This window comes from Lepidochelys kempii, chromosome 5 (genome assembly GCF_965140265.1).
Source record: "Lepidochelys kempii isolate rLepKem1 chromosome 5, rLepKem1.hap2, whole genome shotgun sequence".
Classification (NCBI taxonomy): domain Eukaryota; kingdom Metazoa; phylum Chordata; order Testudines; family Cheloniidae; genus Lepidochelys; species Lepidochelys kempii.
Window position 1 is genome coordinate 25800422 of NC_133260.1, and position 144179 is coordinate 25944600.

The 144179-nt window shown below is 41.6% G+C and overlaps 1 protein-coding gene and 1 pseudogene across 3 annotated transcripts; both read right to left on the reverse strand.

Annotated features, from left to right (window-relative positions):
• Positions 1-17822: 17822 nt before the first annotated feature.
• On the reverse strand, positions 17823-74515 carry RANBP3L (RAN binding protein 3 like). Of its 3 annotated transcripts, XR_012158866.1 has the most exons (16): positions 73881-74515; positions 57075-57133; positions 56766-56802; positions 55632-55706; positions 54182-54256; positions 52845-52913; positions 52080-52225; positions 51400-51503; positions 42386-42470; positions 41275-41377; positions 39457-39587; positions 38338-38458; positions 37598-37740; positions 34108-34303; positions 30000-30118; positions 17823-18473 (listed from the first exon to the last, which is right to left on the reverse strand). XR_012158866.1 is itself a non-coding variant. In XM_073343767.1 (15 exons), exons 1-15 carry the CDS (start codon positions 74146-74148, stop codon positions 18430-18432), a joined length of 1656 nt encoding a protein of 551 aa, XP_073199868.1. In that variant the 5' UTR covers positions 74149-74515; the 3' UTR covers positions 17823-18429. The 3 variants fall into 3 exon arrangements, 2 of the variants coding, with proteins under 2 accessions (XP_073199868.1, XP_073199870.1); XM_073343767.1 differs by lacking the exon at positions 30000-30118; XM_073343769.1 differs by lacking the exons at positions 30000-30118; positions 55632-55706; positions 56766-56802; positions 57075-57133.
• Positions 74516-117774: 43259 nt separating this feature from the next.
• Positions 117775-126424, reverse strand: LOC140911924 (U6 snRNA-associated Sm-like protein LSm2; annotated as a pseudogene).
• Positions 126425-144179: the final 17755 nt, after the last annotated feature.

Consider the following 144179-nt stretch of genomic DNA (forward strand, 5'->3'; position numbering starts at 1 on the left):
TTGTTTACCAGTCATGCCCCACCACCTGAGTTGGTTCCAATCTTGCAAAATTAGTTATGCAACAGACAGAATCAATTAAAGAATCAGACAGAGACCGTCAGGGTGGATTAAAAATCAATGATTTAAAAAAAAAAAGTTTTTTTGATAAAATGCTTGAAGAGAAAAGCCTATCTAAAGATAGTTTTAATTGAGATATCTTTGAGCTATAATGTAGTTTATCATGGAATAGGGATTATACTAATTCTATAGTATGAGACAATATAGTCATGTAATATTTAAGAAAAGTTTTGTAAATGAGTTCCAATAGTTCATGGATTAGGGACCCAATTTTGGGGGGTTCCAGGGGCTTCTGTATAGATTATTTAGGTTAATCTTTCTAGCTACCCAGTGGGATCATGGTAAATAGGCCCAATGGCCTGTGACGGGATATTAGATGGGGTGGGATCCGAGTTACCCAGGAAAGAATTTTCTGTAGTATCTGGCTGATGAATCTTGCCCATATGCTCAGGGTTTAGCTGATCGCCCTATTTGAGGTCGGAAAGGAATTTTCCTCCAGGGCAGATTGGAAGAGGCCCTGGAGGTTTTTCGCCTTCCTCTGTAGCATGGGGCATGGGTCACTTGTTGGAGGATTCTCTGCTCCTTGAAGTCTTTAAACTACGATTTGAGGACTTCAATAGCACAGATATAGGTGTGAGGTTTTTTGCAGGAGTGGTAGGTGAAATTCTGTGGCCTGCGTTGTGCAGGAGGTCAGACTAGATGATCATAATGGTCCCTTCTGACCTAAATATCTATGAATCTATGACTCAGTGATGGTAGAAGATACCATCAGAGATGCTTAGTTTTGCAGTTCTCAAACTGGATTTGTGTCTCCAGAGATAACATGCTTGTTAACAGAAAAAAGGTTTTAAATAAATAAATATATAGAGGTGAGAAATAACAGACCTCAACTCTATTGTCCCTCTGCAAATCTGTGTACAGAGAGTCAATCCCTTACCTCTCTCTAAAAGTGCAAAGTTTCAAAAAGTTCAATGAATAGAAGATTGTTGGGGTCAGAATAGATCTGGACAAGGAGAAGTCTGGAGATAAATGTGAGAAGGGAGGGACAGGCAGTAGAAACAAAAGTGAAGCTGTTTGAGCAGCATATTCCAGAAGTCTTGAGGTCTTTCTGAGCGTAGCCTTCATTGATTTGAGATCTTCCACACCATTCTCTCACTAGAAGGGAAAACCTATAATGGCAGCAGGCCATAAAAAAAAACCCAGTTTGGGAATATTTTAATGAAGTTCCTCTACCTGTGGGTAAGACAGGCATGCATGCAAAATGTGCAACAAAGAAATGCAAGACCTGGTTGCCCAAATGAAACAACATCATGAGAAGTGATCCTTCTCAGGAGGAAGCTGTGTTGAAGATGATGAAAGGAACCTGTCTGAACATGCCGGATCTTCAGGTTGGTAAACTTTTTTATTTCATACTTCTTTCTTAAGGACTGCCTGTCTTCATTCTGGACTATTCTTGAATTCTCATGTTTGAGGAAAAAATATAGTTGTTACTGTATGGTACTATCATTTTAGATGCAGTTGTGATAAAAAATAAATAGCTGAAATAGGCAGCTCTTCCTTTTACAATTTCACCTTTAGAGTAGTACTGAGTGTCAGTTAATGCAATGAGTAATATTAAATGAGCAGTATGGTAATAATAATTAAATAACCGCATTGACTTATTTTGTTTAGGAGAATCCATCGTCAACATACAGGCTTCTGAAGACTATCACACTTTCAAGATCACTATCATTTTCTATAGTTTCAGAGTTATCTGCCAATGATAATGTTTCAGTCACATCATGTATGTCACATAGCCACAGTATATCACCTGTAGCAAAAAGAAAAAAAAAATCTCCATCATCCAGAAATAACCATGGATAAGTTTGTGGTAAGAACCAGCAGATTACAAAAGGAGGTAATTGATGATAAAATTGCCCGGTTTGTATATTCAACAAACTCTCCTTTCTGTATGATTAAGAACCCACACTTCATTAACATGGTTTGGTCATTAAGACCAGGATACAGTCCACCCAACAGAGCAGATGTCACAGGCAACTTGCCAGATAAAGTGTTTTTATGAAAGAGAAATTGAGCAGTGTGCAAAAGGTCTAGAGGGTAAAATTGTTAACGTGAGTTTTGATGGGTGGAGTAATGTCCACAGCGATCCTGTTGTATGTGCTTGTGTGACAACAGAAGAAGGGAATGTCTTCCTTACAGAAACAATTGATACATCAGAAAATGCACACACAGCAGAATACTTACAAGAAGTATCAGTAAAAGCTATAACAAACTGTGAAAAAAATTCAAATGTCTAGTACACAGCTTGGTCACAGACAATGCTGAAAATATATCCAAGATGAGAAGAAATTATTTAGCAGAGAGTCCCAAGCGATAAGATACGGTTGCAGTGCTCATTTGATGCACCTCTTAGCCAAAGACTTCAGTGTTCCAGAAATAAAGGCTAATGTTGAAATTGCAAAATACTTCTGTAACAACCACTTTGCCGCAGCTGCTCTGAAAAAAGTGGGAAGAACCAAGCTAACACTCCCAGAAGATGTGTGATGGAACTCAGTAGTGGACCGTTTTGAGCGCTAGATCAAGAACTGGTCTAATCTGATGACAGTTTGTGAACAAAATCATGAAAAAATATATGGCACTACCACAGCCAAGGTTCTCAACATTGGGCTTAAGAGAAATGTTGAACACATGCCGAGTACCCTGAAGCCTATTTCTGTAGCCTTGAACAAAACGCAGGGAAATAGCTGTTTTATTGCTGACGGTGTTGAAATTTGGAAGGAAATGAGTGAGATCTTAAAAAGAGAAATATGCAATGACAAAGTTAAATTACAAGCCTTAAAAAAACGAATGGGACAAGCACTATATCCAGCTCATTTTCTTGCAAATATTCTCAATACTTGGTACCAGGGTCAAACCTTAATTGCTGAAGAAGAGGAGTTGCCTATGACATGGACATCCAGCAATCATCCCTCCATAATGCCAACTATAATAAACTTCAGGGCTAAGGGTGAACCATTCAAGAAATATAGGTTTGCTGATTATGTTTTAAAAGAAAGTCATACCAGTGAACTGGTGGAAGTCACTTTAGCACTTGGATTCAGAGACTGTTGAAGTGATAATCTCACTTTTAACAGCAGTAGCTTCTTCTTCTGGGTAGAAAGAATATTTTTTTCCTTTGGACTAAAATTCCAAATTGAGAAACCATTTGGGACCTGAAAAAGCAGGAAAGCTTGTTTTTCTTTTCCAGATTATAAACAAACAGGAAAATGAAGGTGAAGACAACTGAGTTAGCTGCAGAAGCCAATATTTTAAGTTTCTCATGTTGACCTGGCTGACATGGTTGATTTAATTTTTGTTGTTTTTTTTAAAAATTCATTTAACTATTTTAATTAAAAACAATTTTAACAAAAACAAACCTGATTTTAAAAAGTTTGAATGTTTAACTAAATTCAAAAAATCATATGCTTGTTTTGTTAAAATATTATATGTTTGCTGTTGAAGAAAAAAATCCAGAATACATAACATTGTTGTTTTAGTTAAATACAACAATTTAAATGTCTGTCTGGTGATGTTCTCCTCCTAATACAGGATGGCAAGAAAATTCTCCAAATATTAATGATTAACCTGTTGAATTGGAGATATTTCTGAAGTCATTGGGAGGTAAACTGTCTGCTTCAATTACCTTTGGTAAATGAAATAACCAAACAAACATTCATTTTCTGATATAGCTGTAAAACTAATCTGAAAAGCTTTCAAAATAAATCACTTTAAAAATGTAGGGTGTGTACCTTCTAAAAATGAAACCTACATCTATCTCTGAGTTGTGAAGAATATGTATTAGGGTTATAACAACCAACAAGAATGCACTTTTATGTAGAAATCCATGATTAAATAGAGTCTTCCTGACTAGTGATTTAAATTATGATTTAAATCAAATCCAGCCTGGAGACTATACAGATAAACAATAGAGAAACCAGGGCCATAAAGGCAAAACAATAGACAAGTATAGATTTCACTGTCATAACTTGATAAGTGGTTTCTTGCCAGACAGAATGCTATCAAGCAACATTTTCTTTAAACATCTTAAGGTCTGTTTCTTTATCTGGTGATGGTGGGTGTAACAAAGTGGCCTTCAGCAGGACACAACTGAGAGTATCAATTCAGGACAAATTGCTCCGAGCAGGGCAGTCAGAGCCCAAGGCTGGGGTTCCTTCACTATTAAGGCACACCAAACCAGCCAAATAGAAAGGACTTCAGTTTCACTCCAGTGGCTAACCACAAGTCATCAAGTAATTCCCTCAAACACTCCAGTTTCCCAGTATCACCACCAGCGCCGCTCCTTATGGGGATGAATGGCTATGAAAACCTATACCCCAGTAAAAGAAAAAAGGTTCTCCCGATCCCAAAGGACAAAGCCCCAGACCCAGGTCAATACACCAGTTAGATCTTACCCACAAATCACGCTGTTGCTAATCCTTTAAAGGTTTATTCATAAAAAGAAAGAAATATAGATGATAGTTAAAATTGGTTAAATGGAATCAATTACATACAGTAATGGCCAAGTTCTTGGTTCAGGCTTGTAGCAGTGATGGAATAAACTGCTGGCTTAAGTAAAGTCTTTGGAGTACATCCAGAGCTTGGATGGGTCATTCAGTCCGTTGTTCAGAGCTTCAGTTTGTATCAAAGTTCCTCCAGAGATAAGAAACAGGATTGAAGACAAAATGGAGGGGTTTCCAGGGCCTTTTATATCCTCTGCCATGTGAAAGGCCCCTTTGTTCTTACTGTGGAAAATCACAGAAGCAAGATGGAGTTTAGAGTCACATGGGCAAGTCACAAGTCCCTGCATGACTCAGTTCTTTACAGGCATTGCTCACATGCTACCTTGAATGTTCCCAGGAAGGCTCCTCATATGTGGATTGGAATCTCCCAAGGTCCATTGTCAGGTGTTTCTTAATTGGGCACTTAATCTGAATAGTCCTTTCTCAAGAAGTTGACCAAATGCTTCACTAATGCTACTTAGAATCAGACACATTTAGATATAAGTACATAGCCCATATTCATAACTTCACATACAAAAATGATATACACATATAGACAACATAATCATAACCAGCAAATTACAATCTTTTCAAATTACAACCTTTCTTACTTGATCTCCTTTGTACAAGATTTGGTGCAACTATAGGACCGTGGTTGCAACAATGATCTATACAGTCACAGTTTACATCAATAAAGTCACAGTGGGTACTATTAGAACAGGAGTGCTGTTATACCAATAAAATAAAACCCAACAGGATCTTTTAAAAGAGGATAAGGCAAAATGCCACATTTATTGTGAATACAAAAAGAGGCACAATAAACAAGTAATCATAAATATTCTATCCCATGTACTCACACAAAATACCAAAAGAAGCAAAGCAAGTAAAAAGTCATATTTACTACATTCCATTCACTCCCACACACATACACGTACAAGTTCTGCAAAGTTGTTATAGTTACCAGCCTAGAGGTTGCTCATGCCAAGTTACTGGCCAGGTAACCTGGGCATGGGGGTGGAGCCGAGTCTTTGATAGATGCGCATCTGATGCTTCTGGAGGGTGGTTGCAGAACCAGACTCAAAGTCCTTAGTCTTTAGGGTCTGTTTTTATAGGAGTTTATTCATATGCCAGTCTGTGGAGATGGCTTCATCATGCTGTTGCTGAATCAATCCAGCAGATGGCACATCCCTGACGGCTCCATGCTGCCAGATGTTATCTTGTTCTTCGGCTCTCCCATCCTTGAGACTGTTGGGTGGATTTCAGTCTTCGCTCCGGGGTTCATCCGGTTATCTCCACTTAGCGCATTCTTCGGCCAGTCGATACTGAAGTGGTAACTCTTAGGCTGGCACTCCTAACCATTCATCTTCTATTTACACACAACATCCATTCACATGCATTCTCGAGCTTTATTTCAACATATATCTCTTCTGACTTTAACAACTCTTAGGGTGTAACGAAACTGCTTAACCCCCTTACCATATAACATACATAACAAGCAAGATAAAGAACGCGAGAAGGGTGGGAATCTCTGTGTGCTGTTCCGAGGAACAGTTATTTTTGCAAAGTCTTATCTCTTCTGAGAACAGACCCTCTGTCCCAGGATGTGCTGAGCAGTTTGGCCTTGCAAACTGCTCACAGAGAAAGGAAAAAGGAAAGGCCTTCTAATTAACATTACTTTGGGATCTTTAAACTATACAAAATTAAAAATCATACAGAAATCCTCTGATATAGTAACAGTGCCTTCTTAACAGCCTGATATTACATTGTTTTGGTGAAATTTAGATAGAAACTGAGGATGTGACTCTCTGCAACTTAGCTCAGGGCTGCTGATTTTACTGCAGAAGAAGGCCTCAGATCTTATACCCCAGTCTTTTCAACAACCTTCTCCCTGCTGTGCCCCAGGCTGCCCCCAGGCCATGCTATGACCCCCTCCACATAGCCTGGGCTGCCTCCCCACCTCGGGTCACGCCAGCAACACTGAATGGGTAGGAGCAGGACAAGATTGCATTTGTCAAGCCAGAAAAAAACATGTTGTAGTAATCAAGATATGAGCTGCCTTTACATCTTACAAAGAGAGCTAAGACATTTCCCCATTCTAAGAGCACCCAGGGGAATCCTTGTATACATTTTTATTAGAGAGACAAGTGGGTGAGATAATATCGTTTATTGGACCAACTGGATATAAGAGTGGTAATGAACAGGTAAGATATTCCATGGTTCTTTTCCAAATGGTACCTGCTTTAGGATCCTTTGTGACATTTGATTTATTATTCCTGTAGGACTTGATGATTCACATAATGTTACATAGTCCTTTTGGACTATTTTCAACTTGTTTGGTGATGTTTTCCCTACTGCAAGGTGATCTAACTTAAGCTATTGTTGCGGGTATATGCTTGTGTATAATGGTGCACTTTTATTTTTTTTGAGTCATGGGAAGTATTCTAGAGCTAGAAAATCAAGTATTGGGCCCTTTGAATTTATAGAAATAATAATATTACTTTACACTTATATAAACTTGAATAAATTTAAACATTCTCAAAACACGTTTCTAAATTAAAACTCACAACTGTGACATTATTCCCATTTTACATGGGAAACTGAGGCAAAGAGTTAAATGGCTTGCCCAACATCACCAAGGAAGTCTACAGCAGAAGAAGGAATGAAACTCAGAACTGCTGACATAGTCCCCAATCCTGTGTTTGGCTGAAAGGCCAAACTTTCTCTGATTCATAGGATTTAGCATAATCTTACTTATCTCATTGGTCAATGTACTATGCCGGCTTCACATGACTAGTTGTGAAAATGTATTAAGCATAAATTATCCACTTTTGCTCTTACAATACCTCTTATTTGGAATTTACATCTTTATATGTGGTAGTTCTGAATCAACATGGAACATTTACCAAACATACCTTATCTGCTTCCAGGCAGAGGCAATGCGTGGGGGGTGGGAGCATGTGGAGTCATATTCCTCCCCCACCCCCTGGTCGCCCGATTGCTTGGTCACATGGTGTGGCCGGGCCCCCTCCCTGTAGGGGATCTGTGCCGGGTAGGGAGAGGCAGGAGGAATAGCTGGGAGCTGCAGAGAAAAAGGGGGGGTTGCCTGGTGGTAGGGGCATGATGATACAGGGAAATAGGCTGCTCAGGATCTTGACTTAAGTGTCAAGATGGTCTCTTGAAGGAGGTGCAGACAGAGTGATAGGAAAGGAGGTCTGTTCTGTTTTCGGAGGTCTAGGTATCCTTGGAGGCTCTGAAGATCTGGGAAGTGTCTCTTGCAGGGTGTTGGAATGATCTGCAAAACTGTGCAGTTTGGGACCTGCTAAATCATCTCTTTATTGCAGGCTCATGAAGGCCTGAGCATTACTCTTAAATCCTTAAGGGTGTGGAGCAAGAAGTTTGTGTCTGCACTGAAGAGCTTAGGCCAGTGGTTCCCAAACTGTGGGCCATGGAGGAATGTTCGGCGGAGTGCTGCTGGGCCTGGACTAGCCCCCATTGGGGTGGGGAGAGCCACTCTGTCCCTAGGTCTGCTCCTGACCCAGCTGCAGCCCCAGCTGCAGCTGTGGCTCCGCTCCTGGCCGTGGCCCCCGGCTCCTGGCCCCAGTCGTGGGCCCACTCCCAGCCGTGGCCTCCAATTTCCAGCCCTGACCTCAGCCCCTGGCTCCCAGCCCTAACTGCAGCCCCAGCTGCAGCCCTGGCCCTGACCATGGCCCCACTCCCAGCCACAGTTCCACTCCCAGCCCCACTCTAGGCTGCAGCCCCGCTCCTGGCACCAGTTTTCCCAAGGCTCCCAACCATGGCTCTGGGGGGCACGAACTAGGTAAGGGGGGCACAAGAAAAAAAATTGGGAATGACTAGCTTAGTTCCTTCAAAGGGGATGTCTTCAACAGTATTCTGTACCTCTAGGAAGTCCAGAAGACTGTAGCCAAGATGTTCACTGCATGACCACAGCAGTGGCTAGGGATCTAGAAGCTGTCAGTGGCATCAAGAGCTGCCTTCAGAGAATCTTTCACAATTAACTGACCCTCCAAAATTAGGGCTTGAATTTGTGGGAGATATTCAATAAAGTGTGTGAACTTTGAATAACTGTTGACATCATATTTAGAAAGAGATCTTGAAGTCATTATGGATAGTTCTCTGAAAACATCCACACAATGTGCAGCGGCAGTCAAAAAATTGAAAAGAATGCTGGGAATAATTAAGAAAGAGATAGATAATAGGACAGAAAATATCATGTTGCCTCTATGTAAATCCATGGTATGCCCACATCTTGAATACTGTGTGCAGATGTGGTTGCCGCATCTCAAAAAAGATATATTGGAATTGGAAAAGATTCAGAAAAGGACAACAAAAATGATTAGGGGTATGGAAAGGCTTCTGTATGAGGAGAGATTAATAAGACTGGGATGTTTCAGCTTGGAAAAGAGATGGCTAAGGGGAGATCTGATTGAGGTCTATAAAATCATGACTGGTGTAGAGAAAGAAGATAAGAAAGTGTTGTTTACTACTTCTCATAACACAAAAACTAGGGGTCACCAAATGAAATTAATAGGCAGAAGGTTTAAAACAAATAAAAGGAAGTATTTCTTCACACAATGCACAGTCAACCTGTGGAACTCCTTGCCAGAGGCTGTTGTGAAGGCCAAGACCATAACAGGGTTCAAAAAAGAACTAGATAAATTCATGGAGGATAAGTCCATCAATGGCTATTGGCCAGGATGGGCAGGAATGGTGTCCCTAGCCTCTGTTTGCCAGAAGCTGGGAATGAGCGACAGGGGATGGATCACTTGATGATTACCTGTTCTGTTCATTCCCTCTGGGGCACAGGGCACTGTCCACTGTCGGAAGACAGGATACTGGGCTAAATGGACCCATGGTCTTACCCAGTAGGGCCATTCTTATGTTCTTAGTCATCAAGGCCTGATAATTTGCAACTTGAAATTAAAGAGCCACCAAGAGGTAACTCTTCTTACCCAGGCGGTCTAAGCATTTGGACTCCTTGTCAGAAGGAGAGGGTCTGGCATAAGCATGGCAATTTCTTTCATTAATCACATCTACAATCATTGGGGGCAGAATGGGAAAAGAAGTACTTGGTTGGAATATGATATTTTTTATCTGCCACTAGCAGATGGACAGAATAGTGGCAGGTGTTTGCCATAAAGTACATGTAGGTGATAACAGAGCCTCATTAACTGGTAAAATTATTTTATCCTGGGAGGTGATACTGAAAACGTAAACCAGGGAGCATTGAGATTCCTGGACCTCTTCTAATGGGATTTGGAGGGATTCCACTATGCGTTTCATTAGGATCTGGAAGGTCCTGAAGTCATCAGCATAAGTTGCTGGTGGTGGCATTACTGCCTCATATGAGAAGGAGGGGGACTTGGCTGATAGGGGAGAGCTTTCCTTAGTTTGTGGCTCTTATTCATCTTGTATCTCTTCTGGTACCAAGGTGGTGTACAGTACTAGAGGATGGTCTATTGGTGCTTGTGAATGATGCATTACCAGCGGCTGTTGGGGTTTTTTTCTGGCTGGTACTGTATAAAACTGCTTGCTGAGGTGTCACTTGGTATTCCAGTAAGCACACTGAGGAGGTGGATAGGGGAAGACTCCCTAAGGGTATTCATAACCTTGAGGACTAGGTGTTTTTCTTCAGTATGTAGGCTCAGATGGTATGATACCAAAGCAGAGTTTTGTACCAAGACATCAGAGCCAGAAGAATAAGTATTCTTCTCTGGGCTAAAATGGAGTGCCTCAGGTATTGATGCTGGTACTGAGGGTGGAGTTTCTAACCTTGGTCCAATGCGAGAGGGTTCAGGCTGCAGTTGTTACAGTGTTACTGTGGAAGGGGTGTTAGGATATAGATATTCAGGCCTGCCTGTAAAGGCCTGTACTTTAAGAATTTAGGTATATGTTTATCATTTAGCTAGTAATAGAGGTATACAAGAAAGAATCTGGGTAAGGGCCTTCTCTCACTGTGACAGTCTGAGGCCCTGTTCTTAGGCCAATGCTTTTGGCTAAGCAGCAGAGGCAGCCATAAGCTGGGAAGCACACGGTCACATCCTCACATTTCAAACTAGTCAATAGGGGGCTGATAGGAAGGTGGTCCGCTTTATCACCTCCAGAGAAAGGGAAGAGCCTAGAAGCTGTAAAAGGAAATCTAGTTTGATAGTTTTGTGTCTGGTAAGAACTCACTTATCAATAGACACAGCTAGGAAACCCTTATGTCTTTATCGATGTAGTTGTGAAATCCTCACTTTTGTATTGTTTTGTCATTTTAGTTCCCACTTTGCTATTGTTTATTGGCATAGTGTCTGTCTGGTTGTGTGATTGTTTCTGTCTGTTGTATAATTAATTTTGCTGGGTGTAAACTAAGGTGGTGGGATATAATTGGTTAGCTAATTATGTTACAATATGTTAGGATTGGTTGGTAAATTTCAATAGACTGATTGGTTAAGGTATAGCTAAGAATATTACTATATAAATTAGGGGCAAACGGGAAGTAAGTTGGGATTCAAAAATAAGGAAAAAGGAACTCGGATTTAAGCTTGCTGGAAGTTCACCCCAATAAACATCGAATTGTTTGCACCTTTGGACTTCAGGTATTGTTGCTTTCTGTTCATGCGAGAAAGACCAGGGAAGTGGGAGAGTGAAGGAATAAGCTCTCAAACAAGGGGCTTCTGTGGAGCTCTTTAGGAGAGGGGACTCTGGTTCCTCTGATATAAGAAGGTCCTCCGGAAGAGAAATCTGGGGAGGGCTGGAGGACTGTGATAGTCTGAAGCAGAATCCTGAGTTGATACTGGGGTCTGGCACAGGAATCGGCACATATCTGGAGAGCATGTGGGAATGGAGAGGCTCTGGATGATACTGGGTGATCTGGATGATATCTCTGAGCTCAGAACATGATGAAGATGATAATACTGAAGAGGAATTCCAGTGCCAGTTTGGATGATATTTATGGCTCTGAGATGGGAACAGTACGGAGGCAAGTGTGGAAGCACTGGCTGGATCTTGGTGCCTCAATATATTAGGTGGTAGCAAGGTAGATGCTTCTTTGTGCTGCCTGGTAGACTTCTCTGATCGAGTCTTCTTAGGCAACACTGATGCCTTGGTACCAATTTGAGCCAGAGCCTCAGTAGTATTCCTTACAGGAAGCAAGGACTCTCCGACTCAGATTTATGAGGTGATCTACCCCTTTGCTTATATTCCTTAGTAGGAGAAAGAGGCTTCTTTCTTTCCATTATCTTCATTTGTGGAGCAGCTGCTGGCGTTCCAATGGCCACTAGAGCGACCTGAGATATTGAGGCCAAGGTAAGGGGGGAGGGCAGACCTCACTGGAGATAGAGAGGGTTCCATTAAGAGAAGTGTCATGGGGGCTCCTGCTTCTGCCTCTGTTGAGCGGGGCACCCCTGTTTGCTCAGTGCAGGGTTGATACTCCCCGCCACATGCTTGTCCGGATTCCTTGTTGGGTCAAACAATCACAGTTAGGGTATTTCAGGACCCCTGACAGGGCAGAGCAACCATGCAGTCCATAGCTCCTAGGGTGGGGCAAAGCAAGGCAAATACTCGCTCTAGGGCCCCAGTTCAGGCACTGGCTCCTAACACATCCCCTGGGTCACTTTCTACCAAAAAGCCCATCTTGGGCATCTCCTCGGCTGGCAGCGGCTCGGCATCCCAGTCGGTCTCTGTGGTCGGCTGGTTGTCCACAGCATAGTCTAGGTCCATGGTCTCTACGGCCTGGAGAGTTGATGGTTCCTTGGCAGGAGCCTACAACACATGTCCTTCCTCCTCCGCCGCCAGCCCCAACTTAGCAGGGCTGCCTCCTTTTATCAGTCTCTTCCACCTGGAGCATGCGCAGCAGGAATAAGGGGGCATGGTCAGCCCTCGTTTGCCCAGTGCAGGGTTGATACATTCTGTCACAAAGAGCTTCAACATAGCCTCTCTGTCCTTTCAAGACCTGCCTTTGGACCCCTTGCAGACTTTGCACTTTGACGGAACATGGATGTCTCTGAAACACTGGAAGCAGCTAGAATGCCTGTCGCTATGGGGAAAGGACTTTGCAGGTCTGTTGGGGTTTAAACACCAAGGTCTTCAGCGTAACCTGGAGTGCCTGAGAGCTAAACCAAAAGTCTAGCAGAACATACATTGGCAGGGAACCCCCTTTTTTGAAGCACAACTGTCTGAAAAATAGGAAAATAATAAACTAAATAACTAGAGAAAGAAAAGGAAAAATAATAATCAAATTTAAGTAAATAAAAGGAGGGAGGTTGTGAAACAATGGACATCAAATGCTCTGTCCTGTGTTAGTTAGGTTTTTTGCCTTCACTACTCCACTTGGAAGGCTATTCCTGAACTTCACTCCTCTGATGGTTAGAAACTTCTGTCTAATTTCAAGCCTAAATTTATTGACATCCATTTTATATCCATTTATTCTTGTGTCAACATTGACCCTTACCTTAAATAACTCTTCTCCTTCCCTGGTGTTTATTCCTCTGATGTATCTCTAGAGAACAGTCATCTTTCTCCTCAGCCTTCATTTGATTAAGCTAAACAAGCCAAGCTCCTTATGGCTCTTCTCATAAGGTTGGTTTTCCATTCCTCTGATCATCCTAGCAGCCCTTCTCTGCCCCTGTTCCAGTTTCAGTTCATTTTCTTAAACAAGGGGGACCAGAACTGTACACAGTGTTCCAGATGAGGTCTCACCACTGCCTTGTATAATGGTAATAACACTTCCCCATCTCTACTGGAAATACCTCATCTGATCCATCCTAGGATTGCATTAGGCTTTTTTGCAGCCACATAACATTGGCGGCTTGTAGTCATCTTGTGATTGACCAATACACACAGGTCTTTCTCCCCCTCTGTCATTTCCAACTAAAACATCTCAAGCTTATAGCAAAAATTCTTGTTTAATCCCTACATGCATGATATTGCATCCTGCACTATTAAATTTCATCCTATTTCTATTACTGCAGTATTCAAGGTCATTCAAACCACAGACATTTTTCAATTTACTACTATAATAATCTTGAAGAAGCTCCAGACTCACATTAGAAACCCCTACCTAGAAAGCAGAGTCCTATGCTCTGTCCCCACTAATTGGCATAGATAGGAATTGAATTCTTGTGGCCAAATTCTGTCCTGATTTACATTACATGCAGTTCCAGTGAAGTCAGCGTGGCTACATGAGTTGAAAATCAGGACAGAAATTGGCCCACAGAGTTTACTTCACAGATTCCAAAGAAGGTTGCTTAGTCAAACAACAAAAAGCATGCAGAAGGCCAAAACTTTTAATATGAAGAAAAAAAATATTGAGAGCATGAAGGCCTCAGAGAGATGGCACGTCTCCGGTCCAGATTTCCCCTGGAGCAAGTCTTAGTTTAGTTTAATTAACTTCCTCAGAGCCCAGGTCTGTTTTCTCTCCTTGACAATCAATGCTTATACAAAGGGAAACGTCTTCAGCACGAAGGTCAATTAACTTCACTGACTACAAAATTAAAAATAATATAGATACATTGAAATAGTTACAGTTAATTTTTCAAGTGACTGTAGTGTTTGTGAAAGATAACATAGCTCTGAAGGCCGCATTTTTTAGCAAGAGAACTGGTACAGGAGAGGGAGTAGCAGTCCAAACTTTCCCAATCTTCCCTGCCAACATGCCTCAATTTTAAGTCACAGAAAAACTACCTCAAGGGGAAAGGGGATTCAGTCCCCAAATGGTTTCAGTCCTTGGCCACTCTGCATAGCTTGCCAGTAGCAGTGAAAAATTAGTGACTAATGTGATGGTGATTTGGTGATGTGCACTCATGTTCACTAGGACGTGCACTGAACTATAAACTCATTTTAAATAGGTCACTGAAAGACATAAAATGGTAACAAGATTGAGGTAGGGATTCAGCCTGCTGACTTGAAGGTGAAAGGCTCTAAATTCCATTACTAATCACTTGGGCCACGCTGTCCATCAAACAATTTTTATCAGATTGCCTATCAATCTACCAGAAGCAGATAATCTTTAATGTTGACTACTCATATATTTGTTCTTTTTCCAGGAAATGTTAGCTTCCAGCTTCTTTTGAAAATTGTAACTGAGTTAATTATTAAGGGTCCACTTCTGCATTCCTTGTATGTTCAAATATTTCATTGGCTTCAATGGAAGTTTTGTCTGCACAAGCTATGCACTGACTTTTTTCAGAACTGAAATAAGTTGGCCCCTATTGACCCTGAATAAAAAAATAAAAGGGACAGCTTTCCTTTTTAAAAAAAATATTTATTTTTATTTAGAGCTATAGTTGGGACACAGAAGACGACATCTAGTTAGACTGAAAATGCAAGTTATCAGTAAATGTTTGACTATAATATTGTTTTATTATTTGCTGCAATAAACTCAAATACTTTCTCAATACTGAGTTAAAGTATTTCATAGTAATAGGTTACTTTTAAAAAGTATGTATTGCAACAATACTAAAATAGCACAAATAATTTAATGTAAAAAGACCTCAAAATTAAAAACTCACCATGAATATGTTTTTAATTCTACCTATGTGTTTATATGGCCCCATCACCATTATATCTGAACATCTCCAAAGTAGTTAAAAATAGAAACAACACCTCTTTCTTCCTTTCCAGTTCAAAGGAGATGTAGCTCAATTAGTTATCAAGTGTGTGCGCGCATGTGAGTGTGTAGACTTTCAGAGGGCAGAAAGCAAACTCACAAGAGACAGGTTATTCATTTAATTCTGAATGATCACAAACTTCTTTGTATATCTTCTGGGAACACATCTTGGGCCAGCTTCTATCTCACTCCTGAGCCTTCCTTTGTTGACTGTTTTGTGGTTGTAAAAGAACATAGTTGTTGTGGGAAGTCATGGCTGCAAATCTTTGAGATAGTCAAAACTCTCCAAAGAACAGGATCTAGCTATCCGGATAGATCTTGAATCAAACTCTGCATTCAATTGAAAACCAGTTCAGAGAGTGGGAGTGCCTGGCCAACATTCTCACCATGACCTGTTGCTAAGTACATGGGTTGCTGCCTTTTATAGCAGTTGAAGTTTTTTCAGAATGTGTAGCTTTGTTCCTAGATATGAGTTGCAATAATAAAATCTGGAGGTCAGTAATACAGTGATCTCCATTGACAGGTGTAAAACTGATCGGCAGGGTCACAGTCAGTCACAGATAAAAAAAGAGCATTTTTTGTTTTTATGGCTATTTGACATCAATAAAATTGGATCCAAAAGGATCCCAAAGCAGTGGCCTAACTTAATTTGAGGGCAGATGTCCTTACAGTGGCATTTCCCTTTTCCTATTAGCATCACCTCAGCTTTGCCCAGATTCAGTTTTAGCCAACTGCTCTTCCTGCAGGTGCTAATTTTGGTGAGGCACTGAGAATTCTGGGAGATTGTGCTGTTTATGATTTTTTTAAAAAGTGGAGCTGAATGTTCATGGTGCACTGGCACCTAAACCCATATTTCACAACTTCTCCCAACTACTTCATACAGATGTTTAATGAAACGGGAAGACTGAGCCTTGAGTGGACTCCGCGGGTGACATCTTTTCAGATGGAGAAGCCATAACAAGCCTCAGCGTTTAGTCTAAAAAGAGACTTGAGCCATTTCAGGGCATTTTCTTCACATCTGCAACTGTCGGTGGTAGGAAACAAATACATGGTAATCAATGGTATTAAATGATATAGTAAGGTCTGGGTATTTCCTTTGTCTGTTGGCAAGAAGAGCAGAGAGCACCTATGCATCAAATGCTGTCTTTTTAACATGCAGTGGCCTGAGAGGGATCAGGTATTCTTCTAGTTTCTCAATCAGTTTAGTTAGAAAAAGAGGTTAGACAATGGGCAGTAGTTGGTGGAGTTGCTATCATCAAGTGATGGTTTCTTTAATACTGGTTGGATTATTGTATGTGTCAGGATGGCTGGTAGACTTCCATCATCAAAGGATTCAGAGTAACAGCCGTGTTAGTCTGTATTCGCAAAAAGAAAAGGAGTACTTGTGGCACCTTAGCGACTAACCAATTTATTTGAGCATGAGTTTTCGTGAGCTACAGCTTCACTTCATCAGATGCATACCGTGGAAACTGCAGAAGACATTATATACACACAGAGACCATGAAACAATACCTCCTCCCACCCCACTGTCCTGCTGGTAATAGCTTATCTAAAGTGATCATCAAGTTGGGCCATTTCCAGCACAAATCCAGGTTTTCTCACCCCCCCCCCCACAAACTCACTCTCCTGCTGCTAATAGCCCATCCAAAGTGACCACTCTCTTCACAATGTGTATGATAATCAAGGTGGGCCATTTCCTGCACAAATCCAGGTTCTCTCACCCCCTCACCCCCCTCCAAAAACCACACACACAAACTCACTCTCCTGCTGGTAATAGCTTATCCAAAGTGACCACTCTCCCTACAATGTGCATGATAATCAAGGTGGGCCATTTCCAGCACAAATCCAGGTTTTCTCACTCCCCCACCCCCATACACACACAAACTCACTCTCCTGTATTACCAGCAGGAGAGTGAGTTTGTGTGTGTATGGGAGTGGGGGGGGGTGAGAAAACCTGGATTTGTGCTGGAAATGGCCCACCTTGATGATCACTTTAGATAAGCTATTACCAGCAGGACAGTGGGGTGGGAGGAGGTATTGTTTCATGGTCTCTGTATGTATATAATGTCTTCTGCAGTTTCCACGGTATGCATCCGATGAAGTGAGCTGTAGCTCACGAAAGCTTATGCTCATATAAATTGGTTAGTCTCTAAGGTGCCACAAGTACTCCTTTTCTTTTTATCATCAAAGGAAGCAATTCAGGAATACCAATATTCAGGTATACCAATACTTAATAATACCAATACCAATGTTCAGGAATACCAATACTTAATAATAAAGTTATTATATTTAACTGTAGTTTAGTTCACTGGTTTAAGGCAAAAGTTGTAGCCAGTCTCCAGAAATATTGTATGTGCATCCATTTGCACATGAAAAATAGGCAATTATCTGTGCAATTACTTATTTTGTATAGGCAAAGGGAGTTTAATGTGTGCAAACAGATGTGCCCAAACATATTACAGTTGAATTTTCAGATGCCTCCTAAAACTTGAGGCCTGATTGTGATCCAACTATAGTTGGTGACAAAACTCTCACTTACTGTAGTGGGAGCAGAATCTGACCCCTGTCTCTTACCATTTTAAAAAAGATATCCTAACTCCAATCAACAATATGAGATATTTTCAAAACAAAGATCTTGTTTAATTAAAGGTTAGTTTCCGTAGACTTCACTCATATGAAACTCTCATACACAAGGAGTTCTGCATGAATACGGACTGCAGCATAGAACCTTGAATGTTATCAGTTACAATGGCTCTTTCCAATGAAACTATATTTAAAGTTTTCATAATATGCATCTTTTTATCGACAGACATTACACAACAATCAATAAATATATCTTCTTTTAGAAATATCACTATTTGATGGTTAAACAATTCTATCCATCAATATGATGAATGAACTTTGATTAGATATAAAATCCATCACATTATTAATGTCTCTATATATGATTAATTTCAAATCTGAAGGCTTTGTAATGTTTCTTGAATACTGGAGGCCATCCTGTCATCCCTATTCCAGCACAAGGAATGAAGATTGGAATCCTTAAAGTGCTTCTGAAGTCCATTTCTGCTATATTAAACTTATGTTGACCTGAAAGTTAATCTTTGCTTGAAAAATCATAGAATGTGAATGCATAGGATTTCCTTACTCCAAGAATTGCTGAGATGGTTTACAATTTTCAGCAAGATGAGCTACCAACTGTATTGCTGTAATCATAGGTAACTGTCATGAGCAAACAACAGGCTGTCTGCGGATCCATCTAGAATGATCTGAAATAGAATTAAATATATCTGGTTATTTCAGTATATTCATTCTAAATCAAATCAGTATTTCATAACAGAATAATAGGTTAAAGTCTGGATATGATATATTCATTGGTTATATACATATAATTTAACTAGCTAACCCTGGAACAGCCATACACACCTTTTTAGGTAAATCAGTGTGACTACTCACTCTGATCTCTATGCCTAATACTTATAATCACTTAAAATCTATTCTTCTGTATTTAATAAATTGATTTTATATTTTACCTAAAACAGCGTGGTTTTGGGTGAAGTGTTTGGGAAATCTCAGTTCAGACTACAAAGGCTAGTGTAAATCCATTCAACACTGAGGGAGTGGTGAACAAGGTAATAAGCTTATGCTGGCCAGGCTTCTGACCAGTGCAAGATAGTACAGTTCTGGGATGCAAGGCTGGGGAGCTGGGGGGAAATGCCTGGGGCCTCTCCATTGCTGGTTCATGACTGGCTGGTAGATCATTCATGTAACTCAGTTGGATGTGTCCCTGCCTGTGGATGGCTGTGTAAGTGCAGTGCCTGTCAGAGGCTTGCAGTTTAATATTAACATCACACTCTGAGAGACAACCCAGGCTGCTGGGTTTGGAGGGCTCAGCAGTCCCACAGTCCAGGTTGCACAGTTAGAGCTGTTCAGACTGCAGGTGAGAGAAAGTACAACAGCAAATCTTGGAGCTAAGGGAATGGGAAATAGGGGCTCAGAATCAAGCTGAGGAGTAAGCACACCAGCAGGCCTTAGAACTGCAAGCCAAAGCAGCTGAGAAAAGGTAAAAGAGCGGAGACACCAACTGGCCTTGCTGGAGAACCAGAACCCTTCCTCATCACTGATTCCCACCTCTCCAAAAATCCATAAATAGGAACAATTGTGTCCTGCATACAAAGAGACAGACAATGTTACAGAATCATAGAATCACAGAATATCAGGGTTGGAAGGGACCTCAGGAGGTCATCTAGTCCAACCCCCTGCTCAAAGCAGGGCCAATCTCCAACTAAATCATCCCAGCCAGGGCTTTGTCAAGCCTGAGCCTTAAAAATATCTAAGGAAGGAGATTCCACCACCTACCTAGGTAACGCATTCCAGTGTTTCACCACCCTCCTAGTGAAAAAGTTTTTCCTAATATCCAACCTAAACCTCCCCCACTGCAACTTGAGACCATTATTCCTCGTTCGGTCATCAGCTACCACTGAGGACAGTCTAGATCCATCCTCTTTGGAACCCCCTTTCAGGTAGTTGAAAGCAGCTATCAAATCCCCCCTCATTCTTCTCTTCCGCACACTAAACAATCCCAGTTCCCTCAGACTCTCCTCATAAGTCATGTGTTCCAGTCCCCTAATAATTTTTGTTGCCCTCCGCTGGACTCTTTCCAATTTTTCCACATCCTTCTTATAGTGTGGGGGCCAAAGCTGGACACAGTACTCCAAATGAGGCCTCACCAATGTCAAATAGAGGGAAACAATCACGTCCCTTGATCTGCTGGTAATGCCCGTACATATACATCCCAAAATGCCATTGGCCTTCTTGGCAACAAGGGCACACTGTTGACTCATATCCAGCTTCTCGTCCACTGTAATCCCTAGGTCCTTTTCTGCAGAACTGCTGCCGAGCCATTCGGTCCCTAGTCTGTAGCAGTGCATGGGATTCTTCCGTCCTAAGTGCCGGACTCTACACTTGTCCTTGTTGAACCTCATCAGATTTCTTTTGGCCCAATCCTCCAATTTGTCTAGGGCCCTCTTTATCCTATCCCTATCCTCAAGCGTATCTACCTCTCCTCCCAGTGTCATCTGCAAACTTGCTGAGGGTGCAATCCACGCCATCCTCCAGATCATTTATGAAGATATTGAACAAAACTGGCCCGAGGACCGATCCTTGGGGCACTCCACTTGATACCCGCTGCCAACTAGACATGGAGCCATTGATCACTACGCGTTGAGCCCGACAATCTAGCCAACTTTCTATCCATCTTATAGTCCATTCATCCAGCCCATACTTCTTTAACTTGCTGGCAAGAATACTGTGGGAGACCATGTCAAAAGCTTTGCTAAAGTCAAGGAACAACACGTCCACTGCTTTCCCCTCATCCACAGAACCAGTTAGCTCGTCATAGAAGGCAATTAGATTAGTCAGGCATGACTTGCCCTTGGTGAATCCATGCTGACTGTTCCTGATCACTTTCCTCTTCTCTAAGTGCTTCAGAATTGATTCGTTGAGGACCTGCTCCATGATTTTTCCAGGGACTGAGGTGAGGCTGACTGGCCTGTAGTTCCCAGGATCCTCCTCCTTCCCTTTTTTAAAGATGGGCACTAAATTAGCCTTTTTCCAGTCGTCCGGGACTTCCCCCAATCGCCATGAGTTTTCAAAGATAATGGCCAATGGCTCTGCAATCACATCCACCAACTCCTTTAGCACTCTCAGATGCAGCACATCCAGCCCCATGGACATGTGCACGTCCAGCTTTTCTAAATAGTCCCTAACCACTTCTTTCTCCACAGAGGGCTGGTCACCTCCTCCCCATGCTGTGCTGCCCAGGGCAGTAGTCTGGGAGCTGACCTTGTTCGTGAAGACAGAGGCAAAAAAAGCATTGAGCACATTAGCTTCTTCCACATCCTCTGTCACTAGGTTGCCTCCCTCATTCAGTAAGGGGCCTACACTTTCCTTGACTTTCTTCTTGTTGCTAACATACCTGAAGAAACCCTTCTTGTTACTCTTAACATCTCTTCCTAGCTGCAACTCCAGATGTGATTTGGCCTTCCTGATTTCACTCCTGCATGCCCAAGCAATATTTTTATACTCATCTCTGGTCATTTGTCCAATCTTCCACTTCTTGTAAGCTTCTTTTTTATGTTTAAGATCAGCAAGGATTTCACTGTTAAGCCAAGCTAGTCGCCTGCCATATTTACTATTCTTTCGACACATCGGGATGGTTTGTCCATGTAACCTCAATAAGGATTCTTTAAAGTACAGCCAGCTCTCCTGGACTCCTTTTCCCCTCACGTTATTCTCCCAGGGGATCCTGCGCATCAGTTCCCTGAGGGAGTCAAAGTCTGCTTTTCTGAAGTCCAGGGTCCGTATTCTGCTGCTCTCCTTTCTTCCCTGTGTCAAGATCCTGAACTCAACCATCTCATGGTCACTGCCTCCCGGGTTCCCATCCACTTTAGCTTCCCCTATTAATTCTTCCCGGTTTGTGAGCAGCAGGTCAAGAAGAGCTCTGCCCCTAGTTGGTTCCTCCAGCACTTGCACCAGGAAATTGTCCCCTACATTTTCCAAAAACTTCCTGGATTGTCTGTGCACTGCTGTATTGCTCTCCCAGCAGGTATCAGGGTGATTGAAGTCTCCCATGAGAACCAGGGCCTGCGATCTAGTAACTTCCGTGAGTTGCCGGAAGAAAGTCTCGTCCACCTCATTTTGGTCCGGTGATCTATAGCAGACTCCCACCACGAGTTGTTGCTCACACTTCTAAACTTAATCTAGAGACACTCAGGTTTTTCTGCAGTTTCATACTTGAACTCTGAGCAGTCATACTGCTCACTTACATACAGTGCAGCTCCCCCACCTTTTCTGCCCTGCCTGTCCTTCCTGAACAGTTTATATCCATCCATGACAGTACTCCAGTCATGTGTGTTATCCCACCAAGTCTCTGTTATTCCAATCACATCATAATTCCTTGACTGTGCCAGGACTTCCAGTTCTCCCTGCTTGTTTCCCAGGCTTCTTGCATTTGTGTATAGGCACTTGAGAGGCTGTGTGTGATTAAAGAGATTCCTGAGGACAAGAAAATCCCCTCTTTGCCTGCAAAGTTAACTGGTAAAGCGCTGAATATATTCAATGAAGTGCAAGCTCAGGATGCTTTAAATTATTGTAAATTCAAAGGAACAGTTCCAGATTATCCCTGGAACATATAGGGTAAAATTTAGGAAACTTAAGAAAAATGCCGGTATGAGTAATGGGGAATATGTAAACAGCATGAAAGATCTGATGGGAAAATGGGTGAGGGGGAAAAGGGGTTGAAAGCTTTGAAGAAATATTTGACCTTGTTGTTTAGGAGCACTTCCTAAGCATATGTAAAGATGAAGTGAAACAGTGTCTATGGGACAAAAATGTGAAAACTGTGGATGAGATGGCGTCTCTAGCTGTTGCCTTTGAGAAGACCCAGGCATCTATAGAGACTAAACCACAGGAAGAGGGGATTAAACTTTGTAGAAAGCAGTGTTCCTGTTTTACCCCTGGAAAAAAGGAGGGTGGCTGGGAGGTTGGGCACTCACCTCCCCAAAATCATTCTGCCAATCCCTATCTCAAATCTCCTGTGAAACCAGAAGAGCCCAAAAGGTACTATCACTGTAATGCTACTGATCGCCTGAGGAATAAATGCCCTGTGCTGGGAGGAAGCAGGCAACAAATAGTTAATACTTCTCAAGACAGGAATGTTTCAGGCACCTGAGATTTATCATATTGGTTTTGTGAGACTAGCCTCTGCAGAATCAGACATGGAGCACATTAATGTTGTCAGAATTAATGACACGGAATACTTAGGGTGGAAGCATACAGGGGCACAGATTTCTCTGGTTAATCTGGTGTTTGGTGCTACACTCTATGTATTACCTGGTCAAATGGCAGAAATTGTAGATGTGGGTGTGTAACGATTCTTGGCTCTGGAGGGACCCAGCTGAGAGTGCCAATTCAGGACAAATTGCTTAAAGCAGGGCAGTTACAGCCTGAGGCTGGGGTTTCTATGCACACCAAGGTGAATCAAACCAGCCAAACAGAGACTTTGGTTTTACCCCACTGGCTAACCACAAAAGTCACACAAGCAATTCCCTTAGACACTCCAGTTTCCCAGTATCACCACCAGTGCAACTCGTTATGGGGACAAATGGTTATGACAACCAATACTCCAGTAAAAGAAAAAAGGTTCTCTCGATCCCAAAGGACCAAGCCCCAGACCCAGGTCAATATACAAATCAGATCTTACCCACAAATCACGCTATTGCCAATCCTTTAGAATCTAAAATCTAAAGGTTTATTCATAAAAGGAAAAAGATATAGATGAGAGCTAGAATTGGTTAAATGGAATCAATTACATACAGCAATGGCAAAGTTCTTGGTTCAGGCTTGCAGCAGTGATAGAATAAACTCCAGGTTCAAATCAAGTCTCTGGAGTACATCCACAGCTGGGATAGGTCTTTCAGTTCTTGGTTCAAAGCTTCAGTATAGCACAGTCCCTCCAGAGGTATGAAGCAGGATTGAAGACAAGATGGAGGAGCTGCAGCAGCTTTTTATATTCTCTTGCCATGTGGTCTTTCTTTCTTTGTCCCAAAGACAAGCTGTCCATCACATGGGATGGAAAAACCTTCAGAGTTCTGTCCATAGGCATGTCCCTGCATCCTTGCTGAGTCACAAGGCGTGTCTGCCTTCTCTCAATGGGTCAGTTGTATAGCTGAAGGTCCTTAATGGGCCATCAAGCAGGCTAGGCAAAGCGGACACCAACTTGTCTGGGGTGTCACCCAGAAGCATAGCATAAATTTGAAATACAGACAGTATAGAGCCAATACTTATATCTTTAAATACAAAAATGATACATGCAAACAGATAGCATAATCATAACCAGCAAATCATAACCTTGTCTAAGACACTTCATTTGACCCCCTTTATACAAGATTTGGTGCCACTACAGGACCTTGGTTACAACAATGATCTATACGGTCCCAGATTATGTCAACAACATCACAGGGTGGAACCAGATTCCCTGTGCCACTGGCTAGAATTCATTGGCGTGGGAAAATTTGGAAAGTGTTTCGACTGTGGGGGTAATAGAAGGTCTCTCAATTGACATACTTAGTGGGAATGATTTTTTTCCATATAGCTCAAGCTGTTAAGGTGTTTGCTTGCAGCAAGAAGGAATATTATGGTGAGACCCCAGAGGGAAAGAGTGAAGTCCCAGGAACTGCTGAAGGAAAAGGGAGAAAGTCTCTTTGATTCCTCTGCAGCAGGTGAAAGCAGCATGCTTCCAAGTGTGGAGGAGGTTGAGACCAGCTCCTGCACTGCAGATGAAGACATCATCTCCTCAGGAAGGGAGGAAGGCGGAGTGCCCGTCACTGAGAAAGCAGTCCAGGGTTGTCATACATATAAAGGGAAGGGTAAACACCTTTAAATCCCTCCTGGCCAGAGGAAAAACCCTTTCACTTGTAAAGGGTTAAGAAGCTAAGAAAACCCTTAAGAGAGGGCCTGGACTAAGTAATGTGGCTTATTTAAACCAGATGAAGGATCTGTTAGATAAATGAGTGCAAGGAAGGGATGTTACTAGCTTTGACGGAATGTGTGATTTGATAGCTTAGGAGCAATTCCTGAATACGTCCAAGGAGGAAATAAAAAACAGTGTTTATGGGATAAGGAAATGGACTCAGCAGAAAGTCTTGCTTCTTATGCTGATATATACGAGCAGTCCCAGAGCGCCAGAGAGGTGGGGCAAGCCGGAACAAAAGGGGTGGAGGGAAGAGAGAGGAACAACCCTGGTCGCAGTTGGAGTGGATACAAGAAGGGACACCCTCAGACCACACCCTACTACCGGGGACAGACCAAGGCCCCAACTACACACCAAGGAATGCTCCAGACACCTTATCGTTCTGCCACACCGTTCTCCAGCAACCCACTTCGCCCCAGTGACTCGTCAGCTGGACAATGTTTTAAACGTAATGAGCTGGGGCATGTAAAGGCCAACTGCCCCAAGAACCCCAACAGATTACAGTTCATTGCACCGGAATCACACCAGAGGTCCTCAGGCCCAGATACCTCCCAGATACCCTCAGAGCGGAGGGAAACTCTGAGAGTGGGCGGGAAGAAGGTCACCGCGTGGAGGGACACCGGAGCACAAGTGTCGGCTATCCATGCTTCCTTAGTGGACCCCAATTTAATTGACCCAGAGATCCAAGTGACAATTCAACCCTTCAAGTCCAACTCTTTCAGTTTGCCTACAACCAAGTTGCCTGTCCAGTACAAGGGCTGGTCAGGAATGTGGACTTTTGCAGTCTATGATGATTATCCCATCCCCATGCTGTTGGGGGAAGACTTGGCTAGCTTCACATGATTGGCCAAGAGGGTGGAAATGGTCACTCGCAGCCAGGCTAAGCAAGTCGTCACGCCTACCTCTGTTCCGGAAACTTCTACCAGGACCCGGTCAGAGGTGATGGAACCAGACCCCATGCCAACGTCTGCAAGAGCAGTAGTGGATCCAGTCCCAGAGACCCAGACAGAGCCAGCCCCAGAACCAGCACCGGCGGAACAACCAGCACCAGACCCGTTGCCAGCACTGAATCCCATACTTGCACCACCAAACCTGAACCGGCAGCAGCCGATAACTCTACACAAGAGGCTCAGCTGGAGCCTGACCACCAACATAGTGCACCAGCGGAGAGCAGTTCACAGTCAACAGAAACAGCCCCATCCCCTACATCGCTTCCAGAGGGACCAAGCCTAGGTCCACAATCCAATGAGGAACTGATGTCTCCAGCATCAGGGGAACAGTTTCAGACCCAACAGGAAGCAGATGAAAGCCTCCAGAGAGCTTGGACATTAGCATGGAGCAACCCACCGCCTCTCAGCTCTTCTAATCGATCCAGGTTTGTTGTAGAAAGAGGACTTTTATACAAGGAAACTCTTTCTGGTGGACACCAGGAAGACTGGCATCCTCAGAGACAGTTGGTAGTTCCAACTAAGTACCGGGTAAAGCTCTTGAGCTTAGCCCACGATCATCCTAGTGGCCATGCTGGGGTGAACAGGGGCCAAAGACTGTTTGGGGAGGTCATTCCACTGGGAGGGAATGCGCAAGGATGTTTCTACCTGTGTCCTATCTTGTGGAGGTATGCCAAAGAGTAGGAAAACCCCAAGACCAGGTCATAGCCCCTCTCCAGCCACTCCCCATCACTGAGGTTCCATTTCAGCGAGTAGCTGTGGATATTCTGGGTCCTTTTCCAAAAAAGACACCCAGAGGAAAGCAGTACATATGGACTTTCATGGATTTTGCCACCTGATGGCTGGAAGCAATAGCTCTAAGCAACACCAGGACTAAAAGTGTGTGCCAGGCACTAGCAGACATTTTTGCCAGGGTAGGTTGGCCCTCCGACATCCTCACAGATGCAGGAACTAATTTCCTGGCAGGAACTATGGAAAGCCTTTGGGAAGCTCATGGGGTGAATCACTTGGTTCCCAACCCTTACCATCATCAAACAAATAGCCTGGTGGAGAAATTTAATGGGCCTTTGGGGGCCATGATATGTAAATTTGTAAATGAGCACTCCAATGACTGGGACCTAGTGATGCAGCAGTTGCTCTTTGCCTACAGAGCTGTACCACATCCCAGTTTAGGGTTTTCCCCATTTGAACTTGTATATGGCCGTGAGGTTAAGGGGCCATTACAGTTGGCGAAGCAGCAATGGGAGGGGTTTATACCTTCTCCAGGAACTAACATTCTGGACTTTGTAAACAACCTACAAAACACCCTCTGAACCTCTTTAGCCCTTGCTAAAGAAAACCTACAGGATGCTCAAAAAGAGCAAAAAGCCTGGTATGATAAACATGCCAGAGAGTGTTCCTTCAAAGCAGGGGACCAGGTCATGGTCTTAAAGGCGCTCCAGGCCCATAAAATGGAAGCGTCGTGGGAAGGGCCATTCACGGTCCAGGAGCGCCTGGGAGCTGTTAATTATCTCATAGCATTCCCCACCTCCAACCGAAAGCCTAAGGTGTACCATATTAATTCTCTAAAGCCCTTTTATTCCAGAGAATTAAAGGTTTGTCAGTTTACAGCCCAGGGAGGAGATGACGCTGAGTGGCCTGAACGTGTCTACTACGAAGAGAAAAGTGCTGGTGGCGTGGAAGAGGTGAACCTCTCCATGACCCTTGGGCATATGCAGCAACAGCAGATCAAGGAGCTACGCACTAGCTACGCGCCGACATTCTCAACCGCCCCAGGACTGACTGAACGGGCATACCACTCCATTGACACAGGTAATGCTCACTCAATTAAAGTCCAACCTTACCAGGTGTCTCCTCAAGCTAAAACTGCTTTAAAACAGGAGATCCAGGATATGCTATAGATGGGGGTAATCCACCCATCTGGCAGTGCATGGGCATCTCCAGTGGTTCTAGTTCCCAAACCAGATGGGGAGATATGTTTCTGCGTGGACTACCATAAGCTAAACGCTGTAACTCGCCTAGACAACTATCCAATGCCACACACAGATGAACTATTAGAGAAACTGGGACGGGCCCAGTTCATCTCTACCTTGGACTTAACCAAGGGGTACTGGCAGGTACCGCTAGATGAATCCACCAAGGAAAGGTTAGCCTTCACCACACATGTCGGGCTGTATCAATTTAATGTACTCCCTTTTGGGCTGCGGAATGCACCCGCCACCTTCCAAAGACTTGTAGATGGTCTCCCAGCGGGATTGGGAGAATATGCAGTCGCCTACCTTGACGATGTGGCCATATTTTCGGATTCCTGGGCAGAACACCTGGAACATCTACAAAAAGTCTTCGAGCGTATAAGGGAGGCAGGACTAACTGTTAAGGCTAAGAAGTGTCAAATAAGCCTAAACAGAGTGACTTACCTTGGAAACCAGGTGGCTCAAGGAACTATCAACCCCCTACAGGCCAAAGTGGATGCTATCCAAAAGTGGCCTGTCCCAAAGTCAAAGGAACAGGTCCAATCCTTCTTAGGTTTGGCCAGATATTACAGGCGATTTGTACCACAATACAGCCAAATCACCGCCCCACTGACAGACCTAACCAAAAAGAAACAGCCAAATGCCGTTCAGTGGACCGAAGAGTGTCAGAAGGCCTTTAACCAGCTTAAAGCAACACTCAGGTCTGACCCTGTGCTAAGGGTCTCAGACTTTGACAAACCGTTCCTAGTAACCACAGATGCGTTCGAGCATGGTGTGGGAGCAGTTTTAATGCAGGAAGGACCGGATCAAGAATTCCACCGTGTAGTGTTTTTCAGCAAGAAGCTGTCTTCCATGACTTTTTCAAGATAATCACTAATGGCTCACATCTCCTCAGTCAGCTTCTTGAGTATTCTAGGATGTATTTCATAAGGCCCTGGTGACTTGAAGGCATTTAACTTGTTCTTTTCCTATTTTAACCTTTGAGCCAACCTAATTTTCACTGGTATTCACTATGTTAGATGTCCAATTGCTTCTAAACTTTTTGATGAAAAATGAAACAAAGAAGTCATTTAGCACTTCTGCCATTTCCACATATTTTGTTATTGTTTCCCTCCCCTCATTGAGTAATTGGCCTACTCTGTCCTTGGTCTTCCTTTTGCTATTAATGTATTTGTAGAATGTTTTCTTGTTACCCTTTACGTCTCAAACTAGTTTAATCTTGTTTTGTGCTTTGGCCTTTCTAATTTTGGCCCTACATACTTGTGTTATTTGTTTAAATTGATCCTTTGTAATTTGACGTAGTTTCCACTTTTTGTAGGACTCTTTTTTGATTTTTAGATCATTGAAGATCTCCTGGTTAAGCCAGGGTGGTCTCTTGCCGTATTTCCTATCTTTCCTACACAGTGGGATAGTTTGCTCTTGTACCCTTAATAATATCTCTTTGAAAAACAGCCAACCATCTTCAATTATTTTCTCCTTAGATTTGCTTCCCATGGGCTCTTACCTACCAAGTTCCTGAGTTTGCTGAAGTCTGCCTTCTTGAAATCTATTATCTTTATTTTGCTGTTCTCCCTCCTACCATTCCTTAGAAGCATCAGCTCTACCATTTCATGATCACTTTCACCCAAGCTGCCTTCCACTTTCAAATTCTCAACCAGTTCCTATTTGTCAAAATCAAAGCTGGAACAGCCTCTCCCCTAGTAGCTTTCTCCACCTTCTGAAATAAAGAATTGTCTCCAATACATTCCAAGAACTTGTTGGATAATCTGTGCCCTGCGGTGTTATTTTCCCAACAGATGTCTGGGTAGTTGAAATCCCTCATCACCACCAAGTCCTGTGCTTTGGATGATTTTTGTTTGTTGTTTAAAAAAAGCCTCATCCACCTCTTCTTCCTGGGTAGGTGGTCTGCAGTAGACCCCTACTATGACATCACCCTTGTTTTTTACCCCTTTTATCCTTACCCAGAGACTTTCAACAAGTCTGTCTCCTGTTTCCATCTTAACCTCAGTCCAAGTGTATACATTTTTAATATATAAGGCAACACCTCCTCCCTTTTTTCCCAGCCTGTCATTCCTGAGCAAGCTGTACCATTCTATACCAGTATTTTAGTCATGCGTATTAATTCTGTGATGCCAACGATGTCGTAGTTGTGTTTATTTACTAGCATTTTGAGTTCTCCCTGCTTATTCCCCATACTTCTCACATTAGTATACAGATATCTAAGATACTGATTTGATTTCCCCACTATGTTGTCTCTTGTCCCTTTCTTATCCCTGCTATAAACAGCCCATGTTCCCCATCAGATTCTGACCCTTCTTCCAGGTCTCCATGTTTTTTACTTACCTGTAAGCTTTTGACTCCTGCCATCATCTGATGGTAGCATCTGTCTCCCCAGCCCCACAGGTATATTCCCCATACCTATCTCTTCTCCTTTGTAGATCTGGATCCTCACAAATAGACTTCTGTGGGGGTCAAGGAAGAAAGGAATGATGGAAGTGAAGGGAAGCATCCCTTCTAAGGCCCCCCACCAAGGAATCACTGGGATTTCATCCTCTCTTCTGAAAGCATCAGATGTGAGATTCTAGGATGTGAATATTCTATCTCACAGTGTCTTATTTTGGCCTAACAGCTCTAACTACGACACTTCATCAAGAACCATTTTTTCTAAAATCCTCAGGATCCCTGGCCCCCTGCTTCTCACAGATTAATGGTAGTTTCCACAAGCTGATGAGATAATTACACTCTAGGGGGCCTGCTACTACTCCCAGGCCTGAATTCACGAAGGGGTTTAGGCACTATGATGCTGAGCACTGCAATGCCTAATTTTTAGGTGCCTAGAAAATCCCTAGGATCCACAAAGCCTGAGTGACGAGACTAGGATCCTGGAGAAATATTTATCTAAGACTGCAATCCACAAAAGCCTGCCAGCGAGGCAGGGAGTCACCTAAGCAAGCCAATAGGAGATGCCTCTGAGAGGGTGTGTCCTAAGCCCTGCCCCTCTCAGGGAGTTCTGCACCTAAGTCCAGGCTGCAGGTAGGTACCCATCTCTGCTTAAAATCCGCAGCCAGGAACCCCTCTCTTAGAGCTGGGTGGCTTAAACACTTAAGCCATTTCTTGCAAGACTGGCTTAGACGCCTGCCTAATGCCACACAAAGCAGAGGAGAATGAGGATAACGACTCCCGTATAACTAGGGCCCTACTAAATTCACGGCCATGAAAAACACGTCACAGATCATGAAATCTGTTCTCCCCCCATTAAATCTGGTCTTTTGTGTGCTTTTACCCTATACTATTCCGATTTCATGGGGGAGACCAGTGTTTCTCAAATTGGGGGTCCTGACCCAAAAGGGCGTTGTGGGGGAGTTGCAAGGTTATTTTAGGAAGGGGGTGTGTGTCACAATATTGCCACCCTTCTGTGCTGCCTCCAGAGCTGTGCCCTCATCCAGAGCCACCACTGTCTGGCTGCCCAGCTCTGAAGGCAGCACCCCACCAGCAGCAGTATAGAAATAAGGGTGACAATACCATACCATGTCACCCTTACTTCTGCGTTGCTGCTGGCAGCAGCTCTGACTTCAGAGCTGGGCTCCCGGCCAGCAGCCACCACTCGCTAGCTGCCCAGCTCTGAAGACAGCACTGCTGCCGGCAGCAGCGCAGAAGTAAGGGTAGCAATACCACAACCCACACTACAATACTCTTCCGACCACCGCACAACTCCTTTTTGGAGTTACAGTTACAACGCTGAAATCATGAAATTTATGATTTTTTAAATCCTATGACCGTGAAATTGACCCAAACAGACCGTGAATTTGGTAGGGCCCTAGCTATAGCCATTAGCCCAGTGTTTAGGTTACTCATCCAGGATATGGGAGACCCCCAAGTCAGTTCCTCCCTCTGCCTGATGAGAAGAAGAGATATGAACAGGGAAGAACTATTGTGACAGCTTACCTAGGGACATGGTGGATTCTCCATCACTTAGTCTTTACATTAAGACTGAATATCTTTTTAAAAAACATAGCTCAAACAGCAGTCATCGGCTTGATGCAGAGATTACTGGGTGAGGTTCTTTGGCCTGAGTTATACAGGAACTCAGACCAGATGGCTACACTGATTCCTCCTGGCCTTAAAATCTATGAATCCGTGAGCCCAGAATGAGGACCCAAGTATGTAAACAAAACCAGTTTGTACACCCAGATACAAAGCCAGTTTGTATCTGCGTGTAGCCAGTGATGGAGAACCTTGTATTCTGCAGATCAGAAAAAACTTTAAGAGAAAGATAAAGGGAAATTTTGAGAATTCACTGCACTTTGAGCATCTAGCCTACCAGTTTTCGAAAGCAATACTTTATGCAATCCTCAGTTTTCTACACATTGTTAAAAGAAACTGCTTACTGTGTATTTCAACCAGAAGAGCCACAAGTGAGCCAAATACTAACTGCTTGTGAGAGAGCAGGGCATCATGAATCATTTTAGAAATGGAGTTCCAGGGGTGAGTGTGCTGCAAGATTGGGTTGCATGACTAGATGTGACTGTGTGAGTGTAAAGTGGGAACAGAATACTGGAAGGCAAAACCTATGCAAGATGAAGATCTAATGGGTATAAGGATAAAAGGAGAGATGAAGGTAAAGCAGTAAATGCTAGAGGCCATCCAAAGATTTGCTGAAAGGGACTGTGAGTACTACTGTCAATGATCACTTGTACATGAAAGACAGAGGTTTGGATTAAGGATCCAGGAGTAACCAGCAGAAGGATATTGTTCTCTTATTTTTGTGCTCCTAAAACACAGATCTCAGATTCTATTTGTCACCTGCTATCTCAGCTTCTGCATCAGAAGTCTTTGAATGTAAATCCACTCTCCTATACATTTTTGACATTACCTTTCACCTTGGCTCTGTGCAAGAACTAGAAGTCCTTATTGTCAATGATTCTGGAAAGGAATCCAGCTTCACATGACATTTTCAAATTAACGGAAACTCTTCTTAAAGCCAATGGAGACTATTTTTGGAAGAACACAGAGGGGGTTTGACTATTTGGGGATAACAAGTGAGTTGTCATGTTAAGTCATTTGGAAAAGGGCTTAATGTTAATATTTTCAATTATTTTACCAATTCTAAAGCCTGACACTCATTTAAATTAATTCTGTATACCAAATGTATTAATGTAAAAAAAAAAAACCCCAAAACTAACATTTTCCCCATTTGTTTAATGGAATAATATTTGCAAATGGATACTTGGAAAAAAGTTTTGTTTTATAATAATGACGTGTTGTTCTGTGAACTGAATATTATAGAGATACAACAAATGATTATGGGAAAAGTATTGTAAACTGTCATATTCTTGCTAACAGGAAAAAATGTATGTTTGTTTCCTAAAGTAAACAGTCACTCAAAACTGTTATTTGTATGTGATATGATCCTTGCTGAAGAGTTCTTTTAACAACTAAAAAGGGAACAGCCTGCAGCTCCACTGGAAGGAGAAGTGTCATGTGGCTGATGATAATTCAAACATCACTGCCGTATTCCTCCTGAGAGAGGACGTAAATGCAATTTACAACCCCTACATGCACAATGGCAGCTCTCCTGGGGTGAATCTCCCCACTTGGGCAGCATAGTGCCTGCCTTCCACTAAGGAAAGGCAACTTTCAGCTCTGGCCACTGTATCTCTAGAGTCCCTTGACTTCTCCACAGTTGACCCCAGCCACTTTATGGGCTATGCTAACTGCCACTGGAGTGGGATTTGTGAGCATCCTGCTCCAATCCACCCTGCTTTAGGTGGACTCTTCACCAGTGGGGGTTGTAGTCTTCATTCCACTGGTGAAAGCAGATTAAACCTGGGCAGGCTGTCTAGCCCCACAAATCTCCTGGTAGACCGAATCTATCACTTTATCAAAGTTGTTAATGTCCTGTAACAATATAAAATCTCCTGGTACTTGCATTGTCAACCAGTTTTACCATTCATAAATGACTGTTACAGTCTGTCAGCATAGGTTGGTGTTTAAAAGAAATCAGCCGTTACGTAAGTTTGGTTCTAATGACCATTTTTATGGTTCAGGTAGACTAACTACCATAAGCTGTATGCAGAACTGGTATAAGTGGACTCAACTTCCAATGAAGTAAGTGTAAATTGAGCTCAGCACTACAGACTACTTCAACTGAGATATCCAAGTCTGGGTTTAGGAGCCTTAACTTTAAGCTTGAAAATTTTTAACCCAGATATTCTGACACTCATTCCTGTGTCAAAAGACTACTCTGATTATTTGTTTTAAAAGAATTTGGCACTGTTGACACAAGCCTGTCAAAATATTAAAACCTTACTTCAGTGCTGGAGAGATGGTCACCATAACATAGGCACTTGGTTGGAAAGTAGAGGTTAATAAAAGGGAGTAGAAATGGGATTCTCAGGGCACCAAGAGAAGTTCAAAGGAGCACAAAAGCCCCAGGAAAAACGCTACTTACCTGATTCATTGCTGCTCACTTGTGTTATTGTTTCATCTTCTTCATCATCATCACTATCACAATTTAATGAATGAAAGGCTGTTTCTGGCTCTGTGTCAACCTGATTTGCATCCAATTCTTGCTCAGCAAAGCTTCGCAGTGCAACAAGACGGTGATGTATTGCTGCAGACAGGTACTCAGTATCTTTTGAACTTGCCTGTAGAAAATAAAGTGCATACAACCATTGAAAAATAACTGCAAAATAACTCTGACTGCATACCAACCAACCACTGAAGTGCAGATGTAAAAGGGAGAGATTTCAAAAGGACTGAAAAGAGCTAAAATCCCTTCATCAGACACTTATTGTCCTTCAGAGTCAAAAGAATGCATGTAAGATTCCAATTTAGTAACTTTTTGAGAAAATCAACTTAAATACAAATAATATTAAGTTTGTCTTAATGGTCTGTGTTTTAGAATTTGTTAAAAAATAATTGTTGGTTGTTTTCCTTATTGATATAATGGATGCAACCTTAAAACAAAAATTATGATTCATCTAGTGAATAACTCTTTTATTGAATACTTAATAGTCTCGACTCTGTGCAACTCCTCCGTAACAAAATGTACTTCTGACAATAATAAAACATATATGGACTGTGAAAATTCCTAGTAATATTTCTGGTTAGAAGTAAGTAAAAACAGAATTAATAACCAAAGATAAGTTTTCTCTGATTAACAAATGAAAAGGTGCCATGAACTCAGCTGGTAAAGTTGGAAGGAAATCATTACCAGAGGGTAGTTGAAAGCACATGATCTTCTGGGGCCTGATACTCCACTGCTTTGCACCATGTGGATTCATTTACACCTGTAAAAATTCGGAGTAGAAAGATACTAGTCTGATTTGGTAGTTTTATATCCAATTTATACTCACTTTGCACAGGTGTAAGTGACTGCAAGAGTTGTGAAGCAGTAGAGTATCTGGCTATTCTTCCATGCTGCTCACATCTGCAGCAGCCAAAAACTTTCCTTTCACTATAGCCATGCACAATAGAAAGCCCTTGAGTGCAATTCAGAGTTGGTGTTTCAGCAGAAATTAACTCAGCTGTAAACTGAGTAATTTGTCATCACAGGAATACGCAGCTTTTCAGGGACAAAGTCAGCCTAGGGTTGCAAATGTTGTAGATTAGACTCAAGCAGCTGCCTTTTTCATTGGTTCTCAAATTGTCATATATCTTTGAACCTGAGCCATGGGTGAGCCATTCTTTTTAGGCATATCTGAGGAACTGTCCTAGATTGAGATGTCAATAGAGGAGGTTTGGGAACAAATTGATAATATTCATTATCAGATGATATTCATCCAAGAGTTCTAAAGGAACTCAAATATGAAAGTGCAGATCTGCTTACTGGGGTACATAACCTATCACTTAAGTCAGCCTCTATATCAGATGAATGGAGGATAGCTAATATAATGACAATTTTTAAAAAAGGTCCAGAGCTGATCCTGGCAATTACAGACTAACTTTAATAGCAAGCAATTGGTTGAAACTATAGTAAAGAACAGAAATATCAGACACACAGATGAACATTATTTGTTGGAGAAGAGTCAACGTGGCTTTTGTAAAGGGAAGTCGTGCCTCATCAATCTATTAGACTTCTTTGAGGGTGTCAACAAGCATGTGGACATGGATGATCCAGTTGATATAGTGTACTTGGACTTTCAGAAAGCTTTTGACAAGGTCCACACCAAAGGCTCTTAAGTAAAGTAAGAAGTCATGGGATAAGAGAAGGTCCTCCCATGGATCAGTAACTGGTTAAAATATAGAAAACAAAGTGTAGGAATAAATGGTCAGTTTTCACAATGTAAAGAGATAAACAGCAGGATCTGTACTGGGACCTGCGCTGTTCAACATATTAATAAATGATCTGGAAAAGGAGGTAAACAGTGATGTGGCAAAGGAGAAGATATAAAATTACACAACAAGAGAGTTAAGTCTAAAACTGACTGAAGAGTTACAAAGAGATCTCACAAAATTGGATGACTGGGCAACAAAATGGCAGATGAAATTCAATGTTGATAAGTGCAAAAGTAGTGCACATTGGGAAAAACTCTCATCTATACGTACAAAATGATGGGGTCTAAATTAGCTGTTACCACTGAAGAAAGAAACCTTGGAGTCATCTTGGATAGTTCTCTGAAAAAAGCTGCTCAATGTGCAGCAGCAGACAAGAAAGCGAACAGAATGTTGGGAACCCTTGGGAAAGAGATAGTGAGTGAGACAGGAAATATCATAGCGCCACTCTATAAATCCATAGTATGCCCACACCTTGAATACTGCATGTAGTTCTGGTCAGCACATCTCAAAAAAAGATATATTAGTATTAGAAAAGAGCAACAAAAATGACTAGGGGTATTGGAATAGGGTGACCAGACAGCAAGTGTGAAAAATTGGGACAAGAGGTGGGGGGTAATAGGAGCTGATATAAGAAAAAGACTCAAAAAATCAGGACTGTCCCTATAAAATCGGGACATCTGGTCACCCTAGTATGGAAAAGCTTCCTTATAAGGAGAGATTAAAAAACTGGGACTGTTCATCTTAGAAAAGAGATGACTAAAGGGGAGATATGATAGAGGCCTATAAAACCAAAAATGGTCTGGAGAAAGTGAATAAGGAAGTGTTACTTACCCCTTCACATAAGAAAAGGATGAGGAGTCACCCAATGAAATTAAACCTGCTGCCTAGTAAACAAACATAAGGAAATACTTCTTCACACAATGCATAGTCAACCATTACCAGGGGATAGCGTGAATGCCAAAACTATAACTGGGTTCAAAAAAGAATGAGATAAGTTCATGGAGGATAGGTCCATCAATGGCTCTTAGTCAAGTTCGCCAGGGATGTAACCCCATGCCCTGGGTGTCCTGAAGCCTCTGACTGACAGAAGCTGGGACTGAACAACTGGGGGTGGATCACTCGATAATTGCCCTGTTCTGAACATTCCCTGTAAAGCTTGTGGTACTTCCCACTGTCGGAAGACAGGCCACTGGGCGACCCTTGTGGACCACCTGCCCTTCTAGTCATGATTGCATGGACCCACCATAAACCACAATGATCACTTTGAATAATATCCCTGTGGCAACTATAGCAATTGTTTTGATGCAGAAGGAAAAATCAGGAAAGTGTGTTGATATATTTTAGGCATCTTTTAATGTTATTTAGCTTCATGGAGTAGCCAGTTCCACAGATCACTGATAGTCCACAGACCACAGTTTGGGAACAACTTGTATACCATTGCTTTAGTGATCCCTGCTGGCTGTGTAATACAGTGATCTGGTTATCTCCTTGGGCCATATCAGACCTTCAGCTTTTTGCACAAAAAACAGCAATTGACCTCAATGGTAATTCTGTACATGTTATAGCCTTACACTTTTTACCAGAAGGAGGCTTGCTAGAACAAGGAATCTGAGCTAAATTGCCAAGTTCTAGATACTTGTCCTTTTTCAATTTTTTCTTACCTGTATTAGAAATACTTTAACAGAATGGTCTTCTAGGTCTGTCGCAGTGATGCACAAACTCTTGCGATTTACTCTTTCTATCGCCATCTGAGTCCAGAGTTTGGTGTTGAGAATCAGTCTCAAACTGCCTTGATTTCGCATAACTAAAACAGGAATGCTTACATATTAGACATTACATGGTGATTGAAACCTCCCTGTTGTTGCAGCGGATTTATTCAGTACTGCTAAAAAATCATATTTCTATTAACTTTGCATTTCAGGGGATTTATAACCTAACATTTTGAAAGAGGTGGGGGGTTTAAATTTCTTTATTATGATTTGATATTTTTAAAGTTTCTCTCAATATTTTATACTTTTTGCCATATGATATAATGAAACAATCTTTCAAAACTACACAATAAAGTGTAAGAAACTACTGCTCAATAAACAGAACATCCCATAAGTCACTTGGAAGAAGCAGCGCCTCTGGAAAAGCCACGTCAGAAAAGACAGAACAAGTGCTAAAGAAATCTGGAAGCAGAATACATAGTGCTTAGTGACATCTGTGAGTACCTGCAGCTCACAAAAGCTGCAGTGCCTAGGGATGTTTAGAAGGCAGCTAACTTTATAGAGTAATAATGAAGAGGCTTTGAGCAACTGGATATAGATATAAACAAACCTGGTTGCAGGATTACAATGATGTGATATCCAATTGACTATAGCAATTGAGAGCATGATTAAGAAGTGGAACTAATTTTTACCTAGCCTTGAGTGTAATGTTCCATGTTTATTGCTTGAAGTGTCATTAAGCCTCAGGGATCCTCTTCCTCTTTCAGTCCAGGATAGAGAGAGTTTATTAAATACAAAAAGCTTGCAACTGATCTAAAGGGGAAAATGTTATGGAAAGCGTCAACAGATTTGAATTCTGTTGTGCCGGAGAATGCAATTTATACGTTTGATGTCTCTGTGCTATAACTTTTTACTTTACAGTTTGCATAAAATTAAGACCAATTTTAAAAGTGAAATGAAAACTGCACTAACCCCAGATTTATGTTGAGTACCTCTACTAATCAGGGTATGGGGAACGTTTAGCATAGAAATACATTTCACTTTTACCTTTTCTATTTTAATCCTTCTCTGTGAAATCCACCAACATCTCTGTATTTCCTGAAGATGTCCTAGAATGCATCATCCTATGACATCACTGATATCAGAAGTTTCATGCAACCCATTGTACCAGTACTGTCATAAACTGAAGCTAATGACCCATCCATATACAAATTTCCCACATATGGATGGGAGAGTGGATTCAAACAATCTTACAATTGTGTTTCTTTCCATTTTTAGATTTTTGTAATATATGCAAGTGTTAATTTTCCAAGAAAATAAAGAGTTTTAAGAATCTCGAGTAGCAAGATTTATCCTGCTGGCCTAAAATTACTACAATGTACCTTAGTTTTATTATAAAACCACTTACTTTGATAATTCCTTAGTTAAAAAAAAAATCAAGCCTTTGTGTTTATAAAGTAACTTTAAGAGTACTTATAATTTGGGGTTTTATTTATTGGTGTTAGGGAACACTGACTTATTGTGAAGACAGTTATAACAGACAATAGCAGAATGAGGCTTTGGAGCATGATTTTGGAGGTTGAAAGAGCTCTCTATATTCAGCACAGAGAATATACAATGAAAAGCTACACATCAGCTTGAAAAGAAATTAGTTAACAGAAGCATATTTTAAAAAAAGGAAAAAAACATATACAGTTGTCCAACAAGTAGTAGTACATACATATTCATGGAATTATAAGTTACAGTAGACCATAATGTGCTTTCTAAACATAAGCAGAAAGGCTCATCATGCAGTTTTTAGGAAAATATACCTGCAACACGTTATGTTCTGCTTCTTCCCCTGTTATAACTTCAACTTTATCTAACAAATATTTCTGTGCTGGTTTGGAAATGTAAGCTGCAGCTGATTCAATTAGTGTTGACTTCTTTGCAAAAAATGTTTCTAAAGGAGAAATAAAAACAATAGAAAATTCTAAAACTTCTACAGCGGGAATATGTCAACAGTATGACTATTTGTATGGTCTAGGTCTTTGTACATTCGTCTTAGTGCTAGATATCAGTTAACATTTTAATAAACTTCAGGCATTCCAGTATATTTTTTAAAGAATAAGACCACGATCCAGCATTTCTGTATAGGCACATTGGTCTGTCCACAAGGAACAACTAGCAGGATCAAGCCCTAACTAGTTAATAGTTGAGTTTCCAAATCAAATTTATTTTGAGATATTGCTGCTCAAAGTCATAGTCATGAAAAACATAAGTCCCATAAATCATAATGGTAATAAGAGCGGTGTGAATATTTAGCAGGAAATAACATGAATAACTAGCTAAAATTGTAGCTGAAGTGACTTGTTCATAAACAAGCTATAGGCTGAAATGTGTTCACAAAGTATTCATCACACAGTTTTGGATAACAAATAAATTTGTAAAACTCTAAGGCTATTCAAGGAAAACTTACAAATAAAAAATAGTCTAAATTAATCAAATAATAAATCATTCGCTATGATGATAATCTAGCTCTAGTTTTGAGTCACAAACCAAATGGCAGTTGCTTTCTGGACACTTAAATTTATGGTGCGCATCCCAATAGTATACTAATGACTGGATAACTTTAAACTTTTAAAGGTTTAAGGTCGCTATCTTAAAACAAAAAAACTTCAAATCCAGACTCCAGCGAGAAACTGCTGAATTGGAATTCATTTGCAAATTGGATACTATTAATTTAGGCTTAAATAGAGACTTGGAGTGGCTAAGTCATTATGCAAGGTAGCCTGTTTCCTCTTGTTTTTTCCTACCCCCCCCCCCCAGATGTTCTGGTTTAACTTGGATTTTAACTTGAAGAGTGGTCAGTTTGGATGAGCTATTACCAGCAGGAGAGTGAGTTTGTGTGTGTATGGGGGTGGGGGGGATGTGAGAACCTGGATTTATGCAAAAAGAAAAGGAGGACTTGTGGCACCTTAGAGACTAACCAATTTATTAGAGCATAAGCTTTCGTGAGCTACAGCTCAGAAGTGAGCTGTAGCTCACGAAAGCTTATGCTCTAATAAATTGGTTAGTCTCTAAGGTGCCACAAGTCCTCCTTTTCTTTTTGCGAATACAGACTAACACGGCTGTTACTCTGAAACCTGGATTTATGCAGGAAATAGCCCAGCTTGATTGTCATGCACATTGTGTAAAGAGTTGTCACTTTGGATGGGCTATCACCAGCAGGAGAGTGAATTTGTGTGGGGGGGTGGAGGGTGAGAAAACCTGGATTTGTGCTGGAAATCACTTTAGATAAGCTATTACCAGCAGGACAGTGGGGTGGGAATAGGTATTGTTTCATATTCTCTGTGTATATATAAAGCCTGCTGCAGTTTCCACGATATGCATCTGAGGAAGTGAGCTGTAGCTCACGAAAGCTTATGCTCAAATAAATTGGTTAGTCTCTAAGGTGCCACAAGTCCTCCTTTTCTTTTTGCGAATACAGACTAACACGGCTGTTACTCTGAAACCTTTAAACTTTTAACTATTTAAAGTAAATAGATTATAATTACTGACCACCACTAATTTGATGTCCTCTATGATGCACTGAAATTGACCTATTGGTAGAGTCTCACTGTATTTGTTTGCTAACTAGTAATGCTTACTTGTATGTGAATAACCAGTATGAAAAGTTTTGGCATCTGTGGATGTTATTTCTCTCTTGCATAGATCAGTTTCATTATGCAGCTTGGGAGATTTTTGAGGGCTCTAAAAAATTGAAGAAACAAGGAAAAACAGATTAAGAAATTGTAACGTTTATATGTTTGACATTAGCAGCAAGCTGAAAGATCAGGAATATATTGAATCATAAAATACACAGCAGGGGTGAAGATTAGTTGAAATAATAGGTTAACATGCAAACTTTACTCCTACATACAAATACTGACATAGGATATAAATAAACAAGCGTTTGGTATTTCAGTCAATAGTGGAACTTTGTCCATTATTATAAAAGCCTTCATTAAGCAGGAACTGCAGTCTCTTCTTAAGAAAGACTCTGGGCTAGGAGAATAAGCTTCTTTCCATTTAAGTTTAAGGTGATCTGATAATAGAAGTGGAGAAGTTTACCAGATATCTTTCCAAATTAATTCCTCATTTTACTGGACCACCATATATACCAAAAATTTAAAAAAGGCATTGCAGAATTTAGAAATAATCACTCTGAGATATTTTAAACTATTACATTTAGCTGTTTAGAGTTACAGTTTTCTCATTGTTCACATCTCCTGTATATCTGAATACTGCTAATCAAATATTTTCTTGGGAGTCAGAGGGGAGAAAGCCTACAGCTCTGAATGTTAAAAAGTCTAAAATGGTTTGTGCTATAACAGAAAATTACTAGAATTGATTTTCCTACTGAAGGGCCAAATCTAAAATTTGGGCCACCTAAGTTGTGCCCATGAAATGTGCGCACAAGCCAGCCGAGCATACCCAACAACTAACTGCCTTTGCAGATGAGCACCAACATATATAATTACTCATTTTGGACCAATCCTGTGAACAGCAATACATGTTTAACTTTACTCACATGACTTGACTTCAAAGAGATGACTCATGTGCATAAGCATCTGCAGGACTTGGGGCTTTGTATGAACATAAGACAAATGTTGTGGTCACAATTTAGGTGACCATCTTTGAAAATGTGACCTCAGCATTCAAATGCCAACTTTTTTAGAAACAAGAAAAAAGAAAAATTTCAATATTTACAAATCTTACCAAAACTCTCTCTACCATGTTTTCTCCAAACACAAAAGTAGAATTTCTGTTGTTTAAAAAAGTTACATCTTCAACTGGCTGATTTCTAGAGGAATATGTGAAAAATATCAATTAGACTTTGTAAGAGATGCAAATATAACATCTATAACTGCATACATTTACCTTTCCAAATCCTACATTAAAGCAAAAATATTGGCCTACTGGGAACCACAGAGAATACTTCATTAAAGGAATTTAGGGAGATGCTTTGTATTTCATGTAGAATAATGAGATTGTTCCTTAAAGCCTAGATAGTGGCAAAGCCACAAGCCACTGTTGCAGCACCCCAGGAGCAGTATAGGGAAAGAATCCTGCATCAAAGAGGCACACTTCTCTCCCTACTTCCTCTTACTCCAGCAAACTGCTACCCTCGCTGTGTCGGCTTAGCTGTGCCGGCCACCAGATCCACCCTCTCCCCTATCTTCATCTACTCCTTGTCCATCTGCTTGGGGAACACAGACGGGCAGGCGCAAAGCTTACTTCAGCATACCTAGATATAGGTTATGTCAATGCTGCAATGTAAGCGTGGGTTCAGACTCTGGGTTGAGCCCAAATCCTCCTTCTGTCTACACACAAATCTCTCAGACTCAGGCTTAGACCTAGGGTTCTAGGACCCTGCAGGGATGGAGGGTCGAAGCCAGTGTCAAGCCAAGCCCTATTGCTTTGAAGTATAGATGCAGCCCTGCTTAACTTGGGTCCTGGGAGTCTGCCAAAAGTATCCCATAATCCCACAGGCCATCTTCTTTTGTCCTCTCTATTGCAAAAATCTCTAATAGACTCAGTTGAAAATGGACGCCCCCACTTGGCGTACAGCAAGAGCTCAGTGAGTCATTTTCTTCTAACCACTAAAAGGAAGAGATGCAGATCAGGATAAGTAAAGAACATGTCAGAGATCTTTTGACCAATTTGAATGAATTCAAGTCAACGGGCCTGATGCTGTTCACCCCCAGGGTACTGAACGAATTAGTGTAGAAATCTTGGAGCCACTGGCAATATTTGCAAACTCATGGATGACAAGAGAGGTCCCGGAAGACTGGAGATGGGCTAATGTAGTGCCCATCTTTAAAAAGGGGGAAAAAGAGGAGCCGGGGAACTGTAGACCAGTCAGGCTGACTTCAGTACCTGAGAAGCTACTAGAGAAATGTATAAAACATTCAATTAGTGAATATCTGGAGGATGAAGGGGTAATCACAAGCAGACAGCATGGATTTACTAAGAAACAAATCATGTCAAACTAGTTTGATTGCCTTCTTTGACAGGGTAACTGGTTTGGTGGATAGGGGGAATGCGGTGGACATAATATACCTGGACTTTAGCAAGGCTTTTGACACAGTTCTACATGATATTCTGAAAAATAAGCTGCAGAAATGTGGGCTTGGTGGAACTACCATTAAGTGTATACATAATTGGTTATACAACCACAAACAAAGAATAACTATTAATGGAATGATGTCACATTGGAGGGAGGGTTCAAGTGGGGTTCCACAGGGATCTGTTCTGGGTAGAGTGTTGTTTAGCATCTTTATTAATGAGCTGGATGTAGGTGTAGAGAACAGACTGATCAAATTAGCAGATGACAAAGTTAAGGGGGTTTGCCAATACTTTGGAGGATAGAGCTAAAATTCAGAGGGATCTTGATAAATTGGAGAACTGGGCTGTAGACAACAAAATGAAATTCAGCAAAGACAAATGTAAGTTTGCTACACTGAGGGAAGAAAAACCAAGTGCACAAATACAGAATAGGGGATATGGCTTGTCAGCATCACTGCTAAGAAGGATCTGGGAGTTGTGGTGGATAACAACCTCAAAGTGAGTCAGCAATGTGATGCTGTTACAAAAAAAAGCAAATGCAATTTTTGGTTGCATCAACAGAGCAGTCACGGGAGGTGATAGTATCACTCTACTCAGCACTGGTTAGGCCTCAGGTGGAGTCCTGTGTCCAGTTTTGAACACCAATTTATAGAAAGGATGCAGAGAAACTGGAAAGAATCCAGTGGCGAGCGACAAAGATGATAAAAGGGATGGAATCAAGCCATATGAACAAGGCTGAAGGAACTGGGTATGTTTAGTGTGGAAAGGAGAAGATTAAGGGGGGATATGATAGCAGTCTTCAAATACTTGAAAGGCTGCCATAACAAGGCTGGAGAAAAGTTGTTCTCTTGTGCCATAGAGGTCAGGCAAGAGGCAATGGGTTCAAACTACAGCATAGCAGATTTAGATTAAAATCTCAGGAAAAACTTCCTAACTGTAAGAACAGTAGGACAATGGACCAGACTGCCTAGGGAGGTTGCGGAAGCTCCTTCACTAGAGGTTTTCAAACGGAGACTGAATAGCCATCTGTCTTGGATGGCTTAGGCACAACAAATGTTGCATCTTGGTAGGGGGTTAGACTAGATGACCCTTGTGGTCCCTTCTAACCCTGTGGTTCTATGATTCTAAGCTGAAAACACACTGTTCGAGAGGCTTCTGTGTTTGCAATGGAGACTCAACAGAACAAGCCTTTTGCAAAGCAGGCAGCTTCATGGTCATGGGAATGTACCCAGACTTTGGTGAATATCTGGTGTGAGGCGAGTAAAACTGTGACCTTCAGTAAAAATACCAGGAATGATCATGCATACGTGAAGATAGCAAACAAGATGGCAGCTTTGCAAATTTACTGGATCACTGACCAATACGGGGAACAGATTAGGTTGCTCAAAAGCTAGTACCAGTGGACCAGGGACCAGAACCGCACCTCAGACAACTTGCCAATATTGTGCCCATTTTATGAGGCCTTTGACTGGGTGCTGGGCACTGCACCCAATACAGAGTCAACCGTGGTGCATGATGACCTGGTCAGCCAGGATGGTGCCCTGCTGGCCTCAGAATCCAGAATGGGGACTGATGGGATGTTGGGGATTGCACCCTCAGCAAGTTTGCAGATGACACTAAACTGGGAGGAGAGGTAGATATGCTGGAGGGTAGGGATAGGATACAGAGGGCCCTAGACAAATTAGAGGACTGGGCCAAAAGAAATCTGATGAGGTTCAACAAGGACAAGTGTACAGTCCGACACTTAGGATGGAAGACTCCCATGCACCGCTACAGCCTAGGGACTGAATGGATAGGCAGCAGTTCTGCAGAAAAGGACCTAGGGGTTACAGTGGACGAGAAGCTGGATATGAGTCAACAGTGTGCCCTTGTTGCCAAGAAGGCCAATGGCATTTTGGGATGTATAAGTAGGAGGATTGCCAGCAGATCGAGGGACATGATTGTCCCCCTCTATTTGACATTGGTGAGGCCTCATCTGGAGTACTGTGTCCAGTTTTGGGCCCCACACTACAAGGATGTGGAAAAATTGGAAAGAGTCCAGCGGAGGGCAACAAAAATGATTAGGGGACTGGAACACATGACTTTTGAGGAGAGGCTGAGGGAACTGGGATTGTTTAGTCTGCGGAAGAGAAGAATGAGGGTGGATTTGATAACTGCTTTCAACTACCTGAAAGGGGGTTCCAAAGAGGATGGATCTAGACTGTTCTCAGTGGTAGCTGATGACCGAACGAGGAGTAATGGTCTCAAGTTGCAGTGGGGGAGGTTTAGGTTGGATATTAGGAAAAACTTTTTCACTAGGAGGGTGGTGAAACACTGGAATGCGTTACCTAGGTAGGTGGTGGAATCTCCTTCCTTAGAAGTTTTTAAGGTCAGGCTTGACAAAGCCCTGGCTGGGATGATTTAGTTGGGGATTGGTCCTGCTTTGAGCAGGGGGTTGGACTAGATGACCTCCTGAGGTCCCTTCCAAGCCTGATATTCTATGATTCTATGATCAAGTGAGGACCATGAAGTAATTTTCTTGCTGAAACCAGTCCCAGATCATGCTTTAGAACAGGATCAGCAGCAAATTCTGGGTCCATACTCAGAGGAGCTGTTTTTTGTCCCCACATGGAACAGCTCACTGCCGAGCCTGCAGCAGACATGGGAGGGACAGAAGCTGCCCCTGAGCCTGGAAAGTTTCTGCCTCCAATTTAAAATGTACTGCTACAGAATCAGAGGGATTTCCACTTTAAGAACTAATGCAAAAGTTATAAGACTCCCCAGCTAGCAGCATCTATCCACTACTGGTGGATTGTATCCTAGCGCCTTGGCATCCCCACTCCCTGCCACCATGTGGAATTCAACATGGCGACTGGGAAATGCCAATAGTAAAGAACATCTTTAAAGTGTATTTTTACCAGAAAGGCACAGATTTTTGCTAGGGCCATTCCTGTTTCTTAAAAACAACATTACATTGCCATGCCTTTAAGTTTGCTGCTCTATAATCACTCAACAGTCTGTGGAGCTGCCTGGGAACACTGAACTCTGTGTGTGTGTTTGGGGAAGCGTGTTTCACTTCCAAAACTATCCCATTTCAGTGAGAGGTAGTCCATAGGGGACAAAATCATTTGTCCCAAGTATGACCAGGGTTTGAATTTTTGTTCAGAAAAGTGCAGGGGGCAGGGAGGGGGAAGGCTGTGATGCTCTCTAAGCCACGTGGAAGCTAACACAGCATCCTGTTGATTCCCTCATGGATTCTGACCCACTCCCAAATGCTGATAGCTGCAAACTTTTCCTGAAGCAGGAACTCCAGATCAGTAGTCACATTGCAGAGAAAGACGTATTTTCCAGGGCCACCTCAGTAGCTGACCAACCCACTCCACTCACAGATATGATGTTCAGTCACTTTTCGTTTGAATACTTCGGATGCATACACTGCAGGTTTTTCAATAGCAGCTTAGAATAACATCTCCCTTTGTCAATAGGGCACCACAAGAACAGTTAGTTATTGTCAAGCACTACCTTCCAGTAGTCAGGCCTAGTGGTCGGAGTGAGGTCAAAGCAGGATGTAGTGTTGGGCCTGGGCCAAGGGTGACACTGGAATCAAGATCCAGGGACAAGCCAGGGCCAGAACCAAGATCAGAGGCTGTAGACAAGCCAGAATCAGTACCAGAGCAAAAGTCCAGGTGCAAGCCAGGGGTTGAAGCCGGGTGGTCAGAGACCAGAGACAAACCAAGTCAGTACCATAGCCAGGGTGGAGACACAGGCCAAAGGTCAAAGCCGGATAGTCAGAGACCAAGGAAAGTCAAGAGGTGGAGGCAAGGCTGGAGCGTGTTTGTAACAGGGCAAGATCAGAGTAGGGCAAGGTCTAGGAGCAGGGCTCAGGCAAGGCTGGGGCAGGAACAGGATCAAGAGCCGGCTGGGAGTCTCGAGAGTCTGATCTCCTGCTTCCTTGCAGTGTGTTTCCTGGCCTCGAGAGTCTGATCTCCTGCTTCCTTGCAGTGTGTTTCCTGGCCAGATAGTGCTATTTCACAGAATGATCTGGCGGGGTTGGAGAAATACCTGAGCCTGGAGGTCATCTGACCCAGGCTCAGTTCAGGGAGAGGTTGCTACTGCATGCCTGATGGTTGATTCACTGCTGGAAAAGTAAATCAGTGAAGCTAAGTTATTGCATGCCTGAGCGGTGACACAGTTCAGCTCCATTGGAGGGGCAGCTGAGTGAGCAGCTCTAGTTTGGGTTTGCCTCACAGTTATGTCATCCAAAATGTGAAAGACCTGAAATGATAGAAAAAACCTTTTGTTGCGAGGCCACTGACCGGCCTCCCACCCCCAACACAAGTAGTTAGGAATTTTTTGTAAAACAAAAGCAACTTGGAATTTTTAACATACCATTATCTGTGTACTACTGTAACTGCGATTAACCGGGCTGTGCCCAGGGACATTCTGTGGACTGAAGCATCCCTTTCACAATATATTGCAGTTCAGTTTTGAATGTAACATTTTATGTCCTTGAAATTCCACAAGCATTAATTCTGTGCTCCTCCAGTGAGCTATTTGAGACAATAACCTTCAGTGTCTTGTCCTATTGCAGGCCCCTTGACCTCTACTGGCTGCTATATCTCCACAGATCAACCTCAGTGCAGTACGAGCCTGGCCCAACGTACCTTCACAGACTGTTCCAAGAGGAGCGTTTCCATGGTGAACTTGGACGAAGTTCTTGAGTGGGCCAACCAGCAGGTCCAGTACCAGAAGCAGAGGGTCTTAATATTGGAGAAGAGGCATGCCAAGAGGCAGGAGGAAAGGCTGAGGCTTACCACACAGCTTGAGGACAGGGTTTTAACAAAAGAGTAGGCACTTGCTTCACAGTTCCTGGAACAGGAATAGCAGCTAAGGGAGGAGCATAGAGCTCAGCAGAGAGAACTGTTTGAGCAGGTCATCTCAGTCAGGGCTGCAAGATTATCGGTTCCTGCTGCCTCTCCCACACCATCGCCTGATTCCTCTGCGATGTATTCTCAGTCCAGAAACAACTTGGAAAACTCCACATCTGGGTGACTCATGCAATCAGGCCCCAAAAACAGTTGGGCAGGACAGCTAAACACCATACAGCTCTCCATCTTGCCCCCTCTCCCACTGATACCTCCGCCTCGGCACCAAGTGCACAGAAAACAAGGAAAGAAGAGAAAGGAGAACAGAAGCCAGGGGACATGCAGTGGTAGGGTGATTCTGTTGTGTTTGCACTGGTTCATACACTTCATTTGTTTGTTTTGGAAATGTTTTTTTGTCAGTGTTTCGGTGTTTTAATGGCAGTGGGTGACTGTTGCACTGTTTTAACACATTTATAAGTAAAGCCTTTTATGTCATCAGGAAAGTTTATTGCTATACTGCATTTCATCATACAATCATGATTTGAAATAACAAAGCTAAACACATGATCAGGAACAATTAGGAATTACTACACAAATGCTATTCCTCTATACAGTTAGGTACAGCAAGTCACACATCAATAACTTCCTGATGTGAATCTATACTGTGAATCATCCCCCATTCTATCCCCAATTCATAATTCAGCATGTCATTCATAAGTACATTGCATGACGATCAAGTTCGCACCCTTCCCCATGCAGTGAACCCCCAAATCAATTAGCCCCTTAACTCCCACAAGCAGGTTCATAGAGGTACTATCCCCGCTCTTCCATCGGGCTATGGAAGCCCATAACGTAGGAGCACAGAGCATCCCTGAATGCTGTTGCCTGGGTGCATCTAGCTCCAGCTGTGGTAAGTGCACTTTCTGGCTGAGCGTTCAGTGGCCCCTTGCTGTCATAGGTCCATTCAGGGGGAAATGGTTCACCTCTTCCTCCTGGTCCATCTCGTGCGTTTGGTGGGTCAGAAAACGTTGCTGAAATGTCCACTAGTGCCTCATGGAAGCTCTGCCTGTTTACTGTCTCAAGAGTGAAAGTGCAAGCCAGACAACTTCTTGAAATGTTGCTCAGCTGGCTGTGTTGGTGGGCTGTTCAACCTTCCTGTAACATGCAGGGTGGGCAGTAAAGTTTTCCCACAGTGCACCATGGACAACAAGCTAGAGTGGCCACATTTCAGGAGGGCACTAGGGAGCCTGGGATACGGATGGTTTGACTCAGGTCTATATGCTGCATTGTGGATGCCAGAGCCCCAAACTGAAGCCCAGGTTAGAAAATCCTTAAGGTAGGGTTAGAATCATAGACTTTAAGGTCAGAAGGGACCATTATGATCATCTAGTCTGACCTCCTGCACAACGCAGGTCACGGAATCTCACCCACCAATCCTGTCACAAACCCCTAACTTAAGTCTGAGCTATTGAAGTCCTCAAATCATGGTTTAAAGACTTCAAGGTGCAGAGAATCCTCCAGCAAGTGACCTGCGCCCCATGCAGAGGAAGGCAAAAAAAACAAAACACAGGGCCTCTGCCAATCTGCCCTGGGGGAAAATTCCTTCCCGAACCCAAATATGGCAATCAGCTAAACCCTGAGCATGTGAGCAAGACTCACCAGCCAGACACCCAGGAAAGAATTCTCTGAAGTAATTCAGATCCCATCCCATCTAACATCCATCACAGGCCATTGGGTATATCTACCGCTAGTAGTGGAAGATCAGTAAATTGCCAGAATTAGGCTATCCCATCATATCATCTCCTCCATAAACTTATGAAGCTTTGTCTTGAAGCCAGATATGTTGTTTGCCCCCACTGCTTCCACTGGAAGGCTGTTCCAGAACTTCATTTCTCTGATGGTTAGAAACCTTCGTCTAATTTCAAGTCTGAACTTCCTGATGGCCAGTTTATATCCATTTGTTCTTGTGTCCACATTGGTACTGAGCTTAAATCATTCTTCTCCCTCCATGGTATTTATCCCTCTGATATATTTATAGATAGCAATCATATCTCCTCTCAGCCTTCTTTTAGTTAGGCTAAACAAGTCAAGCTCACTGAATCTCCTTTCATAAAACAGGTTTTCCATTCCTCGGATCATCCTAGTAGCCCTTCTCTGTACCTGTTCCAGTTTGAATTCATCCTTCTTAAACATGGGAGACCAGAACTGCACACAATATTCCAGATGAGGTCTCACCAGTGCCTTGTATAATGGTACTAACACCTCCTTATCTCTACTGGAAATATCTCACCTGATGCATCCCAAGACCGCATTAGCTTTTTTGACAGCCATATCACATTGGTGGCTTGTAGTCATCCTGTGACCGACCAATACTCCGAGGTCCTTTCCTCCTCTGTTACTTCCAAGTGATGTGTCGCCAGTTTATAACAGAAATTCTTGTTATTAATCCTTAAATTTATGACCTTGCACTTTTCATTATTAAATTTCATCTTATTACTATTACTCCAGTTTACAAGGTCATCCAGTGTAGACACTCAAGCCCTGGGTTCTCCAGGTCAGCTGACTTGAATCCCACTAACCCTGGGCTTACACTACAGGGTAGACATACCCTTCAAGTCCAGGTAACTCATCCAGAGGTGTAAGGAAAAGTTCAAGTTATAATCTGCCCATAAGCCTTCTTTTCCTTTTTGGCCGATGTGTGCATTTTTTCACCTAACAGCTACACAGACACACATAGAGCAACAAGCTAGAGGACAAAACCAAACACTTGCTATTCTCTAGGTACGCATTAAAAAACTCACAACACTTTAACTAACTTACCCTACTGTTTTAGGGCTAGTAAGGTGCATGGAGATAGATGGCCTCACTGTTGTCTCAGAACTTGCTGAATTCTCTGCTGGGCAACGAGAGCTCTCTTCAGACAACTGGAAATAATTAATATGATCAATTCAGAAATGTTGGAAAAAATTAATTGTGGCTCATCTTGCACTATAAATAGTTTTACCAGAAATTAGGGCCTGCAAAGCTAAATGCATGTGAGAAAGTATTACTGACAAGAGTAAGTCCATGCATGATGGGTCCACTTGCATGAGTTAAGATAATTCATGTGGTGGTTTGCAGAGACAGGCCCATATTTATTGTGTGAAGCAAGCCAGTGCAATTCCTAGCCAGATTTTTAAAAAAATTCCTTAGAAAGTAAAAAGTTTTCCCAACCCTCTACCCTAAATTCAGATTGAATTACAAGTTTACAGCATCTGCACACTCATCAAGCAGCCATATGGGCAGTTTAGCAAGGGCTGGATTTTTCAAAGCGCTCAGCATTGGCACAATTGCTCCACTGAAGTCAAAAGCAAAACTCCTGTTGACTTCAATGGGAACAGAATTAAACTAATACTGAAGACTTCCCTGTAAAATACTTAATTTCAGTGAAATATTATTAAAGCTCAGGCACATGGGAAAAAACCCAGACATGTATATTTGACATTGAAGTTACATTTTACCTGAATATTTGCTTTCTCTTTAGCTTTGGAAGATGCCAGTGTATTTTCAGTGCACATCTGCCTTCTTTCCTCACATATCTGAGACTGTGGTGGCTGTAAAACGGCAGGTCTTATGACAGTCCACTGCTGAACTGGTGATGAGAGTCCTTGCAAAATACAAAAGAAAAGATTAATATATACAATCTTTCCTTTACATTTAAACAACAAATTTTGGTCTTGCTTTTTCTGACTCATAATGTGGATGTGTGGTGGAGTTTTAAATTAATTGTATTTAAGTGTTATTGTTAATACCTGCCTCCCTTTCCTATTTTAAGTCCCTTCTAAAAACCCTGCCAAATAAAGGAGTGATGTAATATTTAATAAAATAAATCTGCACTGATTGTGATAAATCCATCTTCTGATTATATGAAGCTTGATCCTGCACCCATGGAAGTCAACAGGAGTTTTGCCTTGCCTTCACTGGGAGCAAAGTTCAGTTCTTGTTAACATTATGTATCAGAAATTTTTATTCAGGATGATATTCATTCCTGAGCAGTGGCCCTAAACATGACCCATGAACCACTTAAGTTTTCAAAATAGGGCTTTAAGTGGAATTAAGTGGTTTACAGGCTTATAATATAGGCCTTCTGCACAGGGGGGTGAATATCAGCTGTAGAGAGTAAACTGGCCGGGACAGGGACTGTCTATATTTTACCTGCTCTGTATAGTGTTGAGGACACTGTGGATCAACAACTAATAAATATTGCGATATTAACAAATAGTTACCTTTTTCTGTTCTTGTGATGTCATGGTTTCTCTGGAGAAGAGCTGAGGTCATGAATATGTTATTCTTTACTGCAAAAGAATTGTTTATCCACAGTGCTTAATTGTTTATATGCATTTCTGTAGCCCCCATCACTGCAGTATCTGAGCATCTCACAAACATTAAATTTATTTCACACCACCTCTTCAAGGAAGGAAAATATGATCCCCATTTTATGGCAGGGGAAATTTAGGCACAGGGAGAGTGACTTCCCCAGGAACTCTAAGACAGAGCCAGGAATTGAACCCAGACATCCTGGGTGTCAGCCACTACTTTAACCACAAAACTGTCCTTTAGTTTTACAGCTCACAGGCATGATAATGTCACCAAGTCAGAATATCCTTTCAGATCAGGAAAAAAAGAGACCCAAGAGCATGATGGTAAATGCTGGAGATCCAGCATGTGCTGGTAGTGATGACCACCATGATAAGTGTAATGATGGTCCATGTGTGGCACCGCTGCTTTTATATGGTTTCCAAATGCTACCCAGAAATGTTCAGAAGGGCTGCCAGCCTTGTCCCATCAATAGCGTGCTACAAAATTACATGTCTCATAATCCATATATGAACTCCCCCATTCCATTCCAAGATGATTCTAGTTTGCTGCTATACCAATTTTGTACACTTACCAGATTATTTGGAAACCCCTCATCAACAATTACTTTAATCCAAAGGTTTTCAATCTGGGAGTTATAAACAGGTGTCAGGGTTTGTGACCGCCCTGCCCTTCCCTTATTGATAAATGAGACGGTGATCCCTGCTAAATCTTGGCTAGAATGCAGGGTGTTCCCAGAATGGAAAATGGTGTGTCTGTATGGATAAATATGTGAATCACTGTTTTAGTCCGAGCACATCTAGCTCACACCATTTCTTCAACTCCATTCTGTGTTTACTGTCCATAATATTTGACATAATATTTTATAGGTTAATATAACCTTCCACCTACTTGCTACAAGCCTTTGTAAATCTCAAAAACATCTGAGTTGCAACAGTGAGTAGACTCTGCACAACCCAGAGGAGCATATGGCATAGGCTGCTTGCATCCCATCCAAACAGCAGCTCTCCCATGTGCAGAGTATTCCCTAGCACAAGGAGACATTAGTGCAACATTGACAGAAATGAATGCCACCTACTGAATCACCAACACATCTTGTTGAACATCGCAAAGTTCCTTTCTCACATTCACATACTGACTTGGCCCAGCCCAGTTAGCTCAGTCCCACAAAAAGAGCTGTTTTATTTTGTTATTTTACCGATTTTTGATTTTATGTGAATATTTACTGAATAATATTTTTAATTACCTGGCTGTGATGGAGGAAAGGTAGGAAGGATAGTACAGGAAGATGATCTCACTCTTTTCCGAGAGATTGCTGTATCTGAAAACATAAGAGACTGAAATGATCCTTTGGTCAAAGCACAGTACCTGAATATGGATTTTTCATGTTAGCAAAATGTATTTGTCACGGATGAGCAGACTCTACCTGTATCAGGCAACTACTAAGGCTTTGTAGTGTAGACTTCGAATTTCCAACCACTGCTAGCACTAGTGCAGCTTCAGCATAGAGAAAAAGCTGGCAGGTGCCAGCATTTTTGACCATCCCATCATCTAGATCTTCTCAAATTAGAGCTAGATGTCATGGTTGTTCAAGTGCCAGAGACTAGTCTACACTGGTACTCCTAGTGTTGCTAACACCAATGATACTGAACACAAAGGTGGGAAAAATATAGTACAGGCACAGGCGAAGGGGGTTATTATAGCAAAATTCTGACACACAAATTCTGGTCATGTTATAACCAGTCTTTTTTTTTTTTTTTTGTATGGAGCTGTTCAGGTCTAAGTAGATGTAGGAATGATCTAGATGTAATTTTCAGGGTAGATAAAGTTAGATTAACTGTACTCTTTTAACGAAATGGGTTAATATTATTTACCTACATTAAGGCCCAAATTTTGAAGAAAGCATATGACACATTTTAAAATAGAATTTCTACTGCACATGCTCAGTACACAGGGGTCTGCAGTGACTTGTGTGTGTGTTCCCCTCAATATTGTGGAAATAACCCTACCACCTTGAAGGGGTTTCCAAGTCGGATGATAACTGGTTGGAGGGGAAAGCCCTTGTCAGCATGGCTTTTCAATTCCATGGGTCCTCCTGGGGTTGAACCATGAACATCTTCCACAGGGTAGGAAATCCTGCTTTCCCTGGACCTAGTCAAAAAATTCCAGGGAAACTCATGATTGAGACACATGGACTTTCCACAGCCTTATGTGGAAATAACTCGTACATGGACCTGGGGCCCTCTGCTAATTTAAAACCAATATTTTTTCAGACTTAGGAAGGTGCAATTCCTCACTGACCATTACTTGCAGACTAACCTTGAAGTTTAAAAGTTTATCTGACTTGGAATTATTCAAACCAAAATGACAGGGTTTCAGAGTAGCAGCTGTGTTAGTCTGTATTCACAAAAAGAAAAAGGAGTACTTGTGGTACCTTAGAGACTAACAAATTTATTTGAGCATAAGCTTTCGTGAGCTACAGCTCACTTCATTGGATGCATTCAGTGGAAAATACAGTGGGGAGATTTATATACATAGAGAACATGAAACAATGGGTGTTACCATACATACTGTAACAAGAGAGTGATCACTTCAAACCAAAATGTGTATCTGAATAACGAGAAAAATATTTTTTCTAGCTTATCAATCTAGAAAATATAATTACAATTATAATGTAATTGATCTAAATGCCATACCCATGTAGAACTGCGAGTCAGACGTTTGGAAAGTAAAAGATGAAGACCTTGCCCGTTTCCTGGAACCAATGAAATCTACGAGAAACATAACATATCATGTACTGTAAAATCAAATTTTCCAACAGATTTCAGTAAATTATTGCAGTACAGAATTCTAATATTAAAGGTCTCATATTAAAGCCTGACCTGGACCCAACCTGACTACAGACAACCCAACCTAACCCAAGAGTGTTGAGTCATTTTTAGATCCAACCCAACCCAACACTTCCCCCTGACCCTGACTCAGTGTGACTGCCTCGTCCCTGGGGCTTGGCCTGCTGGGGGCTTCCCATTCCCCACATCTCATGTCTGCAAATAGTCTCCGGCTGCCTCCTGCCCATGGGGTCGGTGCAGCAGGGGCTGCATGCCTCATCCTGCCGGCCATTGCTGCCTTGCTGTGCTGCGTGTGCTGCAGAGTGAGAGGCACTGCAACCCAGTGGCACGACCCACTGTGCTGACCTCATGGACAGGAGGAGGTGCTCACAGTTGACTACACTCAACTTGACCTGAGAGGTTTTGGCCTGTTTTTAGATGCAACCTGACCCAAACCCGACACTTGTAGTTGGATATCACTGGGTTTGGGTCAGGTTGCAAGGCTCTAGCAGAATCTACTTATGGAAGGGGCTCTTGATGCCTCAGTAATGGCCTGATCCAAAGCCCACTGAGATCAGTTCCACTCCCACTGACTTCACTGGGCTTTGGATCAGCCCTTTTTTCACTCTGCATCAGGCTGTATGGCACTCAACTGATTTTAAAGAGACGGCTGAAATAGGACTCTGGATCCACAGCACTCTTCCCTCTATGGGGTCACCTTATAACAAGACCTGAAGGAAGTGAAGAGATCATTCAAAATCTAATAGTTGTGTCAGTGCTGCAGGGGAGCTGAAATTTGGATGGGGTGTGTGTGTGACAAAGGAGGACAAAAGTGGTGACTCTGTGCCCCATATATAGTCTTAATCCACCCATGGTAAATTGCCCTGTTACATACAAAGTGAAATTCTAATCACTACTAATGCATGCAATGGACTTAGCACTTACAAATAAATACACCCTTTATAACAAGTTTATTATAAAGGGTTTTAATTATGCAATTACCATTCTCAGCCTTGTAAACCAGGTCTTCTGCAGGCCTCTGGGGGGAAGAAAAAAAAAACAAAACATATCAATAGATATGTCTATACTGCAGTAAAAGAGCTGTGGCAGGCCCATGTCAGCTGACCCAGGCTCATGGGACTCCGGGCTTCGGGGCTATAAAATTGCAATGTAGATGTTTGGGCTCAAGCTGGCGCCCGGGCTGTGAAATACTTCCCCCTCGTGGAGTCAAGGCTCCACAATCAGGCCCTTTATTTCCTGATTTTCTGGCTGCTTTATGACAAAAGCAAAAGGAAGAAGCTTAAGTGTTACCTTAAAAGGTCGTTCTTTCTTTTCAAAAACAAATATGGGCTGAGCAATAACTGATGTCTCTGGAAAAGGAAAGAGGTCACTTTTAGAACATGTGAATTAAACTATTTATCCTAATGCTGCATTTAAAACTAAACTGGAATCCACTGAAAATTTTAAATCAAGGTATTTCTCATCTTCTAAAAATACAGGGCTTGGTCCTGCAGTCCTTACTCAAACAAAACTCCCATTAAGCCTACTGTGAATTGTACCTAGTTAGGGCTGCAGGATTCGGCCCCATATTTTTAAGCTTCTTTTAGACCAAAAATAATGCTTTTCATACAGCAAGATTCCCAAATACTTTACATACTATGGCATTAAGTCTATTTCTAAGCACACCCAAAATTCTCTCTTCATTTCAATAAGAATGCTAGATAGATTAAACAGATAATATTTTGGGCCAAATACTAATGTCCTTACTCAGTTTTTGCTTAGTCCTTGGTAAACAGTACCTTATTACACCCCACCTTCTCATATAAGGCTTGATATTACACCCACTGAAGTTAATGGGGATGTTGCTTTGACTTTAGTGGGTGCAGGATCAGACCAATTAGAATCACAGAATCATAGAATATCAGGGTTGGAAGGGACCTCAGGAGGTCATCAAGTCCAACCCCCTGCTCAAAGCAGGACCAATCCCCAACTAAATCATCCCAGCCAGGGCTTTGTCAAGCCTGACCTTAAAAACTTCTAAGGAAGGAGATTCCACCATCTACCTAGGTAACGCATTCCAGTGTTTCACCACCCTCCTAGTGGAAAAGTTTTTCCTAATATCCAACCTAAACCTCCCCCACTGCAACTTGAGACCATTACTCCTCGTTCGGTCATCAGCTACCACTGAGAACAGTCTAGATCCATCCTCTTTGGAACCCCCTTTCAGGTAGTTGAAAGCAGCTATCAAATCCCCCCTCATTCTTCTCTTCCGCAGACTAAACATCCCGTTCCCTCAGCCTCTCCTCAAAAGTCATGTGTTCCAGTCCCCTAATCATTTTTGTTGCCCTCCGCTGGACTCTTTCCAATTTTTCCACATCCTTCTTGTGGTGTGGGGCCCAAAACTGGACACAGTACTCCAGATGAGGCCTCACCAGTGTCGAATAGAGGGGAACGATCACGTCCCTCGATCTGCTGGCAATGCCCCTACTTATACATCCCAAAATGCCATTGGCCTTCTTGGCAACAAGGGCACACTGTTGACTCATATCCAGCTTCTCGTCCACTGTAACCCCTAGGTCCTTTTCTGCAGAACTGCTGCCTAGCCATTCGGTCCCTAGTCTGTAGCGGTGCATTGGGTTCTTCCGTCCTAAGTGCAGGACTCTGCACTTGTCCTTGTTGAACCTCATCAGATTTCTTTTGGCCCAATCCTCCAATTTGTCTAGGTCTCTCTGTATCCTATCCCTATCCTCCAGCGTATCTACCTCTCCTCCCAGTTTAGTGTCATCTGCAAACTTGCTGAGGGTGCAATCCACACCATCCTCCAGATCATTTATGAAGATATTGAACAAAACCGGCCCCAGGACCGACCCTTGGGGCACTCCACTTGATACCAGCTGCCAACTAGACATGGAGCCATTGATCACTACCTGTTGAGCCCGACAATCTAGCCAGCTTTCTATCCACCTTATAGTCCATTCATCCAGCCCATACTTCTTTAGTTTGCTGGCAAGAATACTGTGGGAGACCGTGTCAAAAGCTTTGCTAAAGTCAAGGAACAATACGTCCACTGCTTTCCCTTCATCCACAGAGCCAGTTATCTTGTCATAGAAGGCAATTAGATTAGTCAGGCATGACTTGCCCTTGGTGAATCCATGCTGACTGTTCCTGATCACTTTCCTCTCCTCTAAGTGCTTCAGAATTGATTCCTCGAGGACCTGCTCCATGATTTTTCCAGGCACTGAGGTGAGGCTGACTGGCCTGTAGTTCCCAGGATCCTCCTTCTTCCCTTTTTTAAAGATGGGCACTACATTAGCCTTTTTCCAGTCGTCCGGGACTTCCCCCGCTCGCCATGAGTTTTCAAAGACAATGGCCAATGGCTCTGCAATCACATCCGCCAACTCCTTTAGCAACATCAATTAGCCTCATCCCTGTAGTAGCTGAGTTCCTGTCTAAAACATCTCTAAATTTCATCCAGCATTCAGTAGCTTAAAAAATGCTCCCCTGCAACCACTTTGGCCAGGTCACACCTCTCCCTCCTTGAGTCTCTCCACAGGCTCAGGATCTCTTCCCACATAAAATTCAAACTCCTTGTCATAACTTTCAAGACTACATGCTGGTTTGCCCCAGCCTACAACATCTCTCATATTTCCTATCATTCATCATTATGGACCAGATCCAAAGTCCACTGAAGTCAATGAAATACTTCCATTGACTTCAGTGGCTTTGAATCTAGCCCTTTGTCCTTTCACCCTGCCTACTCTTCTCACCATCCTTTGCTTCCTCCCACTCTCACCTGGGTGCCTTTTTTTTGGAGCTCTTCTGTATCATTGGAAAGTCATCTCTATTCCTCTCTGCCAAATATCCTTGCTCTCATTCAAGTCCTCCCATAATCCCCACTTCCTGTGCTATCTGTCTCTAATCTAACAGATTCAAGTTTATAAGATTTTCTACATTATTATGGATCAGTATTTGTAGTGACAGCTATGTGCTTCATAGAAAATACACAGAAAACACATCCCTGCCCTGAAGAGCTCACAGTCGAAGGCTCTGACTTCAATGTGACTACTCATGCGAGTAAAGTTAAGCATGTGTGTAAGTGTTTGCCGGATTGGAACTAAAATGATGACCATGACAGACATATGAATATTTAATATACACTAGGAAGGAGAAGGAGGAAAAAGTACATGAGTTACAGAAATGAGCGTGCATAGTCACTGAATTAAGATATATATAATTCTTGATGGTTCAAAAGCACTGGGAGGTTTGTTGTTTGTTTTTAAGTGCAAATACTCAATTTTTGTTATCTTCAGAAGTCAGTTTTTAAGAATGATTTGAATGAGACACTATACCTAATATAACTCACATTATTTTTATTTGGTTTAACCTTTGTTCCCCCTTTTCCTAACCCTTTCTTTTGTTTGTTATCTTCATGTCCAGTGTTTGTCTAGTTTATAGCCAAACTGTTTCTGGCTATAACATAGGGGTGTAGGGGGGAGGGTTTACTCCACCCTTGAAACCTCCCACAAGTGTTTGGGACAATTGCGGTCCTTGTACTAAGGGGTGCACAGGCACTGCTTCCTCGGCCAATGGGAGCTGCGGGGGCGGCGCCTGTGGGCGCGGGCAGCGCGCACCATGCAGAGCCGCCTGGCCAAGCCTCCACCTTGGAGCTGGACATGGCGGCCGATTCCAGGAGCAGTGAGGAGCCAGGACAGGCAGGGAGCCTGACAGCCCTGCTGTGCCACCAACCAGGAGCTGCCTGCGTTAAGCGCCGCCCAGCTGCAGCCCACACCCCCACCTGCACCCCAACCTCCTGCCTCAGCCTGGTGAATGTGAGTGAGGGTGGGGGAGAGCAAGCGATGGGGGGAGGGCTGGAGTGAGTGGGGGCCGGGCCTCAGAGAAGGGGAAGGGCAGGTGGCAGGGCAAGGGTGTTCGGGTTTTGTGCAATTAGAAAGTTGGCAACTCTACGTGCCACCACTACCACAGTTTTATTGTCCATTCTTCTGCATTCTGTAATTAGGGGGGCTGCTCAGTGCTGGAGAACGTCAAGCCCCTACCGTGCCAGTAACATGTCAGTGACTTGGAGGCAAATGCTTTATGTGCTTCAGCAGCTAGACTTGGTAGGCATTGGCCTAGTGAAAGGTAATGTACCAGGGCTGGCAAGAAAAGGAAAGGTGCAAACACCCTAGGTACAGAGGCTTAAAAAGTTACAGTTCAAAGTGAGCAATAGCGGTTCTTGTTTGGGTCCCTGGGGAAGCCCAATGGAGAGTTGGGACTCTTCAGGCCTAGTGCCTGGGATGCCCTCTCCAGTCCAGTCTCTATTCAAGCAAATAGGGGCTTACAGGTTTCCAGGCCAGGATCAGTTTTAGCAGAGTGTCTCTGATCGGGGCCCCTCTGCACTGGCTCCCTGCCCAATTGCTGCTGTCCCCCCCTGCCCCCCAATCAGTCCCACACACAGCTGCATCCAGTGTGATATCTGGCAGTCACAGTCTGTTCTGCATGTGGCTCTGTACACAGTTTCTGGGGTTGCTTCTCTGCAGCGCCAGGCTAGCCATGCAGCCACTGTTTTCAAATAGAACCTGGTCATTTACTGGTTCAGGACCTTTCGTCTTCCCTTTCCAGGAAGAAGGGGCTGTGCAGTGGGGACAAGCTGATTTGAGTTGTAGTCTATTCTTAATAGATCCCCATTTTCATTCCCCCGCCCCCAACATTTTCTAGTTATTTCAACCAGTGGACTCAAGACCCCAGTTCTGCAACTCCTTTCACCCGCGATTTGCCTGGGATCAATTACTCAAGCTCAGGCCTTTATACCACCCCAGTGCAGCAAGCAGACTGAAAAAAACCCTTGCTTTCAGTAATGAAAGGCCCGATGTAATTGCAAAGAAAGAGGCAAAATTTGGCCCACTCCAGTCATTTGGCGTCTTGCCATAGGGGTGACCAGATAGCAAATGTAAAATCGGGACAAGGGATCAGGGTAATAGGCACCTATGTAAGACAAAGCCTCGCATATCGGGACTATCCCTATAAAATCAGAGTATCTGATCACCCTACTTGCCACTCACCATTTAAAAACCATTGAGATGGCTGAAACCTCACAAAAGTTGTGATTTTTATAACTGGGACTTCCCACAGGATCAACACATTAAAATATCTACCCTCCCCCAGAGTTCTGCAAACATAAGAGTGACATCTTTATCTTGGTTTGCATACCCATTGGTGGTCAAACTGTTCTAATTGCACAATCAAAAGTCCCTTAATGGTATAATAAGCCTTCCATTTGAGCAGGGGTGGCCAAACCAACTTTTACAGTTAAAAAGCAGCTCACAGAGCCCCCGCCCCCCTTCTCTACCTACCAGACTGGAGGGGCGGGAAGCTCAGGGCTTCTGCCACCCTCCGCTGGGGTGTTGGGCTAGGGGTTTCTGCCAGAGACAATTGGTGTCTGCTGAGGGGGGGAGGGGCATAATTTAAAGATTCACCTCCCCCCAACAGCTTAAGTCACGCCCCCCCAGACCTCCCCCTTACTCTCAGTAGCCCCTCCCTGCAGCCCCCAGGTGTTAGCTCCCTTGTGGAGAGGCCCTGGCAAACAGCTAGGAGCTGCAGGGAGGGGCTGCTGCTTTAGCTCCATGGGGAGAAGCAGCAGCTATCCCTGCAGCTCCCAGCTGTTTGCCGCTGCCTCTCCCCATAGCCACAGCTCCCAGCATGCTGGCTCCAGCAGCTGCAGAACAGTGATGGGGCCCAATTGCACCATGTAACCAAGCGAGGCCAGCAAACCCTGACAAATTGGGGGGAGGTCACGCCTCCCCACACACACATTGCTTCTGGCTTCTGCCCAGCAGAAGAGGGACTCAGAGCTTCAGCCCAGCAGGGCGTGCCTGCTGGGGCTCGGGACTTCAGCAGGAGCGGGGCTGAAGCCCTGAGCAGGCACCTCTCACAGGGCTGAAGGCCTAAAACCCCCCTCCCTGCAGGGCTGAAGTCCTGAGTCCTGGCAGGTCCTCCTGTGGGACTGAAGGCCCGAGCCCCGGTACATGCACCCTGACTCTCGAACTTCTGAAGATTGTCATATGTGGCTCGGAGGGTCAGTAAGTTTGGCCACCCCTGCATTAAAAAGTTTAACATTTAGTAATAAAATGTTTGAACAATTGTTAAATTACCCATGTAAATAAGTATTGCTCACAGAAACCAGGTGCAAAAACATGAAACTGATTATTTATCACTGAAATGAACTGGTAGTAATTTAAAAACAAGGTAATAATTGTAATAATTAATAGTGAGTGTTACTATAGTTATTCTTTAAATTTTCAAAGTAATTTACAAATATTGTCGCCCATCTTGCAGTCCTTAGTCTTATTTTGACTCCTGCTTACCCAAGAGCTGAATTTAGTCACATCAGTATTTCTGGCAATGAAATGCTGACACATCTGCGATCACCAAAGATTTCATGGTTGTCACTATATTGCCCACCATAGACTTTCACAGTGAGAGCACGAAGAGAGCTTTGGCTCCACAAGCACAATCCCCTACAACTTCAGCTAAAGGAAAATCTGTTAGCTGATAGCAGCAAAAGACAAATGCTGCAGCACTTAGATGAGCAATTCCAATTCTATCCAGCAGAGGGGGAAGTAGCTCTCAACCTTTCCAGACTACCATACCCCTTTCAGGCATCTGATTTGTCTTGCATATCCCAAGTTTCACCTCACTTAAAAACTATTTGCTTACAAAATCAGACATAAAAATACAAGTGTCACAGCATACTATTACTGAAAAATTGCTTACTTTCTCACTTTACCATATAATTATAAAATAAATCGACTGGAATATAAATATTGTACTTACATTTCAGAGTGTAGTACACAGAGCAGTATAAACAAGTCATTGTCTGTATGAACTTTTAGTTTGTCCTGAGTTCACTAGCGCTTTTTATGAAGCCTGTTGTAAAACCAGGCAAATATCTAGATGAGTTGCATCTGAAGAAGTGGGTTTTTTTACCCATGAAAGCTTATGCCCAAATAAATCTGTTAGTCTTTAAGGTGCCACCAGATTCCTTGTTGTAGATGAGTTGATGTACCCCCTGGAAGACTTCTGTGTACCCCCAGGGATACATGTACCTGGTTGAGAACCACTGATATAAACAACAGTAGTTCATTGAGATATTCATTTATTAAATACAAACTATTTTTCTCTCTTCCCTACCTCCCCAACCCCCCATTTATTAAGGTTCGAGCTTAAATACTAAAGGACACTTTCAAGTTACCTCTTAAAATGTAAAATTCAGCACAATATTTTTAAGATACATTTACCATTTTAAAGCCTGTAGCATATTGCATTAGCAAAGAAAGAATTGAGAAAGGAACTCGCTGATTCCACATCAGCTATCACTGAGTCACCCTGGCTAGAGCTAGAAGGCTGCAGGAGTTAGAAAACCCTTTGCCAGAACACTATTAACTTTTTGTTATTGAAATAACAATTCTAAACTGGGAATTACTGAGGAAAGATTTACAATTGGTTGGTTTATGGCAGAAAATTGTGGAGCTAGGATATAATAGTGCTCATTAAGACATTAATAGGTGTATTCTGTTTTAGAAAATAGAATCACCATTAACTCCTGTGCCTGAGGAAAGAGCTCTTCTCAGAGCATTTAATGAGAGGTTACTGATACCACCTGGATCAAGTCATGTCATTTTCAGGGATCTATGCTGCTGCTACCAAAAACAGGGGAAAACCCCGTGTATCCCCAGTAGTGTGGGTATTGTGGGTGTTCAGGCCATGCAGCATTCTCCTGGAGTGAACCCATTAGTAATCTTTGTAAAAAATAAAATCCTATGTATCAAATTATAATAAACTTTTTAAATTTCTAGCATGTTTAAATAAAAATATTGTACAGACATCCTAACTAGGAATGAGTGATGCAGACCTAACTAATCAGTGCTGTACAGCCAGTAACACTGGGGAATTTGCACACTCAAATGACTATGTTAATTATAAAGGTCTTGGCTTAATTTGTGGTTTCTGCATTGCTGAACAGGGTTGACACTGTCAGTGCTGCTGCATGCTGGGAAAGGAAGAGGGAAGAGATGGACAGCTTCTTTGTTTCTTTAGCATCAGCAGGGGGCATACAAACAGGCACAGTGACTGGCATAGTGTCCCAAGGAAGAGGTGGCCCTTTGTCATTAGCAGCAGTAGTCACGGACATACACACAGACAATGAGTAAAGGCCAAGAAAGGGGAGGGGTAGGATTGGCAGCCCACCTCCTCATTACAGGGAGGAGGACACACAGACAGAGTCTGGTGAGAGGCTGGATAAAACCAGGTTGCTCCAGTCCTGAGCAGTTCAACTAATTTTGGGTGAAGGAAGCTGTTGGGGAAAAAAAAGTCACCGCAGAAGCTTGCCAAAGGAGTTGCCTCTGAATACTAGGACAGGAATAATCCACCACTCTCAGCCACGAGAAGGAGTGCCTGCCCATAAATAATCCCCACTAGACTCCTTTTCCCTTTCTACAAATCCCCTGAAGCTGCTGAATTAGAAAAGACCTGGCCTAATGTCTCCTGCCTTGAGAGTTGTAGGATGATCCCATGCCCTACGGCAAGTATTAGAATTGCCTGGTTAACTCATTTGTGAATCAGCTGGATGGCCAATCTTGGTTCCAATATACTGCTTACATGTGAGGAATTGAAACCTGGATCTGATATTCTGTTCTCCCTTACATATGAGGGATTCAGATATCTGGTCTAAAACTTACTCTTCCCTATGTGTGTAGAGCATGGATCCTAGCCACAATATTCTGTTCTCTTCCATCTGCTCAGATCATGGCTCCCAGCACCATCCCTCTGCTCTTCCCTACATGAGCTCTGAGTTCTGCACATATAGGGGAAAGCAGAATATTTGAGCTGACATTTGAGTTCTGTGCACATACACGAGGGCGGAATATTAGAGCTGAGACTGGCGGTGTGGGTCTCCGAGGAGTATTTTTCCCTATGGCAGTTTTTAAAGAGTCTCACTTTTGATGAAGGATTGTGCAATATAAATTCTTATTCATGATTTTTTTTAAATCAGTCATTTATTTCATCACTTCTAGAAAGCACTGAAATGTTAAAAATGAAACGTAGGTCACATTATGAAAAAAATCTCTGTGGCTTTTACTTCCTTAAACAAAACAACCAAAATAGGATGACGAAAAGAGGATGCTGGGAAATGTTGGGTAATATTGTAATTACAGTATACAGACTATATTTTCAGACTTCAACCTGGTCTTGCACTTGTCGTACATTTGTTTAAGCACTGTCACCTCTGCATGCAGGTAATAGGTTCTATCAACTGCACGTGCACAAATAGAGATCGTGTTTTTAAAATTTGTTTCGGGGGAGAAAAGAAGATCAGACTTGGAAAAACATGACTGCTGGATGCTGAGTGAGCACAGGAAGCATTAAGCAGAAAGACAACAAGGATATAGCTGAATCCAGGATGTAAAATTAAGGCTACATTAAGTCTACCCGTAATGTGAAAAAGTCTGTTTACCCAGCTAGGTGTGTGGTAATTTCAACCTGCAAAACTGTAAGGGTTACTTTTATTTCTATTGATTTTCTGTTTTCCCAAAGTTGAAGTTTTTTGGTTTTTAATTTAAGGAAGTTTTTGGCTGGTTTGGGATTACTGTTGCATATTGTCCTGAGGACAGGTAAATGATCCGTGGCCTCGGAGGACAGATTGGAGGGAGGCCTGAACTTAAGTCCAGCTCAGGTTCTTGGTCAGAAGCAAAGACCAAGGTTGCTGTCAGTGCCCTGGCTTCAGACATCCCAAAGCATGAGAAAAACCTAAAAAACAAAGGATGAGAGATGGGTTCATGGAAAAAAGACAACAGTTACAAATTGTTTTCTCTTTGCAGTTTGCAAAATTAATTTGGGGGGTTTTTTGGATCTGAAAATATTTAAAAAATTGTTTTACCTTCAGTGTCCTGAGATTCACATTTCTGCAGCTGTTTGAAAACTTTTTTAAAAACAACAGTTTGAAATGTGGATACCTAAAGTTAGGTATCTAAATATATATTTATACACCTAAACAGAAGTGCCTGTATCTCCTGTATGTTGTACTGTAGTAGCCTCCACTGACTTCAGTAGCATCTGTGAGTGCACAGCAATTCTGAAAATGAGGCCAATTTTAACATGGATTAAGATTCCTAAATTTAGGCATCTGCATTTGAAAACGTCAGTTCTGTTTTTTTGGGTAGTTCAAAATCTGTATTTTCTTTGCCAACTTTGACTGTAATTATAAATCAGTGCTGGCTGCCTTATGTTAATGAGTGCTGTTGTAGCCATATTGGAACAAGGATTTTAGACAGACAAGGTGCGTGAGGTAATATCTTTTACTGGACTGACTTCTGTTGGTCAAAAGAGACAAGCTTTCAAGCTAAAGAAGAACTCTGTGAAACTTTAAAGCTTGTCTTTCACCAACAGAAGTTGGTCCAGTAAAAGATATTACCTCACCTATCTTGTCTCTCTTAAATAAAGGAAGTAAATAATTGATTTTCACATACAGAGTTCTGCATTCCATTCCAGTCCATCCCACTTGCTAATGTTCCATTTTGGGTGAATTAGAAAACCAAGAAACCAGTTAATTCTGACATAGAATCATAGGACTGGAAAGTAGGGTTGCCAATGCCAACCCTCCAGGATTGACCTGGAGTCACCAGGAATTAAAGATTAATCTTTAATTAAAGATTATGTCATGCAAAGAAACCTCCAGGAATACATCCAACCAAAATTGGCAACCCTACTGGAAAGGTCCTCAAGAGGTCTTCTTATCCAGTCCCCTGCACTCAAGGCAGGATTAAGTATTATCTGGACCAGCCCTGACAGGTGTTTGTCTAGCCTGCTCTTAAAAATCTCCAGTGACAGAGATGCCATAACCTCCCCAGGCAATTTATTCCAGTGCTTATCTATCCTGACAGCTAGGAAGCTTTTCCTAATGTCCAACCTAAACATCCCTTGCCACAATTTAAACCCATTATTCCTTGTCCTATCCTCAGAGGTTAATAAGAACATTTTTTCTCCCTCCTCCTTGTAACAACTTTTTATGTTCTTGAAAACTGCTATGTCCACCCTCAGTATTCTCTTCTCCAGACTAAACAAACCCAATTTCTTCAATCTTCCTTTATAGGTCATATTTTTGTACATATTTAATAATTTGTATTGCTCTTCTCTGGACTTTCACCAGTTTGTCCACATATGTTTCCTGAAATATGGCATCCAGAACTGGACACAATACTCCAGCGGAGGCCTAATCAGCGCGGAGTAGAGTGGAAGAATTACTTAGACCAATTAGGTTCTCCCTACTTTACTAGGGATGTACCAACACCTAGCTTTTGTACTACAGTTTGCATGACAAATATTATTCAGGAGCCAGCCAGTCAAATTTGAAGAAAGTAAAATGTTAGTAGTCATTATTAATCTTCCAGGAAAGCGAACATGAATGCTAGATACTGGCTACACCTTACAGAATGAATATTCAAAATTAGGCTAAAACTGGAAAAATCTGTATTTTAAAAGTTTCCCCACACAGCTGGCCAGTCTTTTCCAGGCTGTTTTGCTGATGTTGTGCTACTGACCCTGTTGTAAGGCAAGTATCTCAAATTTTCACTGCTATCTTTCACCCAGTTCACAAATTGAGAGGCCTTAAAATGGCCAGCAAATCCATCACGATCTGCCACAGCCTTTGCTACTGTTAGAAGTCTTTCCCCTATATTGTATATATTTTGTGATGTGGCTCTTTACAAGTAAGTGGAATCCTGCTGCCTGACATCTTCCTTGGATTTTTTATTCTTTCTCATTCAGAATTTTGGTCTTTATAAGGGCTCAGTGAAATGCAGAAAGCACCAGTTTTTAAACACAAAAACTATTAAATGAGAATATCAATGTCTGTGAATATAATTTCTACCCTTATATATTTTGGTACAGTGTTGTATAGTATTAGCAAGCTTATGCGCTCCACTTATATTGTATCATGTTTTCACTAACATTTGATTATTATTTGCAGAAATTAGTACAGCAATACTTACATGAGCTACTGTAAAAACTATTTAACTGTATGATGACTCCTTAGAGGAAAAAAATCAGAACTAGTTTAAATGTTCTCTAGCGCAAAAAGACATTTAATAGCAGTGGGACATTTTTGTTTGCCACTTTTAGCATCAAACCACAGACACTGTAACCAGAAAATTGTCTGAACCAAGTTAGGCCCGTCAGCGCTGCAGTACAATCTGCATAGTGTACTGTTAAGTATAGTATAATATGGCCTTGTCCACATACTTTTTCTAAAAATAAATGGAATCCCCACAATTGCCCTCACCATTCAGCTCCACCTTATGATTGTGAAGACTGCCTTTTTCTTAATGTCAGTATGTTTCTGTTTTGCTGAGTTTTCAGACAGAAACAGTGTCAACATTCAGGAGATATGTGACTATATTCACCTTAATGGGTTACTAAACTTCAAAACGTAGTGATAATAATTTGATTGCTAACCCTCATAAACAAGCAGCCAAAGCACTTAGATGAAATACTGTAAACCTGAAAGAAAAGTACAGCTATTGTAAATCAGGTTTGGGATTTTATGTTTTCTAGCTCCTAGGAAACAACATTCAAGAAGTAAAATTAGAGTATATGTGGCATGTTTTGCAAAGTTTTAATGCTAATATTCTGCAGACATATTATTTCAAGTGATATACTATTTAGCTATCTTGTGAATGTCTTGGGAGAAGCAGAGAGGAAAATTAGATACCTCGCTTATTGTCATTTTGGTTATTACCTCTTCAAAGGTACTTGGATATTACAGTGATGGACACTCACAGGAGACATAAATAGACAGACAGATAGGTTTGCCCTACCATTTATTAAAATTTGTAAAATTTAGAGTAATTGATCACATTTAAAAAGCATTACAATATTATTGTCATGCAGGATATTCAAAACTATTAATGCTAAGAACAGAATAAAACAAATATGGTCTAAAATATAGGACAGATTCTGATCTATTATAAATTGAAATAGCTCCAGTGAAGTCAAAGGAACTACATTAACTTTACACTAGCTGAGGATTTGGCTCTAAATTTGTCTCAGAAAAGCACACATCAGAGTTAAGCTACGTACTGATATTTCCATCCTTCACTATTGTCTATTATCAGAAAAAAAGTAACTCCCTTCAGATGCATAAATTACAGAAGCAGACCAAAAAACACACGATAGTGCAAAACCAGCGTGATGTTTTTCTATATAAACTTATTTTGTTTCAGTTCTAAAACTGCTTCTTAGCACATTACTTTTGGATACAAAGAAACAACTGTCTACATTCCTATAGATACATTTCAGCCAAAAATCAATGAAGCCTTATGGCTAAAAACAGGACAAAACATGCTGGGCGAAGTGTGGTTTACATTTTATAGATCTGATTAAACATCACAATTTAAAATTTACATGTGCTCTCAGGCAAGTGGGTGTGCAGCAAGGATTTCAGCCAAGCTCTCAGGTCCCTTCCTATCCCTTTGAAGTGCATAATCCTAGTTTTCATTGCCAAAACTCAAGTGAGGAACATTACATGGGACGAAATTAGAGATACAGGAAAAACAGTAGTTTAAATCTGTAAAATGCAGAGCACCTCCTGCAAGACTTTTAGACAAAGACTTTAAAAAAATAGTAGCCTACAGTTAGGGGCCTAAATTTCTATGTATGTTCCTGAATAACAAGTCTGTTTTTTAATTTCTGAGCAACCATAAACTCCCAATGAAGTCACTGGAAACTGCTGGTTGCTCAAAACTTATGAAAATGAGACCAGTTATTTAGAAACCTAAGTATGGACCTGGGACTCTAAGTTTAGACTCCAATGTTTAAAAAAAAAATCTTGGCCTTAATGTCCTTGACTCTATTGACTTCAATTTAAAAGGAGGTGAGAGTCCTCAGAAGTGAAACCTACAGGATCACATCCCAGAAAAATTAAAATAGTCCCCCTCCATCTTGATACACAGCCAGTTTTAAATCCATATACGATAGCAACTCTCTCCCAGCTAATTTAAATATATTTTTCTATTAAGATTTTGTGACACAAAGAAACGCTTTATTAAAGTTCAAATACTCTACACCTACTGTATTCCCTTTATCAGTCACAAAAAAAGCAAAACCATGAAATATAAAACAGGTTAGAGTAGTAGCATGGAGGTAAATTTGACTCTGCAGTCCTAGAAGGGACTATCTTCCAGCCATATCACATCATCAAACTGTGGTCCTGTCAGACTTCACAAGCTAAGCAGAAGTAGGTCTGACAAGTGCTTGGATAGCAGACATCCAAGGACACTGAAAGGTGCAACAGGACGTGGTTTTGGTAGTTTAGTTGGTAATGCACAATATTCAAACTTGATGTCTTAATGAGATGTCCACAATAGATCTGGTCAAAATTTTTCCAACAAAACAGTTTTCCATAAAAAGAAATGCTGATTTGACAAAATCTAAACATTTAGCAGGAATGTATTTTCCATGAAAACAAATATTTTGTTTCAACAAAGTCAAAGCACTTCATTTTTTTAAGGTCAAAGTGCTTTGTTTCAATCATATCATTTGACTTTTAAGTAAAAATGATAGTCAAAACAAAGCACGTCAACCTTATTAAAACATTTCAATAAGGCTGTTTCAATATTTCCAAAACAATTTTTTCAGAATTTCTGTTTTGTGAAAAATGTTGACTTTTTGTTTCAAATTGGGATGACAGAAAATTTTTAAGTGCCGGAATTTCCAGCAGAACAGAAATTTCAGGTTTCAACCAGCTCTAGTCCAAACTACACTAGTCTACACTGCAATTAAACACTCACAGCTGGCCCGTGTCAGCTGACTCAGGCTCATTCGGGCTACAGGGCTGTAAAATTCCTGCAAAATCCCAGTGCAGACATTCAGGCTCAGGCTAGTGCCTGACCTCTGGGACTCTGTGAGGGGGCAGAGTCCTTGAGCCTGAACCTAATTGTCTATACTGCAATTTAACTGCAATTTATAGCTCCGCAGCTCAAGCCCACAAGCCAAAATCAGTTGACAGAGGCCAACCGTGGGTGTTTTATTGTAGTGTAGACATACCCTACATTTCAGTGAAGAGATTCCTGTATACCATACAATGTGCTGATCAAAGACACTATATAAAAGGCAAATATACATTGTCAACCTCAGTTTCAAATTGCATGATATAGATACAACTTGTGGGAAAAGTTGTGACTGGAATGAGATAGGGAGTTACACAGCCCTACTCAGATCAACAATGATTCAAGCTTGCTCAGGAAACCTAGATTCCATTTCCAATGTATTTAGGAAAAAGAAAAGGACAGAGCATGTTCAGCTAACTAGGGCCAAATAACGCTTCTTAGAATCACACTTTTATAATATCTTTCCTATGTTATTAGGGTCCGAGATTGCAAATCCTTCATCACACAAATAGCTTATACTCACATGAATAATCTCACTGCTGACAATCATGTGACCAAGACTTTGCGGGATTGGGCCATTACTTGTTAGGCCATATTCACCCTTACATTAATCCTGTACTAGCCACAACTTTTGTTACTATAGGGCTCAAGCACCATCTGTGCAGTGGAATAGGAATTGAAGTTACCCAAATGGTGCTATTTATTATCCCATGCCTTGAGCATGCTTTTATAGCATAGATCTATGAAGGATTTTTTCTAAAAATATCCTTGTTCACACTGGTCATAATAACTTGGCTAGAAGCCTGGTCCCTGTGATGTTTACAAACCCAGCACATAGATACATTATGTATACAGCACTGGCCAGCACAGTTCCAACCACAATGTGAGCATTGGATAGGCTTAACAAAGACTTTTTAAAACCTCAAAGACTACAGTTTGTGAAAAAACATTATGCCTCCTTTCAAACAAGTGCGTGTCGTAAGTATTTTTGGAAGTCACATCACAATAATGTAATTTAAGCAGAGCTGCTATGCCAGCAGTAACTGTGCCACTAAACCAGTGAGACTGTGCCAAGAACAAAGAATTGCTTAATAAACACTCGAGACTCTCTGACATCCCCATGCTCACTATTATTATATATAACCTAACACTCCAGCCCATGCAGCGGTCAGTTTAGGAAGGGTCATAACAATTAGCATACAAATATTCAACATCACCACATCCTAATTAAGTGTTAGTTTCCTCATTTTACTTATGGAGAAACAGACATAGTGAAGTTAAGGCTTCGATCCAGCAAAGCAAATAAGTATATACTTAATTTTAAGCATGTGAATAAATGGGACCACTTGTAGTTAACATTAAGCACCTGCTTAAATGTTTTGCTGGATTAGGGCCTAAGTAATTTGTCCAGAACTATAAACTAAATCAGTGGCAGAACCAGGATTAGACCTCAGAAGTGCCTTACTCCTAGCACTGTTCTTAGTGCACTAGACCAGCTCTTGGTTTAGCAATAGTTTGTACTAATCACACACTCGTATTTTTATTGGTCAATTATGCAGAAACTGTTTCTTGATAGTGTCCTTCCTCCTTTTGAGCTGCTGTTAATAATTTCAGATAAATCACTTTCAAATACTTCCTCTTCCTGCTCCTCCATTTGGGGCTCTTTGGTGAGCCTAAATGAGACAGCCCTGCTCTTATTGCCAAAGTGCTCAGCATAGGACATAGCATTTAGTACAGCCATAGGAGCAAGTGCCACTTCCACGAGCTATGCTAGGCCAGGCCTTTCTGAAAGCCGCAAAAGTTTCAATGACACAGAACTCAGCATCCTTAGGAACAAAGAGACTAACTGGAATTAAAATTTATAGCAAAATCTAGACCCGGGACACCTCTGGGATTTCAAAATGCAACACTTGAACATGCAGTCTTTTTTAACTCAGCAGGAAGCACAAACCACAGATCCCTGCAGGTAGAATCATAATTTTAAGAGTTTAGGATGAAAAGCATTTCAGACCAAATTCAGTCTTCATTTACACCTTTGCAACCCCATTAATATTGCTGGGACAGCATGCATATAACTAAGAACAGAGTTTGGCCTTTATGCCTACAACTATCCCATTCATCAAAAATATGTTTGCTGTGGGAGCACACATATACAAAACATTAGTCATACAAAACCTACCTGTGTAGCATTCATCGCTGCAGTTTAATTCGCTGTTACCCAAGCTGGGGAACTGATTGCTGATGGTTTGTTTATGCACATGAGTACTGGTACCAGTAGCTTGGTTCACAGTCCAAATATCACTGGGACATCCTCTTCTTTTGGTGAGGTAAGGTTTGTCCTTCATGTGATGCACAGAGCTGACTGTAATATTGTTACCTGTACATGAAGGTCCTATCCCTGTATATAATGCATTTGCTTCACTAGCAGGAACTTCTTGGTGTCTCATACTTACGGTCCTTACAGTTTAAAAAAAAAAAATACAGTAAGCTTCAGTTTATCTGGCCCAGAACTTGTGGTTTAGTCTTACTAGCTCTTCTTTTGAAGATAAAAAAACCCCAAACCTAATTTCAGTAGTTTAAAATCCTGCATAGAAACTATGTTTTCCAAATAGCTGTCTAACTGCTACCAATTCCTGCTTTGCATTTTACTGTTGACATGAGCTTCTAATGCAGAAATTCAAAAGTAACACCTTGTTAAAGCAGTTACACCAGATTCAAAGAACATTGCTCCTGCACAAAATGTTGTAGATCAAATAAAGCAAGCCTTTACTGAGCACGCTCTTGTGTTACTGTCTCTGACAGCTAAGTGTAGAGTTCCTAGCACAGGCTGGTCTTTGGGAGATTATGTAAAGCCAGAAAGATTAACATAATGGGGTGGGCAGTGAATGACGCTAAAGTCACATTGCATAGCACTTACCAAAAAGGGGATAGAGAATGGTTTCAAAAGATTCTGTGTTTTTCTAGTCATTGGATCCTCAGAGGCAGAACAGCTTCATACATAAACCCTGATTACCTCGTTTTAATGACAACAGTAGAGCAAATTAGCAATTAACACTAGGTGTGTGAGGGTAAGTGTGTGTGAAAGAGAGATTTGATGAAAGTTTATATATCTGCCATTCATCAAAAGAAATGCAGTTCCAAGCAGAACATAGAGAAAACTGCATGATTTGCATGTTGTACGATTGCAAAGGTTTCTAGTGGGTGTTCTTTTATAAAAGGAAACAAAAACAGTGTTCTTCCTTCAATTAGGGGAATATATCAACATTCTTCTCAACTTTGCTCAGCTGAGTAAGGAAAGTGCATAGTCCCAATCTAAATCAGGAATACATCTCCAATTATATTATTCTTCCTTTTCAGTAATTTTTAGAAAATTATAAAGAATAGCATGCATGTTATAAAAACTTGAAGATATGCAGAATCATTATGGGCATAATCCTGCAACTCTTACTCATGCAAGTATTTTTACTCATGCAGGTAGTCCTATTAAAATGGCCAACTACAAAGGAGAGTCTAAAGAAGTCTATTAAGAGCCTCACTTGTGTAATTCATACCTTCTTCCAGCCCCTACAACATGTATGTTACACCAAGACCCCCTGGTGCTCACACTTACTTAGTTTCACACCCACTTACAAAGGTGTAATTTACATCTTCCCTCACATCACCTCAGAACTTGTCCCACTGAGTCTAACTTTGACCCTCTGAATGTAACGGAATCTAAACTGATGTAATATGCCTGCTAAGGGGCTAGAAGAAAGGAATGCAGCAGGCAAGTAACTAACGGGAGAGTATAAGAATGTGAAAGTTAAAATAGCCACACACTGCTCGAACCTACACTCCAAACAGCCTGCAAAAGATGTAAGTTACACTAACTTGGATTCCCTTACACATTGATAAATGGTTGTAAGTATGTCTCAGGGAATCTAACCAAGTATAAGAGAGTCTGACTTACACCATGCTACATATCACCACTGAATGGCCCAAAGAAACTACTTCTGTGACTAATGACTACTGCGGTCACCAAAGGCTGCAAGATTTGGCCCTTTTGCTTACAAAATATTAGCTTGTGTGCTCCCACAAACCTAGGGACTACTTTTCTAGGTGGCTCTTACACAAGTTGTGTATTATTCCCTTTTCTCACAGTGCAGCCACATTAGAGGGGATCATGACCTATCTTATAATGATAAAACAATGAATCCTAGAGGTATTTCACCTCCTCACTAAGATTAAAGTAAGACAGAAGGTTAGCTTTTATGGCACAAAGATGCTATCTATCCTATTCACTAGAACAAAGAACTGTCAGCTAAAGACAAAGAGAGTTGCTTTTTATGGCATATATCTGAGTGGTCTGTGATAGTATATAATATTATGGTCAAAGCAGGAATTTATGGCAGTCAGAAGAACCAATTTACAATGTCACCAGACAGAGAGACAGCTAAACATTTGGATAAACATGGGATCTCAGTTAATTCTTTCTTATGTCATCTAGGAACCCTCCCTTATGTATAAGCACACATAGAAATGTCTAACCAATTAGGTGTTTCTACAATACTGACAGGTGAGTTTGAGTTCTGCAAGGACAGTACAGACTAACATTGGACTCCTGAAGCAGTAATAAACCACAGAAACAAGCTGTGAAAACTGCACAGTAAAAGTAGCAAACAGTAAAAAGCACAGCTGCCTATACAGTCTTTAATTTCATGGGCACCTCTGTGCTGCACAGAGCTGAATAGTCTCAGCAATCTCTCTCTGAAGAATAAGCACCACCACCAAGCAGGATATGTGGTAATCTCAGGCATGATTTAACTTGCGACTGATGTGGAGTGCAAAAGAGGACATTTTAAAGGGGCAGTGTCAAGAAGAGAGCAGACTAAGAAATTAAATTAGAAAAGTTCTTCCTCCCTGGAATATGCATCAGTTTGAAATCTTCTATGCCTCACATGGAGTCATAGAATCATAGAATATCAGGGTTGGAAGGGACCTCAGGAGGTCATCTAGTCCAACCCCCTGCTCGAAGCAGGACCAATCCCCTACTAAATCATCCCAGCCAGGGCTTTGTCAAGCCTGACCTTAAAAACCTCTAAGGAAGGAGATTCCACCACCTCCCTAGGTAACCCCTTCCAGTGCTTCACCACCCTCCTAGTGAAAAAGTTTTTCCTAATATCCAACCTAAACCTCCCCCACTGCAACTTGAGACCATTACTCCTTGTTCTGTCATCTGCTACTACTGAGAACAGTCTAGATCCATCCTCTTTGGAACCCCCTTTCAGGTAGTTGAAAGAAGCTATCAAATCCCCCCTCATTCTTCTCTTCTGCAGACTAAATAAACCCAGTTCCCTCAGCCTCTCCTCATAAGTCATGTGCTCCAGCCCGCTAATAATTTTTGTTGCCCTTCCCTGGACTCTTTCCAATTTTTCCACATCCTTCTTGTAGCGTGGGGCCCAAAACTGGACACAGTACTCCAGATGAGGCCTCACCAATGCTGAATAGAGGGGAATGATCACGTCCCTCAATCTGCTGGCAATGCTCCTACTTATACAGTCCAAAATGCATTAGCCTTCTTGGCAACAAGGGCACAAGAAGTCACTGTAGCACTGGCGACCTGGGGTAGAACAGAATTTGATGTGTAGTGGGCTCTGAAAAATATAAATCATAAAAATAGTATTTATGATTTTATGCTGAACTCCTTAAATCCATAAGTATGCACTACTTAACTGATGTTTTAATCACTAGAAGGACATATTTTCTCTTTAATGTGCCTGCAGAACTTGTGCATTTTGGTTAGCAACCATCTCTTTGGATCAACATAGCTCTTGGCATAGAATTCCTTATTTGTTTTTTCAATATATACTGACTTATAAAGGGAAAGTAAAGGAAACATGTAAAACAACCAAGAGTTGTGATTATTCCCATGCTTGAATAATGTGTGCCAGGGCATTCAAATGATCAAACTACAGTTTGACCATAAAAATGCACCAATGGCCGGCTCCTTCAAAATACACTATGCAACACATTTGTAAAGTCTGGGTTGTGTCCCCTGCTAGTGGCTAGATCACATAAAGAATAACAACTGCTAACTAAGAGAGTTACTCTTTTAGTGCCAGTGGTAGAGGTCTGTGCTTTAGTACGGAAGGTCCTGCTGATGATCTGTATTGGGGTCAATACCCTGTATACTTCCCATGTGGCATGGAGTAACCTCACTGCACACTAACTTACTTCCCATCTCTCTTTTTTTTTAACCTTGTCCATTTGTAAGAGACCACAGAAACACAGAAATTGCCAGACTGGCTCAGATCCATGGTCCAGTTAGTCCAGTGCCCTGTCTCTGACAGTGGCCAGCACCAGATGCTTCAAAGGAAGGTGCAAGAAAACAAACAGCAGGTAAATGTGGGGTAATCTGCCCTTCCCCCTCCCCACATACACACAAAGGTTTTGTCCGAATCCCTAATAGCTAGAATCTGAAACATGAGATTTCCAGTACTTTTTTTGTTGACATTAACCATTATTACTGGATATTCTTGTTATACATATAAATGTTCAATCCTTCTTTGACCCTTGCTACATTCTCGGCCTCAGTGACATCCTGTTGCAACAAGGTCCACAATCTAATTATGAGTTATATGATAAAGTGTTTCTTTTTAGCAGTTTGGATCTGCCACTTCTCAGTTTCCTCGAATGTCCCCTTGTTTCTGTTATGAGACAGGGGAAACAGAAGCTCCTAATCTACCTTACCTATTATACCATTCATTATTTTGTATACTTTTGCCATGTCCTCTCTATGGTAAACAATTCTGACCTTTTCAATCTCTCTTCATAAGAGAGTTTTTCTAATTTAGCTCAATTGAAAACCTCACTTAATAGCAATGCAGTCACAGTTCAACAGTGAAGGCAGTGTGGCCTACTGGACAGAGCACTGACTGGGACTTGCATTCTTTTCCTAGCTCTGCCACTGGTCTGCTGTGTGACCTTGGACAAGTCACTTCACCTCTCTGTGCCTCATTTTCCCCATCTGTAAAATGAGAATAATGATACTGACCTTTGTAAAATGCTTGTAGATCTACTGATGAAAAACACTTTGTGAGAGTGAGGGATTATTATTTACCTTTAGCTCAATGTTAGCAGTTCAGATTATAAGATTGATTGAACTAGTTAGTTTTTGTGTGCCTTAGTTGTCAGGATGTTCAATCTGAGACATCAGCTCCTAATGATGTCAAATGGAGATGTGGGTGCTCAGTACTTCTGAAAATTAGGCCTAAGGATGGTATCTCAAACTGGACACCCAACATTAGTGTCTTCTTTTGAAAAAATGGTCATAGGAAACTACTATAGTCTCTAAGAAGAAAGAGTAATATCATTCTGAATTCTGAAATCAACTAAGGTTGTGCAGGGCAGCTGAGGTCATGCAGAGCTTCTAAACTTTTATGAGGTCATCCCTTATGATTCTGAACATTCTGTTCCTCCCTCAGTGTCAGTTCAGCTCTTGCTCTGTACATTTCAGTTGCTTTATAAACAGTCTTCCCCAATGTATGCAATGATTATTTACATAATTATTTGAACTGGGGTTTACAATGTACTAATATACAAATACTAAATTTGGCCAAGTAAAATAAAAGTGTCCATTCTTAGAGCTGGGTGCAGTGTGAGGGATTTTCTTTACCAGTGTTGGTACTAGAGATGGGAAATCTTGAATCCAAGCATCCCAAAGCATCGGAAAAGTTTGGGGCTCTAGATACAAATCCAGCTATGAACTTTGTGGATTGGGCCCATTACTAGTTTGGGAAAAAGAAAAGGAGTACTTGTGGCACCTTAGAGACTAACCAATTTATTTGAGCTCATTTGAGCATGAGCTCAAATAAATTGGTTAGTCTCTAAGGTGCCACAAGTACTCCTTTTCTTTTTGCGAATACAGACTAACACGGCTGTTACTCTGAAACTAGTTTGGGAAAACACTTTCTTCAGTTCCAAACCACATCATAAAGACAGCCCTACTTGGTCAGACCAAAGGTCCATCTAGCCCAGTATCCTGTCTTCCAAGAGTGGCCAGTGCCAGGTACCACAGAGGGAATGAACAGAACAGGTAATCATCAAGTGATCCATCCCCTGTCGCTCATTCCCAGCTTCTGGCAAACAGAGGCTAGGGATACCATCCCTGCTCATCCTGGCTAATAGCCATTGATGGACCTATCCTCTATGTATTTATCTAGTTCTTTTTTGAACCCCGTTATGGTCTTGGCCTTCACAACATTCTCTGGCAAGGTGTTCCACAGGTTGACTGTGCATTGTGTGAAGAAATACTTCCTTTTATTTGTTCTAAACCTGCTGCCTATTAATTTCATTTGGTAACCCCTAGTTTTTGTGTTATGAGAAGTAGTAAACAAAACTTCCTTATCTACTTTCTCTACACCAGTCATGATTTTATAGACCTCTCCTTAGATGTCTCTTTTCCAAGCTGAAAAGTCCCAGTCTTATTAATCTCTCCTCATACGGAAGCCTTTCCATACCCCAATCATTTTTGTTGTCCTTTTCTGAACTTTTTCCAATTCCAATATATCTTTTTTGAGATGCGGCAACCACCATAGGCGCTGACTCTGTGGGTGCTCCGGGGCTGGAGCACCCACGGGGAAAAATTGGTGGGTGCTCTGCACTCACTGGCAGCTACCTGCCCCACCCCAGCTCGCCTCCACTTCCGCTCTGCCTCTGCCTCCTCCCATGAGCACGCCGCGTCCCGCTTCTCCACCTAGCTCCCAGTACTTGTGTTTTGTGGTAGCAAGTGCTGGGAGGGAGGGGAGATGAGGGGCAATGAGGCGCGCTCAGGGGAAGAGGAGGGGCTGGGATGGGGATTTGGGGAAGGAGTCCAATAGGGGCTGGGAGGTGACAGAGTTGGGGCGGGGACTTTGGGGAAGGCGTTGGAATGGGGGCGGGGCAGGGGTGAGCACCCACTGGCGCTGGGAAAAGTTGGTGCCGATGGCGACCACATCTGCACATAGTATTCAAGATATGGGCATACCATGGATTTATATAGAGGCAACATGATATTTTCTGTCTTATTATCTATCCCTTTCTTAATTATTTCCAGCGTTCTGTTTGCTTTTTTGAGTGCCGCTGCACATTGAGATGATGTTTTCAGAGAACTATCCACCAGGACTCCAAGATCTCTTTCTTGAGTAGTAAGCTAATTTAGACCCCATCATTTTATATGTATAGTTGGGATTATGCTTTCCAATGTGCATTACTTTGCATTTATCAACATTAAATTTCATCTGCCATTTTGTTGCCTAGTCACCCAGTTTTCAGAGATCCTTTTGTAGTTCTTTGCAGTCTGCCTGGGTCTTAACTATCTTTCGTAATTTTGTATCATCTACAAATTTTGCCACCTCACTGTTTAACCCCTTTTCCAGATCATTTATGAATATGTTGAATAGGACTAGTCCCAGAACAAACCCCTGGGGGACACCACTATTTACCTATCTCCCTTCTGAAAACCGACCATTTATACCTATCTTTGTTTCCTATCTTTTAACCAGTTACCAATCCATGAGAGCGCCTTCCTTCTTATCCCATGACAGCTTACTTTGTGTAAGAGCCTTTGGTGAAGGTCCTTGTCAAAGGCTTTCTGAAAATCTAAGTACACTATATCCACTGGATCCCCTTGGTCCACATGCTTGTTGACCCCCTTAAAGAATTTTAGTAGATTGGTGAAGCATGATTTCCCTTTACTAAAACCGTGTTGACTCTTCCTCAACAAATTACATTCATCTATATGTCTGACAATATTGTTCTTTACTATAGTTTCAACCAGTTTGCCTGGTAGTGAAGTGAGGCTTACAGGCCTGTAATTGCCAGGATCACCTCTGGAGCCCTTTTTAAAAAATGGTGTCAAATTAGCTATCCTCCAGTCATCTGGTACAAGAAGCTGATTTAAATGATAGGTTACAGATTACAGTTTATAGTTCTGCAATTTCACATTTGAGTTCCTTCAGAACTCTTGGGTGAATACCATCTGGTTCTGGTGACTTATTGTTGTTTAATTTATCAATTTGTTCCAAAACCTCCTCTAATGATACCTCAATCTGGGACAGTTCCTCAGATCTGTCACCTAAAAAGAATGGCTCAGGTTTGGGAATCTCCCTCACATCCTCAGCCGTGAAGACCGATGCAAAGAATTCATTTACTTTCTCCGCAATGGCCTTGTCATCCTTGAGTGCTCCTTTAGCACCTCGATCGTCTAGTGGCCCCACTGATGGTTTAGCAGGCTTCCTGCTTCTGATGTACTTAAAAAAAATTGCTATTACTTTTTGAACCTTTGGCTAACTGTTCCTCAAATTCTTTTTGGGCCTTCCTAATTGTATTTTTACACTTCATTTGCCAGTGTTTATGCTCCTTTCTATTTTTCTCGCTAGGATTTAACTTCCACCTTTTAAAGGATGCCTTTTTGCCTCTCACTGCTTCTTTTACTTTGTTGTTTAGCTACGGTGGCTCTTTTTTGGTTCTCTTACTATGTTTTTTTAATTTGGGGTATACATTTAAGTTGAGCCTAGATTATGGTGTCTTTAAAAAGTTTCCACGCAGCTTGCAGAGATTTCACTTTTGGCACTGTACCCTTTAATTTCTGCTTAACTAACTTCCTCATTTTTGTGTAGTTCCCCTTTCTGAAATTAAATGCCACAGTGTTGGGCCACTGTGGTGTTTTTCTTGCCCCAGGGATATTAAATGTAATTATATTATGGTCCCTATTACCAAGCAGTCCAGCTATATCACCTCTTGGACCAGATCCTGTGCTCCACTTAGGAATAAATCAAGAATTGCCTCTCCTCTGCTGGGTTCCAGGACCAGCTGCTCCAAGAAGCAGTCATTTAAGGTGTCAAGAAACTTAAACTCTGCATCCTGTCCTGAGGTGACATCAATTCATTCGTCCATAATTATATTTTGATAATTGAGATTTTGGTTAAAAAAAACCCTACATGTTTCAAAGCCAAACTCAGGTGAAACAGTGTCTTGTTGCAATCAGGCAAAGCCAAGAATTGCACCTGATTTTGATGTAAAACTATAAATGGTCCCAGATTCATTTAAAATTGGACCCAAATTTGCTCAGAAGAATCACAAATTTAGGAAAGCTTTCAATGAACCTGTGCTGAGTTTCAAGTGTAATAAAAATCCAACGCAGGCAGGATTCTCTACAGTGTCATATTTCATTACGAATGTATTTGTTTATAGGTTTCAGAGTGGTAGCCGTGTTAGTCTGTATCAGCAAAAACAATGAGGAGTCCTTGTGGCACCTTAGAGACTAACAAATTTATTTGGGCATAAGCTTTCGTGGGCTAGAACCCACTTCATCAGATGCATGGAGTGGAAAACACAGGAGCAGGTATAAATACATGAAAAGATGTGAGTTGCATTACCAAGTGTGAGGTCAGTCTAATGAGTCAATCGATTAACAACAGGATACCAAGGGAGGAAAAATAACTTTTGAAGTGGTAATGAGAGTGGCCCATTAAAGACAGTTGACAAGAAGGTGTGAGTAACAGTAGGGGGAAATTAGTATTGGGGAAATTAGGTTTAGGTTTTGTAATGACCCAACCACTCCCAGTCTTTATTCAGGCCTAATGTGATGGTGTCCAGTTTGCAAATTAATTCCAGTTCTGCAGTTTCACGTTGGAGTCTGGTTTTGAAGTTTTTTTGTTGACGAATTGCCACTTTTAGGTCTGTTATTGAGTGACCAGGGAGATTGAAGTGTTCTCCTATGGGTTTTTGAATGTTATGGTTCCTGATGAAAGTAGAATGTAACTCATTTACAGTTAGAAAGGTAATTTCACACTGGAGAAAATGTAATAACCCCAGAATGTCAATGTCAAACTGACTGTACTTGGCCTGTAGTTTTTATGTTCTCTTCTGTATTGCTAAAAATTAGTCTGCCAAATTTGTCCTCAGTTATACCTGTGCCACTCTAAATCGACAGGGTGTAACAAAGGGTAAATTCAGACATTGTGTGCTCTGCTTCTCAGTTGTTTGCGTGTTCATTGTCAACCTCTCTCTCTCTCTCTGCCAACCTCTTCTTACTGCTTGACCGTTACTATGAATATTGCAATAGGTTCCAAAGGCTTCAGCTGGGATTGGGACCCCCACTATGCTAGGCGCCACACAAACACAAAGCAAGCTAAAGAGGCACTGAAGAGGCATGCTTGAAAGCCGTTTTTGGATTTTACAATCTAAAAAGACAAAAAACAAACAAAAGGGTGGGTGAAAGGCAAAGGGATCAGAGTGACCTGGTACACAGCTTATTAGTTCTATTGCTTTTATTTTATTTCATTGCTAAATTCACATATTGCGTCATAGAAATATTATACAGTGCGGGGGAGGGAACTGGCAGGCGAAAACAGTAGATAAAAGAAAGGGATGGAGTGGGAAGAAGGAAAACCGCAGGGGAGAAAGAGGAGGACAGAACTGGGAGGGGGACGACAGCAGAAAGATTGTGAGGGAGAGGGAAGGAAGGATATTGGGGCTATTCAGGTTATTCAGCAGACAGAAGACAGTCCAGAGTTACACCCACAGGGACTGCCCCACATACACTCATAGTTCATTAGGCTGTTTTCTGATATTTGTATGATGCAATATGTGAGTTGAGCAAAAATGGGATTGATAATGGTTAATTATTTCCTAGCAGAGGTAAATAAACAGTGGTATTTGAATGTTATGTGTGCTCCCCCATGCACCCTGACACCTGACAGCAGATTATAGTGAATGATGTGATGCCCGAAGAAGAGGAGATGTTCATGGTCTAGATTGTGGGAACTCCTATAACCTGGGGTGGTTTCCAGATTCTGGCCCTGGATTTATACACACACTGTGAGGAATGGCACAAAACATGTTTCCTTTAAAGAGTTTTGAATTTATAATAAAATGAAAAGTCATCAGTGATGCTGTATTACAATACAAAGCTGTTGTGTAGTCCTTGACTTTAATGAGAATTCTGTGAGCCAACTCAGCTTATCTGTTATCTCTTGTGCTATCACCAGTCATGAGATATCATTCAGCATAGAACCTTATAGCCAAGACAGATACCTGCATTTCTAATGTATTTCACATAATGGGTATTTTTTTAAAATCTATCATAAAGAAACAAAATATAGCATAAGTCCAATTTTTCTGCAGGTCATGTTTAACAGAAGCAGCAAATGGCTAGATGGCGCAGTCAGAGTTCATGTACCATGATTGCAGACTGTTTTGTTACGAATGCTCTAGAAGCATGATTTAACAGCATTCCTTGAAGGCAGACTATTGAAAGGCTAGAGGTTTGTTTCTTATACAACTTATTTTATGTAGTTTTCATAAACTTCATGTTAAAATTGAATATAGAAAAGTTCATAAACCCAAACCCCAAATCTGAATATCCCTCCTCATAGGCGCGGACTTCCACTCTACCCAGGGGAGTGCTCAACCCCCACCTCCACTCCAGGCCCATCCCCTCCCCGCCTCTTCCCATCCCCGCTCCGTCCCCACTCCCCCAAATCCCCACCCTACCCTGCCTCTTCCCGCCCCCGCCACCCACTCCACCGTTTCCCCCAAGGTCCCATCTTCACCCTGCCTCTTCCCACTCTTGCTCCACCTCGTCCTACCTCTTCCCACCCCCCATCCCCAAGCGTGCCCCATCCCTGCTCCTCGCCATCCCTCCCAGCACCTCCTGGTTGAATATTTTACCCACAGAAGTCTTAATTTAACGAATATTACTCAAACAGCTCTATTATTAATTTTGATATAATGCAAACTAAACGTTGTGGGTTTCCTCACTCTGAACAATTTGCCAGATACAAACTTGTTTGTAATTATGTGTTATATGCTCAAAGTCTGTTTTGTAACATACTTTATAAAAGTGATTTCCAAAGAAGCTACTCTACAATGCTGGCAGACAGCATTCATACCCAGCTGTGCCATTCCGAGTAAACAACTTTCTGTATAGAAGTCAACATTGAGGGATTTATGCAAACCCCAGTAAAGATTTCACACGGACTTCAATAGGCTTTGGACCAGACAATTAATGAGCTGAATGCTACCCTTAGTAAGCCTACACAACCTCAGTTGAAGTAAATGGGTAGAATGCCCTCATAACCTGATTATGTTATCTATTCAACAACAACAAAAATCTTACTTTAATACCCTGGTTGCACGTGTTGTATCCGCCTCTAGTGACTTGTTCCAACAGAGAATAAGAATCTACTACTGCTACCAACAAATGCAGTTGCTCTTTTAATTCAAGTGGCAAAGGGCTACAATTTGGTGCTGAAAATCCTTGGTTTAATCTCTGCTGATGACCTATGGGGCATCTCTCTCAACCTCTAAACATGGCAACATGTGACACAAGCAATGAAAATTTGTCACAACGAACTAAACATGGACCACCTGTGTTTTGTTGTGCATTGTGCCATAATTGAAAGATAGCTAAAAACAATCAAAACAAGTTTTAAGAATATTTTTTCCACTGTGTGAATGTAATAAATCTTTTTTTAAGAAAGAAAGAAGATGTCCACCATTTACATCCACAAGGACCCCCCCACACACACACACTCATAGTTCATCAGTAGGTGTAACATCCTCCTCCCAACCTACAGATATACAACTCAGATCCCCTACCACCTGATCTAAAGGAATAACTGTTATTCTTTATTTGGAACAACCCCTAGAGAAGGATGTGACACACATGTTACCAGTGGTTATATAATTCTTTGCTAGACATCTGTACAGTGTTAGAGATCAGATCTTGGGTTCTCTATTCCTGGCTCTAGAACGGGATTTTAATCTAGTAGCAAGAACAGTGGCTAGAGACAGGAGAACCAAGCCAGTGGATTTGGCACATTCATTCTGAAGGTCAGTGTGCTATGCAGATAAATTTTGGGTTTGCCATATTAAGTTCCCAGTTCTTCTTGAAGTAATCTTGTGCTACCTTTCACTTATTTGTAAAATGGAGAAATTATAATGGCTTCTAGGGTAAGGTATGAGGCCTTGCTTTTAATCATAATGACTGAAGGTACAGACATATAAACAGGAGTCAATAGAGACGAGACTAGAACTGATGGTCTCTAGCTCAATGCACTTTTAACTAGGTTACAATGTATGTAGATGAAGAGGAGCTCTCTTGTCCATAGCATGATGCCTGCTTTGGCAGTATGCCAGAACAGCCTCCCTGATTCGCATGAAAGATGGACAATCATGCAAATCCTGTACATTTGAGAGCCCTGGCTGGGGGAGGCTCATATTTATTTTGGATTTTTTAGATGTGCAGATCATCTTTAATTTCAGTTTAATTTTTAAAACATTCAACACCACTATCAGAAATAACTCAGCAGAGAAGGATGTTTTTAAATAGTATTATAGCCTTAACATTATAACAGATAGTGACAGATTTGTCAATTGGACATCGATTCCAGCTTAGAGCATGGAGCAGCTGACACAGGACTTCACTAATAAAGAATTAGAAATGCCAGTCAAGTTAGATTTATGGAAAATAGATCCTGTCAAACTAACTTGATTTTTATGAGATTACAAGATTGATAAAGGTAATAGTGTTGATGTAATATACTTAAACATCTGATAGGTTTTTGACTTGGTAAAACAGGATATTTTGATTGTAAAGCTAGAATGACAAAATTAACATGGCACACATTAAATTGATTAAAAACTGCTTAACTGATGGAATCAGTGTGCTTCTACGGGGGCGCAGAGGTATCAGTGGATCAGCCCTGCACTGTTTATCATTTGTATCCGCATAAAATAATCACTGATAGAGTTTGCAGACAACACAAAGATTGGAGGAGGGTAAATAATGAAGACTACAGGTTACAGAGAGCTCTGGATCATTTGGAAAACTGGGCACATGCAAACAACATGCATTTTAATATGGCTAAATATAAATGTACACATTTTAGAAACAAAGAATATAGCCATACTTACAGCACTGGGGACTCTATTCAGGGAAGCAGTATCTCTGAAAAAGTTTTGGGAAGGGGTGTCATGGTGGCTAGTCAGCTGAGCATGAGCTCCCAGGGCAATGCTGTGGCCAAAAAGCCCTTATGCAATCCTTGGATGCATAGAAGGGGAATCTCAAGGAGAAGTAGAGAGGTTATTTTACCTCTGTATTTGGCATGGGTGCAACCACTAGGAATACCATGTCCAGTTCTGACACCCACAATTCAAGAAGGGTGTTGGTAAATTGGAGAGGGTTCAGAGAAGAGGCCTGGGAATGATTAAAGGAGTAGAAAACATGCCATATAGAGACAGACTAAAGGAACTCAAGCTATTTACCTTAAAGAGAAAGTTAAAGTTGATCACAGTCTATAAGTACCTACTTGGAGAACACATTTGATAATGGACTCTTCAATCTAGCAGTCAAAGGTATAACACAACCCAATGACTGGAAGTTGAAGCTAGACAAATTCAGACTGGAAACAAGGTGTAAATCTTTAACAGTGAGGACAATTAACTATTGGAACAATGTACTAAGGGTCATGGTGGATTCTCTGTCACTGGCAGTTTTTAAAATGAAGATTGGATTTATTTTAAAAGATATACCCTAGTTCAAAAGGAATGATTTGGGGGAAGTTCTAAGGCCTTCGTTATAGAGGAGGTCAGATTAGATTACCACAATGGTCCCTTCTGGCCTTGGAATGTATGAACATAGGACACAGGGGGAAATCTACCCCGTGTAGAGGGCCAGCACGAAAACTATGCACCAAAGGCCCACACAAATCCTCATAAGAGGGCTTTGTGCTTGCCCTCTGCACAGGGGTGGATTTTAACCCAAAGTGATCAGGCCCTGAGCCCTCGTGCTTTTTTCCTCTGCAAAGGCAGAGGACCGTCACTTTTCCTGAATTTAAAAAGAAAAACGGAATCTCTTTACTGTTCCACTTAACAGAACCAAATAATGTAAAGAAACAACATGGAAGAGAAATATAAAATAAAACTGAGGAACAAAGAAGTTAATTGCACTATAGCCTTTTAATTATATAACAAATCAAATTAATTATTTCTACAGCACCCAAATAATGCCAAGTGCTTTCCAGAGAAAATAATCACGATCCTTGGCCCAAAGAACTTATAACTTATGTGTAGCCATAACAATTTAGTAACATTCAGTTATAACAAAACTAAGCATATGCTAAAAGTGTTCAAACAAAGGATTGCAGAAGTGGCAATGTGAGTCTTGTGGTCATTAGCACTACCCCTGTTGGCCTCTTCCTCATTGGTGCAGGACAACACCAAGAGGTTTCAGGGAACAGGGCAGATTTGGTGTATGTCAACATGATGCTCTCACTTTTTATTTGTTTATTCAGGGCCACATTCTGCCATCCTTATGTGCAGAGTAATTTACTACTTAATGTGAAAGTCCTTTTTTAAAATTTTATTTGCAGAGATATTAATCAGTCAGCCAACAGGCATCTTTCCCATGCTCTGGGTGCTCTTATAACACCAACACTTTATAAGCTCAAAATTTTCATATCATATAGCAACATAATATTCTGTCCTACATGATGTAAGATCAATAATAACGCCACCCTGCAGCCAAGATAAAATTGTTCCATTTTCTAGATCCAAACCACCAAAGTTTGTATCTGAAGTTTTGGTTTAAACCCCTCTCTAGTTCCAAGCAACATGTGTCCCAACCATCCGCCCAGGCATTTGTATCAGGCTGGTTGCAGTGTAGTTTGCTCCTGTGGTTACTGTCTACTGCCAATAACTTCCTATAATCCTGTATGCACTCTCCTCTCAGTGCAGACCCTGTGTAGTGATGGATTTGACCAGTTCTTCCCCCTGCTCCTACACTTTTTTCCCAATCCCAATCCCTGATTTAAGAGGGGGAATATAGGCCATGTCCGTGTGCCAGCTCCGTGACATGCTTGTCTGTTTAACTATGTGGCAGGGCAGCTGGAATGGAGGGAAAGCTCAGATGGGTAACAATCTGTGCCTGATAAATCACTAACACTTACAACATGTTCTCATTCCATCTGCCCCCAAGGGCTAAGAAGACTACAGCTAGGGATTACAACACAGTCAGGCATTGAATGGGGAAAAGGAGGAGGAGGGGTTTGTGGAAGGAAAATGCACATTACTGCCATCTCCAGTAACTGCCTGAGTACACAAGGAAAGCCGATTTACTGGATACAGGCAGCAGCCCCAGGGCTTGAAACAGGATATATTTCCGAACATGGGCAAAGTCACGTAGGAGGAAGAGAGATAGGCTCTGAGCCCTGCTGGCCCTGGGTCACTTAGCACAGCAGCATGCCAGAGGCTGTAGGGAGGCAAAAGGCTTGAGGAAGCCTGTTGAAAGCAGAGAGGGCAATATTTGGCACTACCAACTGGAGAGAGTCACAGGAGCTGCTGCTTTACTCTGCCCTCTGGGATTCCAGGACAAACACATACACATGATGCAAAACAAGAGCTAGTGGTTGCTACAGATTTGGAGGCCTATTGGCATTTTGCCAATACAAGTGGTAAACAGATCTAGAAGCTGAACTGACTGAACCCTTAGGACTGTCACTGACTGACTACGCTTCCCAGGCATCTTGCTCATGCAGGACGTATACAATTGCTTTCTATTCCAGTGCTGCCATTTGAGATGGAGAGACACTGCCCAATCAGGATGAATTTTATATCAGTTAAGGTATCACCTGCTAAGCACTCTGAGGTTTCATATGAAAGACACTACAGAAATACAATCCATTATTAGTATTCTTTTATTAGCGTGAAAGAGTGTGTTTCATTTTAGGACCACAGTTTTTCAAAGATTTTAATTTCTCAATACGTGGCTGCAAGTATATACATGCAGCATCTTTCATTTGTGTATTTAAAATACTTCCCTGGGTTATAGAAGCTACTAAATTGTATGCACAAGTAACTGTCAGTGCAAGGTGCAGGTGCAAATTTAGGGGCTGGGTCGGGATCCTTTAGAAAATTTTGGACAAAAGTTAGGCACCTATATTGAGACCAAAGCACAGAAATATCTGAGATCTAGTTTTCAGAGGTGCTAAACATGTACCCACAGTTACCGATTAAATCAATAGAAACTTTAGGTGTTCAGCAGCCTTGGGGAAAAAAAGCAAACAACTTGTTTAGCTATCTAAGCCTGGATTCAGGTCTTTAGCTTTAGTTCTTCAAATCTACAAGTCAATTCAGATCAGTTCACTTGGCACAACTCTTTTGACTTTAAGTGAGTTTCCCCCTAATTACATCAGGGATGAATCTGACCAGACATCCTGAAATATCATTCCTTCAAATTGCCATATTTTGACAACATTCTCTGCTATTCTAAACACCAATTTTTTTTGTGATCAAGGATGGAAGGACATGTTGGACATCAGAAAAAACAACACAATGTAACAACTTTTAATTCTACACATTTAGCTACTTTATCTGGTTCTGTAATTTTTGTGTGGTCAATTCCACAATCCAGTCAGTGAGCCCAGAAGAGCTGACACTGTCAGGAAGGACTCTTCAGGCAACAGAACAGGAATGCTAAGTGCATCAGCTGTGTCTGTTCATGATTTATTACCATCATTACGGTTTCTACTATGAGTTTTGAAATTGTGCAAATTATGGCAGTGCAACCTAGTGAACAGAAAACGGACTGAAAAAGAGGACCAGAGCTGTTCGAAACTTAGTTTCCAGCCCACAAGAAATTCTGATATTTTTTTTTAAAAAAAAAGTGTTTGCTTGTATTTGGAAATAACTAACTAATTTTCAAAATTTCCTGTAGAAAGAAAATTTTGAAATTTTTAGTTTTGGGACACCTCCCCCTGCCCTTTTGGTTCAATATTTTCAAAACAAAATGGAGCAGCCAGCTGCCTTCATCCCAGAAAACCCAGGGCGGGATTGTGGAGAGTTCCCTGCCATACAGAGTGGAGAACCTGGAACCCTGGCTGGTGCTGGGGATCTCAGGGTTTCTAGGCTGCTGGCTTCACAGCAAGGAGCCTGGAAACTCTGTGGTCCCTGACTTTGCAGCAGTAAGCAAGGCAAAGCTACCTCAAATCCATGGACCCTGGAAGCCTGGGGTCCCCAGGAACGCTCCAAGCAAGCTGGCAGGAAGCCAGGCAGGTTTGGGGAGGAAGTCTGTCAACACTGTACCATTTCTGGTTTTGACAAATTGATATCTTCCTATGAAAAACAATTTCATCACAAGATTCTTGACCGGCTCTACTCAGGAGACCCAGGATCTACTCCCAGCTCTGCTACTAGCTTGCTGGGTGGTCTTAGGCAACTTATTTCATCTCTTTATGTTTCAATTTCCCCATCTGTAAAATGGAGATACACTTACCTCTTTTGTAAAGTGATTTGAGACCTATCAATGGAAAGTACTATTTAAGAGCTATGTATTATTATGTTGCATAATTTAAGAAAACATCTTAATAACCCAAAACACAATTAGATGCCACACTGTGCAAACTCAACAAATAACCCCCTTCCCGGGGCTTGGCTTTGTTAAAAAAGAAGTTAATAAGATAAAGTTCAACTTAAGACTTCTACAAGGCTTGCTGTGTCTAGGATTCCTATGTCATGATTGCTCAGCCCATACCCTAGATCCTCTCTCACTTCCCTTTATATACTGTTTCTGGGTCAGGTAATAGCCACCTGCCAAAGAGTCAACAAAACCCACTTAAACCTTTTGTAGCAGACCAATTCCTACTAACAGGGTGTGGTGTTTCAGGGAAATGCTACTAGCGTGTTACAAATGTAACATTCTCCTAACAAATTTGTTTAGGGCCATATCCAACCACCAATCTGCACAGAACTATCTGTCCACTTTTGTCTGAAAGTCCAAGTATTTTGGCCTTAGTTTTAAAATTCTCATGAATGGTGGCAAACCAAATATGTATATTAGTTATCAATATTTTAACGTGCTTCATTAGCAAACATTCAACAAATCATTCAATGCCACAGAAAAAACAGTCTGCAAAAACATTTGAACATCAAACAGAAACCAAGGAAAGAAGTATTAATACATTTCTGAAGAGCTGCGCATACTTTGTAGTTACTTAAAAAAATCCAGTGCCTTGAATCCAAAGCACTAGGTAAATTAAAAAAAAAAGTAATATAAAGTTCCATTAAAAACAATTCAGCAGATGCATCATTCTGGAGGGGGATTTGTAATCCTTCAATTTTATTTCTGCAAACCCTTTCCATGGAACTCTCATTTGAGCCAACTGAAGGAGTTGGGGATATAGCATGCAGAAGAATTCTGAGAGAAGGCCTTTGAACTTGTACAAAAGTAAAGAAAAATCTCATCAATTACAAAACCACAGCTTTGATTTACTCTATGCTTTTAACTTTTCAGAAAGTACAGATCGAAGGCACGATGCACCTGATTCTCCATTGTGCTTTATCTTATGTAATCATTCACACTAATGTAAAGTAGGTGTAAAACACTACCCATTCAGAGTTAGTAACATTTTATATCCATTTTGGACTCCCATTCCGCTAGTGTAAATGGATGGGAGGGCAGTAGAAAATGCAGGGCAGTAGAAAGTCAGGTCCAATCCATCTTGATTTCAACAGAACTTCACATCAGTTGAGCAGACAAAGTTTTGTCTGTTATGTAGGCAAAATGGAAATTGTAAGTCAAAGCTAAACCACATGGATATATATTTGCAGTACTGATTGGTAAGGAGAGGCTGTTGAGATTCAGGAGTCAGATCTCTATGTGTAGAGATAAGGAACAGAGATTCATTTTTCTTTTTGTCTTGTTCACCCATCGCATTTAACTCATCTATACAAATCACCTAGCATCATTGCAAGTAAAATCATGATACTGGGACCTACTTCTTTAGGTCATATGATAAAATAAATAAATAAATCAATCAATCAATCTATACTTGGATCTGGCAATTTCTATTTACCACTATTTATTTACAATTCCAAGATGTTGTTACCTTATTTCCATCTTTGTGCAAAACAACTTTGTGCATTTTTTAAAATCCATGTGTCTGCAACAATAAAAGAAAGTTGAAGGAGAAAAAGAATGAAAAGAGGCAAAACTGCTACTCTAGAGACAGGGTCAAAGTTTGGGTCACTCGTTCATCAGGCCTACAGGACAGGAGAGCCTTGCATTGCTCGAGTGAGCTCTTCTAGCCAGCACTCTCAGCAGTGCTAGCAGGCTCCAGGAGGTTTGTTACAGTGGCAAGAAATCCAAAGGGTGAACTAAGGGACTAGATGAAGGGGAAAGCAATGTTTACTGAAAAAAATCGAGAGAAAATGAATGAAAACAAAAGTTGAACTGATAAACTTGGCTGAGTCTCAATTCCCAGTTATTAACTATACAAACAAGAACACACTTACATCCTAGGGATCATGCATGTTGGTCCCTGCCCTGTTGCTGACAGGTTCCATGCTCTGAGTTTGCATTTCAGGGTCTACACAATCCATCTCTTTCAGTCAATTTCTCCCCTCTTTTCAGGAATAAAGAGAAGAACATGACAGAAACAGAGATGGTAAGCATTCTCATTATCATCTGACTTCTAATCCAACACAATTGTACAATGAGCAACAGGAGCCTCATGCAGTTAATTCCAAGTTCCAGTTTACCCAATATTTGAAATCTTTGGAAATTTTTGAGTAAAATTGCTTTTGTTTCACAAGAATTTCACAAACCTAAGAACAGGCAGTTTTGACAAAAAATCTTCACTATGAATATTTCATCCAGCTCCACAAATGAAAACCTGCACTCTTTGTGACATACCCATTATGCCAGTCTCCTTGCCCAGCATGATAAGCCAAGAGGCTTCTGTTGCTGCTAGAATGATTTCCATGTGGGAAATGGGCCAATGGTGAGATCCTGACAAATGGCAAAACTCTACATTTTTATCTTTTATTGTTGTTGTTGTGAAAATGCAGCTACCACCATGTAAACAGAAATGCCAGTGCCCTGTAAACTCACACATCCCCCAGCACACTCACCTTAATAAATTGTGAACTTCAAATCCTAATTTGGACAATTGAAATGCTAACATCATTAGCCATAGGTCATTTCTCCCAAACCCCCATTTAATTGTAAAGAGGACATGGAAATTAAATGCAAAAAAAATAATGTTGCATTCACATCTGTCATACAATTAGAGTCACAAAAGTTAGGAAATGGAAAAGCTAGTTTCCAACAGCAACTGGAACTCAACCATATTCATGTTTTATGGTGTATGTTGGACAAAGAATTATACTGTAATATTAAGACACACATTTAACAAAAAGAAAACAGGGGTATAAACTACAAAGTACCTGAGTGAATGCTGCTGTTTGACACATTTTTTTATTTCCTGACTTTGTGATTCTAACTCTGCAACCTTAATAGTGAGCCCACGTAATTTTTGCATTTAACAACTGAAAAACAGAAGTGTCTCCATGTTTCTCCACTACTTAGCATATCCAAGCATGTCCCTGGAGCACCCCTAAACTATACAGCACTGCTTCTCAGTTCCCAGACCCTATTAAGATTCGATGAGACACTTAAAAAGCCAGGACACTTGAACATAGTGGCACTTATACTAGCTGATGAGTGACAGTGATAAATGAGATAAAAAAAATATTGAGGCTTTGACTGGAAAGGCAAAACAAAGCACATCTTTCTTTCTTTCTTTCTCTCACAGCTTTATCTATATTCAGATATTTCTGTCACACACACAAACACACCCCTTCCCTACACCTACCTTTTAAAAGCTGAAAACACCAAAAGAAAACTGAGTTCCAGTGCAAAGGATTTAAACTTCAGTTTATTAACCTTCCTTAGAATCCCCATAAGCCAAAAATCAAAGACTCAGTCAAAGAACCTTGGAGTTTGTTTAACAGTGGAACTTTCCATTTGCAGAGAAGTACTGAGTCACATCTTTCTCTGTAAATGGAAAGTTACACAGTTAATCCATATCCTATAATTAGTTCGTTTGAAAACTAATTGGAAATGGTCTCTCCCACTTTCTGGATACACTGTGATGCCACTTTGAGCAAGATGTGGCTCAGCGTACTGCACAAGCCTCTATTCCTGTGTGCTTCCTAGCAGATGGCTGAGTAGCAACATTACAGCAGTCTCAGACCAGGCCAACTGTGTGCCTCCAGAAACCCCAGGAGGAGTGCTGTATGTGTAGCTCACTAAAAGGTTATTTTTCTAAACTACTTATTCTTTTTTGGAAGTAGAATGCCCACTGATTCATCTCAACTGGGTAGCGTCCTTCCCTAGAGAGCTCTGAGGAGCAGTCAGAGCTGTTCAGATGACCTAGCTCCAAAATGAATACATCTGACAGAAGCTGAATAAAAATATTCATGCCCTTGAAAAAAATCTCATGAAGGGCAGTTGGGTGCCTAACTTCTATCTGTGCCTTTGAAAATATGCCCTCTTGAGCTTTAAAGATAATGTTCCAGATCCTCAGCTGGTGTAAACTGGTGTCATCCATTGACTTCAACTGGAGTGCTGATGATTTTCAACAGCAAGGAACTGACCCAATGTGTTTTTATCACTTGAAAGTTAAGGGTTTTTAAAAACACCTATACACAGAATAAATGCCCTGTCATATGAGTTGCGTACCAGAGCGGATGGGGATTGGTGAATAAGTTATTTCAGAGAAAATAAATTAACAGATTAGAAAAATATTCTTTTCTATTTTACCACCATTTATCATTATAGCAAAGTAACTCACAGGGAGAAATACATTCATATTTCCAGGGATGATTAAGCCCCTAATTTCTTCTGGAAGAGGAAAGAGTTGAGGTCTTGTGCAGGGCCGTCCCTAGCTATTCTGGGGCCCTATGCAGGCTTCCGCAGTGGGCGGGGTGGGGTTTGGGGGGTTGGCTTGGGGGGGCAGGGGGAAACCACCCCCCAGCACTCACTGGCAGCATAGCTGGGGCTGGGTTGCTGCACTTCCCACCACCAGTGAGTGCAGGCCTGGCCCTGCTTCAGTCCTCAAGAGAGTGGGGGTGGGACTGGGGCAGGGCAGGAGTGGGAAGGGGTGTTTGGCAGGGCAGGAGTAAAACCCTTTGAATGCCCTGTCAAAATCTTGGCTAAGCCCTGCTGTATGGTAGTGAAGCTAGGTGCAGGGGCCCAGGCAGCCAGCAGAGAGCCCAGCTACAGGCTCTAACGAGGGCCAGCTTACAGCAATGACTTGAGCTAAGTAGCGGCAGCTGGGCTGAGGAAGGGAAGGGCTATAAAAGCCCTGGAGAAAGCTCAGTCAGGAGACTAGGCTGGGAGGGGATAGGAGGCTTACAGCTTTGTCTCCTCACCAAAGGCAAGGAGCCAGGAAATCCTGGGAAGGGTCTGAATGGGGATAGCTATTGGGGGAATAAAAGGGACTATATGGTTGCACTGTAAACAGAGACACAAGGGTGAAGCACCAAAGAAGGTGTGGGGACTCTTTATTTGGCTGGCCAGCACAGGCACAAGGAGGTGGAAGCCAGTGCTGACCTTGTGATGGGGTGGAGCAGGGGTGGGAAGAGGCGGGGCAGGGGCTATGGGGAAGAGGCAGGGCAGTTGCGTACTTTGCGTATCGTTAGGGGCGGCCCTGGTTTTGTGATCCTCAGAATATTTCCTAACCACAAAGCTGCTATAGACTGCCTTTGATAGTGTATTGTCTAGTACAAGAAGGGCATCCTGATGTTTGCGTAAGACTTTGAACCAAAATTTGATTTTAATAATTAGTTTCCCTTCCTTTTTTGCTGAAGTTCTAAAATAAAGCAATTATATGAATCAGTTTCCTTGCAAAACTCATTGAGATCAGTACAAGAATAAACTATGACCTGTGTTACGCAGGAGGTCCGATAAGAGGATCAGAATAGTCTCTTCTAGCCTTATAATCTATGGATATAGACTCTTAGACTGAGGCCAGAAGGGACCAGCGTGATCATCTAGTTTGACTTCTTGCACATTGCAGGCCACAGAACCTCACCTACCCACTCCTGTAATTGACCCATAACCTCTGGCTGAGTTACTGAAGTCCTCAAATCATGATTTAAAGACTTCAAGTTATAGAAGTTTATAGTAGTTTAAAGCTGCAGGTGACCCATGCTGCAGAGGAAGGTGGAAAAAACCCCAAGGTCTCTGCCAATCTGACCAGGGGAAAATTCCTTCCCAACCCCAAATATGGCAATCAGTTGGACCCTGAGCATGTGGGCAAGACCCACCAGCAAGACACCTGGGAAAGAATTCTCTGTAGTAACTCAGAGCCCTCCCTATCTAATGTCCCATCACTGGCTGTTGTGGACATTTGTTAATAGTAGTTGCAGATTGGCTACATACCATTGTAAGCAATCTCATCATACTATCCCCTCAATAAGTGTAACAAGTTCAGCCTAGAAGCCAGTTAGTTTTTTTGCCTCTACTGCTCCCCTTGGAAGGCTGTTCCAGAACTTTACTCCTCTGATGGTTAGAAACCGTCATCTAATTTCAAGCCTAAACTTGTTAATGGCCAGTTTATATACATTTGTTCTTGTGTCCATAGTGGCACTTAAATAACTCCTCTCCCTCCCTGGTGTTTACCCTCTGATGTATTTATAGAAAGCAATCATATTTCCCCTCAGCCTTCGTTTTGTTAGGCTAAACAAGCCAAGCTCTTTGGGTCTCCTCTCATAAGGTAGGTTTCAGAGTAGCAGCCGTGTTAGTCTGTATTCACAAAAAGAAAAGGAGTATTAATGGCACCTTAGAGACTAACCAATTTATTTGAGCATAAGCTTTTGTGAGCTACAGCTCACTTCATCGGATGCATCTGATGAAGTGAGCTGTAGCTCATGAAAGCTTATGCTCAAATAAATTGGTTAGTCTCCAAGGTGCCACTAGTACTCCTTTTCTTTTTTCTCATAAGGTAGGTTTTCCATTCCTTGGATCGTCCTAGTAGTCCTTCTCTGCACCTGTTCCAGTTTGAATTCATCTTTCTTAAACATGGGAGACCAGAACTGCACACTGTATTCTGGATGAGGTCTCACCAGTGCCTTATATAATGGTATTAACACTTCCCTGTCTCTACTGGAAATACCTAGCCTGATACATCCTAGGACTGCATTAGCCTTTTTCACGGCTGCATCATATTAGCAGCTCATAGTCACCGTGATCAACCAATACACCCAGGTCCTTCTCCTCTGTCACTTCCGAATGATACATCTCCAGCTTATAGCAAAAATTCTTGTTGTTAGTCCCTAAATGATGACTTTGCACTATTAAATGTCATCACATTTCTATTATTCCAGTTTTCATGTTCATCCAGATCTTCTTGTATGATATTCTGTTCATATTGGCAATACCTCCCAAATCTGTGTCATCCGCAAATTTTATTAGCGCACACTCACTTTTTGTGCCAAGATCATTAATAAAAATATTGAATAAGATTGGTCCTAAGACCAATCCCTGAGGAACTCCACTAGTAACTTCCCTCCAGCCTGACAGTTCACCTTTCAGTATGACCCATTGTAGCCAACCCTTTAACCAGTTCTTCATCCATCTTTCAATTCTCATATTAATCCCCATCTTCTCCAATTTAACTAATAGTTTCCCATATGGAACTGTATCAAACGCATTACTAAAATCCAGGTAGATTAGATCAGAACTGGACACAATACTCCAGTTGAGGCCTGATCAGCACGGAGTAGAGCAGAAGAATGACTTCTCGTGTCTTGCTTACAATACTCCTGCTAATACATCCCAGAATGATGTTTGCCTTTTTTGCAACACCGTTACGCTGTTGACTCATATTTAGCTTGTGATCCACTATGACCCCCAGATCCCTTTCTGCAGACACCTTCCTAGGCAGTCATTTCTCATTTCATATGTGTGTAACTGATTGTTCCTTACTAAGTGGAGTACTTTGCATTTGTCCTTATTGGATTTCATCTTATTTACTTCAGACCATTTTTTTAGTTTATCCAGATCATTTTGAATTTTAATCCTATCCTCCAAAGTGCTTGCAACCCCTCCCAGCTTGGTATAGTCCACAAACTTTATAAGTGTACTCTCTGTGCCATTATCTAAATAACTGATTAAGATATTGAACAGAACCGCACCCAAAACCGATCTCTGCGGGACCCCACTCATTATGTCCTACCAGCATGACTGTGAACCACTCTCTTGGAATGATTTCCCAACCAGTTATGCACCTACCTTATAGTAGCTCCATCTAGGCTGTATTTCCCTAGTTTGTTTATGAGAAGGTCATGTGAGACAGTATCAAAAGACTTACTAAAGGTTTATGAATAACTGATGCTTCTGAAGAAGATGAAATCACAGTCTTACCCTTCCACAGGGGGAGCCATTTGGAGGATGGTCCAGTTTCCATTAACGTCAATGGAGAGACTCCTACTGATTTAATAGGAACTGGATCAGGTCCCTAATCAGCTATGGAATGCTGTGCATAAGAAGGTGCGTGCTGCAGGCAACTAGCTTATTCTCTGAAATAGGAACTTTTGTTACCCATATTTTCTTACCTTGCCTAACTACACGTTAAAAGCAGTGCAATTATCCAGCCCTCTTAAAAACCCAGACATCATATTTCTTTTGATGACCTCCTGTGGCAGTAAATTCCATAGGCTTATACTATGTACTATATTTCCTCAAATGGAGTCTAAATCTCATTGTCCTTTAATAGTTGAATCCTTTGAGTTTCAGGTTTGACTGAAACCTAAAGCAGAACTCCCAGCACGCAAGCCCACACTGATCAAAGGCAAAGAAAGTGTTTGTTCAAACTCCTGTGAAGAGAAAGTGATACATTTCAGATAGGTCTTGACAATATTGAAACCCTCAATTCACTTTCCTGCTTAAAAGCTTCAGAAATGATTTAGACCATGGTGCTGTACAATGGCTGTATGCACACTATAACAGCCAACAGATGGGAAATCAAAGTTTTAGCCACTGCAGTAACAATGTACGTAGCAAAATTGTTCCTTGAGCCCATGCTCGGCTCTGGGGTTATGAGGGCTCAAGAGGTCTTCCTCCCTGCTTAGACCCCACCTTATAATAGGATTGCCAGGCATTCAGTTTTCGACTGAGTTGAGGCTGAGAACAAAGCCCTGGCTGAAAGTTTTGTTTTTCTTTGGGGACCAAGGTAAAGAAGGCAATCCACATCTTACATCTTCTCCAGCGGCCCAGAACTGTAAGAGATGGTACCTCAGGGAGGAGGAAATGTGTCCAACTTTCTCTTTTAAAATGTTAACTGCTTTCAGTTGTCTCAGCTTTATTTGTACTACCCATGCACCCACTTCAATATGTTACTATACACTTTCATTTTCCTCTGCTTTGCTTTAAGGTTAATAGCATTTCAGACTAAGCAAGATCCTAAGAATAAGGCATTAATATAATAGTTTTTCATCTAATAATACTGATCTCTTATATAGTGTTTTTCATCAGTACAACTTACAGCACTTTACAAAGTAGGTCAGTAATTTTCTCCCCATTTTTCAGGTGGGGAAATTCCTATGGGGAGGGAAGTGACTTTCCTAAGGTCTTCCAGCAGGCCAGTGGCAGAGATGGGAAGAGAACTTAGGTCTCTTGAGTCACAGTCCAGTGCCCTATCCGTTAGGTATATCAGGGCGTGACCAGAGCCCCTCTGTACTTCAACAATTCCCAGCTGATCCTTTGTCATGAAACTGTAAAGCAACAAACTGAAAACTAATAAAGAACTACTTTATTATACAATGCATTAGTTAATATGTGGCACTCATTGAAAGAAAGAGCCTAAATATCAGACAACTATATGAATAATATATTAGAGAATGATAAATGAATAAGGGATCTAAATCCTCATGCTTCAGGGCATAAGCCAAACACTAACTGATAGGGGCTAGGAAAAACTTCTCCTTTGGGCTGATTATGGGATTAATGTACTTTCCTCTGAAGAATCTGACTCTAGCCACTGTCAGAGACAGAATACTAGACTATTCATTTGATCAGGTATAGCAATTCCATTGTTCCTAAAAGTCTCAGCCTTTAGAATAGTAGTGTGCTTTCTCTAAACTACCACATTTTGAACTATGCAAGCCATGCTTTCAGACATGGGACTTTCTTTGATTTTGAGAGCTATGTAATTTCTTTTTTGGCTGTGAACAATTGCATTTTATTGGTTACAGTCTCTTTATTCATAAAGAAGGTAGTTCTGCTTCCCACCAAGACATTTCATTGCAATACATTCTGTTTGTTTAATCCATTTACTAGGTGCTTTTTCTGAGGAACTTAAGCACCCAATGATAAAGACCAATTACAAAGGATTAAAAATCTAGGAAAACAAGCAACCAGGCAAATCAAGTGCACAGTCAGCGAGCAGCAAAAACATATTCCATCTCCAAAAGGATCCACTTCCAAAAAATTGGAAGAAGGGGAGAAAGCGAGAACATGGCAGAAAGCTAAGAAAAATGGAAATAGCTGAAAACTGCCCATGATAGGAGAAATGAAATAGTAAAATGGAACTGGATGTGTGCCCAAAAGACAGCCAGACAAGGATTCTGGTGGACCTCCTCTAGGAGGAAGACCCAATTTTTAGGGACTGACATTCCACTCCCATCTTTGGGAAGCTAGTATAATACAAGAGATTCCGTGTTTCTTCTGTCTACACAATTCTTACTGAAGTTAGTGAGCCTATTGGATTCCCAAGGAATTCCGTATTGATTCCCAAGGCTGCCCTGCCACAGAAAGGTACCATGCCTCCCGGGTCTCCCTGATGCACAGATACTGTGCATCTGTTACTACATCTCTTTCAGTGTGCACCTTACTCCCCACTACTGTGGCTGACCAGCTCAGCTGTCTAGCACATAGAGGTTGGAGCCATAGCCTTGCTTGTCTAGTCTCGCTGTTTCATTTGAGACACCAGGGTTCCTCAGGGGAGTATGAAGGAAGAAGTCCCTGTGTTCCCTAGAATGCAAGGACTACAATTCTACTTGGCCTTTGCACAGATGACACAAGGAGGGGGAAGAGTCGTTACACCCACCACCTCGAGTGTGACCCACATAAGTGCCAGGCAGAGTCTGGCCCCAAGTTAGCATTATGTGTGTATCTCATGGAGAAGCATCAAACATTAATTTACAATATAAATACAAAAATATAATGACAAGAGATGCTCAAAGAACGTAAGCCTGAGTATAAAAATTAACATCAGTCTTAACATATGGACACAACAACATTACAAATTCAGATCTTATACTTACTTGGGTTTGGAATGTGCACATGCTAGAAGTAAGTGTGCCATATGTCTGTAGACTATATTATGGAATAGTCAGCAGAGCAGCTTAACTGAAGTAACATACAGAATTAACATCATGAATGCTAACCAGCACTATTTTGCAAAAGGAAGAGTCTATGAAGATAGTTTTCTGGTATAACTAACTAACTCACTCACTCATACACACACCATGGTAATGAATGAAATTACAAGAACAAGGACCACTGTACCTGAATTAGATTCTCATGGTCATAGCCAAAAGGTGGCAACATTTTGAAGGTGATAAGAGAAGACACTAAGCACAAAGCTGACATGAGCAGAAACTAAGCCAATCCTGTGCTTTAAGCAACAATACTTACAGAATCAGCAGCCAATATATATGGTGGAAGATACATAAGCTTTTATTAATCACAGACATGGTATGACCAATACCAGCTTCTTCAGTATATTAAGAAAGCACAACTGTATTCCCCCTTTTCTTTAGCTGGTATCATAACAGCCTCCTTCCTATTAAATATTTGTTACACCGGACATTTAAGAGGGAGCATGGTCTTCATAGCAGGGGAAGAAGTGTCACCTTCTCTTTGTCCAGCCACTGTCCATCCTCTCTTATTGCTTTGCTTTTATGAAATCTTAGGTAAGAAAAAGTTAAAGCTTTAAGAAAAATGCTGATAGAGTCACAGCTCCCCTTTAACAAACAGTGCAGAATATCATATTCAATCATTTCTTTTACCCTCATAATCTTGTTCTGTATTTCCTTTCCCATCAGTGCTAATGATTCTAGTATTTCTGTGGAAAGAAATGCTCTCTCTTTCAAGATCATCTTGCTTGATTCATCCAGCGATGTTGTAATTTAGTGTTTGGAACACCATCGTTTATCTCAGTGGAAGCAAGTGGCCTGAACGATATCTTTTCTCTGTACACAAATAGGCTGATAATAAGCAATGAGAGAAAATACTGGAAGGGTTGAGAATTCCATGGAATGTCAGTAAACTTGTATGGTCTATATGTTCCTTTCCATTTGTCTGTGCAGAGGGAAGGTCACCAGTATCACCAACCCCAACTATCAAAAAACCATGAATACCCCCCCCCCCGCCAAGGATCAGAAGATTCACTTAAAATCACAAGATTTTAAAAAAATAAGATAGATTTGGGGTACTTTGCTGACTCATTTGAGACTTTAGGGTACATTCTAGTCATGATTTCAAGCCTTTCCCTACAATCATGTGGGCTAGAAACTTACTTTAAAAAAAATGAAATCTGAAATTCTCATGTAATAACTTGACTTCAGGAATTGGGGCTTTAAAAAATCAAGTATCACGATAGTTGGCAACACTATCAAGTTATGTTGTGGGCAAAGAAGGGGCACATAGCAGCTCCACTGATTGTGCTTTCCTGATTCCATGGAGGCACCTGTATCCCAAATCCATAGGACCAGCTTCTGTAGGTTAAGAGTAGGCATGAGGGGGGCAGAGGTCGGGCTCGGAGGAGGCTCTTGACTATTATGGAAATGCACCTCAAAGTCCCAGAAAACAGAGAGACCAGGCAGGACAGCAGGCAGCACTGCAGTGACTGATTTTCCACAGGAGACGAGACTTTAGAGCAGAACTCAGTCAGTGTGGAGGGTCTATATAAAGCCTGTACTAAATCTTTGGTTAAACGTTTTCTTTGGCTTGGTTGTTTTATAAAAGTTATTTATTTTAGCCCAGGTTAAAGAGCTTTTGATGAGTAAAGTAACAGCTCTTTGTGTGGGTCTTTATGTATTTTGTAATCTCATTTAGCCTAGTTAGGTCAGGGAAGATTTCTCTGGTTTTATGGAGTATTGTGGATTTTACCTGTTGATTTACTCTGCTGGAAGAGTTCGCACAGAGTTTTAAGTCATTGGGCCTTCTTCTGCTGTTAGAGAGCCACGCAAAACCCCTATTTCTTTAAGGCTGGGAATTTCAAAGGGGTATAAGGGATCTCAGTAGCCACTGAAATCCCACTGAAATCCACTAAGAGTAGGGCACTTAACTCAAGTAGGCACCTTGGAAAACCCCAGCCTTTACTGGTGTGACTGAACAAGAAAAGTTTTTCACATGAATGTTTTAAGATTAGGTATTTATTAACTGGTGTTTGCTTAACTAACTGTATCTACTACTGTTAGCTCATTGTGCTTTCACAGTCATTTGATGTACTGTGGGGTCAAAAGACGTATATATTTATTGGTAATTCAATATTGTGAGCACAGGTTCCTGAGATTTATTCTTCCTGATAGGGCCTTAATGTTGAATCTATGGTAAAACTGCCTGTATCTCATTTTAAGGAATAGGGAAAAAGGTTACTGTGGTCATGAGAAAGAACTCACATAAAGACTATGCAATTTTGTCATGTAATGAATGTCTGCCTTCCAGCTCAGTAGCCCTCAATGTGCAATTCCTTTATGACCAAATCTCACCATCCCTACAGAGCCCTTCCATAGGCAAATCTCTCATTTCATTCAACAGGAGCATAGCCTGCATAAGCATTGACAGATTTGGCCCTCAGTAAATACTTATTTTATAGAGAGCTGTATAAGCACGGAACTAGTAACAAGAAACCTTTGAATGAACCATCAGTGTTCCCATCTATAAAATGGGGATAATAATGTTTAGTTATCTAGCCTACAGAGGTGTTTAGGAATTAATTAAATCAAATTAAGTATTTATAAAGTGCTTTGAAGGTGCCAAGTAGCAAATAATCAAACATCTGTAAAGTATTTATTATAGGAAATCTGCTCTAACTGCATGAATACATTTATTAAAATACATTTATTAAAAATGTTCTGGATATAACTTGACTTTGTTTCTCAGTACTATTGTCTCCCCCCACCTTAATTTGGCGACTTGTGAGCATTTAGGGATGATCCAGTTCCCATTGAAGTCAGGGGAAAGACTTTAATTGATTCCAACAGCAGCTGCTCAGCAGTTATGGGAGGGGAAAGCTATTTATTTAGGTACCTATTTTGTGAAACCATTTAAGAAACTCAGCTATAAAAAACTGCAGAAGTGCATCTGCTTATCTAGCAGCAATTCTTTTGTTCATCACATTCAAAAGATGAGAAATTAAGTTTTGTACACAGTTTGACTGCTTCTCTCACAGCAGTTTTAACTTAGTGTGACTAACTTCACACTATTTAATCTATTTGTTTGATCCAACTATCTAATCTAGTTTATGTATCAACTAATCTATTTAAGTTCTCATACAGCACGCATGTATCTGAGCATTTCCCAAAATTATAGCATGTATTTAAGATTATAGTCTTCTCTGTTTTCCTCTCTCTGCAGCAGGGAGTGGATATTATGCACAAGTCTTATACAAGTAAGTGTAAGGCCAAATATGCTCTCTTGCTCACTCTCTTTCATTTATAAACTTATTTAGGATACCTCAGTCCTCTCCTGAAATAGGACCCAATTTTGCAACTGTTGTGTACATAATAATCCTCACTCACCATAGTAGTTCCTTTGACTTCAGTTTTCATAGTAATTTCATAGTAATCAGAAAGAGCCAAGCAGAATTCCATTTTTTTTATATCATAAATGTTCTCCTGCTAACTGCTCATTCTTCAAATGTAGATGCCTAAATGGCAACATAGAAATTGTTTCCAAGCTCACTTTTTTCTGTTTCTTCTAAGTCTTATTTTGTTCAGGATGATTCACTGTTTTACAATAAGCAGCAGATTGCATAATTTTGGGTACCTGATCTGTATGCTCATGTTACTGAAGAGTCATCTTTATACATGGAGGCTGTACTACTTTATTATCTAGTGGTGCGAAATGGGGACTGCTTCTGATTCGGTCCTGACCCCATGTTTTACCTTGGGACCTAACTAATTAGTGTTTCACTTCTCTCATCCATAGTAACAGCCCCACTTACAAAGTGCTTTGAGATCACATATGAAAGCTTCAAGGGAAAAGTAACACATTATTACTGTTGATCTGCTGATACGCCATTGGAGGCACATACATACTAGAAGCAACAGGTCATTTATGCTGCTTCAGACACTGAAATAATCCGGGTGTACATTTCTTTTGTGACTAAAAATCAGGGCGCAGCAGAATATGACCATGTATTCATCATGGACAGAGACCATTATTATTGATTTACTTACTTACACCCAGAGGTTTCAATCAAAATCAGAGATCCACGATCCTAAATGCTATAAAAAACCCAAACCAGCCATACGTGCTCTCTACCCCAAAGAACTTACAAACAAAAACTGCTATTTAATGAGTCACTGAATAGTCTCTAATTGATCTCCCATTTCATCCAGCCACCTGAGATGCCTTGAGTATCTATCTTCCCTGATCAGGATGACTAGACAAGAATCCCTTTGTAGCACATCAGTGCTGTCTGTAACCTGGACATGGGCAACCAGCACCATGGTTACAGCACATGTCAGTAGTCAGGAATCAGAGCCCTGGATTAGAATAAGATGCCAAGCCAAACTCAGGAATCAGAGCCAAGGGTCAGGACCAGGTTACCTGCCACAAAACAAGTCAGGAGAACTGAGAACAAAAAAGCCTTGTCACAACCATGAACAAATGATCTGGATAGCCACTGATCTGCTTTTGGGTTTAAGAGCTGGTCTGATGTCTCTTCTAACGAACTGAATGGCATAACCAATCAAGCAGCCTACTGAAGCCAGTTGCACTTGTTAGGTTGCCCAGAGACTACCTCTGCTGCAGGCCCTGCTGTCTGACACATTTTACTCCCTATTCATGTCACGGTGGAATGGTATAAGGCATTTTCGTCCAGAAGTTGATCATGAAGTATGTTTCCTTACCATGAGATCAGAAGATACTAATCGGGAAAAAATACAGAAAGCTTGAAATGACATTGGTCTCCTAAAAATTCTCAAGGGATATGAGCCCATATAAAGGAAAAAGATCCATGCATTACTCTGAAAAGAATATTATTTGTGGAGGAAAACCTGACAATCCATAATGTTTCAGAAGCATAAGATTTGTACCTGCCAGATTCATTTGAATCTGTGCAGCTTGAAAGATGGTAGAGTTTTTCACAGCAATCAAGAGACCACAATTAATAATCTTTATTTCTTTTTTCATTTTAATGTATTTTTTATTACAAAGGCAGTCATGTACAAGGCAGAATAACTATAGTACATATGGATTTTTTTTTTTATGTGAGGCCAGGAATTCAATTGAGTAACAAGCTGATCATATTTGGGAAAGCTGTTAGCCTGAACTACCACGGCAGATAGGCTGTGGGTAATGGTGTCAGATGTCCTAGTGTAGGTCCATATTAAAGGTTTGCAGGAACTCCTGTCACTGACTATGCAAACAGTAGAGTTGATCAAAGGAGCGATATGCTAATAAAACTGGTTACCTGATTGCTTGTGTTCCTGAGAGTAGAGCCCAGGATGTCTGACTGAGGTATTAGCCTACGGGAGCTTATTGTTGAAGTCAATTTGGTATCTCAAACATCAAAAGATAATTTAGCTATTACTGGAAAGTCAGTTAGCAAGCTGAAGCTGAGGGGCTGATCTCTATGTGAAATTGTAAAATGAGAGAAATAGACAGTGAATAGAAATTGTGTATGGTGAGATACATGGTCTCTTTTAAGAAAGGCTTGAGGAAGCCTGAGTCTGAATGTAGAGAGGGGGAATGACTTAAGTATACTGGCCAAGACTTTCAAAATGTGGACGCCTGAAGTTAGACCATGAGAGTTGTGAATGCTCAACACACTTGAAAATCCAGGTCACCTGTTTAGGGGCCTAACTTTAGGAACCCATTTCAGAAAACCTGAGCTCCCATGTTAACCTGGGTAAATTATTATTTTCTTGTTTTTTTTTAACCTGTTGTGTGGTCTAATCCTGTATTAGCATTGTATCTTGTAAATAAATCCTATAGTTATTAAAATGTGAGCAACTGGGAGAACTGTATGTAATTTAACCTCACCTAATCATTTTATGCTTTTTTAGTGCATGACACTGTAATATCTCAATGCCCTCCACACAGGTTAAAAAACAAGAGTAATCTGAGAAGATCTTAGTTTCCAGTTCCCCAGTGACTTTTCTGCACACGGTCTGATGCTGCAAGATGCTGAATGCTCAGCACCCTCAACTTCCATATGATTTAAACAGGAGTTCAGAATGCTCAGCACCTTTCAAGGTGCTCAATGCTAGGTTCAAGCACTAAATGGGGCTTTCTCGTTTATTTGTTCCCTAGGCTGCCATGATTCTTTGTTCTATCTACTGAAGTCTCCATCTGTCTACAGTGATTGTCTCTTTCAAAAGCTGAGAATACAAAGTAAATGTTTTCACAAACCGGCAAGGCCATAATTTAAGTGGAGAGGTCAGCTGATAATTGTATTTGCAGGTACATATAGTGTTTCCAGTGAGGTCAAACTGCACATTAGAGATGAGTGTAGTGGAGTACAAAGGAGAGATCAAGAAGAGAGGGTATTTGTGACACAGGCACAAGCATAATTCAACGTACACACATTTTGTGTAGAAATTTATAATATAAAAGACAGCATTTCATTCTGGGACTTGTTTCAGGGGCATAGTGTTCCAGCAGCCATCTTGGGAAAGGTAAGGAAGTGTTTCACGGCTTCACAAATGGGATCAGTATCATCATCTAATGTGACCTGCTGCATAACACAGTCCATAGAACCTTACCCAATAATTTCTGCATCAGGCCCATAGTTGCTGGATAGCTATGATAGGGTTGGCAGGCGTCTGGTTTTTGACCGGAACACCCGGTCGAAAAGGGACCCCGGTGGCTCCGGTCAGCACTGTTGACCGGGTTGTTAAAAGTCCAGTTGGCAGCGCAGTGAGGCTAAGGCAGGCTCCCTGCCTGCCCTGGCTCCACGCAGCTCCTGGCAGTGGCCAGCATGTCCCTGTGGCCCCTAGGCACAGGGGCAGCCAAGAAAGCTCCGAGAAAGCTCTTGTCTCGAGCACTGAAAACTGGATATTGGCCGATAACTGAAACCAATGGGAACTGCGGAGGCAGTGCGCAGAGCTGCCTGGCCAGGCCTCTGCCTAGGGGCCACAGGGACACACCGGCCGTTTCCAGGAGCTGCACGGAGCCATGGCAGGCAAGGAGCCTGCTTTAGCCCTGCTGTGCTGCCGAGTGGGAGCTGTCTGACGTAAGTGCCACCCAGAGCCCGCACCCCAATCCCCAAGTCGGAGCCCCCTCCCGCACCCTAACTCCCTCCCAGACCCCACATCCCCACCGCCACCATAACCCCTGCCCCAGCCCTGAGGCCCCTCCCTCCAAGCCTCTCCCCCAGTCCTGAGACCCCTCCTGCACCCAAACTCCCGCCCGGAGCCCGCACCTCACATCCCCTCCTGTACCCCAACCCCCTGTCTCAGCCCTGGGCCCCCTCCCACACTCCAAACCCCTTGGCCCAGCCCGGAGCCCCCTCTTGTACCCCAAACCCCTCATCCCCAGCCTCACTCCAGAGCCACACCCCCCACATCTTTTTCAAGATGGATTTGCAATAAGAACTGGGCTATCACACTTGATGGACAAACTTTGGAAGAATTGCCATCAAAGGCCAAATTTTCAAAAGTGATTTTGGGTACCTCAGTTTTTGGGCATGCAATTTGATGCATCTAAAGTCTCATGTGCTTGAGATGCTGAGCGCCTGCAGTTCCTTGTGATTATGATCTCTTGACTTAGAGCCTATCCATGAGCACAGGTGACTGAACTGCTCTCCCAATTTGACAGTAGGTTGTGGGGTGTGGATGATTGGACCTTGGATACAGTTTACATGCTCCCATGTATTTGTTCAGAAATCTCTTTTTTGAAACAACAGTCTTCAGAAGTGCCTTGCCAAATTAACAGTGTATAACAATAAGACCTATGTTTGTATTAGTCGTGTCATAATTAGAACCTTTAATATCTTGTATATTACTGACAAATAACCACTTTGCTTGCTTGTTGTAGTTATGGGAAACATTTCTAGGCAGGTTGAAGATCATTAGAACCACTGTGCCTGAGTGGCTCAGGCAGAGAAAAAACAGAATTATTACAAAAAACGATAGGCATTATGGGCTCCATCCTGCAAGGCACTGAGCACTCCTGTGACTTACGTGAGAGTTGAGAGTCATTGGCATCTCAAAGGAGTGTTGCCTGGAATGGAGAAATGTAGTGGCTTTGGACAACAGCTAAACCTGAACATTCACCTCTCACAGACTCTGGCACACAGCTGTACAGCACATACCACAATGACAAGAAAAGGGTGTGAAGCCTTTGATGAGCTAAACTATTCATGCCCTATCTTTAGCATGTTAATTAAACAGTCATGCCCATTAATGTGATTGAACTGATTGAAATGTGAAGCTTTGAAGAAACTGTCACGTCATAAATCACTTGCAAATCATCACTTCAATAACCAGTCAGATCTACTAACATGGATCACCTGTTTCTCTTTTCCATGGTGCACTGACAATGGCATAATACATTCTGGAGGACATTTAACTTCAAAACAGCTGCTCAGTACCATGCTTAATGGGCCAGATTTTCAGCTGGCCTTAACCTGGCTGTAACTATGTGTGTGCAAATTTTCCAAATGCACACACTTGCATGCTTATTTGCTGTGTTTCTTTGCCTAATAACAGAATTTGCAAGCACAAATATAGCATGCATGCATATTTGTGCAGATGTGATTAGGGACCATGTTTTGAAAAAGTGTTCCACTGTGTCTATCATATTAATATTGACTAAAAGAACAAAATTGTGTTCTCTCTCTCTCTCTTTCTCTAACTAGGTCTTATATGTCCCCACAACACCCACCAAACAACAGAAATTTCTCTCTCTCTTTTCTCCTTCCCAGCCTGGAGGAGAAATTACTTGATTAATATAGGTTTCAGAGGAACAGCCGTGTTAGTCTGTATTCGCAAAAAGAAAAGGAGTACTTGTGGCACCTTAGAGACTAACCAATTTATTTGAGCATGAGCTTTCGTGAGCTACAGCTCACTTCATGAAGTGAGCTGTAGCTCACGAAAGCTCATGCTCAAATAAATTGGTTAGTCTCTAAGGTGCCACAAGTACTCCTTTTCTTTTTGATTAATATATAGGCTTATTTGTTTGTTGATACTTGCAAAAGTAGGTATAGTATATGTATTTGTAGAATTTATGGGTATGTGTTTACTGCAGAGTTAACTCAGGTTATCTACATTCGAGTTACTTCTCTCCAGTTAGCCTAGCTTGAGTGAGAGTCAAGCTGCTGTGTCCAAACTGTCACTCTCTTGTGTGTATCATACAGAGTAGTCATGTGAGCAGCTGGTGAGTTGTGCTAACTTCAGCTTTAGCTATTCACCCTGGATGGGCCAGTCAACTTTAGTTAAAGCATCAATGGTTTTTGTGTGTGGACAGGACTCAGGTTATAACTCAAGTTAATTTTGCAGTGAAAATAGTTCTTGCTCACAGAATTTAAGTCAAATAAAGGTGCTTTTGCATTTAGAGTCCTATGTTCATTTCTATTTCTTTTTTCATAGTCTAGATCCAGATCCTGTGAAAATTCTCCTCCACTCATGAGCCTTCCCCTATTGGTTGACATTTTCATGGTTCCAGTGGGACACAGATGTTGCGGGATGTCATGCTCAGAGCAGGAATAGCAACCACCCAGGTAGTTAGGGCCAACCCTATGGAAGGTTTTGAATATCACGACAGCAACACTGAACTGAACTCTGTATTGAATGGGGAGCCAGTGTAAAGAGCAGACCACCAGAGTGATGTGTTCACAAAGACCTATGTTGTTAAGCAGGTGAGCTTTTATGTTATTTACCATTTGGAACTTTATACCCAGGAATGAAATCTGTGGCTTCATTCCTATATATAAGGGCTGTATCTCTCCCTCCATATGAATGTGTATGGAAGAGAGGAAACTAATCAATAAATTATGCATCTCTAAAACAGTCACTGTTTGGAAGGCATACTACCATTTTTACAGCAGGACTAGAAGCAGTAGGGCAGGGGCAGTCTGGAGCCTGAAAAAAGCTTTTAGAAGGGATCCACTGGAAACCCTCACATGTGCTCTGCAGTATCTGGCCAGATGCATGCAGGGACTTTCATACTGTACTCTTTTTCTAAACATCCCAAGCACTGGTAACATAGCCAGGGCCATGCTGCTCTTAGCTTCCAGGCCAGAGCTGTGCTCTGTGTCACAGAATGCAGCAAAAAGAAAAGGAGGACTTGTGGCACCTTAGAGACTAGCCAATTTATTTGAGCATAAGCTTTTGTGAGCTACAGCCCACCACAAAAGCTTATGCTCAAATAAATTGGTTAGTCGCTAAGGTGCCACAAGTACCCCTTTTCTTTTTGCGGATACAGACTAACACGGCTGCTACTCTGAAAAGAGTGCAGCAAGGAACTTAATGCTGTTCCATATAGTATACAACTCTTTAACATGGTATTTGTGCCACGTAGCCACAGAACTATGCCACATGGAGCAGCTATTCCCTGACTTCACCCCATGCTGCCTGGCCAAAGTCCTTTCCCTATGTGTCCAGGCTGCCCCGAAGGGCCTGATACCATTTATGCAGAGGGCAGAGAGAGGGTGAATCATATGATGATCCCACCTTTCTGCTCCACACAGGGAAATGGGTATTGGTGCTAACAAGGGCTGTTGATGTGGCAAAATGATGTGAGGTCAATCATTTGGAGCTACAGGGCTTGATAAAACATACAGTCTTATTTTTAAGCCTCTTGGGTGACTGTACTTTTCTGAGCTGTTTCACATGTGAATTCTCTAATGGAAGCCTTGTGGACTTGGAAAGCTTATTCTGGTTACAAGTATACAGGGTGACAGGTAAATGATTACTTTTCCTCTATCACCACCTCTCAGCTGGGGATTTTCCACTACAGTGTCATTGCTTAGGGAAAGTTTTAAAATGGCAGCAGAATCTCAAACTGTCTGATTCTAGTGCTGATATAGTGGTGCTTGATTTGCTTGACTAAGGAAGCTACTGGCAAAAAATAGCTACAGTTGGCAATTTGCTTGTCTCCCTGCATATTTTGGCTCCATATCAATGTTTTAAAGTTTTTTCCAGACGTGTGCAGAATAATCTGAAGAGCTGTCATGTGACCAAATGTGAATGTGATGAGAACATTTTACATATACAGTGTGATGCCACAACTTAGTGTGATATGTTATAAATAAATATCAGTGTTAATGCTACTAATAAAAACTATAATCTCATTTAAGAATAAAGAAGTATTTGATTCTTCACTCACACTGTATTAATATTTTATCCTGATATAGGGATCTTATCCAGCAAACCCTTACATGAATAGTTCCAACATTAGGATTGGAGGAAGGACTACTGGCATGAGTAAGTAGATTCAGAGTTCGGCCCCTAATTATCATCAAATATATAATATATATGAACTATTAATATCATAACCAGGCCTCAGGAGTTGATGTTCTCACAAAAAGCTAAATTGATGTAACTTACACATACTGCTTGCCTCATCAATGCATAAAATACACCTATTTAAACTTCCGTAGATTCACCTCTAAATTTGGCCTTGTAATCCATACAGCTTGAAATAAAACTGCAAAAGAGACGTGTAATTACCTCACCTGTAATTTGTTAACATTAACAAATAACATTAGTGACAGTAAGAGAAAGCAATGAAACCTAACAGTTTTCATTAACTAAAAACTTCAGTATATGAAGAAGAATCATTGTCATGAGAAAATGTGTGTGTTGAGTCATTGAAGGAATACCAGACTGCATTTCTTTAAATCCATGTAGTTTTCCTATAAATTCCACTTACTTTCTACTGCAAGGTGCAGGGAATACTGAAATGGTATGCAGTGTTCGTTTATCTGCCTACGTTTGCAAAAGAGCATTTCTCAAAGGCATTGCAGTGTTTTCAGCTTCCTTCAGTGTTGCTCCATTGGAGTCAATTTACACTAGCTGATGATCTGGCACATGATGCGTTGTAAAACTTTGCAGGTGTGGAAAATTTGCTTTATTTTCTTAGGGCCATGTCTTGCCAGCATGCCACATGTGGAACTCCCACAAAAGCTAATGGGATTTCTGCATAACAACTGATAGTAAGATAGAACCCAAAATTTGTAATAACTATGCAAGAATTTTATAGGTAGTAATACAGATCCATATATGTTTCTGCACATTTTATTTACATAAATCTATTGTGCATTTATTTTCTACTTAGATTTTTAAAGATCACATTTTTATTTGTTCATTTTCTGAAGGTCTTCTGTTTTTAATTTTTTATTCTATTTTTTTTTAATTGGCACTCAGTCTGTGTTTTTAACGTGTAGGTCTCAAAGTACTTTACACAGGTAAGGAAGCATTATTATGCTCCATTTACATTTGAAGAAATGGAAGCACAGAGAAGTTTAGACCAACATTTTCAAATGTATGTGCTTCAAGGTGGAATCTTTAGCTTAAAGGTAGAACCTATATCTAGTTGTCTGATTTTAAGAGGTGCTGTGCACCAGTACCTCCCACTGAAGTTAATAGAAATTTAAGAATCTAATTGTAGGAGCCCAAGTTTTTAAAAATGGCCTAAATGACTTGCACAGTATCACAGAGTAAGTCAATAGTAGAACCAAGACTACAATTTCCATCTCATGACTATCAATCTAGTGCGTTATGACTTGACTACACTTCCTCCCTTTATAGGCCTTTCTGTGAAACCATCATCCCTGTCTCCTAGAATTGACTGAAAATGAACAAAACTTTCTCTTGCAGCTGCAAAACTAAAAGAAAACAAATATACTGCCTAGTTCACTTAGAAAACTATTTCTTACTTTTTAAAATATACCTATTACTAAAGAAAAAAGTTATAGATGATGTAAGGAGAGTCCGAGGGAACTGGGGTTATTTAGTCTGCAGAAGAGAAGAGCGAGGAGGGATTTGATAGCAGCCTTCAACTATCTGAAGGGGGGTTCCAAAGAGGATAGAACTAGGTTGTTCTCAGTGGTGGCAGATGACAGAACAAGGAGCAATGGTCTCAAGTTGCAGTGGGGGAGGTTTAGGTTGGATATTAGGAAACACTATTTCACTAGGAGGGTGGTGAAGCACTGGAATGGGTTACCTAGGGAGGTGGTGGAATCTCCATCCTTAGAGGTTTTGAAGGCACAGCTTGACAAAGCCTTGGCTGGGATGATTTAGTTGGTGTTGGGCCTACTTTGAGCAGGAGATTGGACTACATGACCTCCTGAGGTCTCTTCCAACCCTAACATTCTATGATCTTCTGAAGTTTGCTAGGGGATTCAGAATGGGTTTGTTAATATTTTTACCTCCACCTTGTTTCTCTAAGAGGTTCAAAATAAATTACTCATGTACTCCTTTGTGTCAATTTGTTCTCCTTAAGCCATATTGTGCCATAAGTTTTTAGATTAAAACTCCTCTTTGAAATCAGTGGTGAGTTCTGCCTAACTGTTGATGGCACAGTATGGACCAAGGTGCTCCATTTGATCCTGGGCTGTTTGTTGTATTGGATATTCAAAACACAAAATTCAAGCTGTGTTTGTGAATTCTGATTGGACACATAGATCTCATGCTATTATTTCTGTTCCCTGATTGGATGAATGTAGAGTCAAGTTTTTCAATCAAATTAGTGTTCACAGAGCCATCGTGATAAACCCACCCACCTATAATCATAGTTCCACCCACTCTCAACCTATAATGAAGATATAATCTGCATTCATGCCTGTGTATAGTTTCAAATGTGTTATTCCCATCAAGCATTGTATTAAAATGAACATTTGGGCTGTGAAAAATTCTGCATTTTTAGTTTAGGGGGATTTTGTAGAACTCTTTCTTTGTTGTGGTTCATCCGCTGAGGTTTGGTTTGACTTTGGGGGTTGAAGTACATTTTATTAAGATGCTACGTTGCTCAAGGATTTTTCTAGACATAAGGTGCCATTCATAACCCCAAAAGAAACTCAGTTAACAAGGACACTGGTATATGTCACAACCTTTTTCATCTGTGTTAAAGTTAACTGTTTAGGTCTTGTTGCTGATGAATTGTCTCTTTCTATAGAATTAATAAAAGACATCTAGATAAGCATTTCTTTGACCTTTCAAAGATAAGCACTTTGACCTTTCATTTATTAAATAGTTTTTTCCATTGCAAGAATTTCCCTAATTCAACTGAAACAATACATTGATGTCACAGACACAGTGTCTCCACCTCATGACTGCATAACACTGCAGGATGGCTGTCAAACAGTAAGTTCATAGTTTTCATTCTTTACAATTTGTCCTTTGTGCTCTGATGTCCAAAAACACCCATGCACCAATGGACCCAATAGTAGTTGTACATCATATATCCCCTCTGTCTCTGCCATTTAGAACAACAGTGCTACTTTTGATTGCTTATTTTTGCATGAGGGTAAAAGTCCCATCCAAACTGAAACACGGCACATTTGAGTTCAGCCTGGCAGTAAATTTCTCTGTCTTTCCCAGCCAAATCTAAAAAAAAAAATCTGATTTAACTGCCTGTTTCTCTCTCTCATCTGAAAACAAACCAAAGTCACTCAAGATGAGGTGGAAAATGAGCCAATGATCAAAATCAGGGAAACAGGAGAAAAGAGGACGGTAGATAGAGCCACATGTGGGGGACAGATGGGAGAAGAGCCAGACAGAGTGGACTTCAGAGGGGGTGAAGGAGCAGGAAGAGGAGGAGGCTGGAAATAGCAACAAGGAATGAAGAGGAGCCCAACAATACTGAGGTAGCTACCTAATTGTGGGAAATGAGACAAAGAGAAGACAATGACAAATGTAAAGTCAAAGTCTTGTGGCTTCAACAAGTCTAAGGAGATCAACAGAGTGGGAGATAAAAGGTTGTGGATCAGGGTTGAGTCTTTAGGAGCTGCAGCAGAGGGAGCAGATGAAATGAAACAGGGTAGGGGATAGCAAAAAGGTTGGCAAGAGTAAATCCTGAAATAAGAATATCACTGCTTCTGCTGCATGGCCTCCTTGTGAGCAGCATCCTGGAGCAGCTGTGTATCAACCTCATCTGCCTGCAGCTGGACATAGCAGACAATGGAGCCCTGGATAAAGCAGTTCTTGACAGACAACATGTGGGGTACTTCTCCAGGTCAGTCACTCCAATGTCAGCGTGATATTCAAGTACTGATCCACAGAGTGGAGGGCCTCGTATGTGTACAACAACTAGACACCTGTGACTGGCCTGTGCCAACTGACTTGGGCTCGCAGAGCTCAGGCTGTGAGGCTATTTAATTGCTTATAGACTTCCAAGCTCAGTCTGGAGCCCTAGATGTTGGATCCTCCTACCCCACAAGCCTGAGTCAACTGGCATAAGCCAGTTGCAGATTTTTCTTTGCTGCATAGACATACCCACAGATACTCAAATCATCCTTTAGTTCTACTACCACATCCTTTCCAACCAAGGATTTGAAGAAAGTATCCCACTAGCTGGAAGTGGGGAGCTGCATGGGGGAACCCTGAGAAAGGAAGAATGTGTGGGCTGGGAGAGCACAGAAGAGGAGAGGATGGATGTAAAGGATGAGCCTAAATTGGGATATATGGCCAGCGGCAAGAAGAAGAAGATGGAGATGAGTTGAGGATTTCTGATGGTAGGAAAGGGGTGTAGTTCTATATTTACATTTATAAACACAGAATGGTTTTTTATAAAGCTTCTTATTTACTGACATTTTTCTTTAGAAAGAAAAAGTGCAATAATGTAATCCCCATCCATGCAAAACAATCAGTATTTGGTATTTGTATGACTAATATTTTCCATAACAAGTATGGAACAATTCTGAATGACAATTAGAATTTACTAAAGAATGGCACTAGTTAAAAATGAAGCAGGTGACCCAATTGACTAACTCCTCCTCAACTTCCTGAAATTTTGCACACTTGATTTTGTTTCAGAGTAGAGCTTTTCTGGGAAGCAAGGTAAAAATCAGAAAAAGAGCTTTTATATTATAATGTTTTGAAAATGTACCTTTTTAAAAACATTTTTAACTTATTTTGGCTCATCATATCTAAAAAATGGCTTGGACTAGAAACACCACATTTGTTTTGCTTTCATGGCCTTGCTGAGGAGAAACGTCTTTTAGTTCTTGTGCAAGAGAGATGTCTTTGCTTTGTTGTGACACATAAGGTGTGTGAAAGCAGGGCTGCCACGAACCTTATATGCCAGCCCATTCAAAAAATTCTGGGACTCATTAAAAAGCAGGCAAATTCCTACACAACATATTTTGCTAAAATAAGAATTAAGAATGAAAATGTGTTTCAGTGGAGTCCAGCTATACTCAACTTTCTTTACAAAAATCCTACACCTTTCAAAAAACCTTAGACTGTCTAGAAATGAATGGCTAAGGGATCCCTGTAAGCCTTCACTGCCCAGTGTCACCCAACCTGATTTACACTGCCCACTGAATGTTAATCTTGCAAATATACACAAAAGTCAAAATAACAAATTGCTAGAAGACGATAAAATTCTATTTTCTATTCAAGAGATCAATTTCCAGTAATCTCCTTCTGCATCTATTTTTCCAAATGTTAAGGACAAAGTTAAGGTTGGGTGGGCAATGTAAATCGGGGATAATAGTGACCAAGGAAGATTTATGTAGTGGTGCGGAACTGACTGAATTCTGTAACTGGTCAATGACACTCTAATTTGGGGGATTCTTTTTAAAACATGCAGTTTTTATAAAGAGCATAATATTGCTGGACTTCACTGAAACACACTTAACAATTGTTTTTATTTGTTTAGGAATAATATATTACATGGAAAACATCTTCTTGTACAATTTCTCTTCACAGGGCCTAGTTCAAAGCCAATTGTGTCTTTCCATTGGCTTCACTGGGATTTAGATCATGCTTAGAGGCAAGAATTATCCTGCAAATCATGGGATTAAACAAGCCGCTGGACCACTTCTAAGAAGGATTGAGACAAAACATCAGAATACAATAACAATTTCATCAAATATTCCATTTCAACTGAGACAATTAAAAAAAGATTGTGTCTGACTCCAATTGATATACATTTTATTTGCTATTGTTAGTATTCAGAATAAATATCCTTCTTTAGAATGAGTGAGTTCTATTGGAATGTCTCCCAAAATGTAATTATAAGGCTTTTGATTAGAACATAGGGACACTGAAATTGCCATACTGGATCAGATATAGGTTCATCTAGTCCAGTATCTTGACTCACAGTGCCAGGAACCAGATGTTTCAGGAAAAGTGCAAGAAAACACAAGGTGGACAGTTATGGAATGATATCTTTACAGATATCTTTGAGCTAGAGGATATCTTCTGTCATGCAGCACAAGGGTTCATATGCCTTCTAATATATTTCAATCCTATCTGATGCAACTGTGGATGTTATCACTATTGCACTATACATATCAATGCCTAATTTTTGGTTGAATCCCACCAAACCCTTGGTCCACAAAAATCTAGTGCCCAGGGTTTCCACCAGCTACATATGCATTCTTTTTATTGGTATTAAATGATACTTGAAATGTATTTGCTATGATTTAGGATTTAATACAACCCCAACATTAGATGCAACCAAAAGATGTGTAGTTGGTTTACTATTTGCCCATATCCTCTCTAAGAGAGATTTGAGCATTCTGGTTATTGTACATTCAATATAGGCTATTATAGGAAAATGGAGTATAGGAAAATGGGCTATAATTTCCCATAGACATAGAGGATATAGTAGCATATGAACTGAACATTAGTCTGATTAAGTCTCATTTGGGATATTTGTATTGATTTCTTAATATTCAACAATTTTTCCATTGTAATGCAATGTAGATTCTAGTCCCCTGGAGTCTAGCAAATGCAGCACAGCAGCTCTTTTAAGCAGCCTCAATAATAATTTAGCAACATAACACAGGTTTCAGAGTAACAGCCGTGTTAGTCTGTCTTCGCAAAAAGAAAAGGAGTACTTGTGGCACCTTAGAGACTAACCAATTTATTTGAGCATGAGCTTTCGTGAGCTACAGCTCACTTCATCGGATGCATACCGTGGAAACTGCAGAAGACATTATATACACACAGAGACCATGAAACAATACCTCCTCCCACCCCACTGTCCTGCTGGTAATAGCTTATCTAAAGTGATCATCAAATTGGGCCATTTCCAGCACAAATCCAGGTTTTCTCACCCTCCGCCCCCCCCCCCCCACAAACTCACTCTCCTGCTGGTAATAGCCCATCCAAAGTGACCACTCTCTTCACAATGTGTATGATAATCAAAGTGGGCCATTTCCAGCACAAATCCAGGTTCTCTCACTCCCTCACCCCCCTCCAAAAACCACACACACAAACTCACTCTCCTGCTGGTAATAGCTTATCCAAAGTGCTATTATCCATAAGCTATTATGTTATCCATAAGCTATTACCAGCAGGAGAGTGAGTTTGTGTGTGTGGTTTTTGGAGGGGGGTGAGGGAGTGAGAGAACCTGGATTTGTGCTGGAAATGGCCCACTTTGATTATCATACACATTGTGAAGAGAGTGGTCACTTTGGATGGGCTATTACCAGCAGGAGAGTGAGTTTGTGGGGGGGGGGGGGGGCGGAGGGTGAGAAAACCTGGATTTGTGCTGGAAATGGCCCAATTTGATGATCACTTTAGATAAGCTATTACCAGCAGGACAGTGGGGTGGGAGGAGGTATTGTTTCATGGTCTCTGTGTGTATATAATGTCTTCTGCAGTTTCCACGGTATGCATCCGATGAAGTGAGCTGTAGCTCACGAAAGCTCATGCTCAAATAAATTGGTTAGTCTCTAAGGTGCCAACATAACACAGCAGTGGCAGAAGTTCCTTCAACTTTCATAGCCAAGGTCCCCAAACATGAACACCGGATAGAATAACTTTGTGAAAAAATTGTCCTTCTGTTGGAAAGAGGAAGAGAAGAGAAAACTCAAGTCTAGTGACAGACTTCAAGTCAGAATTTAATATATCTGTTTTTAAAGTGATCAGATGCCATTGTGTAAAAACTTGGACAGATAGAATCATAGAATATCAGGGTTGTAAGGAACCTCAGGAGGTCATCTTGTCCAACCCCCTGCTCAAAGCAGGACCAATCACCAACTAAATCTTCCCAGCCAGGGCTTTGTCAAGCCTGACCTTAAAAGCTTCTAAGGAAGGAGATTCCACCACCTCCCTAGGTAACCCATTCCAGTGTTTCACCACCCTCCTAGTGAAAAAGTTTTTCCTAATATCCAACCTAAACCTCCCCCACTGCAACTTGAGACCATTACTCCCTGTTCTGTCATCTGCTACCACTAAGAACAGTCTAGATCCATCCTCTTTGGAACCCCCTTTCAGGTAGTTGAAAGAAGCTATCAAATCTCCCCTCATTCTTCTCTTCTGCAGACTAAATAATCCCAGTTCCCTCAGCCTCTCCTCATAAATCAAGTGCTCCAGCCCCCTAATCATTTTTGTTGTCTTCCGCTGGACTCTCCAATTTTTCCACACCATTCTTGTAGTTTGGGGCCCAAAACTGGACACAATACTCCAGATGAGGCCTCACCAATGCCAAATAGAGGGGAATGATCACATCCCTCAATCTGCTGGCAATACTCTTATTTATACAGCCAAAATGCCGTTAGCCTTCTTGGCAACAAGGGCACACTTTTGACTCATATCCAGCTTCTCGTTCACTGTAACCCCTACGTCCTTTTCTGCAGAACTGCCACCTAGCTGCTCGGTCCCTTGTTTGTAGCAGTGCATGGGATTCTTCCGTCTTAAGTGCAGGACTCTGCACTTGTCCTTGTTGAACCTCACCAGATTTCTTTTGGCCCAATCCTTTAATTTGTCTAGGTCCCTCTGTAGCCTATCCCTACCCTCCAGCGTATCTACCACTTCTCCCAGTTTAGTATCATCTGCAAACTTGCTGAGGGTGCAATCCACGCCATCCTCCAGATCATTAATGAAGATATTGAACAAAACCGGCCTCAGGACCAATCCTTGGGGCACTCCGCTTGATACCAGATGCCAACTAGACATGGAGAAATTGTTCACTAACCGTTGAGCCCGATGATCTAGCCAGCTTTCTATCCACCTTATAGTCCATTCATCCAGCCCATACTTCTTTAACTTGCTGGCAAGAATACTGTGGGAGACCATATCAAAAGCTTTTCTAACGTCAAGGAATAACATGTCCACTACTTTCCCCTCATCCACAGAGCCAGTTATCTCATCAGAAGGCAATTAGGTTAGTCAGGCATGACTTGCCCTTGGTGAATCCATGCTGACTTTTCCTGATCACTTTCCTCTGCTCTAAGTGCTTCAGAATTAATTCCTTGAGAACCTGCTCCATGATTTTTCCAGGGACTGAGGTGAGGCTGACTGGCCCTGGATCCTCATTCTTCCCTTTTTAAAAGGTGGGCACTACATTAGCCTTTGTCCAGTCATCCGGGACCTCCCCCGATCACCATGAGTTTTCAAAGATAATGGCCAATGGCTCTGCAATCACATCTGCCAACTCCTTTAGCACCCTCAGATGCAGTGCATCTGGCCCCATGGACTTGTGCTCAACCAGCTTTTCTAAATAATCCTGAACCACTTATTTCTCCACAGAGGGCTGGTCACCTCCTCCCCATACTGTGCTGCCCAGTGCAGTAGTCTGGGAGCTGACCTTGTTCGTGAAGACAGAGGCAAAAAAAGCATTGAGTACATTAGCTTTTTCCACATTCTCTGTCACTAGTTTGCCTCCCCCATTCAGTAAGGGGCCCACACTTTACCTGACCTTCTTCTTGTTGCTAACATACCTGTAGAAACCCTTCTTGTTACTCTTAACATCCCTTCCTAGCTGCAACTCCAAGTGTGATTTGGCCTTCCTGATTTCACTCCTGCACCCCTGAGCAATATTTTTATACTCCTCCCTGGTCATTTGTCCAAGCTTCCACTTCTTGTAAGCTTCTTTTTTGTGTTTAAGATCAGCAAGGATTTCACTGTTAAGCCAAGCTGGTCGCCTGCCATATTTACTATTCTTTCTACACATTGGGATGGTTTGTTCCTGCAACCTCAATAAGGATTCTATAAAATACAGCCAGCTCTCCTGGTCTCCTTTCCTCTTCATGATATTCCTCCAGGGGATCCTGCCTAGCAGTTCCCTGAGGAAATCAAAGTCTGCTTTTCTGAAGGCAGACAAACAGATATTGACTGTATAATTTTATTTTACATTTAGTGTGAGGTTGGATTTGTTGCTTAGCACTTTGGAGGACAGGATTAGAATTCAAAACAATCTTGACAAATTAGAGAATTGGTTTGAAATCAACAAGATAAAATTCAATAAAGACAAGTGCAAAATACTACACTTAGGAAGGAAAAAGCAAATGCTCAAAATCAAATGCACAATCAAACCACAAAATGGGGACTAACGGGCTAGGTGGTAGTACTGCTGAAAAGGATCAGGGAGTAATAGTGGATCACTGCAAAAAATGCAAATATCAATTTGGGGTATATTAGCAGGAGTGTCGTATGTAAGACACAGGAGGTAATTGTCATGTTGTACTTGGCACTGGTGAGGCCTCAGCTGGAGCCAATTCTGGGCTTCACACCTTAGGAGCAATATGGATAAGTTAGAGAGAGTTCAGAGGAAAGCAACAAAAATGAGAAAAGGTTTAGAAAACCTGATTTATGAGGAAAGATTTAAAAAACTGGACGTGTTTAGTCTTGATAAAAGAAGACTGAGGGGGGACCTGATAACAGTCTTCAAATATGTGAAGGACTGTGATCAATTGTTCTCCATATCCACTGAAGGTAGGACAAGAAGTCATGGGCTTAATCTGCAGCACAGATTTAGGTTAGATATTAGGAAAAACTTTCTAACTATAAAGGTAGTTAAACTCTGGACTAGACTTCCAACAGAGGATGTGGAAACCTGCCATTGGAGGTTTTTAACAACAGGTTAGACAAGCAACCTACACCATCCCTGACATGCAATTTGGTCCTTCCACAGCACAGGGGGCTGGACTAGGTGACTTCTCAAGATCCCTTCCAGCCTTACATTTCTATAATTCAAGGCTTTATCTTGTTCCCACTGAATCCAATGTGAGTTTTGCTAATAATGTCAAAGGGAACAGGTTGGGGCCCATTTGGTGGGTTGCCCCCATATGAGTATCATTATGATGATGGATAGTTTATGGGTATCATTATGATGATGGGGATTGGTCCTGCTTTGAGCAGGGGGTTGGACTAGATGATCTCCTGAGATCCCTTCCAACCCTGCTATTCTATGATTCTATGACTCTATGACTATGACATTTTGAAATATACAGCTTTTTTAAAGATCCTGAGTATCTTAAGCTTGAGTCAGTGTGAGATGACATTCATAATAATGTGTTTTAGACAGGTCTTACAGGACATGCAGGAAAGAAGCAAGTGTGCAATGAGAGTCCCATTCTTTCCAATGTGTTTGTCCCCCAGTGCCTGCAAAATTCTACTTGAAAAAATGAGGAAGTGCTTTTAATTAGAACCGACAAAAAAAATTAAACTGTCATCAAACTATCTGTTACATTTCCAAAACGAACAAAACAGTTCAATAGGTTTTGTTTGGAATTTGTCTTTGGGCTCACAGAGTATCCACTAAGATGTGCTTCTTCAGCCAGGGTAAAATTTCATCCCTTTCCTTCCCTCTGCTCTGCTTGCTTCCACCCTTTCCAGAGGTGTCTGTGATTCACTGGTATTGTGTGTACTTAAAGAGTGAGTATCCTTGGGATGAATTATAAAAAGAATAATTTTGGAGCTTTGTTCTTTAGCGAGACCAGAGGAACACACCCTCCATACAGAGACCATGAGCGGGCCAAATTCTGCACCCTGGCTTGGGGAGAAAATTAGTGACTATCCCTAGGATTTGACTCAGCTCTGTGGTGGTGATATCAGGCAGAGCATGCAGCTCTGGCTGACTCTACTCCACAAATATTGGTCCACTATTTTCAAATGAGGGAACAATAATATTTTTAGAGTTTTTCAAAACATTCATGATTAAATCTGAACCAGGCAATGTTCACTTGGTTTTGTGACTAACAAATTTATTTGGGCATAAACTTTCCTGGGTAAAAAACCCCACTTCTTCAGATGCCTGGAGTGAAAATTACAGATTATCTGTTAGTCTCTAAGGTGCCACCAGATTCCTCGTTGTTTTTGTGGATACAGACTAACACGGCTACCCCTCTGATACTTGGTTTTGTATTTCATTACAAACCCAAATTTTGGGCTACTCTTCACTAGGAGGGATTGCTCAGATTTTCAAACCTTAAAAAGCCTGGATCAAGATGTGAGTGAGCCTTGGCCAAGTTATGATTTTGAGTAGGAATTTGGCTGAGTTTCCCTTTGAGGTTTTGTTTTAATACTCAGTGGGGTGCAAACCCCACACAAACTGAAGTCAGAACAAAGCTGGAACCCCTGCCAACCAAAACTGCTGAGTTTCACTTAGCTCTAAATAGTTTACAAGGACTGAAGCTTTGTTTGCTCTTGTTTGAGAGAACTGTTGGGATACTGCTCATAGTTTGCCTGACCTCAGCCTGTACTTGGAAAGGTTTACTCCTAAGCATACCTGTAACTTTCCACTTCACACTCCGTCTCAGCTATCCATTCAGTACAAACCATCCCTGCGAGTGTTGAGTATGCAAAGCCAAATCATAGAAAAAGTCAGATTACAGCAGACCTTTGGGACAAATGCTGGTATTTTGCCATTTGGCCATTAATCAAAATGGTCATAAACGCTACAACAATAGCATTGATTTGTGCCCATATTCCACTTGGCTGTAGCATGGCTACATGCATGACCTCTTTACTCACATTACTCCCACTAGAAGCAGGAATCATCTGCCTAGAGGGAAGGGATGTGTATGGTTGCCATTGCAAGGTATGGGGCACAAAAGTACCACAGGCCCGCTGGATCCTAGGGCATGCCTTAGTGTGTCCCTCCTGTCCCGAGGTCGCAGATCAACTTCTCCACATTTTTTTGTAAGGGATGGCAGTTACAAAGAGCTTTGAAGGTGGTGTCAAAAAGCTTGAATGGAATGCCATAACAGATCGGGAGCCATTGGAGGGATTCAGGACGGGGAACGTCGTGATCAAATCAATGGATAGGAAAGATGATTTTAGCAGCTATATTTTGCATGGATGGTGGGAGGCAATGGTATTCGGAATCCAAAGACGAGGCAGTTGCAGCAGTCAGTGCAAGATCTAAGGGGGTGCTAAACAAAAGATTTGGATGTAAGAATGGAAAGAAAAGAATATATCTCGGAGATACTGAGGAGGAAGAACAGATATGGCCTGGACGTGTTGGGCAAGAGAGAGGGAGGAGTACAATCTTATAGATTGCAGGCCTGAGTGACAGGGAGGATGATAGTGTTGTCCACAGTCATAGAAAAGGGGAGAAGTGAGAAAATTTTGGAGGGATGATCGGGATTGGACTCATAGTTTCATCTCAATTAACAGGGATTTCCAAATACAGCCCCTACTTATGTTAATGAGTGGATGAACAAAATTAAAACAACAGACATCTTGACTATGGCAGTAGAGTATGCGGAGCAGATTAGAAGAGGGGATATAAAGATGGCTTTTCACTCTCCTGATCTTAAACCCTCTCTGTGCTGGCATAACTGAATGCTGTTCTTCATTATGCCTGGTGTCAGTGGTTCCCAGGGCACAACACACTAGCCAGGGATCAACAGGGCATAGGAATGCCACCTTAGCCAAATCCCCTAGTCCCATAGCTGTGTGGCCCCTGCACTGGCACCAGTGAAGGGGTAGGTAGTGTAGAAGTCAGAATGCCGTCTCAGCCAAAACCACATGATCCTCCCAGTGCCAGTTAAGCAGGCTTGGGGGCCACATTAGTGGACCCAGATCCACTGCAGCAGTGGATCCGGGTCTACTAGTGTCCTTTGCAGAAAGGAGTTTGGATGAAGGTGGTGAGGGAGGGGTTTATGATTTGACTATTATATTTTAGAACAGTCCTTTTATTCTGTTCCTCCTCCAAATTTCTCCTTAAAAGGCACTTTCCCCAGGAATCCTTCCTGTCTTGGTCTCTTCACCTTCCCCTACCTGAACCATTTTCCTGTGACTTGTATAGTCCTATCTATTTTAGATCATAAACTCTTTGGGGCAGGGACCGTGTTTTACTCAATGGCTGCAATCCCGCAATCTGATCCACATGAGCAGATCCTTGTGCCCAAGCAGAGCTGTATCCCCACATACTTCCAACTGTGGAACTGGGCCTATGTTTGTAAAGTGCCATGTAAACATACAGGGCTTGTGGCATGTACATGGTTTTTATAAATAAAATAAATACTATAATTACATGTATTAATAAACACTTTTTGAAATATTCATGTTTGATACAGATGGAATTGCCAATTTTATCTGCACTGCTTACAGTAACTTTAATTTAAAATATAAATTTATAATTTCAGTTAAAAGTAGCCACTTAGCTCACATTATTAAAGCTAAAGATTTCTCATTAGAACTGTAATTTTTTAGATTAAACTAGAAAGATTAGATTAGATTAAAAAAACAGATTACAATACTTATCTTTACTAAAGTAAAGGTTATACATTTCAGCTACCATAAACAATTGTGAAACTTCAGTATGTGTAGGGTTAAAGGCTGGAAATGGGCTATAACTTGCAGTGGAAATTTCCACTGCATGCTTTATTGGCAGTGGAATGAGCCAGACTCATCTGAAGGTGTGCACGTGTGTGGTCTCTTCATAAACACATCGGAATGCTGTGTCACATTATTTTTCCTTTCAGCTTTCTGACCAGCTTTTGTTTTCGGTCTTTCAGAGTTTTATGGAGTCACAGAGTACATAGTTACCCTGAAGTCAGTAGAAGTTGTGCCTGAATGAGGACCGCAGGTTTACACTTCAGCCTGCTCTGATTTTTTAATTGTACTTCTGGTTCCACTGTCCTGCAGCTCTTTGTCATTCGTTCTTTTCTGGCTCTTGTTTTTGTACTGAGTGTAACAGTTTGCACGTGTCATATTCCATACAGTAGAGATGTTAGACTGTAAATACTTTGGAGCAAATCTTATGTCTTATAAGCACCAAGCACAGTATTTTCACTAAATATTATAATAATAATCCCCCAAATAAGGCCAGAAAGTGTAAAGCCAAGCCCTATTTGTCAGAGGCAGTTTAGAGTTTATAAAGCGATGTTAGTAGTGTTAAATATTCTGGGTGGGATTTTCAGAAGTCCTGAGTCTTGAGCTAAATGTACTCCTATTGAAGTCAGTGGGAGTTTTACCATTAACTTCATGGAGAGTGCAGGTAAGCCCATGCTGGGTGCTTTTGAAAATCCCATTTAACTACCCATATCCCCTCCAGGTCAGAGTTTTAATGGTTATTCGTCTTTGGGTTTGTGGGTTGTAACCAGGTCTACATCGGTGTAGTGGTGGAATAATTGGCTTTGTTTATTTTGAAGAGAAATTTGAGTCAAAAATAAAAAATCATATGAAGTGTGGGGGCTCATACTAAACCCAAATTAAATATAATACATTTCTATGTAGGTGAGTGTTGCTTTTTCTTATTTTTGCACTGTTTTAAACTCATCATTTTTGTCCAGGAGAAGGTCAAATGGCATAACCCTTATTCACTTTGATACATCTATTGAAGATGATCTTCACCCAGGGGAAATAATGGAATGATACCAATGATTCAAAGGGGAAAGAAAATGTGTATATTTAAGAGTTTAATCTGTTTTTGGTCAGGGTTTAATTTTATGTAACAGCTATAGACTTTGGTTTACTATAACCAATCAATGGAAGAAATAGTTTAAAGCAAAGTGGAATTTTAGGAAGTTGTTCCCACTGTATTACAACACAGTTTAGTTGTAGGTTCCTTCTTCGCCCCCTGATCTTTCAAAAAGCTCTGTGCAAATGGACTCCTGCATCTGCACAGTTTGAGAGTCTAGGTAACAAAAGGGGAGAGGACCTAAAACAAGACCTGTGCTTTATGGAACTATTTTTCTTTTGTGCCACTTGTTGATCCAAAATAATACTAAAATGCTGCTTTGAGATTTTCACCTGGATATGCTACATCTGAAGCAAAGAATTCAGAGGTAGGAGTAAATTGATTTTAAAAACTAAAAGGACAGCAAAAATGGTTACTTATCTGTACAAAACTGTTGTTCTTTACAATGTGCATGTATACATTCCATTGAAGGTGTGTGCTCAATACACTGGAGTTGAAGACTTTTTGCCAGGAGTACCATTATGTGGTGCATGCACCCCTGCCATCCTCATGCACTGAGTCAAGGGCATAAAAGGGGCATGACCGCCACCTAATTAATGCTTGAAATAGTGGGGAAGGTGGGAGAGTCATGGAATGTATATGTGCATGACATGTCGAAGAACAATAGTTACAGTACAAGTTTCTCCTGTACAGGTTTTTCTCCTTTGAATGATTGTATATATACACATTCCACTGTAGGAGATTCACCAGAAATTTTCTTACAGATAGTAGGACTTCAGGCTGCAGCTCTGACCCACTGAAGTTGGCATCATCCCAGGAGCTTGATAGTGATAGTGTTGCATCAGGAAAAGGTACATACAGACAACTAAGTTGCTGCTTTACAAATGTCTACTATTGGTATGTTACTCAATGCTGAGGAAGTGGAATGAGTCCTAATGGAATGGGCTGTTATTCCCAGAGGAGGAGAAACCTTTGCTAGAGAATAGCAGAGTTTGATATAGTCAGAAATCTAGTATGATATACACTGGGCTGTAACCAGTTGCTCTTTAATCCTTTCACAGAAGGCTACAAAAAGTCTAGGAGATGACCTGAAAGACTTTGTGCAGTCCTGGTAAAAGAACTGAGCCCTCCGAATATCTAAAGTGCAGGAGTGGATTTACCATGAAACAAACTGTGCGATGGCACGGGGCCCCCAATGACAGGGGGGGCCCCAAAATGCAGGAGAACCTGCCCCCAAGTCCTGGCCAGCAGCGCTGAGTGCTTAGGCAGTTAGGCTGCCTGCATGCCGTGGCTGGTGGCCCCATGCTGCTCCCAGAAGCAGCCAGCACTGAGACCTGCTGCTCCCCTCCCCGCAAGGGGCACACAGAGATGTGCCAGCAGCAGGGCTAAGGCAGCTCCCTGCCTGCTCTGCCTCCTTCCCTCCACACCACTTCACTCCCGGAAGTAGCCGGCATGTTCCTGCGGCCTGGGGGGCATGCATGTCTCCGTGTGCTGCCCCCGCCCCGAGTGCTGACTCCACAGCTCCCATTAGCTGGGAACTGTGGCCAATGGGACGTGCAGGGATGGCACCTGTGGGCAGCGGCGCACGGAGACCCCCTGCCCTGCCCCCCGCTCTGCCTAGGAGCTGCTACTGGAGGGGGGGATGTGCCGGTCACTTTGGGAGCCGTGCCACCCGAGGTAAGTGCTGCCCCCCGCCCCCTCCCCAACCCCCTGCCTGCATCTCATACCAAAACTTCCTCCCAGAGCCCACACCCCTCCCCCCTCCTCCCACACCCCTGCCCCAGCCCAGACCCCACACCCAAACTGTCTCCCAGAGCCCACCCCCCCGCACCCTCTCCTGCACTCCAACCTCCTGCCCCAATCAAGGTACCTCACTTTATTTTCATTTACTTCCCATTACTTATAATATAGGAGGAGGTTGAAGAAAAAAAGAATGAAAAACGGGAGGGTGGGGGGAGATAAGAGAGAACGTTCTTTTTCTTGGCTGCGGGGCTGGGGGCGAAAATGAAGCTGCGCACAGGGCACCACTAACTCTAAATCCGCCCCTGATAAAGTGTGAAGCTTCTTTTCAGCTATTTTAGAATGAGGTTTTGGAAAAAAACTCCAGAAAATGAATGGTCTGATTGAGGTGGAATGCAGACACAATTTTAGGCATGAACTTAGGGTGTGGCCTCAGAAATAAATTGTTTTTCTGAAATGTCATGAAATATGGGTCAGCTACCAGTGCCTGGAGAGTGGACACCATTCACGCATCTTTAATTGCTACCAGAAATGCTGTTTTGATAGCAGTGATAAGGAAAAAGAAAAGGAGTACTTGTGGCACCTTAGAGACTAACCAATTTATTTGAGCATAAGCTTTCGTGAGCTACAGCTCACTTCATCGGATGCATACTGTGGAAACTGCAGAAGACATTATATACACAGAGACCATGAAACAATACCTCCTCCCACCCTACTCTCCTGCTGCTAATAGCTTATTTAAAGTGATCACTCTCCTTACAATGTGTATGATAATCAAGTTGGGCCATTTCCAGCACAAATCCATTGTTTCATGGTCTCTGTCTATATAATGTCTTCTGCAGTTTCCACAGTATGCATCTGATGAAGTCTCTAAGGTGCCACAAGTACTCCTTTTCTTTTTGCGAATACAGACTAACACGGCTGTTACTCTGAAACCAGTGATAAGGAAGTTACTGATAAAGATTTGAAGGGGGAACCTATTAAACAGAACAAAACTATATTCAGATACCAAGGGGGTACTGGACTGGAGACAGGAGGGTATATATGAATGAGGCCCTTCAAAAATTAGGTACCAAGGGATGCAAAAAAGATAGAAAACCCATCTGCTGGCAGATGTTTTGTAGAGATTTAGGCTGACTGCACCCTCACAATTGATGTAGGCTGGGGTACCAGTACTGCCTTGGCCAGGCTGGGGATCTGAGGATTAAAGTTGCTTTGTCTCTTTTTAGCTTCCTCAACTACCTCAAAATTAGAGGGACAGGTGGAAAGGCATACATCAGAAGACCTGACCAACAGAGGAGGAAAGCATCTGTTAAAAAAATCCAGTCTGTGACCTGCTCTGGAGCAAAATTTCCTGTATTTGTTGGTCAGGTTGGTTGCAAAGAGGTCTATTACAGGGTAACCCAACTGATGAAAGATCTGGTGGAGAGAGAGAGAGAGTGTGGGTGTGCGCGTGCGTGTGTGCGCGCGCACATCACTTATGATGGTCTACGAAGTTCCTGCTCAGAGAATCTGCAGTAGAATTCTTCACCCCTGGGAGGTGAAACCTCTTTAGCAAAGCATTGTTCTCTATGCAGAAAATCTACAGGTGGATGACTTCTTGCCAAAACTGATTCAACCTCGCACCTTCCTGCTTGTTCAGATAAAACATATTGTTGGTGGTGAGTGTTTGAACCATCTGGTTCCTGATGGTGGAAATGAATGTCTCACAAGCTTTTAGAATGGCTCAAAACTACAGTACGTTTAGATGGAATGAAACCTCCTGGGGCTTCCAAAGTGCCTGAGGTTGACCCAGGTGGGTTCCCCAACTGTGGTAGAGGCATCTGTTACCAGGGTCATAACTGATTGTGGTGGCAGGAAGGGTGCCTCCTTGCATATATTTTGAGAAGCCATCCACCAGTTCAGAGACTGAAGCACTGGGGCAGGCACACAAGTGAGCATGTCCATAGAATGCTGTTTGGACAATACACCATGTGGAACCAGACCTGAAGACACCTGAAGTGAAATCTGGCATTCTGAGTTACATATGTGCACAAGGGCATGTGTCCTAACAGCTGCAGACACAAGTGCACAGTTGTCCTTGGATTGGGCTTATGGGTTTTGGACAGAGAGACTATGGACTGGAATCTATCTGTCAGAAGATAAGCCAGGGCAGTTGTAGAGTCTATATCCGCCGCATGACATTTATTCTTTGTCTTGTTTGTAATATCAATCTGTCTATATTTAATTTTAGACAGACGAGGAAAGAGATGTGTGATGATTGGGATGTTTTGGATGTGGGACTTTGATCTTCCCCGAACCAGCCAATTGTCTAGGTAAGGAAATATTTAAATCCCTGAATGGCATACATGAGCTACTCCTGGAATACATTTAGTAACCACACTGAGGGCAGAGGATAGGACAAAAGGCAATACAGCATACTGGTGGTGCACATTGCCTACCATGAATTACAGTTACTTTCTGTGGCCAGGATGGATTGCCACATGGAAGCATGTGTCCTGCAGATCAAGGCAGCATACCAATCCACCATCTCCAAAGAAGGGATAATAGATGCAGTTGTGACCATCCTGAACTTGATTGTCTTGATAAATCTGTTCAACTTTCTTAGGTCTAGAATAGGTCAAAGATCACCTTTCTTTTTGGGAATCAGGAATTTGTGGGAATAGAAGCCTATCCTGTGTTGGTAAGGAACTTCCTCTATTGCTCCCCAATTCAAAAGAGACTGTAGAGGCTGTATTAATACAGCCTCATAGGGCAAGTTCCTGAAAAAGGACAGGGAATGTGGGTTGGGGAAGGGGAGAGAAGAGAACTGGATAACATAGTCTTCTTCCTCTTGCGCACTCAGCTGTCCAAAGAAATTTCTGTCCATGTATTATAAAATAAAGATAAGTGGTTTCCAAAGGAGGATGTGTCTAAAATTTGTAGATGATTTACAGTTGGTATACTGTCCTTGGTTGTGATGTCAAAACAACTGTTTTGAAGCCATGGTCTGGTAAGAAGGGACTGCCGTAGATGAGGTGACGTCTAGGAGGATTTGATCTCTGCCATTTCTCCCACATTTCAAGTCTTCTGAATGTGGAAGAGAGGCCCTGGCTGGTAGCAGTTACTAGATAGGCTTATTAGCATTCTGTGTTATTTTAATAAATCTGCTATGGTCTTCTGTTCTAAAGAGGTGTTCAAGTGAACCACATACTTTTCCTCAGAATGATCAGGGATCCCGATTATCTGTATATTCAATTTTCTGAGCCTGTTTTCCATCCAAAAGTCAATGTGTCATCATGCATTTCATTCAGAAAACAAGAGTGGTGATCAATTTCCATTGCATCAGTTCAACTGTCAGTGTTGAAACGTATGCAGGGAGATCAGAAATATGTATTTAAATTTTGTAGCTCTTGAGAGAATTGCTATATAGAGTTACTGGTACTATTGCAGACATCAGTAAACGGCATTTGAATGACTTTCCTCCATGTGCTGGTCAAGTGGGTTAGCAGCCTGCCTGGCTCAGGTATTTTTTAGGAGAACAGGCATTGAGTGCAGCTAGGTCTGTTTGTCATTTAATTTGTTTTGCTGCTTTTTTAAGCTTTCCAGCCTCATAGATTATCCTGAGGCCGTTCAAATCCCTTGATACAGCTTCTGATTAAGTTGTTTAATATGGTGGGATCCAAAACAGTATTGATCCTGATTTACAGAGGTGCTGAGCACTCACAACTTTCCAATAAAGTTAACTGAGGCTGCAAGTGCAGCTAGGTCTGTTTGTCATTTAATTTGTTTTGCTGCTTTTTTGAGCTTTCCAGCCTCATAGATTATCCTGAGGCCATTCAAATCCCTTGATACAGCTTCTGATTAAGTTGTTTAATATGGTGGGATCCAAAACAGTATTGATCCTGATTTACAGAGGTGCTGAGCACCCACAACTTTCCAATAAAGTTAACTGAGGCTGCAAGTGCACAGCACCACTCAAAAAATCAAGTCCATAGTTTAAAGTCTTTAGAACAGCTATGCCTGGGAGCTCAGTTGCTTTCAGGTCATTATTATCTTTGACTGCTTATTTATGAATATTAAAAATCTGCTCATATTGGCCGTATATTGATGAAAAAGCAGTATAGTCTAGGTAGGATGCTTAAAAAGTGAGGTTAATACTATATTTGCAGTCTTTTAGGCCATGCTTCAGTTAACATATATGGTCTTAGCCCAAGAGTAAATGTTTTTTCAAAACTCAAAAGTCATCTGTTTAGCTGTTTGTGATGGGTAAGAGAGGACTAGTGTTTAAGGTGCTGCTTTGCATCTCTTGAGCTCAAAAATAGATCTTGTGGGGAGGAAGATGGGAAAGAGGCCTTTCTAGCATGGGGAAAAGAGAGAGTAGGTCTCATGGGAGCACCTACCTAATTATCCTGGATAAAACTCCTTAAAATAGCATTTTTATTTACAGACATACACACAGACTTTCTTGATTATCTGATTCTTTGCTACCTCCTTTGAAAATGCCTAAAGGGAAATCTCAACCCAAGAACTTTATTAGCAAAATTACAGATTTAAAAAACAGAAATAATGTTTTTACCCAGAAAAGCCACAAAATGCACATCTCCCTCGAAACCAACTGAAAGGACATGTTTTCTTGAGACTCACTTTCAAGGACAGAATTGATGCACTGGAACAACTCATGGAGGCTGTGAGCCATGTTCTGCTCTTGGTTACACCCTCATAGCTCTACTGACAGTAATAGGGTTGTGTAGTTGCAACTGAAGGTGGATTTTAGCCCAGGGTAAATAAGGAGTAAGAAATATAAAGAACACCTGGCAGAACAAATCAGGACTTCTAAATGCATGGCATAAAAAACATTACTAAGCGACCCAAACATACACCAGATCTAAAACCAGAGGCTAGATCCTCATCCTCATTCCATTCCCATCATGCTGCTCTGGCAGCCTAAAATGGGGTAAAGGAGGAGGCAGGGACTTGGTTTCACTCCTTTACATGTCTTTCTCCCAATAAATTGGTAGGCCACATGGTAAGGAGTAACTTGCACCCATAAAGAGGCATAGCAGCAGATATGAAGCAGAGGCATTCTAGTGCTCCCCCTGGGGACTGCTGCTTCATACTGCCCTTCATGATGCACTTGGAGCAAATCACACCATCTAGCCTGCAAGGATTATGTTGAGAAGTGACAAGACCACAATTATACAGACAAGGTGGGTGAGGTAATATATTTTATTGGATCAATTTATTGACAAGCCGTCACCAATTGAAGCTGGTCCAATAAAAGATATTACCTCACCCACCTTGTCTCTCTAATATCCTGGACCAAACACAGCTACAAAACTGCATACAACCACACTTTTTTTTTTAAGTAAAAGTTACATTGCCCTGACTCACAAGATTTTAATAGAAATTTACTATGAAAAAATGTCAACTCATGTAGTTCTGCATTCTTCAAACCACTTAGATTTCATTTAAAATATAATTAAAAGCATATGAATGAATCCCCAAAGACAAGGTAACATTTTTGCATGAGATACATATCTGTATAAATTATACATACTATTACTAAATCACAGTAGGAACTTATACAAACTGATGAAGAAAGAGAAAAATCCTTTGCAGTAATCTAAACTGTGAAATGTCCTTAGCAGAAACCGTTTCCCAGGGAAAGACCTGGATATTTTAAAATAATAGCAGTATCAACTTCAGTATGGAAAGAAGTTTTAAAACATGGAGAACAGCTTAGGCATTTAAGTTGTAGAAGCATCCATAAATAATATGATAGTGCCATTGTCTCTTTCTGAACAGTATTTTCTGATTCACTGTTTCCTGAATCCTATTATTTTAAACAAAATAGGCAAGTTGATAATTTCTAAGTAAGTGGGCAATTTACTTTGGGAAATGTTTTCATTAGCTCTAGATAGTAAGAAATGCAAGTCTGACACCTTCTGGCTACTTTTCAGAGTAACAGCCATGTTAGTCTGTATTTGCAAAAAGAAAAGGAGTACTTGTGGCACCTTAGAGACTAACCAATTTATTTGAGCATGAGCTTTCGTGAGCTACAGCTCACTTCATTGGATGCATACTGTGGAAAGTGTAGAAGATCTTTTTATATACACACAAAGCATGAAAAAATACCTCCTCCCACCCCACTCTCCTGCCGCTAATAGCTTATCTAAAGTGATCACTCTCCTTTCAATGTGTATGATAATCAAGTTGGGCCATTTCCACCACAAATCCAGGTTTTCTCACACCCCCCCACCCCCGCACACACACACACAAACCCACTCTCCTGCTGGTAATAGCTTATCTAAAGTGACCACTCTCCTTACAATGTGTATGATAATCAAGGTGGGCCATTTCCACCACAAATCCAGGGTTTAACAAGAACGTCGGGGGGGGGGGGGGCATGGTAGGAAAAAACAAGGAGAAATAGGTTACCTTGCATAATGACTTAGCCACTCCCAGACTCTATTCAAGCCTAAGTTAATTGTATCCAATTTTCAAATGAATTCCAATTCAACAGTTTCTCGCTGAAGTCTGGATTTGAAGTTTTTTTGTTGTAATATCACAACTTTCATGTCTGTAATCGCGTGACCAGAGAGATTGAAGAGTTCTCCGACTGGTTTATGAATGTTATAATTCTTGACATCTGATTTGTGTCCATTTATTCTTTTACGTAGAGACTGTCCAGTTTGACCAATGTACATGGCAGAGGGGCATTGCTGGCACATGATGGCATATATCACATTGGTGGATGTGCAGGTGAACGAGCCTCTGATAGTGTGGCTGATAAAGGCTGACAAAGGAGGTGCTGTTGTCATCATGAATAGGTCGGAATATGAACAAGAGGCTGCTCATCAGCTCTCCAACACCACTTTCTACAAGCCATTACCCTATGATCCCACTGAGAGTTACCAAAAGAAACTACAGCATTTGCTCAAGAAACTCCCTGAAAAAGCACAAGATCAAATCCACACAGACACACCCCTGGAATCCCAACCTGCGATATTCTATCTACTACCCAAGATCCATAAACCTGGAAATCCTGGGCGCCCCATCATCTCAGGCATTGGCACGCTGACAGCAGGATTGTCTGGCTATGTAGACTCCCTCCGCAGACCCTACGCTACCAGCACTCCCAGCTACCTTCGAGACACCACTGACTTCCTGAGGAAACTTCAATCCATCGGTGATCTTCCTGATAACACCATCCTGGCCACTATGGATGTAGAAGCCCTCTACACCAACATTCCACACAAAGATGGACTACAAGCCGTCAAGAACACTATCCCCGATAATGTCACGGCTAACCTGGTGGCTGAACTTTGTGACTTTGTCCTTACCCATAACTATTTTACATTTGGGGACAATGTATACCTTCAGATCAGCGGCACTGCTATGGGTACCCGCATGGCCCCACAGTATGCCAACATTTTTATGGCTGACTTAGAACAACGCTTCCTCAGCTCTCGTCCCCTAATGCCCCTACTCTACTTGCGCTATATTGATGACATCTTCATCATCTGGACCCATGGAAAAGAAGCCCTTGAGGAATTCCACCATGATTTCAACAATTTCCATCCCACCACCAACCTCAGCCTGGTCCAGTCCACATAAGAGATCCACTTCCTGGACACTACAGTGCTAATAAACGATGGTCACATAAACACCACCCTATACTGGAAACCTACTGACCGCTATTCCTACCTACATGCCTCCAGCTTTCACCCTGACCACACCACACGATCCATCGTCTACAGCCAAGCTCTGCGATACAACCGCATTTGCTCCAACCCCTCAGACAGAGACAAACACCTACCCAACTAAAACCCCTCCAACGCATTATTAAGGATCTACAACCTATCCTGAAGGATGACCCAACACTCTCACAAATCTTGTGAGACAGGCCAGTCCTTGCCTACAGACAGCCCCCCAACCTGAAGCAAATACTCACCAGCAACCACATACCACACAACAGAACCACTAACCCAGGAACCTATCCTTGCAACAAAGCCCATTGCCAACTGTGCCCACATAGCTATTCAGGGGACACCATCACAGGGCCTATTAACATCAGCCACACTATCAGAGGCTCGTTCACCTGCACATCCACCAATATGATATATGCCATCATGTGCCAGCAATGCCCCTCTGCCATGTACATTGGTCAAACTGGACAGTCTCTACGTAAAAGAATAAATGGACACAAAACAGATGTCAAGAATTATAACATTCATAAACCAGTCGGAGAACACTTCAATCTCTCTGGTCACGCAATTACAGACATGAAAGTTGCAATATTATAACAAAAAAACTTCAAATCCAGACTCCAGCGAGAAACTGTTGAATTGGAATTCATTTGAAAATTGGATACAATTAACTTAGGCTTGAATAGAGTCTGGGAGTGGCTAAGTCATTATGCAAGGTAACCTATTTCTCCTTGTTTCCCCCCCCTCCCTCCTCCCCCAGACGTTCTTGTTAAACCCTGGATTTGTGGTGGAAATGGCCCACCTTGATTATCATACACATTGTAAGGAGAGTGGTCACTTTAGATAAGCTATTACCAGCAGGAGAGTGGGTTTGTGTGTGTGTGCCGGGGGGGGGGGGTGAGAAAACCTGGATTTGTGGTGGAAATGGCCCTACTTGATTATCATACACATTGTAAGGAGAGTGATCACTTTAGAGAAGCTATTAGCAGCAGGCGAGTGGAGTGGGAGGAGCTATTTTTTCATGCTTTGTGTGTATATAAAAAGATCTTCTACACTTTCCACAGTATGCATCCGATGAAGTGATCTGTAGCTCACGAAAGCTTATGCTCAAATAAATTGGTTAGTCTCTAAGGTGCCACAAGTACTCCTTTTCTTCTGGCTACTGAGGGCTGCAACATAAGTTTTCATACCACATTGTTGATACCGTGGGAAAAGATTGGAATTGATTATTAGAAGTCATATTGTTTGATATAAATTTCAATTCACATGACAGCTGAAACATCTATGTGGCTATTATTGGAGACTGAGATAAGGAACAACAGCTTTCTAAGTTTTCCACTAGCCCTTGGAATCTAGAACCATTGGATACATTTCAGAGTAGCAGCCATGTTAGTCTGTATCTGCAAAAAGAAAAGGAGGACTTTTGGCATCTTTGAGACTAACAAATTTATTTGAGCATAAGCTTTCATGAGCTACATAGGATGCATTCAGTAGAAAATACAGTGGGGAGATTTATATACACAGAGAACATGAAACAATGGGTGTTACCATACACACTGTAACGAGAGTGATCAGGTAAGGTGAGCTATTACCAGCAGGAGAGCAGGGGACAAGGGGGGGAACCTTTTGTAGTGATAATCAAGGTTGGCCATTTCCAGCAGTTGACAAGAACATCTGAGGAACAGTGTGTGTGTGTGGAGGGGGGGGAATAAACATGGGGAAATAGTTTTACTTTGTGTAATGACCCATCCACTCCCAGTCTTTATTTAAGCCTAAATTAATTGATACATTGTTTTTAATGTAGATTTTAGCTCTCATGTTAAATCTGTAGTAGATTATAGTGCTGCCCAATGAGATTCAGCGCCTACCCTGTTTAGGCACTTTTGTAAGTCCAGATAAGCACCTATCTGCATCTCTATGTCAGTGTTGCCAACTCTCATGATTTTGTTATGAGTCTCATGACAATTATAATTTTCCTTAAAGCCCTAGGTCCTGGAGTCAGTCAAGTGGATATAGGATGATTTCAGCCTTCATTCTTAAAGAAAAAGTAAGTTTCTAGCCTGAGTGGCTGTGGAGTCAGCTTCAAAATGTGACTCCAGTGCACCCTAAAGACCGAAAAAACAGAAGGCAAATAAAAATAAATTAATTTTACATAATTTCACGATTTTAAAGCCAATCTCATGATTTCTGGGGGGCCTGACTCATGGTTTTGAACATCTGAGGTTGGCAGTACTGCTAAGTGACTACATACTTCTGAAAATCTGGCTCTCACATACAAGTAACACGATTCTCCAAGTCTTATGGGAAGGATGCGTAGTAAATGCATCTGATTCCGGTTTCTGATTACAGAGCACACTCCCATTAATCCTGTGTATGAAAAAAAACCCAAAGATGGTGTTTAGGGTCACCTTTTTGTGACTAGAGGTGGTATGGCATGGTTTGCTGATATGAGGGATCATAGACCTTGACCCCAAGGCAGTGCTTACACCACCCAGCAGCTCTTCTGAGTAATCAGGGAAGGATCTGGAGAAGGGTTAGCTTGCAAAGGATCCAGCCCCCAGAGCTCCACATTTAGGGAAACATCCAGCCCAATCAGCTGAGGGACTCGATAGAAACCAGGAAGTAACAGGAAGTTGCCTGAGCAACAAGACGAATCCCTGGCTGGCTGCTACTATGGTCCCCTTCTACTTACCTGACTCCTAAGCCTGGCATTCCTGCCTGCTCCTGGTTCCTGTCCCCCTATTCCAGACTCCAATCTACTCCTACTTCATGTTGTTCTGCCCTGCTCCAGGTCCCTGCTCCTCTGCCTTACCCCTCTCTCTGGCTCTGACTTCCGGCTTGGCACTGCACTATTTTTGGTTTTGACCCTTGGCTCAAACCAGTAGGCCTTACTGTCCACAGCCTGGTCATTGCAGCCTCCTCCACATCATTACTCAATTCCCGCCCTGATCTGTTATTAGCCATTGCTTTGTCTGTCTAAATTAGAGTGTAAGTTCCTTTGGGCAGTCACGTTACTTTCTTATATATTGATAAAGTGTCATGCAAAGTAACTCTATATAATATAGAAGTGTGTGATACAATGAATTTCTACATTTACCTAGAATCTTTTAATAATATTTCTGATAGGACAATATCTACCGAAGAGAATAGCGTACCAGAGAAAAGAAGGTTATTTTACTTTTTGCAGACCCACTTCCTTCAAAATCTGCTGAGCTACTACCACCTGCAATACATTAACTGAATAAATAGCATCCAGTAATTTAAAGCATCTGCTCTTTGTAAGCAAATCTGAAAAACAAACTGAAAGCTTTCTAAAACAATGCTCTCTAGCAGTGTAATCTTGAAGCAGGCTGCTCAGCTGCCCAATTCTTTCATGGCTGATGCCTTTTAAAACTACTCCCTGTCGCGTAGCTGTTTGATGTAATTTTTAAAGTCTGTTTTGTCCTGCCAGCTGCACTCTCCTTGTCCAGACTTCAAAGCCCATGTCATGCAGAGCACAGCATTTTCATTATAATAATAATAATTATAGTTTATTCTGTAGTGCCCCCAAATATGCTCGACATTTCACAGAATATATAGTATACAAATATATGCTCTCGCTCTGTCGAATTTACAATCTTTGTAAAAAACATGGCATGCCTGTCACTTCCCCTGGCTGAACAGATCTAACTGCAAGGAAATGTGAAGGTTACTGACTCTGTGAATGTTGGTGGAATCACTTATTTTTTCTCCCAAAAGCCTCAGATCGGCCTTGTCTTATGCCGTCAAATAATTATCAGCCCCAAGCAGAACTGTGCAGCACCTCAGTCAGTTTTTGGCACTGCTTTGCTTACTTCTAATTTTGTAGATATAAAAATAAACAAAGTGTCTCCTGGGTGCTGACATATTATTTATAAACATGTTGGTACCTGTCACAGGCTGGCTGGTCCTTTAAGGGGAGTCAGGCTCAGCCTTGCCTGTGACCTAGCAGTTATCACCCAGTAGATCCTGATATGGACTCAATTACAATTAGTGATCAGGGTCAGGGTAAGCTACCTAGAGAGGAGTAGGTTTCAGAGTGGTAGCTATGTTAGTCTGTATCAGCAAAAAGAAAGCGGAGTACTTGTGGCACCTTAGAGACTAACAAATTTATTTGGGCATAAGCTTTTGTGGACTCATTCAGGAGCCGGAGGAGACCTCGGAGACAGGAGCAAAAGGAGTTCCTGCCCTCTGGCAAGAGGGCCTGATGAAGGCAGGCTGGAAAAAACCACAGGGCCCAGATCAGGCTCCTGTGAGGGGCCCTGAGATTGGAATCTCCCTGCTTTCTTACATGCCCTAAGGGAAGCTGCTGTAGTCTTGGGGAGGGGAGGAGAGGTAGAAGAGAAACTTGCTGAGAAGAAGCAGCATGGAAAACTGCAAGGTCCAGAAGAAAAGAGAAAGAACAGAAAACTTCAGCATAGCTCAAGAGGGCCAGAAGAATTATTGGTTCGACTATTTATTTGGATTTACATTTGGACTTTTGTTACCATAGAAGGGGACTGAATTTAGGTGACCTGGCTAGAGGGCTGGGCCACAAAAGACCCAGACAGAGATAGGCCATGACAAGGCCAAAGAAGTGGTCAATAGGGGGCATTAGAGATTAAGTCTCCTGCAAAGCCATCTTCTAATGCCACCGGGTGCTACAAAAGTGAGTGCAACCACTTACATACACAACCCTATCCTTTTTTTCAAATTTGGATGCCATATTGGATTGGTTAGCACTAACACTATTTTATAAAGGGACTGTCTTACTCTTCCCACCCCCTTGCTGGAATTTTCCATATTAGAAGAGCAGATGAATCATGATTTTCTGAGCTCTGCCTTCCTAATATGGAAAAAGTCAGCAAGGGGCCCCTTCTTCTAACATTCTTCTCTAGTATCCTTGCACCACATGACCTCCAAATATATATATCTACTCCAGAAGAATCCTTTGGTAGAACAAAGATCCAAGTATGGCATGGGTAACAAAGTAAACATTTCATGACAGTATTTTGATTTAATTAACCCACAATTAACTTTGCTGACATATTAAATGAATTTTACATTAAGAGGAATTATGTGAAAAATAAATGTTGTTTTACCCAGGAGAGCTTTGTGTATAGCTTCAGTTTTCAATTACAAAATTCCTATAATCCTATTAATACCAAGTTTTCATAAACAAAGATGTTGCCTGCTTGAATCAAAGGAAAAATTTAAAGGGGACAGGGCTAAAAAAACC

Bases quoted from the DNA above. Each gene is read 5' to 3' on its own strand.
- RANBP3L (XM_073343767.1), bottom strand. From the start codon at position 74,148: ATGAGACACCAAGAAGTTCCTGCTAGTGAAGCAAATGCATTATATACA. The intron at 39,588-41,274 runs GTAAGCATTACT...TTTCTCCTTTAG, and splicing joins TACTGGTTATTCACATACAA to AAACATTTTTTGCAAAGAAG. The intron at 34,304-37,597 runs GTAAGAAAAAAT...TATTTTCTACAG, and splicing joins TTAAAGTATTTCTAATACAG to GCAAGTTCAAAAGATACTGA.